The sequence below is a fragment of the Thamnophis sirtalis genome, unplaced genomic scaffold, assembly GCF_051295495.1.
Source record: "Thamnophis sirtalis isolate CommonGarterSnake01/CBP01778 unplaced genomic scaffold, rThaSir2_p1.2 scaffold_9, whole genome shotgun sequence".
Lineage (NCBI taxonomy): Eukaryota > Metazoa > Chordata > Lepidosauria > Squamata > Natricidae > Thamnophis > Thamnophis sirtalis.
This window is the reverse complement of record NW_028261389.1, coordinates 73,690,893-73,835,071: the sequence shown is the minus strand read 5'-3', so window position 1 is coordinate 73,835,071 and position 144,179 is coordinate 73,690,893. Positions and strand designations below refer to the sequence as shown.

The 144,179-nt window shown below is 44.3% G+C and overlaps 1 protein-coding gene across 2 annotated transcripts; it reads left to right on the top strand.

Annotated features, from left to right (window-relative positions):
* The first annotated feature begins 41,188 nt into the window (after positions 1–41,188).
* NTF3 (neurotrophin 3) lies at positions 41,189–123,286 on the top strand. Of its 2 annotated transcripts, none has more exons than XM_087722263.1 (3): positions 41,189–41,316; positions 99,786–99,994; positions 122,375–123,286. In XM_087722263.1, exons 2-3 carry the CDS (start codon positions 99,929–99,931, stop codon positions 123,152–123,154), a joined length of 846 nt encoding a protein of 281 aa, XP_087578389.1. In that variant the 5' UTR covers positions 41,189–41,316; positions 99,786–99,928; the 3' UTR covers positions 123,155–123,286. The 2 variants fall into 2 exon arrangements, with proteins under 2 accessions (XP_087578389.1, XP_087578388.1); XM_087722262.1 differs by lacking the exon at positions 41,189–41,316 and adding an exon at positions 42,336–42,518.
* The last annotated feature ends 20,893 nt before the right edge of the window (positions 123,287–144,179 follow it).

Genomic DNA, 144,179 nt, shown 5'->3' with positions numbered 1-144,179 from the left:
TATCTAGCTATCTAGCTATCTAGCTATCTAGCTATCATCTACCTATCTATCTATCTATCTATCTATCTATCTATCTATCTATCTATCTATCTATCTATCTCTTCTATCTATTGTTCTCTCTCTCTCTCTCTCTTTCTTTTTTCTTTCCTCCTCCTCTTCCCCCCTCCTCCTCCTCTTCCTTCCCCTTCTTCTCCTTCTCTCCTCATCCCCCTCAACGCCACTCAGCTTTCTCCCCCACCTCTCTCCTCCCTCCCTCCTTGTAATAGTATGCATACTTCATAAATGTATGTTGTATCTTCAGAGGGATTTGGTTACTTTTGGGAAGCCAGATTTTGATACAACACATTGCGAGGCCCTTCATAATCCACTTGGAGTTCTTCCATCAATGACAACGATGGAGAAATATCATTTGAACATAGAATAACAGAATTGGAAGGGATCTTGGAAATCTAGTCAGTGGTGGTATTCAGCCGATTTGGATCAGTTCAGGCAAACCGGTAGTGGCAACCTGCACTATGCTGTCCTGTTTACCCATGTTTTCTAAATGGTGCGCATTCATGCAAGCCATGCGTGTGAGCAAAGCGCATGTGCAGAAGATGCGCAAACACCAGTGGTGGGTTGTTCTTACCGTCGCTACTGGTATGCTGCTCGTGGTCTGTTTGTCCATGTGCCGGATGTGCACCGTGCAAAAGCCTAATATGCGCTGCACACACATGTGCAATCCACTGCCACTAGCTGCTTGTTGGGGCTCGTGCAGGAGATGCACTCTGCACGCTTGCGCACTTTGTCATTTCCCATAAAAACAGCTATAGAGCGTGGGAGGGCAAGTGGACCAAACGAGCCATCGTACCGTTATGCTCTCAGCTGCTCCCGGCTACTACCGGTGCGACCGTACTGGGCCGTACCCTCAGTAACCCACCACTGGCGCACACATACACTCACATTTTTGGTGTGCGGAGAACCAGTGATAAAATTATGTGAAATCTACCTCTGCTTTTGTCCAAACCCCTCAAGCAGGAAACCCTACACTACTTCAGACAAATGGCTATCCAACATCTTCTTAAAGACTTCCAGTGTTGGAGCATTTACAACTTCTGGAAGTTGTTCCACTGATTAATTGTTCTAACTGTCAGGAAATTTCTCCTCAGTTCTAGGTTGCTTCTCTCCTTGATTAGTTTCCACCCATTGCTTCTTGTTCTACCCTCAGGTGCTTTGGAGAATAGCTTGCTTCATTTTGCTTCTCAGAAGATTATCAGGAAGGTTTCAAATGGTGATCACCGGACCCCAGGACACTGCAGAATATAATAGAAATAGAAATAATAGAAATAGAAATAGAAACAGGATAGGATAGGATAGAATAGAAATAATAGAAATAGAAATAGAACAGAATACAGTACAATACAATACAATACAATACAATACAATACAATACAATACAATACAATAGCAGAGTTGGAAGGGACCTTGGAGGTCTTCTAGTCCAACCCTCTGCCTAGGCAGGAAACCCTACACTACTTCAGACAAATGTCTATCCAATATCTTCTTAAAGACTTCCAGTGTTGGAGCATTCACAACTTCTGGAGGCAAGTTGTTCCACTGATTAATTGTTACAACTGTCAGGAAATTTCCCCTTAGTTCTTAGTTGCTTCTCTCCTTGATTAATTTCCATCTATTCCTTCTTGTCCTGCCCTCAGGTGCTTTGGAGAATAGCTTGACTCCCTCTTCTTTGTGGCAACCCCTGAGATATTGGAAGACTGCTATCATGCCTCCCCTAGTCCTTTTTTTCATTAAACTAGTCATCCCCAGTTCCTGCAACCGTTCTTCATATGTTTTAGCCTCCAGTCCCCTCATCATCTTTGTTGCTCTTCTCTGCACTCTTTCTAGAGTCTCCACATCTTTTTTACATCGTGGAATAATAAACAAGCAACGGAAAAAATGAAGAACGGAAGCTGAGCACTTTCTCCTGTTCTTGGGTTTGGTTATTTTGCATTGACAAATGAAACAATTAGCTTTGGATATTTACGAAAGAGCAGAAGGTAAAAAGTTACAGGCGGAGAATCTGGATTCCCATTCCGTTTGTTTTCCTTTTTGCTTGGCCCGTGGCGGAAAAATACAATAAAAATTCCCCTGCCTTCAGCTTCCTCAGATGAAAGATCTTATATAAGATGAGTGTTGAAGGTAATTGCTAATAATTATTAAAACGTTATTAGTTTCGATGTCCTGGGGCTTAGTTACCAACCTTCTTCATTTGCTCTGCCCTACCCTTGTCTTAAAAACAACCGTTAAGGGGAGGGGGGAGAAAGGTGGTGTTTTCAGAAGCCACATCCATTAAAATGTTAGGATTTAATTCCTCCGGCTTTCTGAGGAATTTTACACTACCCACCTCCCTGTGAGAGAGGAGAATATGAGCTGGTACTAATAATATTAGCATAAACTGTTAGTTGGACTCAAGCCCTGAATCCTACTAACTACCTCCATGTTGGTGTGTGTGTGTGTGTGTGTGTGTACAAATTTGGTACAGATAGTCCTTGACTTAAAAGAGTCCGTTTGACGTTACAACAGCACTGAAGAAACGGTGACGTACCGTATTTTTCGGACTATAAGATGCACCTTTCCCCCCCTCTAAAAGAGGATGGAAATGGTGCATCTTATACACCAAATACAGCTATTTTTGGCCTCACGAAGCCCCACCCCACACCCCATTTTTGCAAAAATCCGAGGGGAAACTGGCTGGTTGGTTTTTTTTGCAAAAACAGAGGCGTTTTTGCCTTCCCACAGCCCCCAGGAGCACTCTGCAGACTTCAGCAGGGCTGGGAGAAGGCAAAAATGCCTCTGTTTTTGCAAAAAACAGCCCATTTTTCACAAAAACATGGGCTTTTGCCTTCCCCCAGCCCTGCTGAAGCCTGCAAAGTGCTCCTGGGGGCCGGGGAGGACAAAAACATTTTTTTTTTTTCTTACCTCTTTGAAATCTTGGTGTGTCTTATACCCCGGTGCATCTTATAGTCTGAAAAATACGGTATGTCAGTTTTTCCATACTTACGCCCATGGTTACGTGATTAAAATTCACACCCTTGGCAACTGGTTTAGACTTATGGCAGGGGTAACTTGATTTCCCCTTTTGTGGCCGTCTGTCCAGCAAAGTCAAGGGGGCAGTCAGATTCACTTAACAACCGTGTTGCCACGATTCACTTAACAACCGTGTTACAAAATTAAACATTTGCCATGATTCACTTAACAACTGTGGCAAGAAAGGTTGCCAAACGGAGCCAAAGTCACTCAACTGTCTCGCTTAGCAACGGTGATTTGGGGATCAATGTTGTCATAAGTTGAGGACTACCTACATATTGCAAGGGAGGGGTTGAAGGTAGCATGGTGGACAAAACTATTGCATTTTGGGATCTTCTTTTAAAAACTAGAGGAATATAGGGATAGAATCAAGTCAGATCATGTGAAGTATTAGTACTGCTTTACAAAGCCTTAATATGGCCACACTTGAAATCCTGCGTCCAGTTTTGGTCACCATACTGTAAAAAAGATGTTGAGACTCTAGAAAGAGTGCAGAGAAGAGCAACAAAGATGATTAGGGGGCTGGAAGCTAAAACATATGAAGAACGGTTCTTCTGCTCGAGGCAGGACTAGAGGTCTTTTCCAACTCTATTCTATTCTAATTCTAGTCTAATGAAAAGAAGGACTATGGGAAACATGACAGCAGTATTCCAATATTTGAGGGGTTATTGCAAAGAAGAAAGGGTCAATCTATTCTCCAAAGCACCAGAGGCCAGAACAAGAAGCAACGGGTGGAAACTAAACAACGAGAGAAGCAACTTAGAACTGAGGAGAAATTTCCTGAAAGTTGGAACAATTAATCAGTGGAGCAACTTGCCTCCAGAAGTTATGAATGCCCCAACCCTGGAAGTCTTTAAGAAGATGTTGCATAACCATTTGTCTGAAATGATAGAGTCTCCTGCTTGAGCAGAGGGTTGGACTAGAAGACCTCCAAGGCCCCTTCCAATTCTGTTATTCTAGGTACATTTTCATCACTGTGCCATTATTTCCATCTTTTGCCATTTTTATAGAAGTTGATATGCTCTGAAAATTTATTTCTGTCATGAGGCGATGCCACATTAGGAGGATCCAATTAAATTTATTCCACTGGGCAGTAAGACTGCCATGTTTATTCTCAATAAATTACCCATGATGATAGCAATTACTAATTAACCGGGGTAAGAAAACATTTATCACTGCAAAAGTTTAAGAAAGATTAGCCACTGCACAGTTTTACAGCTGATATTTAAATTTTGACAGAATGTATGAAAATATGTTTATATATCCTTGGGAAATTGAAAATTACTACAAGCATAAGGGGATCTTCATAAAACCTTATTCTAGATTTATTACCCAATAATTGCAACTAATTGTGTTTACTTTTCCTCCAGTGAAAAGACTGATTAGCATGCTTCCCGTTATATTCCTTTTTAATTGCTTCAATGTAAGATTAGTTACAAAAATTAATTTTAAAAGACAGTCCTGTTCAGATTGCTATCACCTTAATTTTCTTCAGGTAATATATATTCTTCAGGTTCAGCTGACTGAGATATATATATATATGTTTTTATTTGTGCTGATAAATAAATAAAGGAAGACTAGTATAGATCTATTTCAAGCTATTTAGCTCTCATCAGCTAGCCATATCCTTACTGGGATTCGAACCTGTGCTCTATTGCCTCCCAGGCAGGGAGTTAACCATTTGAGCTACAGAGAACGACTCCTTTTGTCAGCCAGCCAGGGTGGGAGGTATATACTTAAAGTCACAACCCCTGGTATGCCCAAGTGTGGGAGGAAGGTCACACTTCCACTCTCTGTCATTAGGCTCGTCATAAGAGTCCATCCAGACAGAAACCCAATGTTTTTACTGTTGCCTTTGTTATATTTGTGTTTTTATTTGTGCTGATAAATAAATAAAGGAAGACTAGTATAGATCTATTTCAAGCTATTTAGCTCTCATCAGCTAGCCATATCCTTACTGGGATTCGAACCTGTGCTCTATTGCCTCCCAGGCAGGGAGTTAACCATTTGAGCTACAGAGAACGACTCCTTTTGTCAGCCAGCCAGGGTGGGAGGTATATACTTAAAGTCACAACCCCTGGTATGCCCAAGTGTGGGAGGAAGGTCACACTTCCACTCTCTGTCATTAGGCTCGTCATAAGAGTCCATCCAGACAGAAACCCAATGTTTTTACTGTTGCCTTTGTTATATTTGTGTTTTTATTTGTGCTGATAAATAAATAAAGGAAGACTAGTATAGATCTATTTCAAGCTATTTAGCTCTCATCAGCTAGCCATATCCTTACTGGGATTCGAACCTGTGCTCTATTGCCTCCCAGGCAGGGAGTTAACCATTTGAGCTACAGAGAACGACTCCTTTTGTCAGCCAGCCAGGGTGGGAGGTATATACTTAAAGTCACAACCCCTGGTATGCCCAAGTGTGGGAGGAAGGTCACACTTCCACTCTCTGTCATTAGGCTCGTCATAAGAGTCCATCCAGACAGAAACCCAATGTTTTTACTGTTGCCTTTGTTATATTTGTGTTTTTATTTGTGCTGATAAATAAATAAAGGAAGACTAGTATAGATCTATTTCAAGCTATTTAGCTCTCATCAGCTAGCCATATCCTTACTGGGATTCGAACCTGTGCTCTATTGCCTCCCAGGCAGGGAGTTAACCATTTGAGCTACAGAGAACGACTCCTTTTGTCAGCCAGCCAGGGTGGGAGGTATATACTTAAAGTCACAACCCCTGGTATGCCCAAGTGTGGGAGGAAGGTCACACTTCCACTCTCTGTCATTAGGCTCGTCATAAGAGTCCATCCAGACAGAAACCCAATGTTTTTACTGTTGCCTTTGTTATATTTGTGTTTTTATTTGTGCTGATAAATAAATAAAGGAAGACTAGTATAGATCTATTTCAAGCTATTTAGCTCTCATCAGCTAGCCATATCCTTACTGGGATTCGAACCTGTGCTCTATTGCCTCCCAGGCAGGGAGTTAACCATTTGAGCTACAGAGAACGACTCCTTTTGTCAGCCAGCCAGGGTGGGAGGTATATACTTAAAGTCACAACCCCTGGTATGCCCAAGTGTGGGAGGAAGGTCACACTTCCACTCTCTGTCATTAGGCTCGTCATAAGAGTCCATCCAGACAGAAACCCAATATTTTTACTGTTGCCTTTGTTATATTTGTGTTTTTATTTGTGCTGATAAATAAATAAAGGAAGACTAGTATAGATCTATTTCAAGCTATTTAGCTCTCATCAGCTAGCCATATCCTTACTGGGATTCGAACCTGTGCTCTATCTATATATATATAGTGTCACAACCCCTGGTAAGCCCCAATTATGGGAGGAAGCTAACTGCTTCCATCATCTGTCAATCAGCTCGTCACAAGAGTCCATCACGACAGAAACCCAATATTTTTACTGTTGCCTTTGTTATATTTGTGTTTTATTTGTGCTGATAAATAAATAAAGGGAGACTAGTATAGATCTATTTCAAGCTATTTAGCTCTCATCAGCTAGCCATACCCTTACTGGGATTCGAACCTGTGCTGTATTGCATCTTAGGCAAACGTCTTAGCCATTATGCCACAGGTCTCCTCCTTATCAGCTGAAGCCAGGGAAGAAGGTATATATTAAGTGTCACAACCCCTGGTAAGTCCCAATTATGGGAGGAAGCTATACTAGTCTCCCTTTATTTATTTATCAGCACAAATAAAACACAAATATAACAAAGGCAACAGTAAAAATATTGGGTTTCTGTCGTGATGGACTCTTGTGACGAGCCGATTGACAGATGATGGAAGCAGTTAGCTTCCTCCCATAATTGGGGCTTACCAGGGGTTGTGACACTTAATATATACCTTCTTCCCTGGCTTCAGCTGATAAGGAGGAGACCTGTGGCATAATGGCTAAGACGTTTGCCTAAGATGCAATACAGCACAGGTTCGAATCCCAGTAAGGGTATGGCTAGCTGATGAGAGCTAAATAGCTTGAAATAGATCTATACTAGTCTCCCTTTATTTATTTATCAGCACAAATAAAACATGTATGTATGTATGTATGTATGTATGTATGTATGTATGTATGTATTGCTGATGTCCATATTATTATCCATTTATTGTTATTTATTACATTTATATGCTGCTCCTCCAGGGATGGGAGGTCACTCTGGACGGCTATTCATACAACACTAAAAAAAGTCATCTTAATGCATAAACTCATGTTTACATCAATGCACAATTTATGACTTTAGAATAACAGAGTTGGAAGGGACCTTGGAGGTCTTCTAGTCCAATCCTCTGCTCAAGCAAGGGACTTCTGGACAAATGGCTATCCAATCTAGAAAGAGTGCAGAGAAGAGCAACAAAGATGATTAGGGGACTGGAGGCTAAAACATAGGAAGAACGGTTGCAGGAACTGGGTAGGTCTAGTTTAATGAAAAGAAGGACTAGGGGAGACATGATAGCAGTCTTCCAATATCTCAGAGGCTGCCCCAAAGAAGAGGGAGTCAGGCTATTCTCCAAAGCACCTGAGGGAAGGACAAGAAGCAATGGGTGGAAACTAATCAAGGAGAGAAGCAACCTAGAACTAAGGAGAAATTTCCTGACAGTGAGACAAATTAATCAGTGGAAAAACTTGCCTCCAGAAGTTGTGAATGCTCCAACACTGGAGGTTTTTAAGAAGATGTTGGACATCCATTTATCTGAAGTGGTGTAGGGTTTCCTGCCTAAGCAGGGGGTTTCTCCTCAGTTCTAAGTTGCTTCTCTCCTTGATTAGTTTCCACCCATTGCTTCTTATTCTGCCCTCAGGTGCCTTGGAAAATAGTTTGACTCCCTCTTCTTTGTGGCAGCCCCTGAGATATTGGAAAGACTGCTATCATGTCTCCCCTAGTCCTTCTTTTCATTAAAGTAGACATACCCTGTTCCTGCAACCGTTCTTCATATGTTTCAGCCTCCAGTCCCCTAATCCTCTTTGTTGCTCTTCTCTGCACTCTTTCTAGAGTCTCTGCATCTTTTCTACATCAATGCAATTGTCATAAATACACACTGGTGTCCAAACATTGTGGAGATGCTGCCCCAGTTGTTAAGTGTGAGGCTGGCTATACGTACTTATTTTTTCAGTGCTGTTGTAACTTCAAATGAATAGTTGTAAACCGAGGATCCTCTGTAATCTATTCTTTTTATTCGTCAGGAGCCTGCAGTCATCTAAAGCTAGAGGGATATTTCCTTGTTGTTAAGTTACACCCAGCCTAGTGGTGATAGTACAGTCGGTTCGGACTGGTTGGTGCAAACTGGTAGTACCAGCGTGTAGGTGGGTCATCCCCCCCGCAGCCCTGGCTCTATGCCGTCCTATTTAGCCATGTTTTCTAAGCCGCACACATGGGCACAAGCCGTATCTGTGTGCGAAGCGCAAGCACGGAAGATATGCACACTCACAGTTTCGGTGCCCGGCAAACCAGTGATAAAATTATGTGAAACACTCCTCTGAGCCAGCCCATCAATTTTTATATGAATCAGATAATGGCTTTTAATGGGTTTGGCAGTCTTTTTATTCAACAGGAAACGTGTCACCTTTTCATGCTCGCTGAGATTCTCACAATGACTTTTGAGCTCCTGGTTCTCTTTCCTTATCTTTCCTTTCATATCTCTCTCTTTAAAAAATTATTTATTAGCCTTCCTGTTTTAACTTGCAAGTTAAAGTTTAAAGGTAGGAACGAATCGGATGTTAAAAGAGGGAAAAAATAGTCCAATTGTCGCTTTTTATCAGAAGTCAGGAAGGGAAGTGGGAGCGATTTCAGCCGAAGACATTAGCACCACTTAGCAGCTCTTAATTCTCAACTGGGGATTTGACCTTCTCAAAAATGCTCAGCAGGGATTTGACCTTTTGTGGGACATGAATTGCCCTGAATATGGCTTTCTCTCTGGGGTTTCACTTACACTGGCATTTTGGAAATGGGCCAGACAGGCTTGATAACAGTCAGACCACACACTATAGAGATTGTATGAAAGTCTTTCTTTCTTTCTTTCTTTCTTTCTTTCTTTCTTTCTTTCTTTCTTTCTTTCTTTCTCTCTCTCTCTTTCTCTCTCTCTCTCTCCCTTCCTTCCTTCCTTCCTTCCTTTTTTCTATGACTATCACTAAATGTTGTATCTAATGTTTTATGATGAATGTATTTTACACTGACTATGTTCATGATCTATCACTATTGTTGTATGTATATTGAGAGCTTCTGTACCAGAGATAAATTCCTTGATTGTCCAATCACAATTGGCCAATAAAGAATTATCTTCTACTCTACTCTACTCTACTCTACTCTACTCTACTCTACTCTACTCTACTCTACTCTACTCTACTCTACTCTACTCTACTCTACTCTACTCTACTCCACTCCACTCCACTCCACTCCACTCCACTCCACTCCACTCCACTCCACTCCACTCCACTCCACTCCATTCCCATCCCCACCACACCCCATCCCATCCATTCCCCATTTCCCCCCTCCCTCCCTTCTTCTTTCTTTCTTTCTTTCTTTCTTTCTTTCTTTCTTTCTTTCTTTCTTTCTTTCTTTCTTTCTTTCTTTCTTTCTTTCCATGACTATTACTAAGTGTTGTATTTAATGTTTTATGATGAATGTATTTTACACTGACTATGTTCATGATCTATCACTATTGTTGTATGTATATTGAGAGCTTCTGTACCAGAGATAAATTCCTTGATTGTCCAATCACAATGGGCCAATAAAGAATTCTCTTCTACTCTACTCTACTCTACTCTACTCTACTCTACTCTACTCTACTCTACTCTACTCTACTCTACTCTACTCTACTCTACTCCACTCCACTCCACTCCACTCCACTCCACTCCACTCCACTCCACTCCACTCCACTCCACTCCACTCCACTCCACTCCACTCCACTCCACTCCATTCCATCCCCACCACACCCCATCCCATCCATTCCCCATTTCCCCCTCCCTCCCTTCTTCCTTCCTTCCTTCCTTCCTTCCTTCCTTCCTTCCTTCCTTCCTTCCTTCCTTCCTTCCTTCCTTCCTTCCACTCCACTCCACTCCATTCCCATCCCCACCACACCCCATCCCATCCATTCCCCATTTTCCCCTCCCTCCCTTCTTCCTTCCTTCCTTCCTCCCTTCCTTCCTTCCTTCCTTCCTTCCTTCCTTCCTTCCTTCCTTCTTTCTTTCTTTCTTTCTTTCTTTCCATGACAATTACTAAGTGTTGTATCTAATGTTTTATGATGAATGTATTTTACATTGACTATGTTAATGATCTATCACTATTGTTGTATGTATATTGAGAGCTTCTGCACCAGAGAAAAATTCCTTGTGTCTCCAATCACACTTGGCCAATAAAGAATCCTATTCTATTCTATCCTATTCTATTCCATTCCATTCCATTCCATTCCATTCCATTCCATTCCATTCCATTCCATTCCATTCCATTCCATTCCATTCCATTCCATTCTATTCTATTCTATTCTATTCCATTCCATTCCATTCCATTCCATCCCATTCCATTCCATTCCTTTTTGCATAAATAGAGGGATAGACTCAAGATCACATGAAGTTCTAGTACCGCTTTACAAAACCTTAGCATTACCACACTTGGAGTACTGAATCCAGTTCTGGTCACTACAGTACAAAAAATATGTTGTTTCGGTAACAGTTCCCTTTTTGGCGGCTGGACAGTGTTACACTCTATTCGCTGACCTTGGAGTTGCCAGATGCTCTCATGGGATGGCCCAATGATTAGTTTTGATTCTCCCTTTCTAGCACACACACCCGCAATTCCCCACCCTCCCTTCAGCCTATGGCAGACTGGCATCTGGTGATGCATGGCAGGTGCGCCAGGCTGAAGTCCCGACATTACCTGTCAAACTGGCATTTTCCCATGAAGCTTTACGGGTTCCACGGAATATGCCTTCTTCATTTGCAAAATTCTTAAGTCCTGAGTTTAATTAAAACTCCCCCGCCCCTCCACTGCAGGTGACAAAAGGCAGGTGCCAATCAGTTGGCCTGAAGCCAAAAAATGCAAATCTTATTAGGATTATGTTCCTTTTAAAGGATGTTCCCAGGACTGAACTTCAAGAAGCAGCTAAGGGTAGGGCAAAAACGTGGGTGGAGAAAAGTCAAATCAAAGTTTCACTTAATCTATATTTTAATGAAGTGATTCTTAAACCATCAATGATTTGAACGAGGGGATAAATGGGGAACGCTCATCAAATTTGCAGATGACACCAAGCTGGCAGGAATAGCCAACACTCCAGAAGACAGGCTTACGATACAGAAGGATCTTAACAGACTTGAACATTGGGCACTATCTAATAAAATGAAATTCAATGGTGAAAAGAGTAAGGTTCTACATTTAGGCAAGAAAAACGAAATGCGCAGGTACAGTATAGGTGGTACCTGGCTCAATAGTAGTAACTGTGAGAGGGATCTTGGAGTCCTAGTGGACAACCATTTAAATATGAGCCAGCCGTGTGCAGCAGCTGCCAGAAAAGCCCACACAGTTCTAGGCTGCATCAACAGAGGGATAGAATCAAGATCACGTGAAGGGTTAAAACCACTTTATAAGGCCTGGGTAAGGCCACACTTGGAATCCTGCATTCAGTTTTGGTCACCATAATGTAAAAAAGATGCTGAGACTCTAGAAAGAGTGCAGAGAAGAGCAACAAAGATGATTAGGGGACTGGAGGCTAAAACATATGAAGAACTGGGTGGCAGATTTCATGGAACAGGCTCCAGCTGCTCTTCTGCCCCACTAATCTCCGACTCCGAAGGCAGCTGATAACTGTCAGATGGCCCTGATCCCCTCTCTGCCTCCAATGCAGAGCCCTCATCAGAGCCTTCCCCAGACTCCGGGACTGACCCATGTTCCTCCCCAACCTCCTCAATGTCTGAATCTGCCACCAGTTCGTCTGGCTGTTCGTGGGCCACAACCGCCACTGCTCTAGGTGGAATATGTGAAGTTCTCCTATGGAGAAAAAAGCTTTTTGTCAGGGTTCCAAATAGCACCCAAAAATAAATCAGAGTCCAAGGCAAAGTATTGCTCAAAGTTCCAATTTATGAAGAGAACCTTGTTGGCACATCTGGGAAAACCCGAATCTGAAAGCTTCCCGGTTTTCCGCACCCAGTTGAAAGTTCAAGATGTTTGCCCCCCACATCCATAAGTCCATCACACAGTCCAATCTCCCACTGCTATGCTGGCAGTTCCACCCATCCAGTTCCGGTCAGGTGCAGAGATGCGAAGACAAAGGATGACCTTGGCTTTCTAGAAAGAATGTTGTTATGGCTGCATAGCATCTAACTCTGTACAATCCACCCTCTCATTTTCCCACAATAGAAAATGCATAGTGTTAGGAAAGCTCCCCGTTGGGAGAGCGAGTGCGTTCAGAGGAGCGTTGTGAGAGTTGTGTTGGAGAACCCACAAACCAGCATACAGAGACACTGCAGTTTAAATAGGCTTTTACTTTCGTGGAAATCGAGGTATCAGAGTCCATCAAACAGTCCAAGTCATACACGGATAAGACAGTCAGTCATCAACGTCTTTCAGTTAAGGGATAATACAAATAACATAGTCCAGTATCATATAATCAGTTCAGTACTCAAAGTTTGCTAGCAGTTGCAAAACTTACAATAGCTCACTGCACTTTCGAACAGCCAGCTTCCAAAACACTCAGATGAGATCAGCCCAGCATCTAACAAACAGAGAACTAACAGTCATTCTGGCTCCCTCTTATGGCCGATTGAGGAAACAGCAATCAATCACATTTTACAGTATGATTTAAAGAAACAGGTACAGCATTGTTACATGATTTATATATTGCCAACCCAACCATTCGATTATATTCCTAACACATAGTAGAATAATAGAAAGTGTGGCAGGACAAAGATCCGAAAGAAAAGATGGCTGCAGACCTGAGACGTTCACAACTAGCTGTCCCTTCACAACACTTCACGACTGCATTTTGTACCTTAAGAAGGAATAGCAATCACGCAAGTTTCTAAGTTGGGTTTTGAAGCCAATCCCAACAAAGGTAATGCTTCCTCCAGGAAAGTTAGCATCCATCGAGGGAGTGAGAACAAAAGGGATTAAGAAGGGAGAATAAAGGCAAAGGTTCCTGTAAAAAAAATGTGACATCTCTGTATAAGCACGCAATAAAAAAAAATGTACGTAACTTCCAACAGTTAAACTAAACAGGCCAGAAATGTAGCTTATCTTCTTTGTCACATTCTTGACACCTGTAAAGGCCCATGTGTGGATTTTAAGATGGAGATGGTGGCCAAAGCAACAGTATTTATGGCGCTGATATCTTTATGGGCTAAAGTGAAAAAGAACAGAAATAGTTCTATTAAAAAAAAAAAAAATCTAAGAACTAGGAAGTCGAAATTCTTCCTGCCGTGAAGCTGTGTACATCTCACAGAAGGTCATGGAAGTTTATATATAAAATGGGAAACGAGAAAGCCAAGCTCATCCTTTGTCTTCGCACTTCTGCACCTGACCGGAACTGGATGGGTGGAACTGCCAGCATGGCAGTGGGAGATTGGACCGTGTGATGGACTTATGGGTGTGGGGGGGCAAACATCTTGAACTTTCAACTGGGTGGGGAAAACCGGGAAGCTTTCAGATTCAGGTTTTCCCAGATGTGCCAACATGGCTCTCTTCATAAATTGGAACTTTGAGCACACACACACACTTTATTTATTTATCAGCACAAATACAACATATATATATATATATATATATATATATATATATATATATATATATATATATATATATATATATATGTGTGTGTGTGTGTGTGTGTGTGTGTGTGTGTGTGTGTGTGTGTGTGTGTGTGTGTGTGTGTGTGTGTGTGTTTTATTTTGTGGGTTGTGACACTATATCTATCTATCTATCTATCTATCTATCTATCTAATCTATCTATCTATCTATCATCTATCTATCTATCTATCTATTTGTGTGTATGTGTGTATGTGTGTATGTGTGTATGTGTGTATGTGTGTATGTGTGTATGTGTGTATGTGTGTATGTGTGTATGTGTGTATGTGTGTATGTGTGTATGTGTGTATGTGTGTATGTGTGTATGTGTGTATGTGTGTATGTGTGTATGTGTGTATGTATGTATGTTATATTTGTGCTGATAAATAAAACCGAAGGACAGAGAATGGAAGTAGTGATCGGTTGTGACTATATATATGTGTGTGTGTGTGTGTGTGTGTGTGTGTGTTTTATTTGTGCACAAACACAAATATAACAAAAGGCAACAGTAAAAATATTGGGTTTCTGTCGTGATGGACTCTTGTGACGGGCCGATTGACAGATGATGGAAGCAGTTAGCTTCCTCCCATAATTGGGGCTTACCAGGGGGTTGTAAAAAATCTAATAGATATATAATCATGCTCTTCTGGAAGCATAAATGCAGCAAACATATTCCAATTAATCAGTAGAATAGCTTCCCTCCAGAAATTGTGGATGCTCCAACACTGGAAGTTTTCAAGAAGAGATTGGACAGCCATTTGTCTGAAATGGTATAGGGCTTCCTGCCTGAGCATGGGGTTGGACTAGAAGACCTCCAAAGTCCCTTCCAATTCTGTTATTGTGGATTCTGGATCCACAATGCAGGAGTTGCAATGGAAGAATTAGACCAACCAAGAACTTCTCCTTGGAGAAATGTCTTGGGGCAACCTGATTGAGCTGGGAGAAGCCTGCCCTGCAGGTTCCTGGATGCTATACCATTAATGGCACCCTGCTCAAGCAGGAGACCCTACACCATTCAAGGCACATGGTTGTCTAATCTCTTCTTGAAAACCTCCAGTGATGGAGCACTCACAACGTCTGAAGGCAAGACGTTCCACTGATGAATTGCTCACTCTGTTAGGACGTTTCTCCTTAGTTGTAAGTTGGATCTCCCTTTGGGAAGGTTCCATCTGTTATTTCTGAAAGTCCCTTGGAAAGAAAGATCTCCTCGCCGTTAGCCTCAGGCAGAGGTGGTATTCAGCCAGTTTGGACCGGTTCATCTTTTCTTTTTGGTCTTTGGCCTGCCACACTTTCTATTATTCTGCTATGCATTTTCTATTGTGGGAAAATGGGAGTGGGGATTGTACGGAGTTAGATGCGATGTAGCCATAACAACATTCTTTCTAGAAAGCCAAGGTCATCCTTTTGTCTTCGCACCTCTGCACCTGACCAGAACTGGATGGGTGGAACTGCCAGCATGGCAGTGGGAGATTAGACCATGTGATGGACTTGTGGGTGTGTGGGGGCATGATATTGAACTTTTAACTGGGTGGGTTAAATTGGGAAGCTTTCAGATTCAGGTTTTCCCAGACGTGCCAACATGTCTCTCTTAATAAATTGGAACTTTGAGCAATACTTTGCCTTGGACTCTGATTTACTTTTGGATGCTATTTGGAACCCTGATAAACAGACGTTCTGAGTAATCTGGAGAACCACCTCTGGTTTGGCCCCGCCCTCCTGCCCCCATCGTTCCCTCTCCTATATTCCCTTGTTTTTTTTAGCTCAGCTGATTTGCGCAGCGGAGAATAGCAATAGCAGCAGTTAGACTTATATACCGCTTCATAGGGCTTTCAGCCCTCTCTAAGCGGTTTACAGAGTCAGCCTATTGCCCCCAACAACAATCCGGGTCCTCATTTTACCCACCTCGGAAGGATGGAAGGCTGAGTCAACCCTGAGCCGGTGAGATTTGAACAGCCGAACTGCAGAACTGCAGTCAGCTGAAGTAGCCTGCAGTGCTGCCTTTAACCACTGCTCCATCTCGGCTCTGAGCTGAGCTAAAACAGAGCTCAGCTCACCAGCGCTGACACCGAGGGCAGTGCGTGAAGCATGCTGCCACAGAACTGGTAGGAAAAAGTTTGGGAATCCCACCACTGGCCCCCGGGGTGCCTTGATGGGTTTGCTGGGGAACCCAGGAAGCGGCAGTGGTAGCTAGTATCAGTGTCCCCCCCCCCCCATGGCTTGCAGGAGGAGCAAGTTCAATGGAATACTCTTTTGAAAACTATCTTTCATCTCTTGTATGTATCCGAATACTTTCCTTTGACTGCCTTCCCCCTTCACAAATTCTGCACCTTTGCAAAGAACCTTTGACTGAAATCAAACAAAGGTGAACAATATGACTTTAAACGCCGAGGAAAATCAAGCATCCGCCCTCATCTAAATATAAACACAGATTAATCAGAGATACACCACACACACTGTTTTACGATTTCTGTAGACACATATTTTATTTTTATTTTTGGGCCAGGTGTATGCTTCGAGCAACAGGCTGTTCCGTAAATAATCCCATCCATTTCTACCTCCCATCTAGCGTGATATGGATCCAATGTTGAACTGGTCGAGCAACCCTGGATAGAGTTGACTTCCATGGATCCACCACTTCCAGAAAACCAGTACATGGTAAAAGATAAATGGACAGAAGTGTTAATCTGTGAGTCTTGGAGGGTGGTGGTGGTAAGGAGAGGGAATGTTAGATATCCTTTCAATCGACTTTCTTTTAGAATATGGTATAAAGATGTAAAATTATGGCAGATTCATTGAGACTGGGGGGAAAAAAAATGCCAGTAGGTGGTTGTGTCCTTAAAACCTTAATTAAATGAAAATTGTGGCATGGTGATAGTAAAATATATAAACTCTATAATGTACAACCCAAACTGAATGAAATATATGTAATGATTGTGGAAGAAATGCACGAAATGTACCTGTAACCAATGGCTTTCTACAAGATGTAATGAAAGATTTTTTTTTTCTTTTGTGTTTCTCTTTAATAAAAACAATAAAGACATTTTTTTAAAAAACTAACAGTACTTGTAATCCTCGACTTACGACCACAACCTGAGCACCAAATTTAGGTTGCGGTTAAGCGAGAAATTTGCGTAAGGGCGGGTTTTTTTGGGCCCGTTTTACGACTTTTCTCGCCACTTTTACTAAGTGAATCAACTTCGGTTCTTTTTTATATATATATAAATTTTATTAATTTCATATATACATTCACAATTATATGATCTCATAACTGTTATTAATAATATGTATTTATAACAATTTTTCCCCTACAGTTGACAATATACTTGAAATTGCTTTCTTACCATCCCATAACTCCATCTTATCTTACAACATTCCTACTTCTTCTTCCTTCCTTCCCTCCTTCCTTCCCTCCTTTCTTCTCTCCTACTCTCCTTCCTTCCCTCCTTCCTTCCCTCCCTCCTTCCCCCTTCCCTCCTTCCCCCCTTTCTTCTCTCCTTCTCTCCTTCCCTCCTTCCTTCCCTCCTTTCTTCTCTCCTCCTCTCCTTCCTTTCCCCCTTCCTTTCCTCCTACCTTCCCCCCTTCCTTCTCTCCTACATTCCCTCCTTCCTTCCCTCCTTTCTTCTCTCCTTCTCTCCTTCCTTGAACTTCGGTTCTTAAATGCGGTTGCTGAGTGAATCCGATTTTCCCGCTGACTTTGCTTGTCGGAAGGTCGCAAAAAAGGGGATTGCATGCAGTGGTGGGACGCTGACCATTGAGCAACTGGTTCGAGGAACAGGTGCTTTGTGTGTTTGCGTGCTTTGCGTATGCAGTGTTGGGAAGGGAGGGTTTAGAAGCTCAGATGCTTCCCTCTCAAGCCAGCAATGGTAGGTAGAACAGCTGGGGGAGGGAAATTGTTTGACCACCACAGCTATCGTTTGACCACCACCTGACGGCTGTGACCAGGGGGGCATTCGCCCAGGTTCGCCTGGTGCGCCAGTTGCGACCCTACCTGAATCGGGAGGCACTCACAACAATCACTCGGGCCCTTGTGACCTCTAGGCTGGAATACTGCAATGTGCTCTACATGGGGCTGCCCTTGAGGAGCATCCGGCGACTTCAGCTAGTACAGAACGCGGCCGCGCGAGCGATTGTGGGTGCACCTCAGTTCACCCACATAACACCTATCCTCCGCGAGCTGCGCTGGCTACCTGTCGATCTCCGGTGCGCTTCAAGGTGCTATTAGTCACCCATAAAGCCCTGCATGGTAGTGGATCTGGATACTTGAGAGACCGCCTTCTGCCAATTACCTCCCATAGGCCCATTAGATCCCACAGAGTAGGCCTCCTCCGTATTCCATCGGCCAGCCAGTGCCGGCTGGCAACCACAAGGAGGAGGGCCTTCTCAGTAGTAGCCCCGACCCTTTGGAACGAACTCCCCGTGGAGATTCGTACCCTCGCCACCGTCCAGGCCTTCCGCACAGCCCTTAAGAACTGGCTAGCCCGTCAGGCCTGGGGACAAGGATAGCCGCCCCTCCCGAATGATGAATGTATGTTGCTTATTACTTTTATTATATGTGTCTTCGTCATTGTTTCGTATTCCCCCTCCTTGATTTTATGTGAGCCGCCCTGAGTCCCCTCAGGGAAAAGGGCGGCCTACAAATATTAATAAAATCTCAAAAATCTCAAAATCTCAAAATCAGCTCTGCCACACAATTGAGATGAGCTAGAAAGCAGGAAATGAAGGACGGGAGAGAGCAGGGGCAATATCAATAGCAATAGCAGTTAGACTTATATACCGCTTCATAGGGCTTTCAGCCCTCTCTAAGCGGTTTACAGAGTCAGCCTTTTGCCCCCAACAACAATCTGGGTCCTCATTTTACCCACCTCGGAAGGATGGAAGGCTGAGTCAACCCTGAGCCGGTGAGATTTGAATAGCCGAACTGCAGAACTGCAGTCAGCTGAAGTAGCCTGCGGTGCTGCATTTAACCACTGCGCCACCTCGGCTCTCTAGTGGGCGGGGCCAGCTGATTATTGGAGTTAATAGTTCCCCCGAACCGCTCCGAACCAGCTGAATCAGTGGTGAAATCTAATTTTTTTTTACTACCGGTTCTGTGGGTGTGGCTTGGTGGGCGAGGATTGGTGGGGGTCATGTGACTTTGTAGTCATGGAACTGGGGGATTAAAAGACAGAAACTCACTTTAACAATGTCCTGCTGGAGCAGGGTTGGACTAGATGGCCTCCAGGTCCCTCCCAGCCCTGGATTATCCTCTGAAGCTGCATCTGGTGCCAGGTTTGCAGTCCTTCCTTCCTCTCCTTTTTCCCTCCCTCCCTCCATTTCTTTCTTTATCCCTTCTTTCTCTCTCTCTCTCTCTTTCTTCCTCCCCCCCCCTCTCTCTCTCTTTCTTTCTTTCTTTCTTTCTTTCTTTCTTTCTTTCTTTCTTTCTTTCTTTCTTTCTTTCTTTCTTTCTCAGCACCCCTACCCCCTGTTTTTGGCCTAGCAAGCTTCAGGAAGCCTGCTGGGAGGAAAAACAGAACCCCCATTTTTGACACCCCCCTCCATTTTTGGCTGTGTGATGTGCAATCGTTGGAAGTTTTTAAAAAACTTTTTTTAGTATTTTTTACTACTGGTTCTAGTGAACCGGTCCAAATAAATATAGATAACAGAATAGAATGGAATGGAATGGAATATGGAATAGAATATGGAATGGAATATAGAATATGGAATATGGAATATGGAATATGGAATGGAATGGAATAGAATATGGAATGGAATAGAATATGGAATATGGAATGGAATGGAATATGGAATATGGAATATGGAATGGAATGGAATGGAATGGAATGGAATAGAATAGAATAGAATAGAATAGAATAGAATAGAATAGAATAGAATAGAATAGAATAGAAAAATAAAAAATAATAATAAGAAGAATAGAATAGAATAGAATAGAATAGATTGGAATAGACCAGAATAGACTAGAATAGAGCTGGAAGGGACCTTGGAGGTCTTCTAGTCCAGCCCCCTGGCTCAAGCAGGAGACCCTATACCATCTCAGACAAGAGGCTGTCCAGTCTCTTCTTAAAAACCTCCAGTGTATGCCGATTAGTGTACTGCCAAAGGGGCAATAAAGTTATTCTAAGTCTAAAAGAATTCAATTAACTTTGGGTTGTTTATGAAATAAGACATTTTCTTCTCCTTTCCAGTGGCTTCCCTTCATTCCTTTAAGCATGAAGCGTTGATTTACATCCTGGGTTGGAGGGGCTGGGAAGAGGCAAGCATAAATATAACTCACCATTGGCATCGTACCAACCCTTCTGCAGCAGGAGGGGAAAAAAAGAAGCAGGGTGGCTGTTTAGCATATACCCCTGCTTTTGGAAGTCAACCAAATTATTATTTCGCCAATAATAGATTCAGCGTCTGTGTCTTAAACATTATGCAGAAGGATGGTTTTTCATAACTTCGGGAACAAACGGGAATCGCTTGTCTATGGGACAAGGAAGTGTTTGCGGCTTGTTTTGGGGAAGCCAATCCGCAGAGTGAGACCTTGCATAAAGAGACGCTTTCACAAACCACGTATCCCTTTCTATTTTCATCCTGCACTCCAAAAACGGCAGCCTGTTTGGTCCGTGACCCGTCAAAACCGTGCTCGACTAAGCCGCGCCCGATTAAACTGCGTCGCTGACGTCATCAACAGGCCGACAACAGCCAGTGCGGAGAAAGAAGGGCGCTTTAAATAGCGCTTTGAAAGCAAGCCGATTCAACTTAAGGTAAGGGTTAGGTTTAGGGTTAGGTTTAGGGTTAGGTTTAGGGTTAGGTTAAGGGTTAGGGTTAGGGTTAGGTTTAGGGTTAGGTTAAGGGTTAGGGTTAGGTTTAGGGTTACGTTAAGGGTTAGGATTAGGTTTAGGGTTAGGTTAAGGGTTTAGGTTTAGGTTTAGGGTTAGGTTTAGGGTTAGGTTTAGGGTTAGGTTAAGGGTTAGGTTTAGGGTTAGGTTAAGGGTTAGGGTTAGGTTTAGGGTTAGGTTAAGGGTTAGGATTAGGTTAAGGGTTAGGTTTAGGTTAAGAGTTACGTTTAGGGTTAGGTTTAGGGTTAGGTTAAGGGTTAGGGTTAGGTTTAGGGTTAGGTTTAGGGTTAGGATTAGGGTTAGGGTTAGGGTTAGGTTTAGGTTTAGGGTTAGGGTTAGGGTTAGGTTAAGGGTTAGGTTTAGGGTTAGGTTTAGGATTAAGTTTAGGGGGGTTAGGTTTAGGTTTAGGGGTTAATTTTAGGTTTAGGGTTTACAGCGTGCTTCTCTCTCCACGCTGTTGTCGCCCTGTTGATGGCGTTAGCTACGCGGTTTAGTCGGACGCGGTTTAGTCGAGCGCAGATTTGTGGTGGAACCGTTTGGTCCGCCAACTGCCAGCGGAGGTTGGGGAGGAACATGGGCCAGTCCTGAAGTCTGGGGAAGGCTCTGAGAAGGGCTCTGTGTTGGAGGCAGAGGGCCAGGGCTGTCTGACAGTTATCATCTGCCTTTGGAATCAGGCATCAGTGGGGCAGAAGAACAGCAGGAGCCTGTTCCCAGTGTGCGCATGCTCAGAGCTGCCAGCAGAAGGGAACAGCTAAAGAACAGGGGCCGACTTGGGAGTAAGGCCACAGGTGGATGATGAATGGCCCCTCTCAGAGGGAATAAAACAGATAGATGATGTCGTATCCCTCCCCCCCTCCCCTGTTAAGAGAGGGCTGTTTAATTTTGACAAAGATGGCCTCTTTAACCCCTCTTCGATCCGGAGAGGATCGCTGTCTTGAAAAAAAAAGCGCCTTTGTGACAACATGACCTGGATGACTGAGAATCTCCTTAGACAAAAAGACGTTTCACTTCTCATCCAAGAAGCTTCTTCGGCTCTTCTTCAGTGTATCCAAGAAGCTGAGGAAGCTTTTCGGATGAAGAAGGGAGACGTCTTCAAAGAAAAACCAGGAAGTCCGGTTGCCTCTTGAAAAAAGCACCTTTGGGGACATCCAAGAAGCTTCTTCAGCTCCGACTGGACGGCGGGGAATGGAAGGATCCAGTCAGAGCTGAAGAAGCTTCTTGGATAAGAAGGGAAACATCTTTATCGGAGGACTTCAGGAGCCATTCCTGAAAATATCTACCATATTTTTCGAAGTATAAGACGCACCTTTCCCCCCTCAAAAAAGAGGCTGAAAATCTAAGTGTGTCTTATACCCTGAATACAGCAGTTTTTGCCTCCTGAAACTCCTCCCCTTCACCAAAATGGCTGTGCATAGCCTGTAGAAGGCTTTCAGAGACCTCCTGGGGGCTGGGGAGGGCAGAAATGAGCAAAAAAATCCCGTTTTTTGCCCCCCCAGCCCCCAGAAACACTTGATAAGCTTCCTAAAGGCTATCATACCCTTTTTGTGACAAAAAAACGGGCCTGTTTTCGTGAAAAATGGGCCATTTTTTGCTCATTTGTGGCCCCACCCATGAGCACTCGACAAGCCTCCTAAGGGCTATTCATGCCCCCTTTTTGAGAAAAAAAAACAAGGCCATTTTCACGAAAAACGAGCCCGTTTTCACAAAAAAAGAGCCAGTTTTCACAAAAAACAAGCCTGTTTTCACAAAAAACAAGCCCGTTTTCACAAAAAATGAGCCAGTTTTCACGAAAAACGGGCCATTTTTGGGAGGTTTGTAGAGTGCAAAAACTTTTTAAAAAAATTTTTGTCTTCAGAACCTTGCTATGTCTTATACTCTGGTGCGTCACATACTCCGGTGCGTTTTATACTCCGGTGCGTCTTATACTCTGAAAAATACAGTATTTATAATAGGTAGCCTTCAAATACAGCAGTGATCGTTCAAAGTTACAACAGCACTGAAAAAAGTGACTTATGACTGTTTTTCACATTTACGACCAGGGTCACATGAATAGAATTCAGATGCTTGACAACTGACTCATATTTATGACGGTTGCGGTGTGCCAGGGTCATGTGATTCTCTATGGCCACCTTCTGAGAATCAAAATCCAGAGGGAAGGCAGAATCACTCAACAACCGTGATACTAACCGAGGAACAGCAGTGGTTCCACTTAACAACGGTGGGAAGGCAGGTTGTAAAACGGGGCAAAGTTAACTTACCAAATGTTTCACTCAGCAATGGAAATGTTGGTTATAGGTTGAGGACTATTCATACCTTGTTATGAGGATTGCAGAATCACAGAGTCGGAGGGGACCTTGGAGGTCTTCTAGTCCAACCCCCTGTTCAAGCAGGAGACCCTGTGCCATTTCAGACAAGTGATTTTCCAATCTCTTCTTAAAAATCTCGTCTTAAAAAATCTAAAAAAGCTATACCTTAGCTTTATTGATCAAGCTTAAAGAACAAAATAATGTCCCTCGGGTTTTTTTGCAACAGTTCTAAAAGACTAAGAGTTAAATGTCTCAAAAGAAGAAAAACTGCCTTCCATTTCGGAGTCTCCCCCCCCCCCCCGCCTTCCAGCCCTTTAATTCCTGTAGGACTGAAGTAATAATGCCTTCTCCAGCTGCTACTGTTTTCTTAACCTTTGAACACCAAGCAGGATGCTCTGTTTAGTGTCTGACCTCAGCAGACACGGCAGAAGCTGCAGGGAAATCACCAGATTTAGATCGCCGAAGAAACAGGGCCGAGAAATAAGCTGGGCGGTTTTAGTACTAAGTACTCTTCGATTAGGGACGCCGGTGGCTCAGTGACTAAGACGCTGAGCTTGTCGATCAAAAAGGTCGGCAGTTCGGCAGTTTGAATCCCTAGCTCCACGTAACGGAGTGAGCTCCAGTTACTTGTCCTAGCTTCTACCAGAGTAGCAGTTCGAAAGCACGTAAAAAATGCAAGTAGAAAAATAGGAACCACCTTTGGTGGGAAGGAAACAGCGTTCCGTGCGCTTTCGGCGTTTAGTCATGCCGGCCACATGACCACGGAGACGTCTTCGGACAGCGCTGGCTCTTCGTCTTTGAAACGGAGATGAGCACCGCCCCCTAGAGTCGGGAACCTTCACTGTTACCTTTTCTCTTCCGATGGGGTTAGGATTCAACTTTTGCTGTTCAATTCTGAGGACTCCTTGAATGGTTCCAGCTGAAACCAACCTTGGACAGCCAGGAAATGGTTAATTTAGGAGAAATTGTAGAGACCTTGTTTACTGATACAGTTTGTGTGTGTGTGTGTGTGTGTGTGTGTGTGTGTGTGTGTTTTATTTGTGCTGATAAATAAATAAAGGGAGACTAGTATAAATCTATTTCAAGCTATTTAGCTCTCGTCAGCTAGCCATACCCTTACTGGGATTTGAACCTGGGCTATATTACATACTAGGCAGACATCTTAGCCATTAGGCCACAGGCTCTTATCCGTTATCAGCGAAGCCAGGGTGAAAGGTATCTATTAGATTTTTACAACCCCTGGTAAGCCCCAATTAAGGGAGGAAGCTAACTGCTTCCATCATCTGTCAATCGGCTCATCACAAGAATCCATCACGACAGAAACCCAATATTTTTACTGTTGCCTTTGTTATATTTGTGTTTTTTCTATTTGTGCTGATAAATAAATAAAGGGAGACTAGTATAGATCTATTTCAAGCTATTTAGCTCTCGTCAGCTAGCCATACCCTTACTGGGATTTGAACCTGGGCTATATTACATACTAGGCAGACATCTTAGCCATTGGGCCACAGGCTCTTATCCGTTATCAGCGAAGCCAGGGTGAACAAATATATATTTGTTCAATCATTTATTAATACACTTACAAGAACTCTGGAGTGACGTATTGGAAAAATAAACATTAACAGGAAAGTATCCATCTATTATTAGAATCCCATAATTTCCTAACAGTGAGAACAATTAACCAGTGGGACAGAGGTTGTGGGTGCTCCATCACTGGAGGTTTTTAAGAAGAGACTGGACAGTTTGTCTGGAATAGTGTAGGGTCTCCTTCTTGGGCAGGGGGCTGGACTAGAAGACCTCCAAGGTCCTTTCCAGCCCTATTATTCTATGTTCTACTTACTTCATGACAAGTGCAGAAACAGTCAATAATTTTAGTTGTGACTCACTAAACTGGGAAATTCAATCAATATCTTTGATTTAATTCTCATGCACAGATAACTGATGCAGCAGGAATCATTAGCTTCTTTATATACATAAGAATAGATGAATAAATATACAATGCCAACAGGTGATTCTTCCAAGTAAACACAAGGCAAGAGAGTTACAGGCAGTTAGCTTCATTTCAGCAGACAAGCCCAGACAGACTGCGAGTTTACTTCTCAGAGCAGCAGACTGCTTTCTTCTTAAGTTTCTGTTTCAATTCTCTGCACAGACTCGGATCTGTTTAAGCTCCCATTGGCTGACTTAGCTGCTATGCCTATTCATTGGCTGACCTTGTTCCCATGTCTCTCCGAATCATGAATATTTTAACACAAGGTCCCTTCCAATTCTGTTGTTCTGTTATATTGTTAGTTATCCCTAACAGATGTAGTAACGATTAATTAATGCTAATGTAGAGCAATTTGGGCCTTTGAGTTGAACCTCTTCTCAGGGGAGAAACCCAACTTAATATATATTTCATTAACTTTAATAATTAATTAGCCATTTTTTTTCTTGGACATATCCAATAAATATCCACCACTTCTTGAAGTGTTGTCAGCTGGGGATTTTGCCATCCTACAGTCATCTGGATTTCTCCTCTTCTCCAGAATCTCTTAACAATAGTACACAAAATTATTTGCTACAACGTCCTACCTGTCAACGACTTCTTCAGCTTCAACCTCAATAATACACGGGCAAACAATACATGCAAACTCAAGGTAAAACCGCTCCAAACTCGATTGCAGAAAATACGACTTCAGCAACAGAGTCAGTGGTGGGTTTCAAAACTTGTTCGAACCTACTCTGTGGGTGTGGCCTCCTTTGTGGGAGTGGTTTGCCACCCATGTGACCGGATATGAAGATGCCGACGACACTTGTCAGAACCCCCTTAAATTACCTCACACACAGCACTGGCCTGCATGAGAATATGATGTAAACTTGTTTTTTAAGAGGCATCTTTGGTTTGCGTTAAAACAACTTCAACACACAGAATGTTCTGATTGCACCACAAACGCAGTAGTCATCCTTACCTTTCACAGAGGCCCTGAGTTTTATAAATAGGAGCATGATAGTGTAGAATAATCATATCCAAGGACCAGTGGTGGGTTTCAAAAATTTTTGGAAGCTCTTCTGTAGGTGTGGCCTGTTTTCCGGGTCCACTGGTGGAACCTCTTCTAACCGGTTCGGTAGATTTGATGAACCCGTTCTACCGAATAGGTGCGAACTGGTAGGAACCCACCTCTGAACAGAGTGGTCAACGCCTGGAATTCTCTACCGGAATCTGTTGTTACATCCTCAAACTCTCACAGCTTCAACCTTAAACTGTCTACCATGGACTTCACCCCATTCCTAAGAAGTCCGTAAAAGGGGCATGCATAAGCCCACCAACGTGTCTACCATCCCTGTCCTACTGTGCCCATTTATTTGTATTCAGTTCTTTCGTTCATGTTTATACATACCTGCTATCTTGTACATGTTCGACAGAGTAAATAAATAAAAAGAAATAAAAGAATGGATAGAAGTTCAGCCAAACACTCCTCAAACTCCATGGATATATTAGGATGGGATACAACTGTCCTTGTCAGCAAGAGATGCAGGAATTTCCTGGAAGGATGACCCTTGCTTCTAGTACCAACAGATGCCAGATAATTCAAGTCCTCCATCACGTTTGACCTCGTGCCTCTTCCTTTTTAGAGAGCCTCATCAACCACTTCTCTCTGGTGAAAGGTCAGTAAACAATAGTAAAGAACAGTCTTGTTCTTCTGCTCATTCCAGAGCTTAAAGACTCCCAACGGGATGGCCAAGTTCAATCCGTTGAACTCTACAGAGATATATGTATTCTACAAAGCTCTCGCTTCCTTACTTTTGAAAAGTCCTGTTGGAAGAAATGTCCATCTGGGTTCCGCTCCAAGTGGGGAGAAAGACACTGGAGACACGAGGACGGCTTGGAAAGATGGTTTAATGGTGGTGGGCAGGACCACCTGGTTTGAGATCCCGGGCAAAAAAAGCACATGGGGGAGAGATAATGATAGATTTATACCAGTGGTGGGATTCAAATAATTTACCAACCAGTTCTCTGCCCTAATGACCAGCTGGATAGGTGGGGCTCGGTGATCATGTGATCATGTGGGCGTGGCCAAGTCAATGTCACTCAGGTTGATGGGCACTTCGCCTTAGTTGTTACAATGCTAATAAGGGTTAACTGGAGAGGCAGTTTCTGTAAGCAGGGCAATAAAGATTAGGCTAAAAACAACACCAGAATGTTTCCTTCCTGCCTTCCTTACAGGATTAGCCCTGTAAAGTGGGGAAAAACAAAAGATTTCTTCCAACAGCCGGTTCTCCGAACTGCTTAGAAAGTTACCAACCGGTTCTCCCGAATAGGTGCGAACTGATTGAATCCCACCACTGATTTATACCCTCTGTCAGGCTTTGAATTTGGGCTTGTGTTCTGATTGGTTGTCAGATTCCCATGGGGTCATACAGGGGTAACTGTAGGCTGTCCTGAGTCCCAAGCTTGGTTGACTCTTACTTGGTGATGATGTAATGAAAGGGCTTTGGGATTCCTATTGTGGCCCTGCCTGAAGGAAGTAGATCTTTGTTATGTAGAATAGACTAACTCAGGCCTTGATGGCCCATTGACAAAGGTGGGGGGATTCTCCCCTTTAGGGAAAATATTCTGCCCTTTTAATACTTCCTCAAATATCTGACTTTCCTAGGAGAGGGGTGGGGGTTACCTTCCTACAGTCAGATACTGTCTTAACAGAAAAATAGAGTTGGAAGGGAGGACTTGGAGGTCTTCTAGTCCAACCCCCTGCCTAGGCAGGAAACCTTGTACCATTTCAGACAAATAGTTGTCCAAGCACTCCTTAAAAACCTCCAGTGTTGGGGCATTCACAACCTCTGCAGGCAAGTTGTTCCACTGATTAATTGTTCTCACTGTCAGGAAATTTCTCCTCAGTTCTAAGTTGCTTCTCTCCTTGATTAGTTTCCACCCATTGCTTCTTCTTCTACCCTCAGGTGCCTTGGAGAATAGTTTGACTCCCTCTTCTTTGTGGCAGCCCCTGAGATATTGGACGACGGCTATGCTATCATAACACAATCATGTTGTTACTAGAAGAGCCAGGAATTCAGACAGGATTGTTTATTTATTTAGCGTATGACAAAAATGTTAGAAAGCACATCGCAATTACATTCTCAACGAGCAAATATGAAACTATTTAAGAGAATAACAGAGTTGGAGGGGACCTTGGAGGTCTTTTAGTCCAACTCCCTGCTCAGGAAGGAAATCCTCTTATCATTTCACCCAAATGGTTGTCCAATCTCTTCCTAAAAACTTCCAGTGTTGAAGCATTTACAACTTCTAGAGGCAAGTTGTTCCACTGGTTAATTGTTCTCACTGTTAGGAAGTTTCTCCTTAATTCCTTGTTGCTTCTCTCCTTGATTAATTTCCATCCATTGCTTCCTGTCCTGCTCTCAGATGCTTTGGGGAATAGCTTGGGGGGGGGGGTTGTTCTGGCAGACACTTCTGCCGATTCACTTGTGTATGCTTTGCACACTCCTGCGCTTGATGCTCGCTGTGCCCGCATGCACAGTGTGATCAAAATTGTTCTGTGCATGTGCAGCATTGAAAAACAAGATGGCAGCACCGTAGGACCAACGGTTCCGGGGGGGGGGGGCGTGGCAGGCGTGGGTCGCTGGTGGTTCCACCAAACCAGTTCTGTCGAACCAGTCCGAACCGGTAGGAACTCACCACTGAAATAGCTTGACTCTCTCTTCTTTGTGGCAGGAAATATGTGTGTCTGTGTGCCTTTCTCTTTTAAGATCAGGAAGTGCATTCTCAGCTCTGAAACTCCCTGGATAATTTACGGCCAGTCCTTCTTTCACAGCCCAATCTACACCCTAAAGTTGTGTAGTTTGTGATGGCAGCCTATGAATTTAACACACCTATAAAGGAAGGCCGCGAACTTAACAAATAAAGAGCCAAAAGTATTGCAGCAGCAAACAATTCTTTAAAGGCCATTCCAGGAATTAGACCTTATCTCTACTCATTCAATTACCTGTTCAGTGCTGCTGTGTTATCTTTTCCCAAGAAAGCAAGCGCAGGCATATCCACGATCTGCAAATAAAAAACGAGGCTCAGATAGTTTTCAGAGCGAGGCAAGAGAGGTCACATTTTTTTTTGCAAACTTGGGAGGGCAGCTTTTTAAAGGCCTCGTTGCTAAACCTAGAAACGGGGTTATCCGTTCCAGATGCCTCATTTAGGATAATGGTTTTTCTTTGCATGAAGCCGTATAAATATCCTCTTCCAGAAACAAAGCAACTGCAAAAAGATTTTTTTTTTTTTTTTTTACAAAAATAAAATGAATAAAACCAAATATTTGCTATTGTCTTTGGAAATGTCTGGTCTTCCACAAGCTTTCCCTCCCCCCCCCCCGCCCCGCACTCCAATCACATACATATGCATGCAATATTGTCTTGCAGCCCTCACTTACGAAAACATATTTGCATTTACAAATTTCCTACGTAATTATTTGCATAAAAGAATAGGATTCGCAGACAGCTTCGGAGGAGCGTTGTAAATGATATTCCTCATAGGAGCAGTCCTGCTCCCCCTCTCCCAAGTAATATTTGCTCAGTTATCCTTGTCTTGATTTAGCCCAGGGCTCTCCAAACTTGGCAACTTGAAGACTTGTGTACCTCAACTCCCAGAATGGTGATGTCAAGGGGCAACGTAAGTGCGGAATGAGCTGTCTTCCCTCCTTCCCTGAACGTTGTGTCAATTCCTGAAGAGCGACGGAAAGAGTAACTTCTCCCTGAGCCCAGATTTGGGCGACAATTAAATTAGTTAAAAATGTTTTCCCTGCGCCCCCAGAAGTGTAATTTCTAATGTTGGATTTTCCCCCTTACCAGAGGCAGCCTCCTTGTGGAGTACTGTGAAGCTGTTGCCTTGGAAACTCCACTGCGCTGTACAGTAGAAGCCATTTTAAGGCACAACAGGCTGTATCTTAACAGAACACACACCCCGAGGGGTGTTAGCGGGTGTCTTACCCCCACAGTATTGGTTTCCAGAGGGTAAGTCATCTGTGTACCAAGTTTGGTTGAAATTGCTGGAGGAGTTCCAAAGTTATGCTGGAACACACACACACACAAACGCAGAGCCGTTTTTATATATATATAGAAGATTTATTTTTTCCTGATAGCTTTATCATTTTATTTTGGGGTTTTTGTGGTTTTGATGGAGTGGCATGTGAACCAAATTGAAAAAAAAAAGTGAATGAAGACGTTAGGTACAAGTACAGGGTGTGCTTCTGGGCTACCAAGGAAGTGCAGAGATTTGGCTCAATTAAAATTAAAATCTTCCAGGTTGAGTTTAGGCAAGGATCATCCAAAGAAATACCCCAAGTCATTTTCTGAAGTTCCCTGGAAAGAACAGTAATTAATTTGCTCTTGATTTAGAAAGGATCACACAGCTGATTGCAATTTCAGACATTATGCTTTCCTGAAGATTTGGAAGGGTTTCTGACAGTTGAATATTATTTTCGTCATCCTTTGAGAATCACTCTTCAAAAGAAGAGCAAGCCATCGGTTTTCTTTACTTTCCCCAAAAGTAACTTTATAGCTGCATTCAGCCAGAGTGGGAATTCACACAAAATGCTACAAAAAAGTTGGGAGTTTCTCGGTCTGCAACTTCTGTTCCTCGTTCTGTTCATCCTTCTGCAGCTAACCTTCTTTTCAGTGGTGGGATTCAAATTTTCTTTTTAGTATTGGTTCAATACCATTGCCAATACCGTATAAAGAAAACTTATATAAAATGTTTTACAGGTGGCATCTCCCACCCGCAAGAATAGCCAAAATGTTTAGAAATGTAGCGCCAAATTGTTGGAAATGTGATTATGAATCAGGCATGTACTGCCACGTGTAGGAGTATGAATATTGGTGGGAAATTCAAAGGTATCTGAGAGAGATAACCGAAGAGGAAATAGAATTTACACCAGAACTGTTTCTATTGGGAATCAGGAACAATAAATATTACAAGGGGGCAGTGGTGGGATTCAAATAATCTAACAACTGGTTCTCTGCCCTGATAACCAACCGGGTAGGCAGGGCTTGGTGGTCATGTGACTGGGTGGGTGTGGCCAACTCAACGTCACTCAGGTTGATGGGCGCTTTGCCTTAGCTGTGACAATGTGATAAGGGTTAACTGGAGAGGCAATTTCTGTAAGTAGTGCAATAAAGATTAGGCTAGAAACAACACCAGAATGTTCCTTCCTTCCTGCCTTCCTTACAGGATTAGCCCTGTAAAGTAGGGGGGGGGGGAGGAGATTTCTTCCAACAACCGGTTCTCCAAATTACTCTCCTTCAGCACTCCTCCAGGGCAGGTATAAGAGAACACCTATAGCAGAACAGGTTTGTATATGTGGTAAAGGAGAAGTGGAAGATAATTCGAATGTTCTATTACGTTGCGAGCTATACAGAGCTTGTAGGTCTGCACATATTCTCCCCTTATTAGAGAGATTGCCAGGGAGGGCAGACCATTTTTATCTAGGCTTCCTCCTCCAGGACACTAACCCGGTTACCAGGTATGCAGCGGCAAAGTTCTGTGCTGCTGCAATGTCCATAAGGGCAACAAAAGAAAATCAGCCGGGAGGCTGGGAGGCAGCAGGGGCGTGGCCAGCCTATTGGCCGATTCTCCAAACTACTCAAAATTTTGGCTGTCGGTTCTCCAGAACCTGTCAGAACTGGCTGAATAACACCTTTCCTTCTTTTGCATAATTTAGGGGGGGGGTGATGACAGAAAAGAAGGGATCAATCTATTCTCCAAAGCACCAGAGGGCAGGATAAGAAGTAATGGGCGGATCACAAAATTGGAAAGCTGAAGAAATCCCTAAAGATGAAAACGTGATTGAGAAAATATTAGATTGTGCAGAAATGAGTAGATTAACGCTAGCAATTGAAGGAAAGGAAGAATCTGATTATTACAATATATGGGGGTTATTTTACCATTGGTTAGAAAATGAATGGGGATAAAAAGTATAAAATTAAATAATTTAGGAAGAGAAATGTTATAACAGGAGATATGTTAAGTTGTAATGCTAAAATAAGAACAGATGCATATAAAGAATTAGGTGGTAAGCTATAACTATTATGACACACAAAACATTGTACGTAGACGACACGCGGATTGATAAAATGTTTGTTTTAAAAGAAAAAGAAAAGAAACTTTTACCAAAAAAAAGAAAAGAAAAGAAGTAATGGGTAGAAGATCATAAAAGAGAGATCCAACCTAGAATGTCAATGAAGATTCTCAACCATCCAGGCAGTTTTCCTGAAGTTGTGTGAAAGTTGAATTGTTACAACTGCACTCTTGGTTTGAAAGACATTTCATTGCTCATCCAGGTGGCCTCCTCAGTCAGAGCAAGGCAGTTGAGAGAGAGAGAGAAAAATTAATCCAGTTGCAATGTTCAACCTTCAGACAACTTCAGACAACCTCCATCCTAAGGAACTAAAGAGAAATGTCCTGGCAATGAGAACAATGAACCTGTGGGACGGCTTGCCTCCAGGAATTGTGGGTGATTTGCAGAGGTGGGTTCCTACCAGTTCGCACCTATTCGGTAGAACCGGTTCGTCAAATCTACCAAACCGGTTAGAAGAGGTTCCACTAGTGGACCCGGAAATCAGGCCACACTTACAGAAGAGGTTCCAAAATTTTTTGAAACCCACCACTGGTCCTTGGATATGATTATTCTACACTATTATGCTCATATTTATAAAACTCAGTGCCTCTGTGAAAGGTAAGGATGACTACTGCGTTTGTGGTGCAATCAGAACATTGCGTGTGTTGAAGTTGTTTTAACGCAAACCAAAGATGCCTTTTAAAAAACAAGTTTACATCATATTCTTATGCATGCCAGTGCTGTGTGTGAGGTAATTTAAGGTGGTTCTGACAAGTGTCGTCGGCATCTTCATATCCGGTCACATGGGCGGCAAGCCACTCCCATCCGGTCACATGGGTGGCAAGCCACTCCCACAAAGGAGGCCACACCCACAGAGTAGGTTCGAACAGTTTTGAAATCCACCACTGGAGATTTGTCACTGAAAGTTTTTAAGAAGTAATAACAGAATAACAGAGTTGGAATGCATCTTGGAAGTCTTCTAACCCAACCCTTGCTCAAGCATCTTTATTTGTGTGGAAAGGTACAGAGACTCCGATTTGAGTGAAGAGTTCCAGACCTCCAAGGTCTCTTCCAACTCCTACACTTTATCCCGCACAGGTTGGTGCTGCAGAAATGCATTCAGTGCAATGCATGCAGCATCCCGGACATGCCAACTTTTCCACCACAGTGCAGTCTTTCAGCCACGGAGTGGTGCTGTTGTGAAAGCCAATCCTTGCTTTAGAAGACTCCCAATTCTTTTGCCAGCAAGAGTTGGCAACTATCTAGCTTAAAGTGTTATTCTGACCAGATAGTCTTCATCTCTTGCCTGTTGCTGCCACAACATGTTCTTCTCCAACAGGGGCCTTCCCCAAATTAATCCAAACGCACAGTTTTGTCCTCCTATCCATCCCCTCTGCTCCAAACACGGACCATTATCCCGGTCTCAGTTCCCCGGATGTCCCAGGCAACGTCTCGTTAAATCTCAATTAGCCATTCATCAAGGCAGATGCTTTTTTTTTTAATACCCTCAAAGTCTTTGCTTCCAAAGGTGCTTTTTTCAAGAGGCAACTGGACTTTCTGGCTTTTCTTTGAAGGCGTTTCGCTTCTCACCCAAGAAGCTTCTTCAGCTCTGACTGGATGGAGGGGAAGGGAAGGAATTTATACTCCTTGCAGACAGCTGGTCCTTTGCATCCTTTTAGCGAGTCCTTAAGGCCACCTGGGAGGTTTGTCTGTGTCCTCAGGGTCACCTGATCCGCCCATTGCTTCTTATCCTCCCCTCTGGTGCTTTGGAGAATAGATTGACCCCCCTCTATTCTGTGACCACCACCCCTCCATAAATTATGCAAAAGAAGGAAAGGTGTTTAGAGAGCCGAAGTGGCGCAGGGGTTAAATGCAGCACTGCAGGCTACTTCAGCTGACTGCAGTTCTGCAGTTCGGCTGTTCAAATCTCACCGGCTCAGGGTTGACTCAGCCTTCCATCCTTCCGAGGTGGGTAAAATGAGGACCCGGATTGTTGTTGGGGGCGATATGCTGACTCTGTAAACCGCTTAGAGAGGGCTGAAAGCCCTATGAAGCGGTATATAAGTCTAACTGCTATTGCTATTGCTACCTGAGTGGTGCAAATGGGGGTGGAGCCTTCTTGGAAGTGCTGAAAGGACTGAGTTGTAGACAGGAGGTAGTTGATAGAATAGCATGGAATGGAATAACAGAGTTGAAAGGGACCTTGGAGGTCTTCTAGTCCAGTGTTTTTCAACCACTGTGCCGTAGCACACTAGTGTGCCGTGACATAGTGTAAGGTGTGCCGTGGGAGAATTACTTTATATATAGTCAATATAGGCACAGAGTTAATTTTTTTTAACATTTTCTAATGGTGGTGTGCCTCCTGATTTTTTTCATGAAAAAAGTGTGCCTTTGCACAAAAAAGGTTGAAAAACACTGTTCTAGTCCAACCCCCTAGTCCATCTTCTTTGTGGCAGCCCCTGAAATATTGGAAGACTTCTATCCTGTCACCCTTAGTCCTTCTTTTCATGAAACTAGGCATAACCCAATTCCAGCAACCATTCTTCCTATGTTTTAGCCTCCAGTCCCCTAATCATCTCTGTTGCTCTTCTCTGCGCTCTTTCTAGAGTCTCCGCATCTTCTTTACGTTGTATCCCTCCCCTTCTGTTGTGAGAGGGCTGTTCAATTTTGTCATAGATGGCTTCTTTGACCCCTCTTTCAAACCGGTGGTCCTCTCGTTCCAAAATGTGGACTTTGCTATCTTCAAAAGAGTGGGCTTTGTCTTTTAAATGCAAATGGACTGCTGAATCTTATCCTTGGCTGTCTGCAAGGAGTAACAATCCTTCCAGTCATCCCCATCCAGTCAGAACTGAAGATGTTTCTTGGATAAGAAGGGAAACGTCTTCAAAGGAAAAAAAATCAGAAAGTCCAGCTGCCGGTGGGGGGGGGGGGAAAGCATCTTGGGTTGAATACTTGAAGAGTATTTGGAGACTTCAACTGGTCCAGAATGCAGCTGCACGAGCGATTGTGGGTGCACCTCGGTACACCCACGTTACACCTATCCTCCGCGAGCTGCACTGGTTACCGATCGGTCTCCGGATACGCTTCAAAGTGCTAGTCGTAACTTATAAAGCCCTTCATGGTATTGGACCTGGGTACTTGAGAGACCGCCTGCTGCCAATTACCTCCCAAAGACCCGTCAGATCTCACAGGGTCGGCCTCCTCTGGGTTCTGTCCACCAGCCAATGCCATCTGGCTACCACCCGGGGGAGGGCCTTCTCTGTGGCAGCTCCGGCCCTTTGGAACGAACTCCCCGTGGAGATTCGGACCCTCACCTCTCTCCAGGCCTTCCGGAAAGCGGTCAAAACCTGGCTGTGCTGGTAGGCCTGGGGTTGACGAGTTCCCCTCCTCTCTCGACCTGTGTGGCTGTGTGATTCTTGGTTATTTTAATCACTTGTATTGTGTTCTATGTTCCCTTTCCCCCCCTCCTTGAGTTGTTCGCCGCCCTGAGTCCCTCCCGGGAAAGGGCGGCATACAAATAAAATAAATCTAAATCTAATCTAAATCTTTGGGACAACCATGATGTGGATGATTGACAATCTCCACCGACATCTCTAGGCTTCCTTTTTCAAGTCGCCGCAACTTTAATTTCGCAAGTTGGAATTCCAATGAAACGTGATTCGGTTGAAAGCTGAAAGGGAAGCTATTTGTTTATAAATAAACAAAGGCCAAGTTTCCCCCATGGACCTGATTTGGAATCTCGTCCTGTGCAAGTCTGGGAAAAAAAAAACCTCCCCGGGGAGGGGGGCAGCGACTCTCTGCCAAGGGCAGACGGGAAGGGTGTTTGTCCTGGTGAAGCCACCCCCACCTCCCACTCTTCTCTGAGAGCCCTTCTCGGAACGGTTGACCACGAGGATGCCACAATGGTTGTAAGGGTGAAAAATGGTCATAAGTCACTTTTTTTCAGGGCTGTTGTAACTTGAAGACTGCCTGTAAAGTGTTCTGTCCTGTTCTGCTCTGCTCTGGGTCGTTCTGTTCTGTTCGATTGGGGTGGCTACCCTGTGATCGTAGTGAGAGTAACAGAATGGAATGGAGCTGGAAGGGCGCGCATGGGCACATCACAGTCAGCTGGCCTTTGTGCATGCGGCAGTGCCAGAAATGGGAAGAGCTGATCTTTCATTTCCCAGCGTGAGCACTTGCTGGAAGTTAGAGGAAGACTTGCTTGTGCATGAGTGTGCCAGAAACTAAAAGTTCATTTCCTCTCCTCTCCTCTCCTCTCCTCTCCTCTCCTCTCCTCTTCCCTTCCCTTCCCTTCCCTATTCTATTCTATTCTATTCTATTCCCTATTCTATTCCATTCCATTCCCTATCCTGTCCTGTCCTATCCTATCCTATCCCATTCCATTCCTTATTCTATTCTATTCTATTCTATTCCATTCCCTATTCCATTCCATTCCCTATTCCATTCCATTCCCTATTCTATTCTATTCTATTCTATTCCATTCCCTATTCCATTCCATTCCCTATTCTATTCTATTCTATTCCATTCTCTATTCTATTCTATTCTATTCCATTCCATTCTCTATTCTATTCTATTCTCTATTCTCTATTCTCTATTCTCTATTCTCTATTCTCTATTCTCTATTCTCTATTCTCTATTCTCTATTCTCTATTCTCTATTCTCTATTCTCTATTCTCTATTCTCTATATTCTATTCTATTCTATTATATTCTATTCCATTCCATTCCCTTCCCTATTCCATTCCATTCCCTATTCTATTCCATTCCATTCTCTATTCTATTCTATTCTATTCTCTATTCTCTATTCTCCATTCTCTATTCTCTATATTCTATTCTATTCTATTCTATTCTATTCCATTCCATTCCCTATTCCATTCCATTCCCTATTCTATTCTATTCCATTCCATTCCATTCTCTATTCTATTCTATTCTCTATTCTCCATTCTCCATTCTCCATTCTCCATTCTCTATTCTCTATATTCTATTCTATTCCATTCCATTCCCTATTCCATTCCATTCCCTATTCTACTCTATTCCATTCCATTCTCTATTCTATTCTATTCTCTATTCTCTATTCTCTATTCTCTATTCTCTATTCTCTATTCTCTATTCTCTATTCTCCATTCTCCATTCTCTGTTCTATTCTATTCCATTCCCTTCCCTATTCCATTCCATTCCCTATTCTATTCTATTCTATTCTATTCTATTCTATTCTATTCTATTCTATTCTATTCTATTCTATTCTATTCTATTCTATTCCTATTCCTATTCCTATTCCTATTGCCGTATGCCCTGGTTTGTTTCTTTTCCCAGAATAAATTTCCCTTCCTTATTCAAGGCGTTGGTTTAGTGTGTTCAGAAATCCCTCAAAACAGTCACCTTAGTTCTAGATTGGATCTAATCTTCTACATTCTTAAGAAAATCAACTCTTGGATCCGGTCCTAGTATAGAAATGTACGATAACCAGGATCCTTTTATTTACAGCTGACGCAAAGGAAAACCGTTCGGTTGTTTCGTCCTTGCAGGTGTGTGTGTGTGTCCGGTGACGAAACCTCTCGGGAGCGGCGGGGGGAGTGGGGGGGATGATGGAGGCGCCGCACATTAGCCGAATATTGCTTCCCACCCCCTTAGCTGTGACCGGGTGGACCGATCGCGCCGGATCTGGGCTGCAAAACATCGGATCCTTCACGGGCATTTCGGTAAAACAAGAGTGGAAGTTTCCGGTCTCTCTTTGCTGCCATCTCAAAGTTACCCAGAATTTTACAAGGGGGCGGGGGCGGAGGGGGAATTGGGAATTTTTGCAAACTTTTTCTTCCCTCTAATGATTACGCTTCTGGGATGTAAGGAGGAATAGAATAGGATAGGATAGGAATGGAATAGGAATAGGAATAGAATGGGAATAGGGGGAATGGAATTAAATGGAATGGAACAGAATAGAAAATGTGGAATGGAATAGAATAGAATAGATGAAATGGAATTGAATGGAATGGAACAGAATAGAAAATGTGGAATGGAGTGGAATGGAATAGAATGGAATGGAATAGAATGGAATGGAATAGAATGGAATGGAATAGAATAGAATAGATGAAATGGAATTAAATGGAATGGAACAGAATAGAAAATGTGGAATGGAGTGGAATGGAATGGAATAGAATGGAATGGAATAGAATAGAATAGAATAGAATAGAATAGATGAAATGGAATTAAATGGAATGGAACAGAATAGAAAATGTGGAATGGAGTGGAATGGAATAGAATAGAATGGAATGGAATAGAATGGAATGGAATAGAATAGATGAAATGGAATGGAATAGAATGGAATGGAATGGAATGGAATGGAATAGAATGGAATGGAATAGAATGGAATGGAATGGAATGGAATGGAATAGAATAGATGAAATGGAATAGAATGGAATGGAATAGAATGGAATGGAATAGAATGGAATGGAATAGAATGGAATGGAATAAAATAGAATAGAAGAGTCGGAAGGAACCTTGGAGGTCCTCTAGTCCAACCCCCTCCTCAGGCAGGAAACTCTACACCACTTCAGACAAATGGTTATCTTCTTAAAAACTCCCAATGGTGGAGCATTTTCAACCTCTGGAGGCAAGTTGTTCCACTGATTCTCAACTGTCAGGAAATTTCTCCTTAGTTCTAAGTTGCTTCTCTCCTTGATTAGTTTCCACCCATTGCTTCTTGTCCTGCCCTCAGGTGCCTTGGAGAATAGCTTGACTCCCTCTTCTTTGTGGCAGCCCTTGAGATGTTGGAAGACTGCTATCATGTCTCCCCTAGTCCTTCTTTTCATTCAACTAGACATACCCAGTTCCTGCAACCGAGGACTATTCCTAATTCTCAGATAACATTCTAGTAGGTTGGGAGAATTCTATTTTTTTTTGACCCAGTAAACCTAGGAAGTCTATTTTGGTCGGAAGATGGCATAGATCTTGGAGAAGTAAAATAAAGAATATCCCTGAAAGATTTCTTGCTCACTTGAAAAGCACGAATCTGCTCTGAGAAATGACTTTAAGGGACCTATTAAATGTATCTCCCTTGAATTAAGCATCAGAAACGTGACAAACGACAAAGGATCATCTTCATTTTTCAGAGTTTAATAGCGAAGTAATTGTAAAAAGAACCCCCTGCTTACATTAATGGCAATTGTCTACACGCGTCAGCAGTGAAGCCATTTAATATTCGCGGTGGCCCTTAGCGCAGTGTTTCTCAACCTTGGCAACTTGAAGATGTCTGGACTTCAAGTCCCAGAATTCCCCAGCCAGCGAATGCTGGCTGGGGAATTCTGGGAGTTGAAGTCCAGACATCTTCAAGTTGCCAAGGTTGAGAAACACTGCCTTAGCGGAGAAGGGAGCCGGAGTTGGGAGGTGAAAGGGAAGGTGCTGGATTAAGAGAGGGGGGGAGATCTGGGTTCTAATCCTCCACAGCCTGGGGGAGGATTCGCCCGGTGTTTGTCCCCAATCAATAATAGACCGACGCCTTGAAAAGCTCCCACGCGGGTTGATTTGGGTTGGCCGTCCTCATAATCTGTTTAAGAAACGGGTGGCTACTCGTGAAACAGGATAAATTCAAAATTTGCAAGTCAAGTTTAGTTACATCCTTTTTGAAAAAATTTCTCCAGGAAAAGGCGTTTGTGTGCCCGCAGGAGGTGAGTACGACCCAGCGTGGGGGGGTTCAACCATCTCAAGTGGTTTCAGGTTTTACCTCCACGAGGTTCGGGCAAAGTACCTAGCTCTCCTTTCTCTACGTCCCCCCCCTCCCTCGCAACAACATCCCTGTGAGGTGGCTCGGCCTGAGAGAAATTCCAAAGCCCTTCCTTGAGCTTGTGTGGCTGGCTGCGGGTGGACTTAGCCCTAGCTCTAACCACTAGGCGCCGCCACCTGTCTCTGGCTCAGGGGTTCACCCCCCCACCCTCTGTGGGGAAAGCGGTGCCTACCCCGCACGCTTTCTGCGAGATGTCAGCCTGGTTAGCAAAGCTAATAATGGCTAAGAAGGGAAAACAGACCCTGGATTATTCGGTCCGCGCTTCTGCACGTCTGAATGAAGCGGAACACCCAGGATGGTTCTTAAGAAGATGCAGCGTGGCTCTATTCGGCTCCCACCCCACGACGCCCCGGACCTGAACCCTCCTCCCTGCAAGGCGATGGCCGGGGCCGTTGATCTCACCCGAAGGGGCAGAGAGACCAGCCTCCGGAAGAAAAAGACGCGGAGATTTCTGGGGGGAAAGGAGACCCCGAGGTGAGCCCAGGGAGTGTAGCTGGTCCTGGAGCCGACAGCGAGAGAATCAGAGGGGCGGGAAACCCCTCGACGCTTCTGGGTGAGCGAACAGGGGTTGGGAGTGGGCTGCTCAGTCGGGCAGGATTACCCCCAGAGGGCGAATGCCAGATGTGTCCGATCCTCGATGCCCATGTTGCCCGGTTTTCCGTGTCCTTTCAGCTGACTGAAGACCCTCGGGCTGACAGCAAAGGCGCAGCGGCTCCGAGCGAGGCTGGCTTCTTAGGAGCCGGGCGATCCTCCTGCCCCGGAGGGGAAGCAGCCTTTGCTCGGCCTCCGTCCCACGGCTACCCATGCCACGAGTCTCTCGCTCCCCCCTCAACTCCACCCATGGCCACCCGGCACGGTCAGCAAGGGGTTAACGCTGCGCGCTTTAGCCCGCGCGGGTTCCTTATAGTTCTAGCCGCGCAGCTCCTGCCCGAGGCGCAGAGGCTCCTCTCTTTCGCCGGGCGCGGGGCTTCCCTCCGCCCCTTCCTCCCTTTTCATGCCGCCCCCAACCCCGGCCAGGCTCCCCACCGCGGATGCCAGGCTCGCTTCTCCCGCGGTAAGCCCCCTCCCCAAAAAGCCGGTCGGTTGGGGAGGGGATTCCAAGCGCTGGGCCACGAGGTGGGGAATAGAGGGTCTGTGGGGAAGGGAGGTGATCGGGGGTCTGTGGGGGAGGGAGGGGGAGGGGGAGGAAGGGAAGGGTAGGGAGGGGGTCTGTAGGCGAAGGGAGGGGGTATGGGGGGGAAGGGAGGGGTCTCGCGGGGGATGGGAGGCGCCTATCCCCCCGCCCCTCCTTCAACCTGGCGCCGGAGGGCGGGGGGCGCGCTCGTCCCTCTCGGCTCCTACGCTCGGCTTCCAGGGAGCGCGGCTGGCAGGCGTGAGTCGGTGAGCGGCGGGTCCCGGGCAGCGAAGGGGGCCTCGCCCGGCCCGCCAGCCCCCGGTTGAGTCTCAGGCGGGGCGCGCGGGGGGCGCTCCAGGCTTCGCGGGACTCCAGGTAACTCAGTTTCAAACTCCCCCGCCTACTCCTCCCTCCGTCCCCTGCCCCAGCAGGGGTCTCCCCCTCCGAGAGGCGGGAAGGCGACCTCCGCTTGGATTGCTCCCTCTCCCCCCCCCCCAGTCCCGGCGCGGGCGAAGAAAGTCGGGCCAAGTTTTCCAACTGGGGGGGGGGGAGAAAGAGGAGGACCGTGGAGGGCTTTATCCAAGCCGGGAGGGGTTGGAAAACCCCTCTCGGGAAGGGAAGGGCAGAGAGCCCACCGCGCTGTTCTCTCTACAGGACCATTAGGGGTAGGGGGGGAGGTGGGAGGCAGAATGCAGCGGCTCTTTGGTGCTGTAGACTCGGATCCCGCGGTAGAAACAGGTGCGGCGTGGAACAAGGACCGGCGCTTGGGGCTTTGGAGGGGGGTGGTCGTCCTTCGTGGTGGTGGCGCGTGGAAATGAGGGCGGGGAGGGGACCAAGGCAGGTCCAAGGAAATGAGTTCAAAGGGATGGGGGGGGAGACCCCACTCTAACGCTTTCCCTCCGGGCGCTGTAAGGGTTTAGGATGGGGTCGCTTGCGCGAATTGGGTTGGGGGGGGGTCGTGCGAAGGCCAAAAAATGGAGGAGATTCTACAGTAAAAAAAAACACTCATCCCCACCGCCATCCCTGCTTGAAGAGTCAAGACGATCCCTGAAGCCGCCGGGCGGAAAAAAAACGTCCAGCTTTGGATAGCTGGAAGTGAGTTTTCTTAGGATCCCGCAGGCTGCCGCGAAGTTGCACCTCCTGGAAGAGCCCAAAGGAGCGCGCAAAGAACCAAACCCACTTTGCGCGCGGGAGTTTAAGCGGCGCCGCCCTCCTCCTCCTCCTCCTCTCCTCCTCTCCTCCTCCTTCCCCTTCCATCTTCACTTTCTAGGTGGAGCTTTGGGGCGGGGGGGGGAAAGGGGTAGGCGAGGGGAGGGCACTTTCACCTCCTCCAATCCCTTCCTCCTCCTCTCCACCTGGAAAACCGCAGTCACCAAGGCGAAACCGTTCCGAGAAGTTGCCCGTCCTGCGTTCTGCAGCCCCCCCCCCCACCTTAAGGGCGCAAGCTGGAGCCGACAGGGACTTTGCATGGGAAAACGGTCCCCCGAAGGCTGTTTGGGGAGGGGGGACCGCCGCCCTGCTGGAAAGTTATGGCTGAGAGTCGGAGGTGGAGATGAGAAAGGCAGCGGAGGCTCCGGGTAAGCTTTTCCGCCTTTTGCGCTGAATCCTTCAAACAAAGCGCTCCGGGTTGAGCTCGCCGCGCGGGGAAGGGGGAGTGGGGCAGGGCCGTCTTAACGGCATTGTGGGCCCTGGGCAAAGCAGTCCCCTCGGGCCCTTTAAGATTAGGAATAAAAGTGTAAATGGTAGATAAAATTAAACATCCGTCTGTCTGTCTGTCTGTCTGTCTGTCTGTCTGTCTGTCTGTCTGTCTGTCTATCTATCTATCTATCTATCTATCTATCTATCTATCTATCTCTTCTATCTTATCTTATCATATCATATATATATATATATATATATATATATATATATATATATATATATATATATATATATATATATATATATATATATATATATATATATATATATATATATCTTTCTATCTCTTTCTGATCCCGTCTTTCTTTTCTTTCTTTCCTTTCTTTCTCTCTTTCTTTTTATCTATCTATCTATCTATCTATCTATCTATCTCTCTATCTATCTTACCTTACCTTATCTTATATATCTTTCTATCTTTCTATCTCTTTCTGAACCCTTCTTTCTTTCTTTTCTTCCTTTCTTTTCTTTCTTTCCTTCCTTCCTTCCTATCTATCTATCTATCTATCTATCTATCTATCTATCTATCTATCTATCTATCTATCTCAATTACTCTGTGTTAATTTCTATTAATGCATGTTAGTATTAATTTAAAAGAATACAGCAAAGTGTAATAATAACGTTGCTGTATTTATATAAGGGGCATTGAAGGGTTAACATATACAGATTAGTAGGGAGCCCCTATACTAGTGGGGTCACGGGCAAGTGCCCAGCAGGCCCATGCGTTAAGACAACCCTGGGGAGGGGGGCGGGTACCTGCGGAATCCTTGCTGCCGGTGAGAGTAGTGGGAGGGGGGGGAAGACATTTATCCCACCCCACCCCGCGGGCCTTTTCTCTGTCTCCGGCCAGTCTCTCTCTCTCTCTCTTTTTGCGCCTCAATCCCGTGGAAAACAGAGAAAGTGTGTGCGCGCGTGTGTGTGTGTGTGTGAGAGAGTGAGTGACATTGCTGGAAGCGATTTTGCGGATATTTTTTCTTCTTTTAAGCATGCCTTCCAGGCCGTGAGTGCCGGTGTGGGGTGGGGAGCAGGGAGGCTTGATTTATTTTCCCCGGAGAGCTCCAAAAAAATGCTGCAGAATTCCCCTCGGGATTCGAACCCGCGTGGCTCCAAATCTTAGAAGGCGCCGGGAGAGGGGTGTGTGTGAAGGCGAGCCGAATTGAGATGGGCTCTCCGCGTGGAAAACAGGTGGCTCCCTACTCCTCTTCCTCCGCGAGTCACGGGGAGTCTCTTTTGTTCCTATGCGGTGGAAATGCTTTAGATTTTTTTTTAAAATTTTGAACGAGGTGAGCTCGCGTTTCAAGAGAGGAATCCTCTGGGCAGACGAGAGTGCCAGTTCCTGGTAGCTATTTTCGTAGAAACGCCCCGTGTGGAAAGAGGTTGTCTGGCCTCTCAGCTTGACTTTAAGGATTAAGACAAACTTCATGTTTAATGAAGGGCTTGGGGGGGGGGGGTAGATTCTCTCTCAACTTGGAGCTCTGGTGGGACAGACAGAAGTGAGGGAGACGCAAAAGGTTTTGGGTGTGAATCTTCCAGACAGGAAACGGTGGGTCTGCTTGGAGCCGAAGAGTGTCAGATGGCATCATTTTGAGCCTCGGCTCCCGTGGCTACCTTGGTTTTAATTCTTAACCATAGCCAAGAGAGAAAGAGGGATCAGCTGTCAAGCGCAGGAAATCCAGGCAGTTCAGATGAACTTATTGTAGGCTAATGCTCTCTACAAGAATCTGAGCTACTAAAGGTCAAAGCAAATTGGAAGTGGGTAAGAGAATGGGATTCAAGGTGGGTTTATGGTGGGCTAATGCTCTCTACAAGAATCTGAGCTACTAAAGGTCAAAGCAAATTGATAGTGGGTAAGAGAATGGAATTCAAGGTGTGTTGGACCAAGATCTCTAGTGGGCAGATGGAGGAACACACTTGATCCCTCCCTCTGGTTCAGCCTGGTCATTTCCTACATTGGTTCCATTTCAGTTGCTGTTGGCCAAGTTTGGTAGGGAGAAGGGAGAGCCATCCCTGGACATCCCAGCATATGAGTTGATGAAGGCCATTCTCAGTAGACAATCTGACTGCTTTTCTTTAGACCAGGGGTTGGCAACGTTAAACACTCAAAGGGCCACAAAGGTCCTTACCGGAAACCTTATCAATTGTGGAGCCGACTGATGACAGGGAGCCGCAGCAGAGAGATGAAACAGCCACATGCGGCTCCAGAGCCATGGGTTGCTGACTCCTACTTTAAACAAATATTTGGGGGAAATTATACTCTTGTGTCCATTTTGGGCAGGTTGCTCTGTTGTGTTTTGAGGTGTGTGACGTAAACCTGAGCCCTGACAATATTACAGGGGTGTTGCTCATAATGCTGATGAAAGTCTTCCGATTGGAAAATGAAAGCCCATGTTGCGTGGTTATTGTTGTTGTTGAGGTTCACAGCATTGTTGTTGTTGTTGAGGATTGGTGTGCGACACTGAGCTTCTTGGCTGTATGTTAAGAGCGTAAGGGCCCTCCTGCTCTTTTCGGCTTTTTGACCATTGCTTCATTTTAAGGACAGTCCATGCTTTGGAAATCTGGTGCAAATAACCGGAAACGAGAGTAGAGTTTAAAGCACTAAAAGTTTATTCCATGTTGCCTATGCAACAAGAATCTGATCTATTAACGGTCAGCGCTAAATTGGAGCCAGATAAGAGCCAATGGACTTTAAGGATGGAGGAGTTGCTGGATTTGGGGTTCTTGTGGGAACGCAATGATCCCAAACTGATGATGCGTTTAACCCCACTCCAAATCTCAGCCTGCTTGATTCCTACATCTCTGTCTCTCTGCGTCAGCTCAGTTCAATTGAATCCCTTTTTAGAGTGAGGGTCAGGCAAATGGGGGGGTGGAGATTCTTTATCCCATCAATTTTATTTTTGAATTACTACTGGAGAGTTTTGCTTTCCTTCTGCCAAAATAAATGCTTTTTTTGGGGGGGGTGGAGAAATGGGTTAGAGTGATCTAATAGGAGGCTGTACATTCTACAAAGTGGATTGTCCGTTTGGCTGAAAGGTTTTCTATTTTCTTCAAATGGTGCCCATTGCGATTTTTAGCCTTCTAGAACAGGGATCAGCAACCCGTGGCTCTGGAGCCGCATGTGGCTCTTTCCTCCCTCTGCTGCGGCTCCCTGTTGCCGGTCAGCTCCACAATTGATAGGGCTTTCGGTTAGGACAGGTAGAGGAAAACGGATGCCGTGCTAGGAGGAGACTCTATGGTTGGGGGGAATCGGATGTCTGGTCGATAGAGGAAAAAGGACGCTGCACTAGGAGGAGACTCTATGGTTGGGGGGGACTGGACTTATGGTCAGCTCCAGAATTAAAGGGGGGGTTCTGGTTAGGACCTTTGTGGCTCTTTGAGCGTTTAAGGTTGCTGACCCCTGTTATCGAATGAAATTGACTAGAAAACAAAGAGTGTAGAAAGCAGGTCAGAGTAATTGACTTCATCCAGTACCTATTCCGTTCCCTGCAAAGAAGGAAATACTTTTTTATTCAGGGTCTCACCACAGTTGAGTTTGGGCAGGACCCAAATCATAGGGGCACACCAGATGCTTCCATTAGCGTGTAGTAACTCATCAGCCCACAACCATTGGGGCATCAGGGACTGGTTCCGTGGAGAGAGGGTTTTTTCATGGACCAGAGTCGGTGTGCTTTTGCGTGCTATGGGCATCCAACAGATGGGGCTTCACTTGTTGGCGCAGTCCAGTTTCTGGCATGGTGCTGTCCGGTGCCGATCCATAGACTGGATTGGTTGGGAACCACTTCTGTAAATCATCCCGCCCTGTGGTGAAAGTCATTTTTTAAACTACCATTTCTGTGGCGTGGCTTGGTGGGCATGGCAGGGGAAGGATTCTGCAAAATCCCCATTCCCTCCCCACTCCTGGGGGAAAGGATACTGCAAAATCCCCATTCCCTCCCCACTCCTGGGGGAAAGGATACTGCAAAATCCCCATTCCCTTACCATTCCTGGGAGAAAGGATACTGCAAAATCCCCATTCCCTCCCCACTCCTGGGGGAAAGGATACTGCAAAATCCCCATTCCCTCCCCACTCCTGGGAGAAAGGATACTGCAAAATCCCCATTCCCTTACCATTCCTGGGGGAAAGGATACTGCAAAATCCCCATTCCCTCCCCACTCCTGGGGGAAAGGATACTGCAAAATCCCCATTCCCTCCCCACTCCTGGGAGAAAGGATACTGCAAAATCCCCATTCCCTCCCCACTCCTGGGGGAAAGGATACTGCAAAATCCCCACTCCCTCCATACTCCTGGGGGAAAGGATACTGCAAAATCCACATTCCCTCCCTACTCTTAGGGGAAAGGATACTGCAAAATCCCCATTCCCTCCTTACTCCTAGGGAAAGGATATTGCAAAAGTTTGATACCCCTAATTTAAAGAAATCTGAATGATGGGGTCCAGGAGGAAAGTCTTCTCTGCCTTTACTCCCACTGTCTGGGTTTTTGTCCCTTCAGAGGTGAAGTGGAGCCCCACTCTTGACCTTTGCAAAGGAATTTGAAGATCTGGTCAACTCATATGGGGCTCACTGATCCAGCATACAATCCTTGGGATGTTTGGTACCCTAACAGCCTTCCTCCCCCCCTTTATCTTCTAACCAATCCTATTCTTATTTTGATCTGGCTTTCTTTTTGGTTCATTACATTTTTAGGTGGGGTTTAAGCTGTTTTTAACGGTACATCACCCAGAGTCATTCTGGGAGCAAGATGGGTAGTATTTAAATGTCCTAGGTCTGGGAGGAAATGCAGAAAAACAGTGGACCTAAAGCTTTTAGTTGTTGATGATATCAGAAGCCGAAGGGAGCTCCAGTAGAATTAGCAGGGTATCACAGAAGACACACACCAGGGCTGCCACAATAATATCATCTTCCTCTTTTAACAACCCTATAATCCCTTGCGAGATGGAGCCTGGGCAACTGAATGGAACTAGCAGTGTTTTTACTGGCCGGATGCCCTTCCTGTCGCCAATGCAGAGCTTTGTTCAGCAGATATATATTCCCGTTGTGGCCAGAGAGAGAGAAATATTTGCCTCTACCTAGGATCGAACTCACAGCCTCCTGATTGTGAGGCGAGAGCTCCCCCTCTAGGCCACCACACCACTCGGCTGCCTCAATGCCATATTCCAGGTATAATGGCAAATGAACAGGACTAGTTTGCATTTCCTGTGTTCAGGCGAGGAGAGCATATCTTTCTCCTTCTGTCCTATCCACTTTTTACAGAGGATTGATTGAGAGTCTTTTAATTGTATCAACCAGCCCAAAAGAAAAGAAAAACAAGTATCTCTCCACCAGTATCAGCAACCGAATCAGCATAGAATACATGAACTCCAAGGTTAACTTCAGGCCAACAATTAAGTAAGCAATACCCCAATCAAGAAATTGCCAAAGGGTCAACAGTAAACAGCCAAGCCAAAGAATCTCTAAGATTATCCCCCACTCACACAGACAGAGCAAGGGACCAGAATATAAACTGACAGCAAACAGCACTCCTTGCCAGCACCGATGATGTTACCTAGTTGGGTAATGAAACGTCTGCAAGAGAGCACCAAGGACCCCACAGTCCTCCTCCTCCTCTTCCTCAAATCCTCCTCCCTTCTAGCACTGAGGATGTTACCTAGTTATGGTAATGAAACATCTGCAAGAAAACAAGCAAACACAGAGGGCACCAAGGAGCCTTCAAATTGCATCCCTATTTGGCTTGGTGGTAGCAGTGCCTCAGATAGAAAGCCCATCTAGAAAGTGGTGAGGCTTTCAGAGGGCTCCTGGGGGCTTGGGAGCACAGAAATGAGTGAGAAACAGGTCATTTTTTTGCTCATTTGTGCCCCCCCAACCCCCAGGAGCACTCTACAAGTCTCCTAAAGGCTATGCATGCCCCCTTTTTTGACAAAAAATGGGCCTTTTTTCGTGAAAAATGGGCCGGTTTTGGGAGGTCTGCAGAGTGCAAAACCTTTTTTAAAAAAATTTGCCTCTTCAAAATCTTGGTGTATCTTATACTCCAAAAAATACGGTACCTGTGTTATATTCTTGTACAATGCCTAATTCTTAATTCCTACCTGCAAATTACTTGCATCAAAGGCATCTGGCGGTATGACATCAGTATATGAAATTTCTCAATCGCCTTATTCGAGAATGGAATATAGATTATAATTATAGGGAACTTCTGAGCCAAGGAAAAGCTTTTTCAATCGGAGCTTTAGCAAGAAGGGACTCACATATTATCTTTAACACAAGCACAACTCTGTCTTAAGAGTGGATGTCTGCAGCAAAGGCTTATTGCTTGTAGTATCAGAGGTATCTGCATTGATTGGCAGGTGAATATTACTAATTATTTTCTTGTACTCTCACCATGCGACATGTTCCCTTCCTAGATGTGGTGGAGGAATATGGCTGAAAACTGGTAACCAGAAAGTGTGGGTAGATCTTAGTGTGTCAGATAGGATGCACATAGTGTGATTCAGCTATGTGTCCGGGTTCCAAATAGCATACAAAATTAAATCAGAGTCCGAGGCAAAGGATTCCTCAAAGTTCCAATTTATTAAGAGAGCCATGTTGGCACTTCTGGGAAAATCCGAATCTGAAAGCTTCCCCACCCAGTTGAAAGGTCAAGATCTTGCCCCCACTCCCATAAGTCAATCCCATGGTCCAATCTTTCACTGCCACAAAGATAGATTCCTCCCATCCAGATCCAGCCAGGTGCAGAGACAAAGAATGACCTTTGCTTTCTAAAAAGAATGTTCTTATGGCTACATATCACCCAACTCCATATAATTTCCCCTCCCATTTTCCCACAGTAGAAAGTGTGGCAGATCTGAAGCCTAAAAAGAAAAGGTCTGACAGGCAGCCTCCCCTCAGAAGAAAAGCGTGTCCTATAAAGAGAATAATGCAGAGGGTTAACATTTATTAACTAACCATCTCTACCCTCCACAGGGGGACCCTTTGGCTTTCAGGTCTGACACTGTGTGTCAATCAACTTGGGGCGGCTACTATTTCTCCAGACCAGATAAATAAGTCTTCGACTTACAACCACAATGGAGCCCTAAATTTTTGTGGCTAAGCGAGATAAAGGGCCCTCGGGCTACAGGTGTTGCCGGACATCATTGTCCCCCACATACTCGCTTCCACTTGCGCGCATGCTGGAGAATGGGGTGCCCAGCTAGGCTGATCAACCTGAGAGTGTGCATCACTGGAAAATAAGACCTAATGTGTTTTTTTAAGCAAAATAAATAAATAAATAAATAAATAAATAATACCTGGTCTTATTTTTGGGGAAACAGGGAAAGTGTGGAGGGTTGATCATAAGTCACTTTTTCCAGTGTCATTGTAACTTTGAATGTTCCTTAAAACGAATGGGTTTATTTATTTATTTATTTATTTATTTATTTATTTATTTATTTATTTATTTATTTATTTATTTATTTATTTATTTATTTATTTGTCTTGTATGCCGCCCACTCCCGGAGGACTCCGGGTGGCTCACAAAAGACAAGGGAAAGGGGGAAACGAGACAAAGGCAACATATTAAAAACAAAACCAACATTCACAATTTCTGTGGAGGTAGATGCTTCTCAGCTCCCCCCAGCCTGCTGGAACAGCCAGGACTTGGTAGCTTTGCGGAAGGCCGGGAGGGTAGTAAGGGTCCGGATCTCAACAGGGAGCTCGTTCCAGAGGGCCGGAGCTGCAACAGAGAAGGCTCTCCCCCGGGGAGTCGCCAGCCGACATTGGCTGGCAGATGGGATCCGGAGGAGACCCAACCTGTGAGATCTAATTGGTCTGAGAGACGTAATTGGCAGGAGGCGGTCTCTCAGGTACCCAGGTCCGATGCCATGTAGGGCTTTATAGGTAGCGACCAGCACCTTGAAGCGGATTCGGAGACTAATAGGTAGCCAGTGCAGCTCGCGGAGGATAGGTGTAACGTGGGTGTACCTTGCGCGGCTGCATTCTGGGCTAATTGTAAGTCGAGGACTAGCTACAGCGTTTTATTATACGCGTAGTGCTCGACGTGCGACTACAACTGAGCCCGAGGTTTCCGTGGTTGTGAGAATATGTCTTCAGTGATGTTTGTCCCCATTCTGCGACCTTTCTTGCCACCCTTGTCAAATGAATCACTGCAGTGTGTTAAGTGAGTGACATGGTTGTTAAGTGAATCAGGCTTTCCCATGGACTCTGGGATACAGCAATGGTCATAAATATGAGCGGTTTGCTGAATTTTGATCACCTGATCATGGGGAGGCTACAAAGGCCATCACAGTGGGAAAAAGAAAACCCCAGTCCTAAGTCTCATTTTTCAGGAATCATCACCAAACGAACTGTTGTAAGTCAAGGACTAATGGTATGTCCCCCTCTTGAGTTTCGATTCATTGGGGCAGTGATTGGGCAAGAGGAGAGAGCTGGCTGTTAGGTTCTCAGAAACAAGAATAATAGGACATTGTACGGATGGATAGGGACTAGGTGGCGCAGTGGCTCAGTGACTAAGACGCTGAGCTTGTTGATCAGAAAAGTCGGCAGTTCGGCGGTTCGAATCCCTAGTGCCGCGTAATGGAGTGAGCTCCTGTTGCTTGTCCCAGCTTCTGCCAACCTAGCAGTTCAAAAGCACATATAAAATGCAAGTCGAAAAATAGGAACCACCTTTGGTGGGAAGGTAACAGCGTTCCGTGCTCCTTTGGCGTTGAATCCTGCTGGCCACATTACTATGGAGACGTCTTTGGACAACGCTGGCTCTTTGGCTTTGAAACGGAGATGTGCATCGCTCCCTAGAGTCGGGAACGACTAGCACATATGTACGAGGGGAACCTTTACCTTTATGGATGGACAGTTGGTGGCTACAGGCCACAACGTTGATTTGAGCGCTGATCAGGAAAGTCACTCACTGAAACGAGAGTTGAGTTTTCTGCTCTGGCTTTCAACTGGCAGGTGTCTGGTTTGAGAACCAAACTGTCACATACTTTAACAAGGTCAGAGCCCTCTTCCAATCCACAAATGTTTTATAATCCTGTTCAGCCTGTTCTGATTGTTCTTTCGGGACTTTTGAGAAGTGCTTCCAATTCCTGAAGAACCTGATTGACTGCAAGGTGCTAAAGTCGGGGTGATTATGCCGAAGGAGAAAGTGTGTGAGCTTGCAATGAGTGTGCATCGAGCGGTGTGTGTGTGTGTGTGTGTGTGTGTCATTGGTTGCGTTGCCCAGCTGGGAGCAAGAGGGTGACCCAATTATCCTGAGATAATTAGGCTGGCAGCAGAGGTATATTGTTCTGGCAAAGCGTGAACACGCTCTGTTTGCGTATCTGATTGGGAAAGTGGAGACATGTTCCCAAGATGGTATCTTAGATAGGCTGTACCAGAACTCTGCACTGAATGCAGACATTTTCCGCCAGGGATTAATGCCTTCTCACAGTCTGTCGTGCAATTGGAAACTGTGCTTCAGAAAAAAAAAAGGGGGGGCCATGTTGCAAACTGAGGCCAAAGAGAGAAGAAAAGGAGCTTTGAACATAGAACTTAGAATAATGGAAGGGACCTTGGAGGTCTTCTAGTCCAGGGGTCACCAACCTTTCGGACCTCAGGGACAATTAAATCCATAATTTTAAATCCCACGGACCACTAATAGGAACTGCTCGGTGGGCATGGCTAGATGGTCATGTGACTGGGTGGGCATCACCAACTTGATGTCACTCGCACCAAGGGGCACGTTGCCGGTCTCTACTCGCCCCTCCCCTCCCAGCCACCCCTCATTCACATCCAGCAAAATCTTTCAAGGGAGGATTTACAGTCACAGACCACATCTGGCTTGGAGAGCTGCCAGGACGATATCTGCAACACTTGGCAAGGAGTCTCAGAGAGTCACGAACCAATGAAGTGAACTAATTGTCATCTGCAAGCTCCACTCCCCTTTTGCTCCTCTTTTATTCCCTCTGGGAGGGATCATTCATTGACCACCTGTGGCCTTACTCCCAAGTCGACCCCTGTTCTTTAGCTGTTCCCTTCGTCCGGCAACTCTACGCATGTGCACACTGGGAACAGGTTCTCGCAGTTCGTCTGCCCCACTGATGTCTGACTCTGAAGGCAGCTGATAACTGGCATATGGCTCTGGCCCCCGATCTGCCTCCGACACAGATCCCTCATCAGAGCCTTTCCCAGACTCCAGGACTGGCCCATGTACCTCCCCAACCTCCTCCCTGTCCGAATCTGTTGCCAGCTTTGCTGGCTGCTGACGGGCCACAACAACCACATAGAGCAGACTCAAGGCCCACAGGCATCAGATCTGGCCCGTGGGGCCGTCCTGGTCTACCAGTGCGAAGAGGAAAGATCAGGTCAACGTAGCTTCCGCCCGGTCTACTTAATGAGAAGAGGAAACATGCCAGCCGTTTGGGGAGTGGCATCAAGCTGGCCACGTCTGCCCACTCAGCCATCCCCACCCATCCCCACCCCAAGGTCAACCACAGCCCTGATGTGTCTCTCAATGAAATTGAGTTTGACACTCAATTTGCCTACCACCTAGGGTATCGGCCAAGAATTCTGCCTATTTGTAGCTCCATCTGGCTTCCTTGATGGGGTAATGAGAGCATTAGCATCTACGTAGCCGAGATGTTGATGAGATTTAGTCTGGATCCATGCCGGTTTGGCCTCTGCATTCTGACTCTTGGCTGCTCACTTACCTGTCCCTCCGGGGCTCAGTTTTCATGCATCAGCATCTCCATCTATGCTAATGTGCCAAGGTTCAAACCAAGGGGCAAGGAAGCCAATCAGTTAGTCAAAAGCTAGTGCAGAGTACTTAAAACAGACATTCTTGACCTCAAACTCCAGAGTAAACTCAAGTGAAAAGGGTCAGCAGCAGTGGTGGGTTTCAAAAAAATTTCGAACCTACTCTGTGGGTGTGGCCTCCTTTGTGGGAGTGGCTTGCCGGCCATGTGACCTGGTGAGAGTGGCTTGCCGGCCATGTGTTTTTTTTCTTTCTTTCTTTCTTTCTTTCTTTCTTTCTTTCTTTCTTTCTTTCTTTCTTTCTTTCTTTCTTTCTTTCTTTCTTTCTCTCACTCACTCTCTCTCTTTCCTTTTGTCTCTCTGTCCCTTTTTCCTTTTTTTCTTTCATCTCTCTCACTTTTTCTTTTTTCTTTTTTCTTTATTTCTTTCTTCCTTTCTTTCTCGTTCTCTCTCTGTGTGAGTCTGTCTGTCTATCTGTCTCTCTCTGTGTGTGTCTTTGTGTCAGTGGTGGGTTTCAAAATTTTTTGGAACCTCTTCTGTAGGTGTAGCCTGCTTTCCGGGTCCACTGGTGGAACCTCTTCTAACCGGTTCGGTAGATTTGACGAACCGGTTCTACTGAACTGGTGCGAATTGGTAGGAACTCACCTCTGGTCAGCAGGCCAAGTTGTCTACCTAAAAGTTAATTTTCCAGAAATATACGTATGAGTCCTTGCCTAGAGAACTTCCTTGCATCGATGGCTTCTCTCCCATCCCTTCCGACAGTCCTGCTCAGAACGTTGAGAATATTTGAGGGCTGGCGCAGAGAAGAGGAGGGTCAACCTATTTTCCCAAAGCACCAGAAGGCAAAACAAAGAAGCTATGGATGGAAATTAATCAAGGAGAGAAGCAACCTAGGAGTAAGGAGAAACTTCCTAACAGTGAGAACCATCAGCCAGTGGAATGGCTTGCTTTCAGAGGTTGTGGGTGCTCCATCACTGGAGGCTTTCAAGAAGAGACTGGACAGTCATTTGTCCGGAATGACATAGGGTCTCTTGATCAAGCTGGACTAGAAGACCTCCAAGGTCCCTTCCATCTCTGTTATTCTATGTTCTTACATTTGATGTATAAAGACTTTTAGATGCTACTCTCATGGTGGGGTTTTCCATAGCTTGTTCCTTCATCTCTTGATCCTTTGTCTTCCAAACCAGAAGCAGCATCAGTATCTATGAATTTGGGCCTTTGCTTCAGTTTCAGGGCCATAATTGCCCAAATCTGAGAACCAAGAATTTTGTGTGTGTGTGCGTGCGTGCGTGTGTGTGTAACTGCTAGATTCAAATACTGTTCGATCAAACTCACCAATTGCTTTAATTCATCTATCTAGGCTGCAAAAAATCTGAAAGGGAGAGATAGAATTTCCTATCTTTGTTGCTATTTAGTGGGCACTTGGATTAATGCGACTCAGATCTGTTATCCTTTCTTCCTTCAGTTCCAGATTTCTCCCTATTTCTTCTTCTTAAGGAAGATTTGGCTAAAGGCAGGTTGTAGAGTAGGACTGGAGTTGGCAGAGTTCAAGAATATCTGCATGAGTATTGAGAGTAGACGGGGACTAGATGATCACCTGGAGACCTAGGTTATATGAAAGAAAGAAAGAAAGGGAAAGAAAGAAAGAAAGAAAGAAAGAGAAAGAGAGAGAAAGAAAGAGAGAGAGAAAGAAAGAAAGAGAGAAAGAGAAAGAGAAGAAAGGAAAAAGAAAGAAGAGAAACAAAAAAGGAAGGAAGGAAGGAAGGAAGGAAGGGAGGGAGGGAGGAAGGTAGGTAAACTAAGATAAATTTCTGTGAGTTACCTAAAAGTGCCAGAAATCTTCAAACAGGGAAAACCATGTTGTCAGAGTTTTGGCAGTGTGACTAGCTTAGCAATAACGAGCAATAACGCAGCACACAGAGCCTTAAGACAATTAACAGTGGTTTACTTACAACTATATACAGGCAAACACATGCAGAAGAGAAAATCCCTTACCATTCACTACAGACACAAGGAGAGCACTGAATACATGCCGAGAAGAAGAAAGAACACCATCTTATAGTGACTTATATGTAGACTAGTGTGGCCCTCCCATCAGAGTCTTAAAAGGGTTATGCCATAGCTGCAATGAATCAACCTTATTTCATCAGCAAAACCTTCAGCTTACCAATTACATCTTACAGTCTTACATTAGTTGGCAGCTATTAAATCCTCAGGACCTTGACACAGGTCATGTGAAGAATGTACTTAGTGGAACATAGCAACCTCCTTGTAATCCAGCATTTGGTTTCTGAAGGTCACCAGTGAGTGAGTCATTTCTGAGTATTCACAAGTACATTCAGAGCCCGATAACAGACTTATCTTTTTCTCCAAAGTCGGGAAGCGAACTATCCTATTTTGAAGATAAATGGTTAGGTGGAAGTAATACATTTCTCTGGAGCAAAAACTGTGTGTCCCCATCAGGTAAACATAGCAATGTCAACTTTGGATATTGTACTCTACCCTTGTTGGGGGCTATTGCTCAAGCCTAGGAAAACTCTTGCTGGTGGCACAACATTTCCCTTTCTCCTTTCTCCTTTCTTTTCCTTTCTTTTCCTTTCTTTTCCTTTCTTTGCTTTTCCTTCTTCCCTTTCCCTTCCCTTACTTCCCTTCTTTTCCTTTCCTTTCCTTCCTATTTTCTTGCTTTCCTTCCTTTCCCTCTTTTCTTCCCTTTCTTTCCTTCCCCTCCCTTCCTTTCCCTTCCTTTCCTTTCTTTTCCTTCTTTTCCTTCCCTTCTTTTCTTTCTTTCTCTTCCTTCCCTTCTTTCCCTTCCTTCCCTTCCTCTTTTCTTCCTTTACCTTCCCTTCCTTTCCTTTCCCTTCCTCTCCTTCTTTCCTTTCAATTCCCTTCCTTTCCTTATTTCTCTTCCTTTCCTTCTTTCCTTTCCTTCCATTTCCTTCCGCTTCCCTTCTCTTCCTCTCCTCATTTCTTCCTTTCCTTTCCCTTCCTTTCCTTTCTTTTCCTCTTTCCTTTCCTTTCTCTTCCCTTCATTTCCTTCTTTCTCTTTCTTTCCTTCTTTCCCTTCCTTTCCTTTCCTCCTTCCCTTCCCTTTCCTTCCCTTACCTTTCCATCCCTTCCTTATTTCTTTCTTTCCTTTCCTTAAGATACCTTATTAAATATACCTTATTGAAATCTGTGCAACTTCCTGGAACTTCCCAACTACATGAGACTTGACATCATCAAAATTAACAATTCAATATCATGTTAAGTCACTAATAAGCCAACTACACTACAGTATAGCTTAGTTTCTCATGAAACTTTCTCTCCTCTTGTCACATAGTCCCATCCGCAAGTTAATTTGCAAACGATTAAAATACTCTCAGATCATCACTATATATGCATGCTCTCTTCTCATGAAAAAGTTATAATCTAGAAATTCTTTGCATCTTTACAATGCTTGAAGAACCAGGGAAAACCAAGTTTTTATGTGAGGGATGCTTCCTGCAAAATATGTTATAACTGGGTACCAACAGCGGAGCATAAAAAGAATCAGACCACCTTTAAAGACAGTTGGCAATTTGTGTCCTGTTGAGTCATCATTTGAGATATATTTCGTATCTCCTTTCCTTTCCTTTCCTTTCCTTTCTTCTCCTCCCCTCCCCCTCCCCTTCCCTTTATATAAGTCACTGTAACGTTCCCGTGGTTCGCCCATGAGGCCAATGTTGAGAAAAGACAGGACACGAACTTTCTCAAGATGGAGCGACCCAGATTGGGTTCTGAGAGCCCCTTTTATTGAGATAGGACAAAGGCAGGAGGAGCAATAGCATGTGAGTAAAAACAGCCTGTAAAAGTACAATTTCTAATCTACTGCTCAGTCTATATATGGTCAAATCCTGGGCGTCATTGGTAGGGCACATCTCAGGATGTTATGTTATGCACTATCAGGATGTTATGGGGTTTTAGGAGTTTGTTTTCTCCTGTGTGGTTCAGCGTGACTCTGCATGCCCTAGTATGAACTGGACAATGGGTGACACACACCTACACAAGGAACTATATTACAACAAGTCACTATTTTCAGTTGTAACTTTGAATTGTCACAAAATGAACTGTTGTGAGTTGAGGACTACCTATACTACACGTTGTCCTTGACTTACAACAGTTCACTTAAGTTTCAAAGTTACAACATTCCCAGTGTGTGGGAATGTTCAAAGTTCCCAGTGTGCGCATGCGCAGAGTTGCCAGGAGAAGGGAACAGCTAAGGAACAAGGGTCAACTTGGGAATAAGGCCACAGGTGGATGGTGAATGGCCCCTCCCAGAGGGAATAAAAGAAGAGCAAAAGGGGAGTGGAGTTTGCAGGAGACCATTAGTTCATTCCTGCATTCTTGCCAAGTATTGTGGCGCCTGAAAGATATCGGCCTGGCCACTCTCCGAGCCTGATAAAAGTCAGTAATTGTGAACTATCTTTAAGGAGTGTGGGCCGGGACTTTGCTGGAGAGGAATTCACCTCTTTGTAAATGAAATAAAAGGGGTTTATCGGGATGAGGACTCAGCTCCATGCTGCTGGGGTAGCCTAAGTCAGAACAATATTAGAGAGATAGATATATGATTATTTTATGTAGAACATTTCTGTTTTGCTGTAGGGAGCAAAGTTTCGTGTCTATAATTACAACTGGAGAGAAGCCACGAATGACTTTCTCCCAGCTGTTGTTTGTTTGTTTGTTTGTTTATATGAGTTAATGCCCTTCTGCCATACAAAAGGTCATGTCATTGATATCCCGCTCTGAAGCGTAGATCTCTCTCTCTCTTGAGTTTCCACCACTACGTGGGACTCAAATCTTACGCATCGGACCTCGTTGGCTCTTTTGTTTGTAATCTGCTGAGGTTCCAGATCATCTAGAACAGAGGTTTACAAACTTGGCAATGAGTAGACGTCAACTCCCAGAATTCCTCAGCCAGCAAACTGCCCTCAGCCATGCTGGGGTTGAATTGGCTGGCTGATGAGAGCTGGAAGTTGAAACCATCCTTACTGGGGAATTCTGGGATATGAAGTCCACAGACGCCTTGGGGAAGTATACTTGGGTTCTAGAACGGGACTCTCCAAACTTGGCAACTTTAAGCCTTGTAGACTTCAACTCCCAGAATTCCTCAGCCAGCCAACTCCCTTCAGCCATCTTGGTGGGGGGAGTTGGCTTTCTGAGGGGAGTTGGAAGTTGAAACTATGCTTACTGGGGAATTCTGGGACATGAAGTCCACATACGCCATGTGAAAGTATACTTGGGTTCTAGACCAGGTCTCTCGAAACTGGGCAACTTTAAGCCTTGTAGACTTCAACTCCCAGAATTCCCCAGTCAGCATGGTTTCAACTTCTCACTTCCTTCAGTCAGCCAATTCCCCCCAGTATAGCTGAGGGGAGTTAGCTGGCTGAGGAATTCTGGGAATTGAAGTCTACAAGTCTTTAAGTTTAGAGACCCCACATCTAGAACCCAAGTATACTTCCATGCTGCACCTGTGGACTTCAACTCCCAGAATTCCCCAGCCAGCATGGGTTCAACTTCCAACTCCCCTCATCCATCCAGCATGATTGGCTGAGGAATTCTGGGAGTTGAAGTCTACAAGGCTTAAAGTTGCCAAGTTGGGAGACCCCAGATCTAGAACACAGGTAGACTTCCACGCTGCATCTGTGGACTTCAATTCCCAGAATTCCTCAGTCAACCATGCTGGCTGGCTGAGGAAAGTTAGAAGTTGAACCCATGCAGGCTGGGGAATTCTGGGAGTTGAAGTCCGCAAGTCTTAAACCAGCCATGTTTGGAGAGCCCTGGCCTAGGACCCAGGTATGTTTCCACCCTGCAGCTGTTGAGCATGTGACGCATTGGGTTTTGTTTTTTAAATTCCCTTGATTTGTAATTAAAATGGAACTTCCAAACAACATGCAAACCAGAACCATCGTGATTCTAACAGCCACTTGCTTGTGTTTCTGGAAAAGGAAATGAGCTGATGAGTACATTTGGTATTTTGAAAGGATGTTGCGGGCTTTTTGCAAAATGCCACATGCAGCCACAAAAACATTCCTTTGCCAGATGGCTGCGTTGGTCCCTTCTGCGCCCTTGAGGCCACTGATACAAGCGAGGAAAACCAGCGCTGGATCAAGCCAGCCTTTTCATTCCCCTAAGGCTGCCTCCAGGAACGATAAGGTTTCTAAGAGGTCGACATACAATATGACTTTTTAGAATTAAACAAGATTTAGGCCACCCACTGTGAAGAGGAGATGCGAAGAGGCCCCCTTTGTTGATTTTTTTTTGGGGGGGGAAGGGTGCCCGTTTTATTTATTTATTTATTTATTTATTTATTTATTTTATTTCATCAAGCATGTATTCAATAACATACCATATTTTTCAGAGTATAAGACGCTCTGAAGTATAAGACGCACCTAACTTTTGGGGAGGAAAACAAGGGGGGAAATCTGCTTCTGCCTCCCAGCAATTTGCCTCCTTGCAACAAACAGCAAACAGTACAGAAGATATATACTGTTTGTGGTGTTACATTTCAGACTGTACTTGTACAGATGCTGTTAAAATGGATGTGGCTTTCTGAAAGTATAGTTATTCTCTGCTGTTTAAAAGAAGATACAATAGCATCGGGCCTCTTCAGATCAAGCATTGATTTTAAAAAGCTTCTTCATTTTCTTAAGCTGTCTAGAACAATAATAAAGCAGTTTTTTTTAAAAAATAAGTCTAATAATTTGAACATTCTATAGGCATTTATAGTTATTGACTTACCTCCTTGCAGCAAACAGCCTGAATAGCACAAGAAAAAAAATTCTGCCTCTGCCTCCCAGCAATTTGCCTCCTTGCAGCAAACAGCAAGTTTCACTTTCAATTTCAGTTTAAGCACAATGATCAGCTGTTTCAGGCTGCAGGGATTGCCATAGTCAAGCCCCATTTTCTCTGTTTGCTGCAAAGAGGTAAATTGCTGGGAGGCATAGGCCAAAGGGTGGGGGGAAGTGAGTGGGCAGGGCTACATTCAATGTATAAGATGCACCTAAATTTTCACCCTCTTTTAGGAGGGGAAAAGATGCGTCTTATACTCTGAAAAATACGGTATATAAATATCAACATGATTTTGAATACATGAAGTGGAAATGAATAAAAAGAAACAGTAGGACAGGGACAATAGGCACGTTGGTGCGCTTATGCGTGCCCCCTTTATGGACCTCTTAGGAATGGGGTGAGGTCGACATTAGACAGTCTAGGGTTAAAGTTTTGGGGGTTTGGGGAAGAAAGCAATAGCAATAGCAGTTAGACTTATATACCGCTTCATAGGGCTTTCAGCCCTCTCTAAGCGGTTTACAGAGTCAGCATATCGCCCCCAACAACAATCCGGGTTCTCATTTCACCCACCTCGGAAGGATGGAAGGCTGAGTCAACCTTGAGCCGGTGAGATTTGAACCGCCGAACTGCAGCTAACAATCAGCTGAAGTGGCCTGCAGTACTGCACTCTAACCACTGCGCCACCTCGGCTCTTCACAGTGTCAGGTAGTGGAATCCAGGCATTTACCACTTTGTTGCTGAAGTCATATTTTCTGCAATCGAGTTTGGACCTTAAGTTTGTACCTATTGTGTGCTCATGTATTGTTGTGGTTGGAGCTGAAATAGTCATTGACAGATAGGATATGGTAGCAGATAATTTTGTGTACTATACTTAGGTCGGATCGGAGACTGTGAAGTTCTAAGTCAGTGATGGCGAACCTTTTTTGGCTCGCGTGCCATAAGTGGGGGGGAGCACAGGGGGGTAGTGTGCAGGCGTGCTGCACCCATAATGCAATGCGCGACTCCCCCCCAGAGCTCATGCGTGCACTACACGCGTTCCCCCCATTTTTTGCATGCTTTTTTCGCCCTCTCCAGGTTCCAGAGGCTTTATTGGAGCCTCAGGAGGGCGAAAACAGCCCCCCCTGCCCCCCCAGAAGCCCTCCAAAGGCTTCAGGGACCTTCAGGAGGCTTCCCTGAAGCCTCCGGAGCAGTCAAAACGACCCTCTGAGCAAACCGGAAATCCGTTCCCAATCTTCTGGTTTGCCCATAGGGCCAATTTTTTGCACACCGGAGGCTTCAGGGAAGCTATGGAACCTGGGGAGGGCGAAAGATGGCTTTAAAAAAGGGTGAACTCAGCTGGCTAGCGGGCGCATTTGTGTGTTTGTGTGTGTGTGTGTGTGTGTGTGTCTGTGTATTGTGACGAGCCGAAGAACAGAGAATGGAAGTAGTGATCTTCCTCCCATATTTGGGCATACCAGGGGTTGTAAAAATCTAATAGATACCTTTCACCCTGGCTTGGCTGATAACGGATAAGAGCCTGTGGCCTAATGGCTAAGATGTCTGCCTAGTATGTAATATAGCGTATAAGGGTATGGCTAGCTGATGAGAGCTAAATAGCTTGAAATAGATCTACTAGTCTCCCTTTATTTATTTATCAGCACAAATACAACATTTTTTTTTTAGGATTTTATTTATGATTTATAGGCCGCCCTTTTCCCTGAGGGGACTCAGGGCGGCTTACAATACATGGGAAGGGGGGTGCAATATATACATGGGAAGGGGGGCGCAACAATATACATACATACATACATACATACATACATACATACATACATACATACATACATACATACATTCCTGAATGTCATTTTCTTTCTTTTCTGTTTTGCAGTTTCATATTGTTTATTTGGCTCTGTTATCATTTGCTTTGGAAAGCTTTCCAAAAAAGAGCATTATTTTTCCCCCTGTGGCAGTTTTCTCCATAATAGTCAATTTTAGATTAGTGCAAAATAAAGGGTAGTTGCCAGAAACTTGATTCCTGGAAGTTTCATTCCCTCAGAAATAATTGGTAGAATTCCCTTGATTTGATGTCATCGTACTTTTTTTAATCTAGGGATGTGAACATTGGGTACTATCTAACAAAATGAAATTCAATGGTGAAAAGAGTAAGTTTCTATCTACATTTAGGCAAGAAAAGAAATGCATAGGTACAGTATAGGTGACACCTTGCTCAATAGTAGTAATTGTGAGAGGGATCTTGGAGTCCTAGTGGACAACCATTTAAATATGAGCCAGCCGTGTGCAGCAGCTGGCAAAAAAGCCAACACAGTTCTAGGCTGCATAAATAGAGGGAGAGAATCAAGATCACGTGAAGGGTTAATACCACTTTATAAAGCCTTGGTAAGGCCACACTTGGAATACGGCATTCAGTTTTGATCACCAAGATATAAAAAAGTTTTGGAGACTCTAGAAAGAGTGCAGAGAAGAGCAACAAAGATGACGAGGGGACTGGAGGCTAAAACATATGAAGAACGGTTGCAGGAACTGGGTAGGTTTAGTTTAATGACAAGAAGAACTAGGGGAGACATGATAGCAGTCTTCCAATATCTTAGGGGTTGCCACAAAGAAGAGGGAGTCAAGCTATTCTCCAAAGCACCTGAGGGCAGAACAAGAGTCCACAACTCTTAAAATAAGATGGTTCCTGTTTGAAGGTTTGCAGCAAAATATTTTATGCACTCCAGTCATTTGTCTCTGTTTTCCTTTATTTGAATGTTGAGGGCACAATGTTGTAATGTTGTTGTTCATTGCGAAGTTGTGTCCGACCCATCGTGACCCCATGGACAACGTTCCTCCAGGCCTTCCTGTCCTCTACCATCCTCTAGAGTCCATTTAAGCTCACGCCGACTGCTTTGGTGACTCCATCCAGCCACCTCCTTCTCTGTCGTCCCCTTCTTCTTCTTTTGCCCTCAATCGTTCCCAGCATAAGGCTCTTCTCCAGTGGGTCCTTCCTTCTCATTAGGTGGCCAAAGTATTTGAGTTTCCTCTTCAGGATCCGGCCTTCTAAAGAGCAGTCAGGGTTGATCTCCTCTAGGACTGACCGGTTGGATCATCTGACTGTCCAAGGGACTCGCCGGAGTCTTCTCCAGCACCAGAGTTCAAAGGCCTCCATTCTTTGGCGCTCAGCCTTCCTTATGGTCCAACTTTCACAGCCCTCCATTGCAACTGGGAAACCCATAGCCGTGACTATACGCACTTTTGTTGGCAGGGCGATGTCTCTGCTTTTTAGGATGCTGTCTAGATTTGCCATAGCTTTCCTTTAGCTCTTATTACAACATTACAAGTCGAATGTTGTAATAGACGGCGTGAATTTCTTTCGTTTTCATTTTCAGATCGCAATATGATTTTGAGGGACACCATTCATTCTCTCATTTATTCATTTCTTGCCAAAAAGGATTGTCAATCCCCCCCCCCTTTTCTTAATATATCTGCCCCCACATGACAAAAGAGTGTAGCCTGTGGGTACGTGCAGGGGTGGGTTGCTGCCGGCATTACTGCCAGTTCAGTGCATGAGCCATTTGACCCTAAATGCAATAAAAATTGCTCTGCGCATGCGCGGAAGCAAAAAAACAAAATGGCAGCAGCTGCAGCACCGCCGAGAGAACCGTTTCAGGGGCCTGGCAGGCCAGGGTCACTTCCGGTTCCAGTGACCCAGGCCACCAAACTACTATAGGTTCAGCCAAAGCGGTCCGAACTGGTGGGAACCCACCACTCTTTATGTGTGTGTGTGCGTTTCTGTGTGTGTGTGTGTGTGTGTGTGTTCAGTTCCTTTAGCCTGATTTTTTCTTTTTTTTAAAAAACAAACCCTATATTTTTAATCTTCCTTGGTATCTTTGTTTGGTTCTTTCCGTTAGGACAGTTTGCCCTGTATCTCAAGCGAAGGCCATCTTTAACGTCGAATCTGACGCCGAATCTGACGCCGTTGTTTCCCAGTAATTGTGTTGTTGTTGTTAACTGGAACCAGAAGTGAGGCAAATCTCGATGCTTATCAGGATTGTTCGTCACTTGGTGGCTTGTGTTGTTGTCGAGGCTTCGTATAAATCCGTCCTTTGAGTGCAGTTGGAGTTATTAGTCTAATACCCAGTGAGAGAAATCGGATCTCGGATTCTCCTCAGAGCTCCGTTGTGTCAATCGGACGGTTTCCAGACGCCTGGGCTACTTGCCTTCCTCTCAGACAAATCTTGAGGTAATTCTTTTGCCGACAGCTACAATCTTCTTGTTCTCACTCTTGAATTCCTTCGTTGGCTCCCTGTGTTCTTCCTTCTCCTCCTCTTCCTCCTGGTCCTCCTTTTTTAAAAATATATATATATTTAAATTTGTTTTCTCTTTACATACAATATGTGCTTAGTGAGCAGCAAACTGTCTGGATCAATTCATTTACCTAGTAATGAATGACTGAAGAACGATTGCAGGAACTGGGTATGTTTAGTTTGATGAAAAGAAGGACTAGGGGAGACATGATAGCAGTCTTCCAATATCTCAGGGGCTGCCACAAAGAAGAGGGATTCAAGCTATTCTCCAAAGCACCCGAGGGCAGGACAAGAAGCAATGGGTGGAAACTAATCAAGGAGAGAAGCAACTTAGAACTGAGGAGAAATTTCCTGACACTTAGAACAATTCATCAGTGGAACAACTTGCCTCCAGAAGTTGTGAATGCCCCAACACTGGAAGTTTTAAAGAAGACGCTGGATATCCATTTGTCTGAAGTGGCGTAGGGTTTCCTGCCTAGGTAGAGGGTTGGATTAGAAGACCTCCAAGGTCCCTTCCAACTCTGTTATTCTAAATTCGAATACTTATTAAGTTCCTAATTTCTACCCCTTTTCATCCAGCCATTGATAAGACAAGTCCCAAGTTAAAAAATATTCTGTGTCTCCGGTTTTTTTTAATCTTCAGCTTTACTCTGTCCGTTTCTGCACAGTCCAATATTTTTTTTAAAATTATATCTTCTTCCGCAGGAGTTGCTCACTTTCCCAATGTTGTGCAAAAACAATTCTTGCTGCTGTTCCTCCTTCGACTTCCATTTCAGCTGCACTTAAAAAAATATATTTACCAGAGCCTGGTAGTCCTCGACTTATAACCACTCATTGAGTGATTGTCTGAAGTTGCCACGGCACTGAAAAATGGGACTTACTGTATGACCGTTTTTCAAAACTCGCCGTCATTGTAGCATCCCCGTGGTCACATGATCCAAATTCAAATGCTTGGCAACTGGCATGTACTTACGATGGTTCCCATTTTGTGACCTTCCGAGCAGCCAAGTCAACGGGGAAGCCCGGTTCACTTAACAACGGTGTTACTAACTTTTCAATATGGAATTTGAGAGAGTGCGTTGGAAGAAATTTTTCCATCTGGGTTCAGTTCCAAGTGGGGAGAAAGACACTGGAAACATGGCGGCTGTTTGGAAAGATGGTTTTAATGGTGGCCAGGATCCCGTGCCTTGAAGATGTTGGGTGAAGGGGGAAAAAAAAGGGAAGAGATGTTGTGAGTGCCTCATTTTTAAGCCCTCTCTGGGCTTTTGAATTGGAGCTTGAATTCTGATTGGTTGTCAGACTCCCATGGGGCTATGCAGGGGCAGCTCTGTAGGCTGTCCTGAGTCCAAGGCTTGGTTGACTCTTGCTGGGTGATGATGTAATGAAAGGGCTTTGAGATTCCTATTATGGCTCTGCCTGAAGGAGGTAGATCTTTGTTATGTAGAATAGACTGGCCCAGGCCTTAATGGCCCGTTGACAAAGCTGGTGTGTGTGTGTGTGTGTGACAATTTCTGCTTTCCTTTTAGGGGAAATATTCTGTCCTTTTAATGTTTCCTAAAATATTAAACTTCCTACAAGTGTCTTAGTTGCTTTGTGACAATGTAGTCTTTTTCCTAAAAAGGATGTTTTCCTCCCAGGAATGTAAACATGATTTATCTATCTATCTATCTATCTATCTATCTATCTATCTATCTATCTATCTATCTATCTATCTATCTATCTATCTATCTATCTATCTATCTATCTATCTATTTATTTATAAGGGCCGTTTTTATATTTAAGGTGCGAAAAATCAAGTTTGGTCTAAGTGTTCTTTATGCAAATCAATGCAGAAATAAAGGGTGCCTGCTTCTTATGCAGGTGTCTATCAAATCTCTCGGAGTTGGCTCACAGTTAGATTTGGGACTTTAGCGCCTGAGTTGGAATCAAAATTGTGGAATGGTTTGAAAAGCCAAACTTGTGTGGCCCGACGATAGATTAGTCTTTTTTGCATTTCATTAAAGCCTAGTTTGAACTCAGCCTGAAGTCTCAAATGTTCTGAAGAGAAGGGAACACGCTCATCTGCTGCTCAACATCTGGCTGCTTTCACAAGTTCATGGGAAACATCTGAGAAGCAGCTGCAAACTTTTTTCAAAATCTAAAGAGCAGTCCTCCGCTGAATCTTAAGGCTTCAGTTGCTCTTCCTGTATATTTTCTACTGTCAGCACAAGGTCAGAAATGGAGATAAAATATCCTTCCTTTTCTCGGCGGACACAAAATTAGCCAGGTGAATTAGGGGAGGACGGCGGCTTAGGATCAATCATCTAACGGTCTAACCTTTGGAGGGAAATTCTTCTTCTTTTTCGTGTTCGTGCGCCTGGCTTCTTAACAGCGCATTTTCCTCATTGTCTTTACTTCTGCTTTCAATTTTCTGCTTCTGTGTGACTTATGGGCCCTTTGCAATGAGATCGTATTGTCTTTAAAAAAAAGATTGGTTGAAGTGGAAAAAAAAAACCACTATCAAAGAGATTCAAGAAAGAGTAGGCGAACATACCGCTTGCAAAAACACTTAAGGCAAAACGAAGCTCGGGGCATCGAGGACTTTGTTCTGCCAGATGAAATTCTAGGCAGAGGTGGAAGCTACGCCGCTTAATGAACTAAACAGTAAAGGAGGCCAGTAAGACAGAGATAGAGAGTTGCGGTGGCTCAGTGGCTAAGACGCGGAGCTTGTCGATCAGAAAGGTCGGCAGTTTTGTTGGTTTGAATCCCTAATGGAGTGAGCTCCCGTTACTTGTCCCAGCTTCTGCCAACCTAGAAGTTCGGAAGCATGTAAAAATGCAAGTAGAAAAATAGGAACCACCTTTGGTGGGAAGGTAACAATGTTTCGTGCGCCTTGGGCGTTGAGTCATGCCGGCCACATGACCACGGAAACGTCTTCGGGCAGCGCTGGCTCTTCGGCTTTGAAACGGAGATGGGAATCTCCCCCTAGAGTTGGGAAGGAGTAGCACATATGTGCAAGGGGAACATTTACCTTTACCTAAGACCAAGATACTAGGACTCTAACTTGCAGGATAAGATGATGCAATTCAGGTAGTTCTTGGCTTACAACAGTAAATTTAGGGACCGTTTGATATTAAAATGGCACTGGAAAAAGGGACTTACGACCAGAGTTATTATGTTATTTTATTAATATTTTTGTTTGATTATTCTCTTTTATTAGTTTCATTTTTTTAATATATGTGTTTTGTGGCCCGCTGGTGGCCAGCGGAGCTGGCAGCAGAGTCGGACAGTGAGGAGGTTGTGGAGGAACATGGGCCAGTCCTGGGGGCTGAGGGAAGCTCAGACAAAGGCTCTGTGTTGGAGGCAGAGACAGCAGTGAGGCAGAGGAACAGCTGGAGCCTGTTCCCAGCGTGTGCATGCGCAAAGCTGCCAGAAGGCAAGAACAAATAAGAAAGCAGTAAGTAAAGCAGGGAGTAAAGCCACACCTTGGAGGTGATTGGCCCCTCCCATAGGAAACAAAAGAGGAGCGAAGGGGGAGTGGCCTTTTGCAGGACACAATTCGTTCCTTCGGTCATTTCAGGAGTGGAAAGTTCTGTTTGTGACTAAAAGAGACTCTGTGCCAAGTTTTGCCTTCCCCTGCGTTTGGAACCTAGCTATCTGGCATCTCGCCAAGCGAGATAAGGTTCGTGTGGATAAACATTCCTCTGAAAGACTGTTTGCTAAGCCTCGCTGACTGGGAATGAAAAGAATTCACAGTCGTGTAAATAAAAAGGCTGTTGCCAAGACCCAGAGTCTGCTTCATGCTTTTTAAGAAAGCCCGGGTCAGAACAATGAGGTTTTTATATTCCTGTAAGCCACCTTGAGTCGGCATGGCTGAATGGGTGGCAATATAAAATTTCTAAATAAATGAATATGACCATTTTTCACCCTTACAATCATTGTGGCATTCCCATGGTCACATGATCAAAATTCAGACGATTGGCAAGTGGATTCATATTTATGACGGCTGTAGAGTCCCAGAGTCATGGAATCCCATTTTGTGACGTTCTGACTGCCGAAATCAAGGGGGAAGCCCAATTCGCTTAACAACTATGGTACTAACCGAACAACTCAGTGGTGGGATACTCTATCTATCTATCTATCTATCTATCTATCTATCTATCTATCTATCTATCTATCTATCTATCTATCTATCTATCTATCTATCTATCTATCTATCTATCTAACTATCTTTGCCTGTCTGTCTTTCCATCTCTCTCTCTCTCTCTGTCCATCTCTCTCTCTCTCTCTCTAACTCTGTCTCTATTTATCATCTCTCTCTCTCTTCCTATCTATCTATCTATCTATCTATCTATCTATCTATCTATCTATCTATCTATCTACCTACCTACCTACCTACCTATCTATCTATCTATCTATCTCTGACTGTCTCTATCATCTCTCTCCCTCTCCCCCCCCCCTCTCTCTATCTCTATCTCTATCTCTATCTCTGTCGGTCTCTATCTATATTTATCTCTATTGTCTGTCTGTCTGTCTGTCTGTCTGTCTCTCTCTCTCTCTCTCTCTCTCTCTCTCTCTCTCTCTATCTATCTATCTATCTACCTATCTCTATCTATCCATCTATCCATCTATCCATCTATCCATCTATCCATCTATCCATCTATCCATCTATCCATCTATCCATCTATCCATCTATTTCTCTCTCTCACTCTCATCTATCTATCTATCATCTATCTATCTCTATCTATCTATCTATCTATCTATCTATCTATCTATCTATCTATCTATCTATCTATCATCTATCTATCTATCTATCTATCTATCTATCTATCTTTCTATCTCTGTCTGTCTGTCTTTCCATCTCTCTCTCTATCTCTATCTGTCTGTCCATATCTCTGTCTCTATCTCTCTATCTCTGTCTCTATCTATCATATCTATCTATCTATCTATCTATCTATCTATCTATCTATCTATCTATCTATCTATCTATCTATCTCTGTCTCTATATTTATCTCTATGGTCTGTCTGTCTGTCTCTCTCTCACTCCTATCTATCTATCTATCTATCTATCTATCTATCTATCTATCTATCTATCTATCTATCTATCTATCCATCCATCCATCCATCCATCCATCCATCCATCCATCCATCCATCCATCCACATATACATATTTTACATATCTTTTATCTCTATTAATTCCATACAATACATCATTTATATACATTTGATTCTCTTATATTTCTTATTTCGCACTATTTTTGTATACAATCTATCTTATATTTTCCCCTCTTATTAATTCTGCGGTTTTGTATTTACTTTCTGGTCCCTTGGTCTTTTTTCTTCCCTTTATTGCTTTCCAGAGTGTTTTAATGGCTGGATGCCCTTCCTGTCACCAATGCAGAGTTTTGTTCAGTAGACATATTTTTCAGTGTGCCCAGAGAGGGAAATATCTGCTTCTACCTAGGATTGAACTCACAGCCTCCTGATTGTGAGGTGAGAGCTCCACCTCTAGGCCACCGCACCCCAACTCTTCAAAATGCTACCCTCACGATTGGGCTGAAAATGTTATCCCCACATAGCCCGCTGCTGTCCCCCAAATGGGCATCACCCTCTGTGCCCCTTAGAGGCCCCCAAAGAGCAGGGGAAGGGCATAGAACAGGGGTCAGCAATCTGTGGCTCTGGAGCCGAATGTGGCTCTGGAGCCGCATGTGGCTCTTTCATTCCTCTGCTGCAGCTCCCTGTCACTCAGAGTATATGACACTACCGCCAATGTGTAACACCCACTGGCTCGCAATTTATTGAGCTTTTCAACCCCCGGTAGGTTTTGTGCCTCCCGGTATTTTTCTTTGTGTGGGAAATGGATCCAAATGGCTCTTTGAGTGTTTAAGGTTGCCGGCCTTCAATCTGTTCTTCCAACGGAGTGTCCATTGTAGCTGATGGTTTTCCATGGAGCAGAAGTTTGATGGACTCCCCTCTCCTGCCTGGTCCAGTCCCCAGAAAACCCCTCACCTTGCTTCAATCAAAAGGAGCAACCTCCCCCTCCCATAAGCTTCCGTATGGCTCCGGGAATCTCCTCCTCCTCCATGTGTTTTAAGGTTCTTAATTGCAGGGAGAAAAAGGCCCTTCGCGAAGGCTTGGAAACAATGTTTGAAGCGCCAGGATTTTAAGACCAGAAAGTGGGGAATCTCTTTTTCCAATTAAACACTGTGTAAAGATTGCACGTACACACGGCCTGCCTGGATCTGCCTAAGGAGAGAGAAAGGCTGCCCGAGAGAGGTGCTTCAGGCTCACAGAAGGATGCATGGCATCCAGAGAAGTGATGGGCCTTCCTGGTGGGGCTTGCAAGGTCTTGAGATGAACCTCAGTCCAACTATTGGATCTGATACTCTTTGTACGGATTAGGATAATGTGCAATACAATATCGGTAATGTAGATTTCAAATGTTGGGATGGTCATTCTGAAACAGCTTGGCAAGATGTGTCAGCATTACAATTCTCATAATTTTGTAAGCTTTGACAGCAATTGCTCCTTTCTTTCTTTCTTTCTTTCTTTCTTTCTTTCTTTCTTTCTTTCTTTCTTTCTTTCTTTCTTTCTTTCTTTCTTTCTTTCTTTCTTTCTTTCCTTCCTTCCTTCCTTCCTTTCCCTTCCTTCCTTTCCTTTCCCTCCCTTTCTTCTCTCTATTTCCCTTTCTTTCTTTCTTTCTTTCTTTCTTTTCTTCCTTCCCTTTCCCTCCCTTTCCTTCTTTCTTTCTTTCTTTCTCTCTTTCTCTCTCTCTCTGCCTTCCTCCCTTCTCTTTTTCCCTCCCCTTTTTCCTTCTCTTTATTTCTCTTTTTCTCTCTCTCTCTCTCTTTCCTTTTTTCTCTTTCCCACATTCATTATCTCTATTTCCCTTTCTTTCCTTCCTTTCTTTCCTCCCTTTCTTTCCTTTCCTTCTTTCTTTCTTTCCTTCTTTTCTCCCTTTGCCTTTCCTCCTTCCTTTGCTTTCCCTCCATTTTTCTTTCTCTCTATTTCTCTTTCTTTCTCTCTCTCCTTCCTTCCCTCCCTTTCCTATTTTCCTTTTCTCTATTTCCCTTTCCTTCCTCTTTTCTTTCTTTCTTTCTTTCTTTCTTTCTTTCTTTCTTTCTTTCTTTCTTTCTTTTTCTCTCTCTCTCCTTCCTTCCTTCCTTCCTTGCTTCCTTCTTGAATCCTTTTATACCGGTTTAGTCATTAACTGGCTTAATTTAACTTCTGTACATAACCATCATATTTATTACAGCAAAACGTCAGTATTTACAACCCAAATGTCTTCTCCACCTTTAAGGACTAACTAATTCTTTAAAAGGAATCGTCTTATTTGAAGGGGAAAAAAAGGAAAGATCAAGCAAATCTACTGTTATTAACAGAGGATTCATATCTGCAAAACATTGAAAAAATATTTTTGCAAGCGTATGTGAGATAGTTTTCAGTAAGAATATCCAGTGTGTACCAGTTTATTTGAAACAGATTACTATGGTGCTTGATTTATAACAGGACAAATAGAAAAGATACATTTTCCAGACCCTGAGATGATCTGACCTTATTAGAAATATTTTAAGGAATTCTTACAGAAAGGGTAGTATTAGTGATCTATGCAGAAATTACAATATATTAAAAAATGTTTTACTCTTTTACTTCCCTGGAATTTATATTTAATGGAGAGCCTTTGGGTGACTTTATTGTGAAGATGTCATCACAGGCGATATTATATGACTCTTCCCCAATCTTCTTAATAATGCAATGGACTGGATAGAAGGAGGTGGTGTAAGAGAAATTGATTGAATGACATAAAATGATTATAACATTTTTTCATAATAGGAGAATTGGAAAAGAGACCAGGAAATTGCTGTAAAGTGGTAAAAAACATAAAACTAGAAAAAATAGAGAAAGCCATTGTTTTTTGGGGGGGAGGGGGAGATTCCTAATGTCCAGTTTTGGCCAGTGTGTGTTTTGATAGACTTTGGAGATAGTTCTCAAGGCCACCTGTGAGGTGTAAGCCGTCAGCACGTTGAAATGGACACCTTGAGTAAAGGTGGAGGAAGAGGAAGGAGGAGGAGGAGAAGGTGAAGAAGGAGGAGGAGGAGGAGGAGGAGGAGGAGAAGAAGAAGGAGAAGAATAGCAATAGCAATAGCAGTTAGACTTATATACCACTTCATAGGGCTTTCAGCCCTCTCTAAGCAGTTTACAGAGTCAGCATATTGCCCCCAACAATCCGGGTCCTCATTTTACCCACCTCAGAAGGATGGAAGGCTGAGTCAACCCTGAGCCGGTGAGATTTGAACAGCCGAACTGCAGAACTGCAGTCAGCTGAAGTAGCCTGCAGTGCTGCACTCTAACCATTGCGCCACCTTGGAAGAAGAAGAAGAAGAAGAAGAAGAAGAAGAAGAAGAAGAAGAAGGAGGAGGAGGAGGAGGAGGAGGAGGAGGAGGAGGAGGAGGAGGAGGAGGAAGGAGAAGGAGAAGGAGAAGAAGAAGAAGAAGAAGAAGAAGAAGAAGAAGAAGAAGAAGAAGAAGAAGAAGAAGAAGAAGAAGAAGAAGAAGAAGAAGAAGAAGAAGAAATAATTCTTCAATATTACTCAGGTCTTACTCAACTCACTTATTCATCTCTTCTGCTTCTTTAACTAGAGGTATAATCCCATCTAATTACTCTATGGACCAGCCTCCCTACTCATTAACATCTTGGCACCAACATAATTATGGGAAGTACACCAGGGAATGTACATCTCTTAGCTACATGTAAAAGTGGAATTGAGTTCCTTTTCTTCCAAAAACTCTGTCCATGCTTACATCCTTCAGAGCTGGCAAGCCCATGCCTGCTCCTTGGATTTATGGCCTGCATAGAGGCTTCCACCCTCAATGACTTCACCGTTTAACATCCAACATCACACAGTAGGAGGGAAGTGCCCTTTGGATCCTCCTTGGATCCTCTCGGCCAACTTCTGCACCCTGCAGCGTGGCCAAGTGTCTTGTTTTCCTTTATTTCTCCCTGGGAAAACTTTGGATGATGGAGATGTTGTGCTTACAACAAAATCAGCAGTCAACAAAAGTTTGTTGGAATATCCCTTTATTTTTGTGTTTTGGATACCAAGGCGTGGACGGCCTCTCTCGTCTGCAACAACTGGATAAACTGACTCAGAAAAATGTACGCTATAATTGATGTATCAAATTTTACACTTGTTTTCTCCACTTTTTTTTCCCTTTCCTTACGCTGTTTACTGGTTCCTTCCCGTTGCTGTCTGCTTCAGAAATTCCTCTCCCTTTGTCCTCATATGTTCCAAATTAATGGCTCCCCTTCCCTCCCTCCCTCTCTCTGTGCCCAATGTTTTTCTCATCTTGAGAGAGTTCATTGTTTTGCTGTAAAAATGTTTGGCCGCAAACTTTAAACCGCTTTCTTGGGATGGCACTGAAATTTCAAGGAAGCCAATCCGAGGGGAACATTTTAAGAGAAAGAAAACCAGCTTGGAGAGGTGTCTAAAAGTCAAGGTTCCCCTCGCACATATGTGCTAGTCGTTCCCGACTCTAGGGGGGCGGTGCTCATCTTCGTTTCAAAGCCGAAAAGCCAGCGCTGTCCGAAGACATCTCCGTGGTCATGTGGACGGCATGTTTAAATACCGAAGGCGCATGGAACGCTGTTACCTTCCCACCAAAGGTGGTCCCTATTTTTCTACTTGCATTTTTTACGTGCTTCCAAACTGCTAGGTTGGCAGAAGCTGGGACAAGTAATGGGAGCTCACTCTGTTATAAGGATTCGAACTGCCGAACTGCGGACTTTTTTGATCGACAAGCTCAGCATCTTCCACCCTCTAGAAAGGTGTCTTTGGCATCCCAAATTCTTCTCATTGGCAAGGACTTGTGTGGTTAATGCTCACAGGTCCCTTCCAACTCTGTTATTCTGTTATTTCTCGAGGCATAGCCAACTTTCAGTTCCACGTAACCAAAGGGGCAGAAGCATTCTCTTCTCTCCAGATTTTTCTAAACAACTTCCCACGTGTGTTTTCTTGCTTGCAAATGACCACGTACTAGCCAGTATCTCCCTGTTAGAATTTCCGCACCGGAAGATGTTTCCATTCATTCCTCCCATTGTTAGGCAACAGTTTGCCAAAATACCAAGTCATTTATTTATCCCTGCTGGAATGTCACCCTTTAGATTACTTTATTTGCTTTGCGGACTTACAAGAACTGCTGGTTTTTGTGCTGCAGTCACCATAACTGGGTTTTTTTTATCAGCCAGCCTGATGCTGAAAAGTGCTAAGAGGAAAATGATCAGGGTCTCTTTCTGCATTACAAAAATGGTCAGTTTTCTTTGCTTTTTGTTCATTCGTTTGTTACAAATCTATGAATGCCTCAGGGATCTTTGGTGAAACCCTCTCTGTCTGCCTGCCTGCCTGCCTGCCTGCCTACCTACCTACTTACCTACCTACCTACCTACCCACCCATCTATCCTTCCATCCATCATCTATATCTATCTTTCATCCATCCATCTATCATCTAACCTATCCTATCCTATCCTATCCCATCCATCCATCCATCCATCCATCCATCCATCCATCCATCCATCCATCCATCCATCCATCCATCTATCTATCTATCTATCTATGTATCATCCATCCATCATCTATATCTATCTTTCATCCATCCATCATCTATCCTATCTATCTATCTATCTATCTATCTATCTATCTATCTATCTATCTATCTATCTATCTATCTATCCATCCATCCATCCATCCATCCATCCATCCATCCATCCATCCATCCATCTATATCTGTCTTTCATCCATCTATCTGTCTTCTCTCTATCTATCAATATCTATCTATCCATCCATCCATCCATCCCTCCCTCTCTTATTTCTCTCTCTCTCTGTCTTTGTCTGTCTGTTTATCTATTTATCTATCTATCTATCTATCTATCTATCCATCCATCCATCCATCCATCCATCCATCCATCCATCCATCCATCCATCCATCTATATCTTTCATCCATCTATCTATCATCTCTCTATCTATCAATCTCTATCTATCTATTCATCCATCCATCCCCCCTCTCTCTTATTTCTCTCTCTCTGTCTCTCTCTCTGTCTATCCATCCATCCATCCATCCATCCATCTATCTATCTATCTTATCTATATCATCTATCTGAGGGGTCAGTAACCCGTGGCTCTGGAGCTGCATGTGGCTCTTTCATCCCTCTGCTGTGGCTCCCTGTCGCTCAAAATATGTTTCACAACTGCCAATGTGCAACACCTGCCGGCACGCGATTTATTGAGCTTTTCAATCCTCAATAGGTTTTGTGGCTCCTGGTCTTTTCTTTTCTTTGGGAAATGGATACAAATTGCTCTTTGAATGTTTAAGGTTGCCGATCCCTGATCTATCTATATCATCCATCCATCCATCCATCCACCCACCCACCCACCCACCCACCCATCCATCCATGCATAATGTTTTTTTAAACCCCAAATTAATAACTAGAGGAAGGAGAAAAGTAGAAATAAGAAACATAGTGAATAGAATAATAAAATATCAGTAAATACAGGAGACTAACAATCAATATGAAATTAGAAGTTCCTCATTTCATTAACTCATAGATTAGCAGCTGATGGTGTAGAACTAAGTTTTATTTATTTATTTATCTATCAGATTTGTGCGCTGTCCATCTTGTCTAGAAACAACTCTGGGTTAAAAAACAAAACCAAAACCCACCATCATTTTAATATCATTGCCATCTATCATTATCATTATTTCAAGTATAAATGGCAGTAATCCTATAAAAAGGAAAAAAGGGAGAAGGAAGAACAGAAAAAAGAGAAAAAAGTATCAATACAAACAGTAATTATTAAATTTTAAATTCTTTTCTATTGTACCCTGGCTGATAATTACATCAGTGTTTATAAATGTTGGAATTTTGTTTCCAGTTACAGTCCTTACGTCAACTGCTTCCTCTTTAAAAATCAGCCTGTAAATGTCTACCTTGCTGTGTGATGTATGATATATGTGGAATATCATCAGGCATGAAAAAACAGGTCCTTATTTCAAAGTTCAATTTGGCTGATTTATTGCTTAAAGTCTATGCACAGAGTCTTCTTGTTAGCAATCAGCCCCTGGTTACTGATACGTTTATTGGCAATCAATGTGGCTGGATTTTGTTTGTAGCTACATAAGGATTCTAGGCTGAGGCCTCTTTTTAATCCTCCACGGCTCTGCCAGCCCTTCTCCTACTGCAGGGATTGGCAACCTGTGGCTCTGGAGCCGCATGTGGCTCTTTCATCCCTTTGCTGCGGCTCCCTGTCGCTGGTCGGCTCCGCAATTGATAGGGTTTTCAGTTAGGACAGATAGAGGAAAAAGGATGCCGTGTTAGGAGGAAACTCTATGGTGAGGGAACCGGACTTCTGGTTGGCCGAGGAAAAAGGAGGCCGTACTAGGAGGAGACTCTATGGTGGGGAAACCAGACTTCTGGTCGGCTCCAGAATTGAATAGGGTGGGGGGGGGGCTTCCGGTTAGGACCTTTGCGGCTCTTTGAGTGTTTAAGGTTGCCGACCCCTGTCCTACATATTCTTGCTTAAATTTGTCAAGCTTCTCTTCTGAATAATGTTCGTTTTCCTGTCACTGCATGCAATCTTTAATTTCCCAGTCTAATTTTCTTAGCAAAGAGTTTCCTCTTCTAATATTGTGCTACGTGCAACTTTCAAGTGCACATCGTAAAAGATTATGATGTTGTTATTTACGTGTTCTCAGACATTTCCTAATTTTAAAAACAAGGTTTCAATTCAAACTTTGCTTTTAAAATAGTTTGAATAACAAAATGTTTTGTATCTCTTTTCCTGTACTTCTGAGTCAACTCGAGAGAGAGCTACCCTATAGGATACAGTGCTCTGTTTGCATCATAACATTCTCCATATGTATTATACAATCTATTAATTTTTTTTTTAAATCACTGCTGGGATTGTACCGTGTCTATAAAACACTTCGTGTTTCTCTTGAGTTATTGTGCGGGAGAAATTTTATTGACAACCCCCACACACAAATCATACTTCCTGTTGTGGCACTGTAATAGTTTTGTCAAATTTTTAGAAACCACTTTATCATAACCTTTTAACTTGTTCTGTCTCTGGGTCATAATTTCATAGCAGTGTGTGTGTGTGTGTGTGTGTGTGTGTGTATCTATCTTAGTAGGTGGTCTTAGTTCTGCGTATAAATGTTTTGAATTTGCCTTATTCTTAAGATGATTTGTTTTTCTCTTGCTCTTCCAGCAATTTGTAAATTCATTAACCATGGAGGATTTCAGACTTGAGCGGGTAATCCTGGCTGTGTCTTTAGACGGTTTCTGGAGTCTGGATGTATCCTAGCGAGACACATTTCAATGGGTTTTCGAGTCAAACTGTAATGTGTTCAGCATCTCAACCTTTCCTTTGAAACAGACTTTTAGGATGTTGGTGAAACCAGGATTTCTTTTAGAATGTAGAATAACAGAGTTGGAAGGGACCTTGGAGGTCTTCTAGTCCAACCCCCTGCTTAGGCAGGAAACTGTACACCACTTCAGACAAATGGCTATCCAACATCTTCTTAAAGACTTCCAGTGTTGGGGCATTCACAACTTCTGGAGGCAACTTCTGTTCCACTGATTAATTGTTCTAACTGTCAGGAAATTTCTCCTCAGTTCTAAGTTGCTTCCCTCCTTGATTAGTTTCCACCCATTGCTTCTTGTTCTGCCCTTAGGTGCTTTGGAGAATAGTTTGACTCCCTCTTCTTTGTGGCAACCCCTGAGATATTGGAACACTGCTATCCTGTCTCCCCTAGTCCTTCTTTTCACTGGACTAGACATACCCAGTTCCTGCAACTGTTCTTCATATGTTTTAACCTCCAGTCCCCTAATCATCTTTGTTACTCTTCTCTGCACTCTTTCTAGAGTCTCCAAAGCTTTTTTACATCGTGGTGACCAAAACTGGATGCCGTATTCCATGTGTGGCCTTACTAAGGCCTTATAAAGTGGTATCAACACTTGATGTGATCTTGATTCTATCGCTCTGTTTATGCAGCCTAAAACTGTGTTGGCTTTTTTGGCAGCTGCTGCACACGGCTGGCTCATATTTAGGTTTAGGTTTAGGTTTATTGGGATTTATATGCCGCCCTTTTCCCTGAGGGGACTCAGGGCGGCTTACAACCACAGGGGAGGGGAAGTGCAAGGTCAAAACAAACACTTTGTGAACAAAAGAAAAATAATAAAACACAGCTTTCATTCAGCAATCAAACACTCGGGCGGGTAATTGGAAGCCTATCCCCAGGCCTGCTGGGAGAGCCAGATCTTGAGGGCTGCGCGGAAGGTCTGGGTCGTGGTGAGGGTGCGGATCTCCATGGGGAGCTCGTTCCATAGGGTCGGGGCAGCAACAGAAAAGGCTCTCCTCCGTGTGGTCGCCAGTCGACATTGACTGGCAGATGGAATTCGGAGGAGGCCCAGTCTGTGCGATCTGATTGGTCGATTTAGGGAGGTAATCGGCAGAAGGCGGTCTCTCAAGTACCTAGATCCACTACCATGGAGTGCTTTAAAGATGGTCATCATTATCCTGAAGCGCACCCGGAGACCAACAGGCAGCCAGTGCAGCTCGCGGAGGACAGGTGTAACGTGGGCGAACCGAGGTGCGCCCACTATCACTCGCGCGGCTGCATTTTGGACTAGCTGTAGTCGCCGGATGCACTTCAGGGGCAACCCCATGTAGAGCCCATTGCAGTATTCCAGTCTAGAGATCACAAGGGCTCGAGTGACTGTTGTGAGGGCCCCCCGATCTAGGTAGGGCCGCAACTGGCGGACCAGGCGAACCTGGGCAAATGCCCCCCTGGTCACAGCTGACAGCTGGTGGTCAAAAGTCAGCTGTGGATCCAGGAGGACTCCTAAGTTGCGGACCCTATCTGAGGGGTATAAAATTTGACCCCCCAGCCTAAGCGTTGGTGTATTAGCCAAATTATTGGGGGGGAAACACAACAGCCACTCGGTCTTATCCGGGTTGAGCACCAGTTTGTTAGCACTCATCCAGTCCTTAACGGCCTCCAGACCCCGGTTCATCACGTCCACCGCTTCATTGAGTTGGCACGGGGCGGACAGATACAATTGTGTATCGTCCGCATATTGATGGTATTTTATCCCGTGCCTCCGAATGATCTCGCCCAGCGGTTTCATGTATATGTTAAATAGTAGGGGGGATAGGACCGAACCCTGAGGTACTCCACATGTTAGGGGCCTCAGGGACGATCTCTGCCCCCCCACTAACACCGACTGCGACCTGTCCGAGAGGTAAGAGGAGAACCACCGCAAAACAGTGCCTCCCACTCCCACCTCCCGCAGTCGTCGCAGAAGGATACCATGGTCGATGGTATCGAAAGCCGCTGAGAGGTCAAGGAGAACCAGGATGGACGCATAGCCTCCATCTCTGGCCCTCCAGAGATCATCGGTCAATGCGACCAAAGCGGTTTCTGTGCTGTAACCAGGTCTGAAGCCTGGTTTAAATGGTTGTCCACTAGGACTCCAAGATCCCTCTCACAGGTACTACTATTGAGCAAGGTGCCACCTATACTGTACCTGTGCATTTCGTTTTTCTTACCTAAATGTAGAACTTTACTTTTTTTTTTCACCATTGAATTTTATTTTGTTAAACAGCGCCCAATGTTGGGGAAGATGTTGAAGGAAGTGTATTAATTCTTCCTCGACCGCTTTTTTTGATTTTCCTTTTTTTAAATGTAGCCACAGAGGAATGGAGATGGTCGGCCTACGCATTTCTCCTGTGTTCCCTTCAGTCTGTTTTTTTTAAAAAATAGAAGTAAAATTCCCTTCTTGTTTTTCCACTTTCTGTCCTCATTTATCCGCTTTTTGATTTCATCTGGTGCAGCTGGTGTTCCTTTTTGTCTCCTCAATTGGGAAGACGCCATTCCCCCCCCCCACTCCTTCAAGGGACCGGCCTTACCTCCAGCATCCTCCCTAAATATGCTGTGTTCAGAGCTGAATTTTCCCTTCACATGACGTCCCTTGGTTTCTGGCTGCCCTGAAACCAGGGTGGATAAAAATCGATTAAAATAATAATAATCGGATTTTTTAAAATTTAAATTGGATCGTTTTTATTTTTACCCAATTTATTTTACTAAAATGCTTTTGGAGTAAAACTCTATCTAAAGATATTTTTCTGTATAAGACACATTGATAATTTAGTTTATTCAGCATGAAACGGAGCTTAGTTATGTAGCATGAAAGGCTGCTTACTCTGCAATATTGGGACCGTCAGTGAGTCAACAGCGAGTCAGAGGTGGAGCGGCTGTGGGCCAGAAATGACAGTTGTGCTTTAAAAATTATGATTTAAATCCAGTTGATTTAAATCAAGCCTTTTTACTGAATGCCTTGGTAAGGCCACACTTGGAATGCTGCATCCAGTTTTGGTCACCACGATATAAAAAAGATGTGGAGACTCTGGAAAGAGTACAGAGAAGAGCAACAAAGATGATTAGGGGACTGGAGGCTAAAATATACGAAGAACAGTTGCAGGAACTGGGGATGTCTAGTTTAATGAAAAGAAGGATTAGGGGAGACATGATAGCAGTCTTCCAATATCTCAGGGGTTGCCACAAAGAAGAGGGAGTGAAGCTATTCTCCAAAGCACCTGAGGGCAGGACAAGAAGCAATGGGTGGAAACTAATCAAGGAGAGAAGCAACTTAGAACTGAGGAGAAATTTCCTGACAGTTAGAACATTAATCAGTGGAACAACTTGCCTCCAGTAGTTATGAATGCTCCAACACTGGAAGTTAATTTAAGATGATGCTGGATAACCATTTGTCTAAAGTAGTGTAGGGTTGCCTGCCTGGGCAGGGGGCTGGACTAGAAGACCTCAAAGGTCCCTTCCAACTCTGTTATTCTATTCTATTCTATTCTATTCTATTCTATTCTATTCTATTCTATTCTATTCTATTCTATTCTATACTGTTCTGTTCTGTTCTGTTCTGTTCTGTTCTATTCTATTCCATTCCATTCCATTCTATTGTGATTTAAATCATGATTTAAATCGACTCGATATAAGTCAAATCCATCTTGCCTTAAATTCATTTTCAACTCATTTCAGTGGATTGAATCCACTCGGCCTCCTTGAATATTGATTGGATTACCTGGATTTCCTTGTCTTATACTGTAGCTCAGAAAATATCCAAAGGGTGCCTCTAAATCTGTTGGAGAGTTACTCCTCGTTGCTCAGCACCAACGCTTGGATGTAGGCATGGTGATACTTTTGTCTCTTATCCACAAATGAAGTGCGCAGTTACAGGTAATCCTCGGCTTACGACCATGGTCGTGCCCAAAATTTCTGTGGCTAAGGGAGACATTGTTTGAGTGACATTGTTTGCCTCATTTTACGCCCTTTCCCGCTGCAATGGTTAAGTGAATCACTGAAGTAGTTAAGTTAGTAAGATGGTTGTTAAGTGAATCCCGTTTCCCCATTGACTTCGCTTGTGGGAAGGTCGCAAAAGGGGATCACATGACCCCCCCCTCCAGGATGCTGCAATCGTCATAACTATAAGTCAGTTGCAAAGCGTTTCGATCACGTGACCATGGGGAGGCTGCCATGGTCGTAAGTGTGAAAACGGTCTTAAGTAACCTTTTCAGTGTCTTTGTACCTTCGAATGGTCACGAAACGAACTGTTGAAAGTCAAGGAGTATCTGTATTTTGTCTGTAGGGTCCTTGATGCTCTCTGAGCTTGGTTGTTTTCTTACTTTTCATTACCCAACTAGCTAACATCATCAGTGCTAGTAAGGAGTGGGATATGTTCTCACTTTATATATCAGTGCTTTGCCCTATCAGAGGGTTCTTGGTGGTTCCTTATTTTGGCTGTTGTTTGCTGTTCAATTGTTATCTGTGTTGGCTCAGGGGCTAAAACGCTGAGTTTGTCGATCAGAAAGGTCGGCAGTTCGCTGGTTCGAATCCCTAGCGCTGCATAACACAGTGAACTCCTGTTACTTGTCCCAGTTTCTGCCAACCTAGCAGTTCGAAAGCACACAAAAAATGCAAGTAGAAAAATAGGAACCACCTTTGGTGGGAAGGGAACAGCATTCCATGCACCTTCGGCATTGAGTCATGCCGGCCACACGACCACGGAGATGTCTTCAGACAGCGCTGGCTCTTCGGCTTTGAAACGGAGATGAGCACCGCCCCCTAGAGTATGGAACGACTAGCACGTATGTGCGAGGGGAACCTTTACCTTCCTACATTGGCTAGTTTCTTCAATGGGTATTGTTTGTTTCCTGATTGCCAGTCTAATGTTAATCTCAACGTTTGTATTTGCTTATCTGCTGGCGCTGAGGTGTTGTGGTAATAAGTTACATATTTAGTAGATTACGTCTTCTGCAGAGGCCCGGCTCCATCAACCTTCTGTTTGAAGGATCCCTCCAGTGGATTACGAGACTTTTGGAGCCTGGATTGAACTACCCACCCTGGCTCTGGATCTCTATTTGCACAGGTTTGAGTTGTAGCTTGTTGCAACAAAGTAGACACTGCCTTGTGGGTTCTGGCTTTCAGCACAACTTGTACCCAGGGATAACCATCTTTTCTTGAGGTTTCTGTTGGGTTGAGTTCTTATTACCCAGCACTCCGCCCTGGGTGCAGTTTTTGCGGCATGAACTTTTACCTACATCTCCTCCTCCTAATATTTCTGCCCATGGTTTGCCTGATAACTCTGTTTACAGAATAACAACAGAGTTGGAAGGGACCTTGGAGGTCTTCTAGTCCAACCCCCTGCGTAGGCAGGAAACCCTACACCACTTCAGACAAATGGCTATCCAACCTCTTCTTAAAGACTTCCAGGGTTGGGGCATTCACAACTTCTGGAGGCAAGTTGTTCCACTGATTAATTGTTCTCACCGTCAGGAAATTTCTCCTTAGTTCTAGCTTGCTTCTCTCCTTGATTACCATATGTTTCTGAGTATAAGAGGCACCGGAGTATAAGACGCACCAAGGTTTTGAAGAGGCAAATTAAACAAAAAAGCTTTTGCACTCTGCAGACCCCCCAAAAACGGCCTGTTTTTTGTGAAAACAATAGCAGTAGACTTAGCAGTAGACTTATATACCGCTTCATAGGCCTTTCAGGCCTCTCTAAGCGGTTTACAGAGAGTCAGCATATTGCCCCCAACAATCTGGGTCCTCATTTTACCCACCTCGGAAGGATGGAAGGCTGAGTCAACCCTGAGCCGGTGAGATTTGAACCGCTGACCTGCTGATCTAGCAGTAGCCTGCAGTGCTGCATTTAACCACTGCGCCACCTTGGCTCTAATTTAAATTCACGAGAAAGAGCCCCCCCTTTTTAAAAAAGACATGAATAGGGAAGAGATGCTGAAAGTATCTGAGTTTTATACCCTTTCTGGGCTTTTGAATTTGAGCTTGCATTCTGATTGGTTGTCAGACTCCCATGGGGCCATGCAGGGGCAACTCTGAGGCTGTCCTGAGTCCGAGGCTTGGTTGACTCTTGCTGGGTGATGATGTAATGAAAGGGCTTTGGGATTCCTATTATAGCTCTGCCTTTGTTATGTAGAATAGACTGGCTCAGGCGTTAATGGCCCATTGACAAAGATGGTGGTGGGGAGTTTCTGCCTCCCTTTTAGGGGGAAATAATATTTCCTAAAATATCTCATTTTCCTAGGAGCGGGGCTGGTGCTAACTCCCTACAGTAATTCCTCGATCATATCTTGAAGGGGATGAGAATCCTGCTTGGCTTCAGGAGAAATATTTCTGCTCTAACAGCCTGACTGCATTTTTCACGTTGGAACCTAAAGTATGTCCGTTCTTTGCCAGAAAGCGAGGACTTGCCTTTTCCTCAGTGGAAATCATGAGCCTCTGTCTATTACTCACACATCCTACAGTCATGAGGTCTGCTTCTTGAAGACACATCATTCTTTGGCCTGAGATGCCATGTTCTGCTCTGCAATGCCCGGGCATTGCACAGAGAGCTGGCACAGGCTGTGGCTTTGGGCCAGGCCAGGCGGACCACCAAAGAAGGAACTGGGTGTTAAATTCACGAGAAAGAGGTGACACACAGCTCATAAACAATTTCATGCCCTGAATTATGATACACATAATTGTCCTGTATAGAAAAGGATCAGCAAAATATTTCGGGCTGAAGAATTGGAAATTTTACAACTTAACTTAGGTATTTCCGGAAACCAGGAGAGGAAAAATATTCCATATTATATTCGTTTGCTCCTCTAGTTTTCTTTCTGACTCTCTAAGTTTCTCTCTTTCTTTCGATTTTTGTAAGGTGCTTAGATTTATTGAAAAGGGTTGCAGTGGCTCAATGGCTAAGACCCTGAGTTTGTCGATTGAAAGGTTGGCAGTTCAGCGGTTCAAATCCCAATGCTGCATAATAGAGGGAGCTCCCGTTACTTGTCCCAGCTTCTGCCAACCTAGCAGTTTGAAAGCACATTAAAAATGCAAGTAGAAAAATAGGAACCACCTTTGGTGGGAAGGGAACAGCGTTCCGCGCACCTTCGGTGTTTAGTCATGCCGGCCACATGACCACGGAGATGTCATCGGACAGCGCTGGCTCTTTGGGTTTAAAACAGAGATGAGCACCGCCCCCTAGAGTCGGGAACGACTAGCACATATGTGCCAGGGGAACCTTTACCTTTATCTAGATTTATTGGGAGGTAGGAGGAGCGTGTCTGCATATTAAGCATTTGTCAGGGTTTGAGTTTATTTGCAACTGATGTATGTTTTGCCAGGGTTAAGGGAAATGCAGGTAGGCCTCGAGTTGTGACCACAATTGAGCCTGTGAAAAGGGAAACCTTTCTTACCTCCCACAGACCCATTAGATCTCACGGGGTTGGCCTCCTCCGGGTGCCATCTACCAGCCAATGCCACCTGGCTATTACCCGGGGGAGGGCCTTCTCTGTGGCAGCTCCGGCCCTCTGGAATGAACTTGTTAAATATCCAGAATATTCAAATCTTTCCTAAAGGGCCGGCAACAGTCTATGCTGCGCCCTGATTGGCTGGGATGCAGCATAGACTGTTGCTATCCAGCTAACCTTCCCTGATTGGCCGAGGTACTGCGTCAGTGGTTGCTGCCCAGTACTCGGCCCCTGATTGGTTGTATATAGTTACATTACTTACTATAAATTACTTGGCGCGATCGGCTCCTGTTTGAATCGCTGTCAGCCCCGTTGTTCATAATAAACCAGTTGTTGCTTGAAGTCCTGGCTCTCACGTCGTTCCTACCTCGATCCTCAAAAGAACTCCCCGCAGGGATTCGGACCCTCACCTCTCTCCAGGCCTTCCGAAAAGCCGTCAAAACCTGGCTTTGCCGGCAGGCCTGGGGGTGATGAGTTCCCTCCCCTCTCGACATGTATGGTTGTGCGACTGTTGTCTACTTTTATTATTTGTATTTTGTTTTTTATGTTCCCCTTTTTCCCCCTTGAATTGTTCGCTGCCCTGAGTCCTCCCGGAGAAGGGCGGCATACAAATAATAAAATTCTATTCTATTCTATTCTATTCTTACGTGCGTTTGCCCCATTTTACGATTTTTCTTGCCACAGTTGCGAAGTGAACCGCTGCATTTATGAAGTTAGTAACATGGTTGTTAAGTGATTCCGGATTCCGCATTGACTTTGTTGGTCCGAAAGTTATAAAAGAGGATCGCATGACCCCCCGGAGACACTGCAACCGTCATAAGTATGAGCCTGTTGCCAAGCACATTTCCAGTTCCTTCTCTGTGTTAGATTTTAATGTGAGGGATAAGAAGTTTGGACTCTTCCACTTCAAAACAATCCACATTAAGGAGTAGCTACCTGAAAATGAATGGCCATCGTAATTGTTTTGATATACACGCGTGCAAAAGCTATTTTCTCTCTTTTTTGGGGGGGGGGGATTTGTTTTTATTTTTAAACATAAAAAACCAACATTAAAAAAATTCTCATCCATTAGATACAGCATGATGTTTGGTTACAAGTGTTTTTGCATCCATATTCTCAATTAAATTTACAATCACAGATTTTCCGTCTAAGATAACTAGGTACCTCACTTTCATTGTACAGTGTATATTCAATTACAATTAATATATTTTTCCCAATAAACCTAATTCCCTTACATTCTTGATTGTCTGTTTAATAACAATATACCTTTATATAATCACATATCCCGATATGAAATTTTTTTTACCAACCATTTATATTTGTATATCACTGTTTTCAATTATGTATAATCCCACCAATTAACTATCGAGTATGCTTCATTATTGTTATAAGGACAATAATGAACATTATTAATGTTCATTATTGTCCTTATACATCATACATTCAAACAAAGATGTTATTCCTTCATTTTTCAACAAGGTATTCTAAATAGTCATTTCATATATATACCAATAACTTCCTTATTAAAATTATTTATCAACAACAAGATATCTTTATAATACATACTTAAAGTTATACATTATATCACCAATCCCCTATCAAGTATACATAAATTCATTGTTATCCTTATCCATTTGAAAACAAAAGTTCTAAAGTATTCAATTCATATATGTATCAGTCTTTCATTGTATCATTGTTAGTTTATTTCACAGAATTATTATATTATAACTCCTTCAGTTAGAACATAAGTAGAACATTTTTCATTTCCAGGTTTTTTCCCCCAGCCACTGATAAAACAAGTCCCATATCTTATAAAATTGGCTGTCTTCTTGTCCTCTAATTTCAAATGTCAATTTACTCATTTCAGCACACTCCATTATTTTTCGAATAACTTCTTCCTGTTTTGGTACTGTTTCATTTTTCCAGTTTTTTGCTAATACCTTTCTCTTTGAGATACGGCAGTTTCAGAATTTACACCATGTGAAAATACGATATACAGTCTGTTAACTTTTTACCACAACCTTGTTTTTTTTTTTAAATTATTTATAGAAGGCTAGAGAGCCCACTTCTAGTCTAGCTTTCTTGGCACAACAGTTTCTTGCGAAGAGAAATGGGGCCGTTGGCGTCTTTAGATGTGACGAGAGGATTCAGTCACGTAGTTTCCCTATCTGAGAGCTAAATTTGGGCAGCCGGGAGGCCCCCGAAGAGACGCTAAAGAGGACAGCTAAAATAAGACATTGATAAGTTATTCCCATTAAAATAGAAGTCTGGCCAGAGGCCGTTGAAGATGACAATGAAAAAGAAGACTAAAAATAAAAGTCAACAATAGCAAAAGTGAGACAGGAATAGCAATAGCACTTGGGCTTATATACCGCTTTACAGCGCTTTGCAGCCCTCTCTAAGCGGTTTACAGAGTCAGCATAAGGCCCCCAACAATCCTCATTTTGACCACCTCGGAAGGATGGAAGGTTGAGTCATCCACTGCATTCTAACCACTTCGCCACCATTGCAGAGACAGCGTTAGCATTTAGACTTATAGACCGCTTTACAGTTCTTTGCAGCCCTCCCTAAGCCATTTACAGAGTCAGCCTCTTGCCCACAACAATCTGGGTCCTCATTTTACAGAACAGAATAGAATAGAATAGAATAGAATAGATGGAACGGAATTAAATGGAATGGAACAGAATAGAAAATGCAAAGTGGGTGCTATTCCAAAAGCACTGGAATTACATTTAAAACAGTTAAAAATTGACAAAATCACCATCAGTCAAATGCAAAAAGCCGCACTGCTTGGATCTGCACACATATTACGAAAATATGTTACGACGTCCTAGGCCCCTGGGTGGGGCCCGACTAGTAACCAATGCCAAATCCGGCAAAACAACTGGCCGCTGTGATAATAGTGTATAATAATAATAATAATACAACATGGGTAAATATCCTTAGGCATAAGACAGTGCTGTAAGAATTAGATATTCAACAGAATGATAACACAAGGGGGAAATCTTTATGTCCACTTATTTCGGCATCCAATGGCCTATAGCATTGTCTGTCCAGAGGGGAGCAATTGATATAATTTATGTCCAGGATGTGAAGGATCTGTCGATAGGGCTCCCACTATTTAGGTGGGTGACTTAATGGGTCCCCTAGCCATGGTTTATTCTTAGCCAGACTTAGCACTAAGTGAATGTTCCCATTAATGCCTGCAGATTCTGAGGCCAAGACGCCTGGGGAAAAAAATGGCGAGTTCTTTGACATGCACAAGCCAACTTCTACCTAGACTGCACTTAGTTCCTGTGGAAACCCCATTTAATTTAATCCCCCTTTTTTGTAAGTTTTGAATGTCATGTACCATTTTAAAACATTCAGTTGTTTCAAAGTTTGGGTTATTTCTTTATTTGGCACTCTGCTCTTCATTTCCTCTTTTTAACAGCTGTTGATTCAACGCCATGTACTAATGACAGGCGAAATAAATCATTACTGCTTCATTCATCATAACCTTGTCAACAAAACAATGTCTTTTTTGAATATATATATGTTTTTTTTATTTGTGCTGATAAATAAATAAAGGGAGACTAGTATAGATCTATTTCAAGCTATTTAGCTCTCATCAGCTAGCCATACCCTTACTGGGATTTGAACCTGGGCTATATTATATACTAGGCAGACTTCTTAGCCATTAGGCCACAGGCTCTTATCCGTTATCAGCGAAGCCAGGGTGAAAGGTATCTATTAGATTTTTACAACCCCTGGTAAGCCCCAATTATGGGAGGAAGCTAACTGCTTCCATCATCTGCCAATCGGCTCGTCACAAGGGTCCATCACGACAGAAACCCAATATTTTTACTGTTGCCTTTGTTATTATTGGGTAAAAATATTGTAATATTTTAAATAAGTAATAAGTAAAAATATCTAATAATCTAATATATATATATATATGTATATGTATATGTATATGTATATGTATATGTATATGTATATGTATATGTATATGTATATGTATATGTATATGTATATGTATATGTATATGTATATGTATATGTATATGTATATGTATATGTATATGTATATGTATATGTATATGTATATGTATATGTATATGTATATGTATATGTATATGTATATATATGTGTGTATATGTATATGTGTGTATATGTATATGTGTGTATATGTATATGTGTGTGTGTGTGTGTGTGTGTGTGTGTGTGTGTATATATATATAGCATCTTTCTTCATCTTCGCCATCTTTAAACCCGTGCCACCTTTTCAAGAAAAGCCGCTAAGGCACATATAACTGTTTCCCTCAATGTTTCATTACGCAACCTATCCAAGAAAAATTACTTTTGGAAAATCTGTGGAGTATCTGTCTTACACAAATGAGAATAAGAAAGTAATTTTTTTAAAAAAATAGGACAGCATAGGGTTTATTTTAACAAGCCCTTAGAATCCAGCCCCACACGTTTTCTGCTTGAAGGACAAAACCTTTTGTGTTCTCCCAGTTGTGCGAAATGCTGCATTTCACCGCAGCTCGACAAAGGTCCTCTATCAGAGGTGGTTTTCAGCAGGTTCTGACCAGTTCTGGAGAACCGGGAGTGGAAATTTTGAGTAGTTCAGAGAACCGGTAAATACCACCTCTAACTAGCCCCGCCCCCATCTATTCTCTGCCTCCTGAGTCCCAGCTGATCGGGAGGGAATGAGGATTTTGCAATATCCTTCCCCTGGAGTGGGGTGAGAATGGAGATTTTGCAGTACCTTTCCCCTGGAGTGGGGTGAGAATGGAGATTTTGCAGTATCCTTCCCCTGGAGTGGGGTGGGAATGGAGATTTGCAGTATCCTCCCCCTGGAGTGGGGTGAGAATGGAGATTTTCTAGTATCCTTCCTCTGCCAAGCCCACCAAGCCATACCATGCCCACTAAGCCACACCCACAGAACTGGTAGTAATTTTTTTTGAATCCCACCACTGTCCTGTATCACACCTTGACAAGCAGATGGTCCAGATACAGCTCAGGGGGGTATGCAATTTTTGTCTTTAAATCAAGGGGACACATCGGCAGGTTCAAAAGAAAGGGTGGGGAATTTCACAATCCCATCGCCATCAAATTTCATTTTTCACACTTCTGAGCCATTGTGGCATCCCCATGGTCACACGATCAAAATTCAGACACTCGACAATTGACTCCAATTTATGATGGTTGCAGCGTCCCTGGGTCATGTGATCCCCTTTTGCAACCTTCTGATTAGCTAGGTCAGGGGTCAGCAACCTTAAACATTCAAAGAGCCACAAAGGTCCTGACCGGAAGGAAGTTCCCCGTTCAATTCTGGAGCCAAGCAGAAGTCTGGTTCCCCCACCATAGTGTTTCCACCTAGCGTGGCGTCCTTTTTCCTCTGCTGTCTGGAAGTCTGGTTCCCCCTCACCCCCACCATAGAGTATCCTCATAGTGTGGCCTCTTTGATCCTCTACCTGTCCTAACCAAAGCGCTATCAATTGTGGAATTAACCAGTGGCAGGGAGCCACAGCAGAGGGATGAAAGACCACATGCAGCTCCAGAGCCGCAGTTTGCTGACCCCTGAGCTAGGTCAATGAGGAAGCTAGATTCATTCAACAACTTTGAAATTTTCAATCAACTCACCTTGAATATCACAGAAGCATCTGTCACTCCCTCTTCCTCTCCCCCTCTCCATCAAATACACACACACACACACACACACACACACACACACACACACAAAAACCTGAAATATTAGCTGCTTAGTATTGAACTCAGTATTTCATTTATTCTTGTGTGTGCTTTACTTCCTTCACACATCACGTTCAGCAACCAATTTTTAATTCCACATTCATGCAATACATTCCATAATTCAAGCCTAATCTTTTTGTAGACGACTTTCCCTACATCAACAATAATGTACGATCAATTAATTATTCCATCATCCAACAGTTCTCGGTGAACTCCTGAAGAGCTAAAGTAATTTGCAAATTATACTTTTCTGGAAGAAGATTTCATCGCCTTTCTCAAACGTTGCTCATGGCTCTCTCTTTGGTGGATTTTCGTTTTCATCAAAAAATAAATTGTGATCCACAGCTGCCCCGGACACACTGAAGAAATTAATTCATTAATCCCCTTGTACTTGTTTCATCCACGCTTGTTCTTTGTAGGAAAACAAGAGAGTGTTAATTCCAGTGTTTCTCAACTTAGCAACTTTCAACCATCTGGACTACAAATTCCCAGAATTCCTCAGCCTGCCTAGGATAGCTGGCTGAGGAATTCTGGGAGTTGATGCCTAGACAGTTTAAAGTTGAGAAACACTGCATTATTCCACTTCTCGGGCAATTTCGCACAAACAGAACAAATCGCACAGCCAATCCGCAAGCAATGACACTCAATTCTGAATCTTCCTTCAGCTACTTCATTCCTATCTGTAGAATTACATTTTTTGCCATGTTCTCACATCATTAAGGGCTGCTTTGAATGCTAACCCTTGTAGAGGTCATCTCAATCCCACTTTTGACATACAGTATCCTACTATTGCATAAATCTCTCAACTATTCACCCCAGCATTCCTTTTCCATCTGTTTCTTCCCAAATGGGTTTCTTGTTTTGTTATTTTTAATCCCAGTTCCTCTGCTGAGAATTCCTTATTTAGCTCTCTTTTCACATTTCCAAAACTATTTTTGTTAAGTTCCCATTAGGATCACTCTGAATGTTCATGCCTTATCTCTTCTCCTCCTCTCTTTTTGATTCTTGCGACTGTCATTTCCTCTCCATGTACTTTTTCCACAATATATTTCTCTTGTCCTCGTTTTTTAAACAATCCTTCGTCTCACAGGCGTTTTTCTTATTTGTGGTCTCCTTCACTTCCTCCTTCCATCGAAAGCAAGCAAGCGAGAATAGCATAAAAATTTAGATCTCTTGCCAGTACACAGGACACAATACTAAAAAACCCTAAACCCATAGAAGCAGAATAATAGAATAACGGAGTTGAAAGGGACCTTGGAGGTCTTCTAGTCCAACCCCCTGCTCAGGCAGAAAACCCTATGCCACTTCAGACAAATGGATATTCAACATTTTCTTAAAACTTCCAGTGCTGGAGCATTCACAACTTCTGGAGGCAGGTTGAATGAATGTTGAATGTTTATGAATGTTTATTTTATTTATATGCCGCCCTTTCCCCCCCGAAGGGGACTCAGGGCGGCTCACAACTCAAACCAGGGAAGGGGTGATACAGACAAAATTAAAAACGACACAAAACAATGCATAATTTAAAACACACGACAGTCATACCATTCGAGACGGGGGCAACGGTTCTTTAGCCCCAGGCCTGTCGGAACAGCCAGGTTTTAAGGGCTTTGCGGAAGGCCTGGAGGGTGGTGAGGGTTCGAATCTCCACCGGGAGTTCGTTCCAGAGGGTCGGAGCAGCCACAGAGAAGGCTCTTCTCCGCTTGTTCCACTGATGAATTGTCCTCACTGTCAGGAAATTTCTCCTTAGTTCTAGGTTGCTTCTCTCCTTGATTAGTTTCCACCCATTGCTTCTTGTCCTGCCTTCTGGTGATTGACACCTTTTCTCTGTGATGGCCCCTCAAATATTGGAAGACTGCTATATCTAGGCATTTCTTACCTAAGTGTAACTTAGTTTACTAAGTGTAACTTCTCATTAGTGTAACGCCACCCACTTCTGGTGCATACTGTAGGAAATTCTTTTTCCTCTTCCAAGCAATTTCCACATTCCCCTTTCCTTTTTGTTTTATTGGAAGTTGACTCAATCACGAATTCTTTTTTCATGCAGAATTGACTTTGGTTGTCAGGGTTCCGAGGGATGCCATAATTAAATCATGAGCCTCGAGCCAAGCTTAAAAAGAAATCCAGTTATTTATTAGGAGCAACATCTCGGCATGCACGCAAGTGAAGCCAGCTCTGACCCCGCGTAATTTACAGCCCAATTATGATCCTGTTTCCCCCCTCCCTCCCCCAGATTGTGTCGTAAATCACATTCTCCAACAGAGCACTTTCACAGGGCTGTGGAGATCACTTCTCTTTCCAGCTGCTGTTGGGTAACCTGGGATACAGCCTTGAGAGAGATAAGTTTGGAATGTGCCTCTGTCTTTTGCTGCCCTGCCATTTCATCGGTTTCTCATCCCCCCCACCTTTCCTATGGCGACTCGAGAGCAGGCCAGGGATTCTTTGCAAGTTGACAAAGGTCACAAAAGGGGACCAGATGATCCTGAGACACTGAAATTGCCATTACATACATGCCAAGCTGTCAAGCACCCAAATTTTGATCGCGTGACCGGGAGAATCCTACAACGGCCATAAGCGTGAATAATAGTCATAAGTCACTTTTTCCAGTGTTGCCGTAACTTTGAACAATTGCTAACAAATGGTTTTAAGAGAGGGACAACCTATACATGGACAAGCCCCTGCAATTTTCTTTTTATTTTTTTAATTTTTTTTTAAATTTTTAAACATAAAAGGCAACATAAAAATTCTCATCCATTACACACAGCATGTTGTTTGGTTACAGGCATTTGTGCATCCATATTTTTAATTACGTATACAATCACAAAATTTCCATCTAATATAACTAAGTATCTCACTTTCATTGTACATCATATATTCAATTACGGTGAATATTTCTTTCTTTTCAGCGAACCTAATTCCCTTGTATCCTTGATTGTCTATTTAATAACAATGTACCTTTATGTAATCACTTATCTCATTCTGATTATTTTTACAGTGTAAAAAAAATTTAACAACTGTTTATGTTTATACATCGCTACTTTCGCATATGCACAATCCCGCCAATCATCCATCAAGTATGCTTATGTTAATAGTTGTCCTTGTACATTCAAGCAAAAATGTTATTACCCCTGGAGGTTTTTTTGATATTTTGGGTGGCTTGCTCTTGCGTCCTTCTTAAAACCAAGAGAAGGAGGCTGGGCTAAAGTCTCCAGTGAACTTTGTGCCTAAGACAGGATTAGAACTCAGAGCCTCATGCCCTAACCACTAGACCATGCTCGTTCCCTTGGAGTGAGTGACCAAGGCTCTTGTATATGAACATTTATTTATTGACCAGATTAAGAGGTTGCTTATCTCTTACACATATTGCATATTGGTATATTAGTAAAAAAAAGTCGCAGCAGTTATTAATTAACTCAGGTGTCAGCAACCCGTGGCTCTGGAGCCGCATGTGGCTCTTTCATCCCTCTGCTGCGGCTCCCTGTCGCTGGTCAGCTCCACAATTGATAGGGCTTTTGGTTAGGACAGGTAGAGGAAAAAGGATGCCGTGCTAGGAGGAGACTCTATGGTGGGGGAACTGGACTTCCGGTCGGCTCCAGAATTGAACGGGGGGCTTCCGGTTAGGACCTTTGTGGCTCTTTGAGTGTTTAAGGTTGCTGACCTCTGAATGAGCTCTTCAAATGGGTAGATGAACAGTTTTAATTCCTGTAAGGAAATTAGAGACTAATTGTTTGGTCATGGCAGGATGCAAGTGGTAATCATTCCCAGGTCAACCTAGAAGAGGAAGGAATTGATGGAGCTAAAGGAATTTGGGACAGATTCCCAGAGGGATGAGATGGAGAGTGAAAAGCAAATTTTGTCCTTGCCAGAAACTTTGGTGAGCCAGTTCGTGTCTTTTACAAATAGCATCATGTTGTTTGAATAATTGCAGACAAATACTTTCATGGATAGGCAAGTCAAGGATTCTTGAGAATGGTGATTATAAAGTTAGCGCTTGAGTTATGACCACAAGTCTGCCTGAAATTTCGATTTGGAGAGTTAAATGTCTATAAAGATTCTCAGTTCATCCAGGTCATGGTTGTCCCCAAGATGCTTTTTCAGGAGGCAACTGGACTTTCTGGTTTTTTTCTTTGAAGACGTTTCACTTCTCATCCAAGAAGCTTCTTCAACTCTGACAGGATAGTGGGGAATGGAAGGGTTTATATTCCTTGCAGACAGCTGCTCATTTGCATCCTTTTAGAGGGTCGTTGAGGCTCTTTCTATGTTCAGGTAAATTGCGAAAGACATTATCCATGTTCTGGATTCAGCAGGTGTTGTGCCTGTGTGTCGGAGACGCATTCTTGCCCCCGTCTCTTCCCTGCACTAAATTTGGAGAAAGCAAACATCTGGATTTATTCCTGCTATCTGGAAAGCATGCGGTGGAATTTCATACTAAAAAAAGAAAGGAAGCATTACATAACCCAGGGTTAATAGCAATCATATTTTACAAGACGTTTGATAGCTGTTTTGCATCCCCTTCCCAAGTGAAAAAATAAAGCAATCCTGATCGCATTGCTGTTTGATGTGAAGGAATTGTTGTGCGTGTAAGAAGTACGTTACACAATTTGGTGGCTCTTATGTGTCCTCGGGGCCTGCTCTTAGAAGAAGTCCTACTTACCCTTCTGCCTCTGATTGTGACTGATCATGGCTGACCCCACAGGGACACTTTGTTGTGGCCCGCCAGCGGAACTGGCAGCAGATTCGGACAGTGAGGAGGTTGGGGAGGAACATGGGCCAGTCCTGGAGTCTGGGGAAGGCTCTGACGAGGGCTCTGTTTTGGAGGCAGAGAGGGGGACAGGGCCATATGCCAGTTATTGGCTGCCTTCAGAGTCAGACATCAGTGAGGCAGACGAACAGCTGGAGCCTGTTCCCAGTGTGTGCATGCACAGAATTGCCAGACGAAGAAAAACAGCTGAAGATAAGGGGTTGACTTGGGAATAAGGCCACAGGTGGACGGTGAATGGCCCCTCCCAGAGGAAATAAAAGAGGAGTGAAAGGGGAGTGGAGTTTGCAGGAGACAATTAATTCTCTTAATTGGTTCGTGACTCTCCTTGCCAAATTCTGCAGAGATCGGCCTGGCAGCTCTCCAAGCCAGATAAGGTCTGTGACTGTAAATCCTCCCTTGAAAGACTTTCCTGGATGTGAATGAGCAGAATTCACAGTCAATTAATAAAAGTGTTTTTTTGTCGGGACAAGGAGTTTGCTTCATGCTCGTGGGAAGCTTCTTGGGAACAGACTTAAGAAAGTTGTAGATGTCTTTGACCCTACATGGGGCAGCCCTTGAAGAGTATTCGGAGACTTCAACTCGTCCAGAACGCAGCCGCGCGAGCGATCGTGGGTGCACCTCGGTACACCCACGTTACACCTATCCTCTGTGAGCTGCACTGATTACCGATCAGTCTCTGGATACGCTTCAAGGTGCTAGTCGTAACTTATAAAGCCCTTCATGGTATTGGATCTGGGTACTTGAGAGACCGCCTGCTGCCAATTACCTCCCACAGACCCATTAGATCTCACAGGGTTGGCCTCCTCCGGGTTCCATCTACTAGCCAATGCCATCTGGCTACTACCCGGGGGAGGGCCTTCTCTGTGGCAGCTCCGGCCCTCTGGAACGAACTCCCCGCAGGGATTCGGACCCTCACCTCTCTCCAGGCCTTCCGAAAAGCCGTCAAAACCTGGCTTTGCCGGCAGGCCTGGGGTTGATGAGTTCCCCTCCCCTCTCGAGTTGTATGGTTGCGTGACTCTTGCTTATTTTAATTATTTGTATTTCGTTTTATGTTCCCCTTTTTCCCCTTTTGAATTGTTCGCCGCCCTGAGTCCTTCCCGGAGAAGGGTGGCATACAAATAATAAAATTCAATTCAATTCAAAGGTTCTTCAGCTGAAGAAGCTTCTTGGATGAGAAGCAAAAGGTCTTCAAAGAAAAACCAGAGAGTCCAGTTGTCTCTTGAAAAAAGCACCTTTGGCCTGGATGACTGAGAACCTAAGTAGACATTTAATTTTTATTTTTTTTGACTTAAGGTCATGGGCAATAGTCTTAATTTTCATCCAGAAGGATTTTGTATACATGTATCGTGAATATCTTATGAGGAAGGTGTGTGGTCTCTGTCACTTGAATCCTCCAGTTGGGTTCTCAATTGTTAGCGTGGAAAAGTTGGCACTAGAGTTGGTCTAATTTCCGAAACAGAGCCTCAGATGTGAACCTGCTGTTTTGGAAGCTGGCGTGGCCAATCCAAATTGCTATTCTATTCACACCCAAATGAAATGAAGCAGAGCGGCTTTCCGGAAAAGTGTTAAGAACTGGCTCTGCCAATTGGCCTGCGGGGTCCAAGAATGCTATGCAACCCCCGAGAGTGGTTGGTAGATTGAAGGTGCTCCCTCTGCCTTTCAAACTTTCCAAATGTTCCTTTTTACTGTTTTAATCTGGTTTTTGACTTTTTTAAAATAGCTTTCATATTGTTTTACTGTAAACTTCCCAGAGGCATTAAGGGTGATGGGCAGTACAGAAATTAGATAGATAGATAGATGATACATTGATAGATAGATAGATAGATAGATAGATAGATAGATAGATAGATAGATAGATAGATAGATAGATAGATAGATAGATAGATAGATAGATAGATAGATAGATAGATAGATGTTAGAATGATAGAATGATAGAATGATAGAATGATAGAATGATAGAATGATAGAATGATAGAATGATAGAATGATAGAATGATAGAATGATAGATAGATAGATAGATAGATAGATGTTAGAATAATAGAATGATAGAAAGATAGATAGATAGATAGATAGATAGATAGATGATAGATAGATAGATAGATAGATGTTAGAATGATAGAATGATAGATAGATAGATGTTAGAATAATAGAATGATAGAATGATAGATAGATAGATAGATAGATAGATAGATGTTAGAATGATAGAATGATAGATAGATGTTAGAATAATAGAATGATAGAATGATAGATAGATGTTAGAATAATAGAATGATAGAATGATAGATGTTAGAATAATAGAATGATAGATAGATGTTAGAATAATAGAATGATAGAGATAGATAGATAGATAGATAGATAGATAGATAGATAGATAGATGGATGTTAGAATGATAGAATGATAGATAGATAGATGTTAGAATAATAGAATGATAGAATGATACAGATAGATAGATAGATAGATAGATAGATAGATAGATAGATAGATAGATAGATAGATAGATAGATAGATAGATAGAGATAGATAGATAGATAGATAGATAGATAGATAGAGATAGATAGATAGATAGATAGATAGATAGATAGATAGATAGATAGATGGATGGATGGATGTATGGATGTTAGAATGATAGAATGATAGATAGATGTTAGAATAATAGAATGATAGAATGATAGATAGATGTTAGAATAATAGAATGATAGATAGATAGAGATAGATAGATAGATAGATAGATAGATAGATAAATAGATAGATAGATAGATGGATGTTAGAATGATAGAATGATAGATAGATAGATGTTAGAATAATAGAATGATAGAATGATAGATAGATAGATAGAGATAGATAGATAGATAGATAGATAGATAGATAGATAGATAGATAGATAGATGGATGTTAGAATGATAGAATGATAGATAGATGTTAGAATGATAGATAGATAGAGATAGATAGATAGATAGATAGATAAATAGATAGATGGATGGATGTTAGAATGATAGATAGATAGATAGATAGATAGATAGATAGATAGATAGATATAGATAGATAGATAGATAGATAGATAGATAGATAGATGGATGTTAGAATGATAGAATGATAGATAGATGTTAGAATAATAGAATGATAGATGGATAGATAGATAGAAGTTAGAATAACAGCATGATAGAATGATAGATGTATGATAGGTAGGTAGGTAGGTAGGTAGGTAGGTAGGTAGGTAGGTAGGTAGGTAGGTAGATAGATAGATAGATAGATAGATAGATAGATAGATAGATAGATAGATAGATGCTAGATAGATAGATAGATAGATAGATAGATAGATAGATAGATAGATAGATGATAGATAGATAGATAGATAGATGATAGATAGATAGATAGATAGATAGATAGATAGATGATTGATAGATAGATGATAGATAGATAGATAGATAGATAGATAGATAGATAGATAGATAGATAGATAGTTGCTAGATGGATAGATAGATATAGATAAGACAGACAGACACATAAGGACAAACAGACAGACAGGGCTTCTGTTTGTGGTCCTTGCCAGAGAGTGGCTCTATGGGGTGGATGGAGTAAAAAAAAAAAGGCCAAACCACTTCTTTGAACACAAACTCATATTTCAGCTTACCAGGTGGCTCCAATTATTACCATTTTTTTTTGTTGAGATGGAGGGAGAGTGTGGTAGAGGCGAAGCTATCCGAGAAGAAAGCAAAGGGAGGAGCAGCAAAAGTATCCTCAAGCGTCATTTCAGGGTGACTGTGAGCCTCGCAGGGCCTGTGTGGGTGCTGTGAGTGCCCTTTCTTTTCAATTGATGGACGTGTTGATTCAGTGGAGAATTAACACTCTGCCTTTCCCTACTGCAACACTCACTCAAGGGACAGAATTAAAGGGGAAGGAAGTCGCTTTAAAGTTTGGGGGTGATGGGGAAGTCCATCCAAATTCTCAATGGGCTTTCTTTTATTTCCCTTCCTTTTAGGAATACAGACGCTGCTGCTCCAGGCTCTGTTCTTCGCCGTCTTCCCCTCTTCCTCCTCCCCTCCTGCTTTCCGGAATTCCCCACTGACCCTTCAATGCTGCAGAGTTATCGGGAGACAGAGGAGGCAAAGGTCTCCCAATCAGATGCACGAAAGGCATCCTCTTAAGGCTCAGAGAAGGGACCAAAGACCTCCAGCCACCTCCTGCAAGGTAAGAGGGCAAAGCTTTAAAAGAAACTCATTTTACACTCATCACGGAGGCAGGGAAACACACACACACACGCACACCCTCCCTCTCCATCTTGCAAGAAAGAAAGTGTGCCAGCAGTGTGAAGTAACCATCCTCTGCTACCAAATGTGATGTTCCTGTGGGTCGTCCATGAGGCCAATGTTGAGAAAAGACAGGACACGAACTTTCTCGAGATGGAGCGACCCAGATTGGGGGTCTGGTAGCCCCTTTTATTGAGATAGGACAAAGGCAGGAGGAGCAATAGCATGTGCTTAAAAACTGCCTGTAAAAGTACAATTTCTAATCTACTGCTCAGTCTATATATGGTCAAATCCTGGACGTCAATGGTAGGGCACATATCAGAATGTTATGTTATTCACTATCAGGATGTTATGGCGTTCTAGGAGTTTGTTTTCTCCTGTGTGGTTCAGCGTGACTCTGCAGGCCCTAGTATGAACTGGGCCATGGAGGACACACACCTGCACAAGGAACTATATTACAACACAGCGGTCTGGTGAAACGGCCAACTAGAGATGAAGCTGTTGGAAAACCCAACAGCTTGCTGGCCCAACCCAGTTGCTCATGGGTTCTGGGTGTGGTGACCTAGGCTTCCCCAAAACACAAAGCTGACTCCTCGTTCCGATAAAACCTCTTTTATTTAGGTTAAAGGGAATTCCTCTCCAGCAAAGTTCCTGCCAACCGTCTTTCAAGAGATTTCACAATTACGGACCTTTATCCGGCTTGGAGAGCTGCCAGGCCGATATTTTCTAAACTCCACGCTGTAGCAGCAATTACTTGGCAAGGAGTCAGGAACAGATCTTCATCCGAATGAATTGAACGAATTGTCTCCTGCAAACTCCCCTCCTCTTTCATTCCTCTTTAATTCCCTATGGGAGGGGCCATTCACCAGCCACCTGTGGCTTTACTCCCTTGTTCTTAGCTGTTCCCTTCTCCTGGCAGCTCTGTGCAGGAGCACACTGGGAACAGGCTCCAGCTGTTCTTCTGCCCCACTGATCTCCGACTCTGAAGGCAGCTGATAACTGTCAGACGGCCTTGGTCCCATCTCTGCCTCCAACGCAGAGCCCTCATCAGAGCCTTCCCCAGACTCCAGGACTGGCCCAGGTTCCTCCTCAATGTCCTCACTGTCTGAATCTGCTGCCAGATCCGCTGGCAGGCCACAACACTGAGGAACCCCCCAACCACCAACTCCCTCCCCTCGTCTGTCTGCCTTCTGATATTTTCCCAATGTTTTTGCAGTATCATAGAACACAAAATAACAGAATTGGAAGGGACTTTGGAGGCCATCTCGTTCAACTCCTGGCACAAGCAGGAGACTCTGTATATTAAAAAATAATAATAATAATCAGATACTAAATCGGTATTGGCCTCAGCTTACAGCCGGTCATGATGCCATCTACAGTTTGACATGGGACCTTGCAGTCACACTGAGGGAACGATGCTAAGCCCCCCTCCCATTGATACAGCGAATCCCCGCAGACCAGTGGTGGGTTTCAAATTTTTTAGAACCTCTTCTGTAGGTGTGGCCTGCTTTGTGGGAGTGGCTTGCCGGCCATGTGACCGGGTGGGAGTAGCTTGGCAGTCATGTGACTGGGTGGGCTGGCCAACTTGTAAAATGTGGTGAAACTCACTTAACAACGCTATTGCTTAGTAACCAAAATGTTGGCTCAGAAACTCTGGCATTTGAAGCACGTGAGTCTAAAAGCTGTCAAGTTACAAGACCCTTGCACCCGTAACCCTTAAAAAAAAAACAATCCAGGGGTGTTCAAACTTGACAGCTTTAAGACTTGTGGACTTCAACTCCCAGAATTCCTCCTCCAGTCATGTTGGCTCAGGAACTCTGGCACTGAAGTGTGCAAGTCTTAAAGCTGTCAAGTTACAAGGCCCTTGCACCCCTAACCCTTTCGAAGAAAAAACCCCAGAGGTGTTCAAACTTGACAGCTTTAAGACTTGTGGACTTCAACTCCTCTCGCTCTTCATCTTGATGATGTGCGGACGGGCAGGGGGAGGGAGTTGGAACCAGTTCAAAATGGCACTGTAGATTTGTGGAACCTCTTCTATAGAAGAGGTTAGAACTGGCAGGAACCCACCCCTGACGCAGATGTCGTGTGAGGTACGAATCCTATTCAGAGTTGTCCATTGCTGGCATGGTAGTTCAAAGGCTGGCACCTTTTTTTTGTGGGGTCGTTTATATGTCTTCCTATAACTGGGCGTTCAGCGACCCCTTTTGACTTTTCTTTGGGAATCGATGTTAAAGTTGTTGGGCCGATGTTGTAGACGTGATAGTGGGAACTTCCCTTCTCTACTTAGGATGCTGCATTCTGTAACCTTTGGCTATTTTTTGGATCTTGATCTCAATGTGCAATCCTGGGGGGGGGGGGGGGACACCCCTTCTGAACTCTGTGGAGCAAAACCCATCCCTTGTGTATCTCCTGGGAGTCTTTAAGAAGATGTTGGATAGTCATTTATCTGAAACGGTGTAGGTTTTCTTTCCTAGGCAGGGGGTTGGACTAGAAGACCTCCAAGGTCCCTTCCAACTCTGCTGTTGTATTGTATCTGTAGACACTTCCTTGATTCTGCCACCTTCTAAACCCAAGGTCTGGATTGCTTCATAAATACATTGTGAAGCCATTTACAAAATACGGCGGCTCTAAGTTTCAATCTCGTCAAGGAAAAAGAAAGTTCAATTTAAAAGAACGGGCAACTTTGGGCTGGGAGGGGCCAAGGGCCGCCACATTAATCTTTGCAGGGGCTATTATTCCAAAAAGCAAGCAAGGCCAGACAAAAAGGAATGCGGAGGCTAATCGCCCATAAGTTTCTCTGTAAAAATAATTATTTGGCAGCAAAGAATTGGACGTCTGTCGGAGTTGCCAGTTGAGGTTTTTAACTGGCGAAGCTACCCATTGTACAAAAGCTTTTCTTTCCACTTAAATCCCCCCCACCCCAAACTGGAAAGAGAGCGAGATGATGGGCTGAAGAAGCAGAGAGTTCAATTTGTCCCCGGATTCCAGACTTCTAAAGTCGTGGATTCTGTAGATAATTTTAAAAGACAGAACACCTGTTGGCTGGGTTTGAGTAAACGGATCGGGTCCATGAATAATGGAGCTGAGGGATTTTTTAAATCTTTCTCCCCCCCCCCCAAATCTCTATGGACCGACCATTTTCCCCCCGTATCATCTCATCTAGCTGAGATGAAAGCCGCTTGGTAAATACCGACAGATTTTATGCCCCTTTTTAAAAATAGAAACCAGCAGACTTGATTTTTAATGTTACCCTGCCACGCTGTTCGTGTTTTAAAAAAAATATTATTTAGGGGGTGGGCAGGGAAGAATGATAGAAATGTTTGGCTTTTGAGGACGGAATGTCAGATATAGTTCAACCGGAACATCAAATTTAGCTAAAATATGAAAGGACATTTCTCAGTTTTAAGTATAAAGCCACACAAAATAGAGAGCCAGGTTGGTTTAGTGGTGAAGAGACCTGGCAAGAAACTAGGGAGACAGGGAATTCTAGCCCCGCCTTAGGCATGAAAGCAGGCTAGGTGACTTTGGCCCAGTCACCAGGAGATGGTGAGTTCTAGCCCTGCTTTAGGCATGAATGCCAGCTGGGTAACTTTGGGCCAGTCACCAGGAGACTGGGAGTTCTAGTCCTGCCTTAGGCATGAAAGCCAGCTGGCTGACTTTGAGCCAGTCCCTCTCTCTCTCTCAGCCCAACCCACCTCACAGGGTTGTTGTTGATGTTGAGAAATAGGAGAGGAAGGATTATTAAGTCTCTTCACTGCCTTGAGTTATATAAAGAAATAACAAAGGCGGGATATAAATAAAATAAACAATAAGCCCTCGATGGTGGATGTGGTGCCAAGGAGACTTTTATTCTCCGGAGTTAACTTTACTGCTTCCCCATCAAAGTAGTTTTATGCCAGTTTTTTGGTGCAGGAAGTGAGAATGGAAAAAAACAACACAGCAACCACATGTCTTGTAAATGGGTCTGGCCCAGTGGTGGGTTTCAAATTTTTTTAGAACCTCTTCTGTAGGTGTGGCCTGATTTGTGGGAGTGGCTTTCCAGCCATATGACTAGGTGGGAGTGGCCAACTTGTAAAATGTGGTGAAACTCACTTAACAACGCTCTTGCTTAGCAACCAAAATGTTGGCTCAGAAACTCTGGCATTTGAAGCACGCAAGTCTTAAAGCTGTCAAGTTACAAGACCCTTGCACCCCTAACCCTTTAGAAAAAAAAACCCAGGGGTGTTCAAACTTGACAGCTTTAAGACTAGTGGACTTCAACTCCCAGAATTCCTCCTCTCACTCTTCATCTTCATGATGTGCGGACGGGCGGGGGGAGGGAGCTGGAACCGGTTCTAAGTGGCACTGTAGATTTGTGGAACCTCTTCTATAGAAGAGGTTAGAACTGGCAGGAACCCACCCATGGTCTGGCCAATGTGCAGAAATTAGCTTGACTAAAAGAAGGACAAGATTGTAAGTTTTTGCCTACCAACCATTCACGTCAGGTGCGAAGAATTGGGGCCACACATTCAGTTCCAGTTAAGCTGATTTATTGCTCATGCCTATACATGAGAATCTAGTCAACGAACAAGCAGCACTAAATTGGTGCCAAATAAGAGAGAACAGAATTCAAGAGGGGTTGTATGGAACTTTTGTGGGAATGTAACGATTCTAGGCTGGTTACTCACTTGACTCTTCCCACAGTCTCAGTCTCCTGTTTTTTTGCAAGTCTGCTCCACAGGTACATGAGCTTCAGTAGCTCCCCACTACAGGTAGTCCTTGATTTACAACAGTTCATTTGGTGTCCATTCAAAGTTACCAAGGCACTGAAGAAAGTGACTTATGTCCGTTTTTCACACTTACGACCAATGCAGCAACCCCATGGTTACGTGATCAAAATTCAAAAATTGCTTGGCAACTGACTCCTATTTATGACCTGTGAAGCGTCCCGGGGGTCACGTGGTCCTTTTTTACGACTTTCTGACCAGCAAAGTCAATGGGGAAGCCAGATTCACTTAACAACTTAACAACTGCAGGGATTCCCTTGACAAACTGTGGCAAGAAAGGTCGTCAAATGGGGCAAGACTCCCTTAACAAGTGTTTCACTTAGGAACAGGAAATTTGGGCTCTGTTGTGGTCGTAAGTCGAGGACTACCTGTACTAAGGTTTTTTCTGAAGAGCTGATCAGCTTTAAGAAGCATCCGTAGCAAAGAATATTTTCCTGCGGGAACTCTAGCAGCTTCATGCATGGGAAACGGCAAAATATCCTAACCCAGGTCTCTCATAAACTCCTTAAGCTTCAGTCTCTCATCTGAAATTTTGCATAAAGGTAGGGAAAATAAGGGGACATTTTTTGGATATTGTGTATATAAGTATTTTTAAGGCAGTAAATGAAGAACAAAAGTAGGCTCGTTTTAGGGAGAAGACACTATAGTTCAGAGGTGATATTCAGCCAGTGCTGACCGGTTCAAGAGAACCGGTAGCGGAAATTTTTAGTAGTTCGAACAACCGGCAAATAGGCTGGCCCCGCCACTGCTACCTCCCAGCTGATCTTCTTTTGTTGCCCTGAACAGGAGAATGGAGCTGGAAAGCAGATTAGAGAGGTGGGGAGGGAATGGGGATTTTGCAGTATCCTTCCCCTGGAATGGGGTGGGAATGGAGATTTTACAGTATCCTTCCCCTGGAGTGGGGAGGGAATGGGGATTTTGCAGTATCCTTCCCCTGGAGCGGGGAGGGAATGGAGATTTTACAATATCCTTCCCCTGGAGCGGGGAGGGAATGGAGATTTTACAGAATCCTTCCCCTGGGGTGGGGAGGGAATGGGGATTTTGCAGTATCCTTGCCCCAGGCGTGGGGTGGAAATGGAGATTTTACAGTATCCTTCCCCTGGTGTGGGGAGAAAATGGAGATTTTACAGAATCCTTCCCCAGGAGTGGGGTGAAAATGGAGATTTTACAGTATTCTTCCCCAGGAGTGGGGTGGAAATGGAGATTTTATAGTATCCTTCCCCTGGTGTGGGGGGGAAATGGAGATTTTACAGTGTCCTTTCCCAGGAGTGGGGTGGAAATGGAGATTTTATAGTATCCTTCCCCTGATGTGGGGAGGAAATTGATATTTTACAGTATTCTTCCCCTAGATTGGGGTGGGAATGGCGATCTTACAGTATTCTTCACCTGGAGTTAGATGGGAATGGGGATTTTGCAGTATCCTTCCCTTGGAGTAGGGTAGGAACGGAGAGTTTACAGTATCCTTGCCCTGGATTGGAGTGGGAACAGAAATCTTACAGCATCCACCAAGCCATGCCCACAAAGCCAAGCCATGCCCACAGAACCACTAGTAAAAAATATTGAATCCCACCACTGACTCAGTTCCAGAAACTTTCCCTAACTTATTTGCCCCCTCCCCCCTTTCTTCCCTCTGGCATTTCTTCTCTCCTGAGTCACTTTTTGTAAGGCAACCTAGAAGCCATTCATCACAGAGATCTAAAATGCCTCCAAGTAAATTGTTACTCCGTGGCCAAGTTTTAATAATCCCCAACTTCAGCTTCGACCCTTCACTTTCCTTGGAGAACTAAGTGCCATCCTCTTACAGTGCCAAACAGCTCTGCCTTTTTGTTTTGAAGTGACCTCTTTCTCTTTCTGCCCTTAGGGCAAAAATACTCCAAAATGTCAGGACCAGGGCAGAAAATAATAGTGGTGGTAACCAGAAATATGTCCGAACGGCAAAAGGACAAGAAATCTGTTATGTTCAGAGTTCATCAACAAAGGCAGGGCAGATACAAGACATCCAGTGGCCCCTGGACAAGAATAAAGAGGGTTTCTTGGATAACGGTGGGATGCCGGAGGGCCAATTGTTGACATCCAGAGAAGTTACAATTCAGGGCTTGAGCAATCAGGACATAACCGCAGAATAATTGGAGGAGGACCAGATGTCCCAGTGCATCAACCCCTTTTCTATTTTAGAGTCGTCCTTGGCAAAGCGAGTTAGGAAAAAGTATAATCCGCATAAGCCGCCACTTTCTAATGAAATGAAAAAGGCACTTTCTAAGCAATTCCATATTCTGGAGGCTTGCAAATAATTGCGGTGAAATATTAAGAACTGTCTCCTCCATTTCTAAAAAAAAAAAAGGCAGATTCGCTTTGGGTTTGTTTTTCCAAGTCTCGGCCCTGTGCACGCCATCTAAAAACGGTCATTTTTGTCTGCTCCCTGCGAAAGGTTAAGGAGAAGTCCAATTTAATCTGAATTGTCTCTGTCTGGAAAGGCCTCCAGATTCAGCATCCAACAGATGCAGGCAGAAGAAGTTGGGGCGGGGCCAGCCTTTAAGCAGGGTCCCCTGCTTGGGGGAGGCTGGGGTTGGACTAGGTCAGCGGTCACCATGGACTGTGGGAAAATGTTGGTGGTCCACAGAAAAATTATTTGCATTTTTTATATTGCACTAAATCAGGGGCCCTCAAACTACGGCCCCTGAGATGGATACATGCAATGAACGCTTGTGTTGCTGCAGAGAATCTCCCCCTTCGGAGTCTTTTTGTGGGGGTCGGAGAGGGGCAGAAATTCCGACTTGGGGTCTGCTTCAGCCTCCTGGTGTGGGGCTTTGGGTGAAGGCTGGAGGGAAGCGCGACTGGTGGCAAAGAGCCGGAGGGCCTCGTTCCATTGGGACTGCATCATGGCCTGGAACTGGCTGAGCATCTCAGCCTGCTGAGCCTCCAGGCGCCGGTCCCTGGCCTTGTATTCCTACAGATCTTCCCTCTGCTTGGAAAGCCTATGCTCATGGTCCTCAGTGAGGTGCTTCTGCTGAGCCTCCTCCTCGGTCAGATCCAATTTGAACTGAGCTGTTTTGCCAATTCTTTCTCCTGGTGGCTGCTTAGCTCCAGCAACTGCTTCCTGTTGGGGCCCTAAGGAGCCCGGGCAGGCAGGTGAGGAGTGGCTGGGAGCGGAGGGGTGAGGAGAGGCTGGCAAGCCGCCCCTCGACATGAGTGATATCGAGTTGGCCACACCCACCCAGTCACATGACCACCTAGCCACGCCCACCCAGACGGCCATTAGGCAGATGCTATTAGTGGTCCGCGGGATTTAAAATTAGGAATGTAGTGGTCCCTGAGGTCCGAAAGCTTGGCGACCCCTGGACTAGAAGACCTCCAAGGTCCCTTCCAACTCTGTGAATCAGTTAGAAGTACGACCAATCTTAGGCATTGAAGAGAAAACATTTCCTGTCATTCCTCGAGTCTTCCTTGATGAGTTGAGTTTTATTTATGTTCAGGATAGTCCTCAACCTACAATGTGACCATTTGAAAGCTACCACACCTCTGAAAAATGTGACTTATGACCATTCTTCACCCTTATGGCCACTGCATCATCCCCACGGCCATGTGATTAAAAATTTGGAGGCTTGACAACTGACTCATACTTACGACGGTTGCAGCTTCCCGGGGTCATGTGACCTCCTTTTGCGACCTTCTGAGTGTTGACTTAATGGCCACAACTGAGTCCAAAATGTCGGTGGTTAAGTGAGACATTTGTTAAGTGAATGTTGTCCCGTTTTAGAGCCTTTCTAGCCACAGTTGTTAAGCGAATCACTACAGGTGATAAGTATGTCACACGGTTATTAAGTGAATCCTGCTCCCCCATGGACTTCTCAGGTCACAAAAGGGGATCACCTGACACCCCCCACGACACTGCGACTGTCATAAGTATGAATCAGTGGCCAAGCGTCTGAATTTTGATCACGTGACCATGGGGATGCTGCAAGGGTTATAAGTGTGGGAAACAGTCATAAATCACTTTTTTCAGCGTCATCGTAACTTTGAAGTCACTAAATGAACAGTTGTAAGTCAAGGACTGTCTATCTTAAAGTGTAAGGCGATGCAGGCCATGGTTTGGGGTGCTGCTCACAGAAGGTGTAAATTCGACTGATTGCTAAATGAATGCTTATAACTCGAGGACTAAATGAATGAGTTAAAGTGGAGTCTCCTGCCTGAGCAGAGGGTTGGACTAGAAGACCTCCAAGGTCCCTTCGAGCTCTGCTATTCTCTCTCTCTCTCTCTCTCTCTCTCTCTCTCTCTCTCTCTCTCTCTCTCTCTCTCTCTCTCTCCTCTCTCTCTCTCTCTCTCTCTCTCTCTCTCTCTCTCTCCACGTGTAATATGTGAATCAAGATGGGAGGGTGAGCATGGACGTGAGATAGCTGGTTAAAGATATATCTTCAGTAGCGGGTTTCTCTTTCTTTCTTTCTTTCTTTCTTTCTTTCTTCTTTCATTCTCTCTCTCTCTCTCTCTCTCTCTCTCTCTCTCTCTCTCTCTCTCTCTCTCTCTCTCTCTCTCTCCTCTCTCCCCACGTGTAATATGTGAATCAAGAGGGGAGGGTGAGCATGGATGTGAGATAGCTAGTTAACCAGCTAGTAGCTGGTTTCTTTTCTTTCTTTCTTTCTTTCTTTCTTTCTTTCTTTCTTTCTTTCTTTCTTTCTTTCTTTCTCTCTTTCTTTCTCTCTCTCTCTCTCTTTTTTTCTGTCTCTCTGTCTCTGTCTCTCTCTGTCTCTCTCTCTCTCTCTCTGTCTCTGTCTCTCTGTCTCTCTGTCTCTGTCTCTCTCTGTCTCTGTCTCTGTCTCTCTTTCTCTCTGTCTCTCTCTCTCTCTGTCTCTCTGTCTCTGTCTCTCTCTGTCTCTGTCTCTCTCTGTCTCTCTTTCTCTCTGTCTCTCTGTCTCTGTCTCTGTCTCTCTCTCTGTCTCTGTCTCTCTCTCTCTCTCTGTCTCTCTCTCTCTCTCTGTCTCTCTCTCTCTCTGTCTCTCTGTCTCTCTCTCTCTCTCGTGTCTTTCTCTTGCTTCTTTGGTACAACGTGGCTGGAGGGCAAAGCATTTCTACTTTTTTTAAAAGACAGCGCTTTATATTGTAAGCAATGGAGTTCCAACTTGCAAAGAGCAGACTGGGTTGTTGAGCTGTAACATGACTACCTGTTCCCCCTGCGTGACTGAGGCTTTGTCATGGATTTTAAGCTCTCCCTTTGGTCCTCCTCCCTTTGATCTTTAGAAAAAGGTTTGATCTCAAGGTGGTTGCTTCGCCAGCATAGGAAGCCTCAGATCTGGGAGAGAGTACAAATGTAATTGTCATTTGATTATATTTTTTCTTGGGTGCCAGGAAAGTTTCTTCTGGGAAGAAATGTGCTGGATCTTCTTTCTTTCTTTCTTTCTTTCTTTCTTTCTTTCTTTCTTTCTTTCTTTCTTTCTTCTTTCTTTCTTTCTTTCTCCCTCCCTCTCTCTCCCTCTCCCTCCCTCCTCCCTTCTTTCTCCCTTGCCCTTGCTTCCCTCCTTCCTTCCTATCTCCCCCTTGCCTTCCCTTGCCTTCCCTCCCTCCCTCATCTTCCTTCCTTCCTTCCTTTTTTTTCTTTTTCCTCCCTCCCTTCCTTCTTTCTCTCTTGCCCTTCCCTTCCCTCCTTCATCTTCCTTCCTTCCTTCTATCTCCCCCTTGCCTTGCCCTTCCCTTTCTCCCTCCCTCATCTTCCTACCTTCCTTTTCCTTCCTTCTTTCTTTCCTTCCTTCCTTCTTCTCTCCTTGCCTTGCCTTCCCTGTGTCCCTCATCTTCCTTCCTTCCTTCCTTCCTTCCTTCCTTCCTTCCTTCCTTCCTTCCTTCCTTCCTTCCTTCCTTCCTTCCCTTCTCCTTTCTTCTTCCTTCCCCCTTTTCCTTATTTTTCCTTCCTTACTCTCTTAACATCTTTCCTTCTTTTTCTTTGTCTTCCCCCTTTCCTTTCTCCTCTCCTGTCCCTTCTCAGAGGTTCAAATGCAAAAGGGGAAACATTGCTCCTTTTGTTTTCGTTTGTTTTGCTAGCCAGCAAAAACTGAGCCGGGATGGAGGTGGGGGTGAGCCCCTCCTGAGCTCCATCTTCACTGGCAGAGGCACTGCAGGCCAGTCCTTTGCTGTTTCCCAGGCAGCCCCGTGGGCCAGATTCGGCCCGCAGGCTTTGAGTTTCACACCCCTGAAGTAGGGGTTGGACTGGATGACCTCCAAGGTCCCTTCCAACGCTGTTATTCTACGAAGGAATTTCATCAGTAACAACATAGGGACATATCACTGGGAGCATAGGACCAGCATGCCTGTCAGTCACCAAAGCCTCAATTCTTCTCGCTTGCAGAGTCCTTGATGCTTGATTAGTTTTTATGCAGAGATTTCATTATCAAACTAAGTAACATCATCAGTGCTGGAAGAAAGGGCTTTGCTCTCTGTCTATATACCCATCAGTGTCAGTAGGAATTATCTTTGTGGTTCCTTGATTGGATTGTTTTTTTTTACTGTTAGCTTGTTTATCTGAGTTGGTAGTTCCTTGATTGGGGTATTTGTTTCTTGATTCTTGATCTAATGTCAATCTTGGTGTCAACCTTCGCTCACCTGGTTATTGATTGTGAAGTCTTGTGGTCTTTATGCTTCCCTTTAGGCTTGGTTGATTGTCTCTTTGGAGCGGGATGTAGATGTTGTTTATCTCAGTGTGCCTGTTGATGATTGATTTGTCTGGATGCCTTCCAGGAATTCTCTAGCTTTTTTTTTTTTTTTTTTTTTTGAACTTGGCTTGGTCTAAAATGCTGCTTCCCAGTTGAACGTATGCTTAAGTCTGTCCACGTGTTGTGTAATTGAGGAGTTTTCATCCTGTCTTCTGACTTGCTGGCTTCCTTTATTTATTAGATTGAAATCCCATCTTTCCTCCAGGAGCTGAAGTCAAATGTTTCCTCTTGTTTCAAGCATACAACAGAGAGACAAATAGATCCAAACTCCCACAGTTTTCATGGAGTCTAGAACATGGACTCAGCTCTATCTCCGTCCCAGATAGTCTTGGATGTACCATGCAACTATTATCAGTTCTAGATAAATCTGCTTTTTCCTTCCATTTCTCCCCCTTAGTAAAAAGAGCCGAGGTGGCGCAGTGGTTAAATGCAGCACTGCAGGCTACTTCAGCTGACTGCAGTTCTGCAGTTCGGCTGTTCAAATCTCACCGGCTCAGGGTTGACTCAGCCTTCCATCCTTCCGAGGTGGGTAAAATGCGGACCCAGATTGTTGTTGGGGACAATATGCTGACTCTGTAAACCGCTTAGAGAGGGCTGAAAGCCCTATGAAGCGGTATATAAGTCGAACTGCTATTGCTATTGCTATTGCTATTGCTATTGCTATTGCTAAAATCACAATCTCCATTCTCAAAGGCTGAATAATTACTCATCCTGGGAGTTTCACTCCAGCAACACCCCAGAATTATAAAATGCTCTTCCTTCAAAAATCCAGGCCCAGGAAACTGCTTTGAAAACAGACATGTTTTTGCAAGGAGATTTCCATTCTTATTAGTTTAATCATCCTTCAGCTTTGCCTTTCTAGACAATATCACAGTGAGGGCTAAACTTTTTGTCGTTGTGGGCCGAAAGCAATGGAAAACAACACAATACGCATGCAACACATCCGTGGCCGCTCCCCTGCACATGCGCGTGTGACCCTCCTGCGCTTCCCTCTGCCCTTTCGCATGCCCGCACGACTCCCCGTGCTCCGCCCACCCACCCCACACACAGGGGCACGCGTCCCTCCCGTGCCACCATTTTGGGCCTAGTAGGCCTTCCCGCAGCCTCCTAGGAGCAAAAACTGGCCGGGGTGGGGGTGGGGGAGGGGGTTGCTTGTTTTCTTGCAGACGTTTCATTACACAAACTAGGTAACATCATCAGTGCTAGAAGGGAATAGAGCTTATGGAATGATGGAGGAGGAGGAGGAGGAGCAGGAAGAGGAGGAGAGAGGAGAGGAGGAAGAGGAGAGAGGAAGTGGAAAAGGAAGAGACAAGAGAGGAGGAGGAGGACTGTGGGGTCCTTGGTGCTCTCTGAGCTTGCTTGTTTTCTTGCAGACGTTTCATTATCCTAACTAGGTAACATCATCAGTGCTAGAAGAGAGTAGAGTTTATGGAATGATGGAGGAGGAAGAGGAGGAGGAGAGAAGGAAGAGGAGAGAGGAAGCAGAAGAGGAGGAGAGAAGAGAGGAGGAGGAGAAGGAATATGGGGTCCTTGGTGCTCTCTGAGCTTGTTTGTTTTCTTGTTGTTGACGTTTCATTACCCAACTAGGCAACATCATCAGTGTTAGGACTGCGTTGCAAGAAAGGAATCAAAGAATCTCATGCTACTCATAGGCATGGGAAAGGAATAATCTCCCTCTTTCCATTCCCCTAACCTGGAAGGAACAGGTAAACGTTTTGGGGATACCCCTTACCTACCCCTTGACTTTTGGAGAATAATCAGAGTTCGTCATCCTTTGGATGTTGAAAAACAGTTTAATTGCTGGGTGAAACTGTGGCTCCCTGCGGTTACCTCACTCTGGCAACAGCCTCTTCTTGAAAGCTCCGTGGGCAGAAAAGGATGCATCTGTTTGTCCCGACTAGTCAACATTTGGATGGATGCCCCAATGAGCTGCTTCCAAAATCTCCCATAGTCTGCAGTCACCTAACAGTTAATTTCTTGGCAACTGAGCAGAAGGAAGTATTTCCTCCTAACTTATTTGGGAAACACCAGAAGGAAAGGAAAAGGAAAGGAAGGCAAGGCAGAAGGAGGAGGGGAAGGGAGAAGGGAGGGATGGAGGAAGAAAGGAAAGAAGAGAAGAAAATTATAATGAGAGTGAGGAAAGATCTGAGCACTTGGCCACCACAGGTAACCCTGACACGAGGGAAGTCCGGCTGGCCACGCCCAGCCTGGCTACGCCTGCCCCAGCCATGCCTATCTCCCGAGGTCAAACACAACCCTTGATTTCCTAAAGGAAATCAAGTTTGACACCCCTGACCTACTTGATCAGGAGAGCCTATACCTGTGATGGCGAACCAGTGGTGGGTTTCAAAAATTGCTCGAACCTACTCTGTGGGTGTGGCCTCCTTTGTGGGAGTGGCTTGCCACCCATGTGACCGGATGGGAGTGGCTTGCCACCGGATATGAAGATGCCAACGACACTTGTCAGAACCACCTTAAATGACCTCACACGCAGCACTGGCATGCATAAGAATATGATGTAAACTTGTTTTTTAAAAGGCATCTTTGGTTTGCGTTAAAACAACTTCAATACACGCAATGTTCTGATTGCACCACAAACGCAGAAGTCACCCTTACCTTTCACAGAGGCCCTGAGTTTTATAAATATGAGCATGATAGTGTAGAATAATCATATCCAAGGACCAGTGGTGGATTTCAAAAAAGTTTGGGACCTCTTCTGTAGGTGTGGCCTGCTTTCCGGGTCCACTGGTGGAACCTCTTCTAACCGGTTCGGTAGATTTGATGAACCGGTTCTACTGAATAGGTGCGAACTAGTAGGAACCCACCTCTGTGGTGAACCTATGTCACGCGTGCCACAGGTGGCACGCAGAGTCATTTGTTAGGGTATGCGAGATATTGCCCTGTCAGCTACAGCACGCCAGCTGACTTCGGACTTCTTTCGAGGCCGGTTTTCGCCCTCCAGAGCCTTCAGGGAAGGCTCCTGAAGGCTCTGGAGGGCGAAAAACGGCCCTACGGACAAACCGGAAGTCACCATTTCCGAACTCCCAGGTTCCCTGTACGTCTGTTTTTCGCCCTCCGGAGGCTTCAGGGAAGCTCCTGAAGCCTCCGGAGGGCCTCCGAGAGGGCTCTCTTCTAGGAGGCTTTCAAGGAGCTTGGAGAGGGTGAAAAAAACACAGCAAAAGCAATGGGGGTGCTGATCACACATGCATGCATGGGGTGGGGGCGCATAGCATTATGGGTGCGGCATGCCCGTGCATGACCCCTCTGCATTTCCCCCCCCCCGCTTTTGGCACGGGAGCCAAAAAAGGTTAGCCATCGTTCATTTCAGACAAGTGGCAGTCCAGTCTCTTTTTGAAAGCTTCACAACTTTCGAAGACCAGCCGTTCCACTGGTTGATTGTTCTCACCGTCAGGATTTATTTTCTTTCTTCTAATCATTCTAGGACAATCCAGATAATCTTTCCATTTCATTGCTTTTAGTTTCCTTTTATCCCCCCCTTACTCTGAAACGAAGCACATCTCCTCGCTTGTTTCCCTTTGGACCGTTCTGCGGGAAGGAAATGCCTTGCATGTGTCGCTGTTTTCGTTTTGGTTCGCATCGTGGATGGAAATGGAAAAATTCAGGAGGTTAAACCGAAGAATTTCTCCTCGGTTCTTAAAGTTCACATATGTGAATAGAAATTGGGGCTTGGCGGATCCAGTGGTGGGTTTCACTTATTTTTACCACTGCTTTGCACAAGAGCCGAGGTGGTGCAGTGGTTAAATGCAGTACTGCAGTTTACTTCAGCTGACTACAGTTCTGCAGTTCGGCTGTTCAAATCTCACTGGCTCAGGGTTGACTCAGCCTTCCATCCTTCCGAGGTGGGTGAAATGAGAACCCGGATTGTTGTTGGGGGCAATATGCTGACTCTGTAAACCGCTTAGAGAGGGCTGAAAGCCCTATGAAGCGGTATATAAGTCTAACTGCTATTGCTATTGCTATTGCATGTACCCGGCCTTCCACACATGCATTTGATCTTGCGCGCACCTCCCACACATGCGCCTGGCTTAAAAAAGATGGCTAAATGGTATGGCATAGCGCCGGGGCAGATTGGCAAGCCCACCTGCGATCTCCGCTATCGGTTTACCCGAACCGGTCCAAACTGGCTGAATATCACCTCTGGGTGGATCCTTCGATGAGCAAAACCCCAGAGAGAAGGACCGTTTTTTCACTAATAAACAAAGTTTCCTAGTGGTTAAACGATGAGAGCCATTTCTCTTCCCCCCCCCCAGACGTCCATGCCAAAGGACGCTTAATGGAGTTGTCTCTCCAAAAGTTTTATTTATGACCGAAGAAAGAAATGGAAGGAATGCTAATTTAACTGGAAAAGACACAAAATTGGCCGGGTGAGCTCGACGTCCTGGATAATAGAAATAAAATTATCTTAATGGTTTATAGAAATGGGCTCACAAGAAGAAGGATAAAATTTAAGAGAGAAATGGGGTGTTTGGAAACAGAAAACAAATGGACAGGCATAGCTTGGTAATAATACTTGTGAAAAAAGCCTCGGTTTGTTGCAAAACTGGACTGGAATGTAGCTACCAAAAATTAAAAAAAAGGCAGAAATGTCTAATTTATTTTATTTGGTATTGCTTAAGCAGTCGATGGCATGCTGTGCTCAGTTCTGGACACTGCGGCTTAAGGGAACAATAGCAATAGCAATAGCAGTTAGACTTCTATACCGCTTCATAGGGCTTTCAGCCCTCTCTAAGCGGTTTACAGAGTCAGCATATTGCCCCCAACAACAATCCGGGTCCTCACAGGCAACCTGGAAGAGATTTGGAAAAAGTGACCAAAAGGAACAAGATAATAATTCGTATGAAGGGCTCGGCGAGCTTTGGGGGAAAGGATGACTGATGGAAGAAGTGCTTCCAATTCTTGGAAAAATAAAAACAAACACGTGGAAGAAAATGGAGATGTTTCCCCCCCCCTTATTTCAGTGTGGACATGGAATTGTGGGTCAAAGTCACACAAAAATAGATTCTGATTGCATATCAGAAAAAAAACTTTGTTTTTAGATATATTTTTATTCTTTTTAAACAAAACAACACATACAAAACAAAGCAGGAGAAGAAAAAAGAGCAACTTTCCTCCATTTCATCAAGCATGTTGCTTAGTTACAAGTTTTTGTGCATCAGTTCTTAAGCTTAGGATTAACATCACTGGTTTACATTAAACATAACTGGATGTTTCACTGTCGTTGAACTTCTTAACAGCAAGACAGCAGAACATGGATTGCAGAAAGGAGTGAGCTTACAAGTGGGACAACCTCTTTCAAGCTTACTTGAACTTGGATTTCTGTGCTGAGTAATACTTTTATCCTGGTGGTCCAAACAAGGCTTTCTAATAAGGTAAAGGCCAAGGTTCCATTAGCATGTATGTGCTAGTTGTTCCTGACTCTAGGGGGCAGTGCTCATCCCTGTTTCAAAGCCAAAGAGCCAGCGCTTTCCGAAGAAGTCTCCATGGTCATGTGGCCGACATGACTAAATGCCGAATGCACACGGAACGCTGTTACCGTCCCACCAAAGATGGTCCCTATATTTTTACTTGCATTTTTTATGTGCTTTCGGGAATGGAGATTTTGCAGTATCCTTCCCCTGGAGTGGGGTGAGAATGGAGATTTTGCAGTATCCTTCCCCTGGAGTGGGGAGGGAATGGAGATTTTGCAGTATCCTTCCCCTGGAGTGGGGAGGGAATGGTGATTTTGCAGTATCCTTCCCCTGGAGTGGGGAGGGAATGGAGATTTTGCAGTATCCTTCCCCTGGAGTGGGGTGAGAATGGAGATTTTGCAGTATCCTTCCCCTGGAGTGGGGTGAGAATGGAGATTTTGCAGTATCCTTCCCCTGGAGTGGGGAGGGAATGGTGATTTTGCAGTATCCTTCCCCTGGAGTGGGGTGAGAATGGAGATTTTGCAGTATCCTTCCCCTGGAGTGGGGAGGGAATGGAGATTTTGCAGTATCCTTCCCCTGGAGTGGGGAGGGAATGGTGATTTTGCAGTATCCTTCCCCTGGAGTGGGGAGGGAATGGAGATTTTGCAGTATCCTTCCCCTGGAGTGGGGAGGGAATGGAGATTTTGCAGTATCCTTCCCCTGGAGTGGGGTGAGAATGGAGATTTTGCAGTATCCTTCCCCTGGAGTGGGGAGGGAATGGAGATTTTGCAGTATCCTTCCCCTGGAGTGGGGAGGGAATGGTGATTTTGCAGTATCCTTCCCCTGGAGTGGGGAGGGAATGGTGATTTTGCAGTATCCTTCCCCTGGAGTGGGGTGGGAATGGAGATTCTGCAGTATCCTTCCCCTGGAGTGGGGAGGGAATGGTGATTTTGCAGTATCCTTCCCCTGGAGTGGGATGGGAATGGAGATTTTGCAGTATCCTTCCCCTGCCACACCCACCAAGCCATGCCCACCAAGCCATACCATGCCCACTGAGCCACGCCCACAGAACAGGTAGTAAAAAAAATTGAATTTCACCACTGCACCAGATCCTCAGAATTCTACCACACACTTAGCTACTTGTAGAGGGCAAAAGGATTGTAAGCGGGGAACACAATCCAGAAATTGGGTGATGTGGCAGGAATGTTCCTGTTAGTTAGACAGCCAATGGGGGAGTGAGAAGCTGAACTTTTTCCCGTGGGAAAAAAAAGGAGAAATTCCTACATCTTCAGAACAAGCCACACAGTCTTGATGCTAGGAGTCCTTCATAAGGAAGGAACATTTATTTTCCCTGGCCTGGAGTTGAATGAATATTCAAGTTGAGTTGAGAATTGACAGCACGAAATAACCGAAAACTATGCTCAAATTTACTGGTCTGCAGATCTGATGCTGGATTCGATAACTGTATGGACTTCTGTAAGAGTCCTAACAGCAAAACTGTTCATCAGAGGACAACAGCTAGAATTGTTTTGGTTACACAACTAATTCCAGTCATTGGGCAGTCCTATATTTAGCCACTTTGTGAAAGCTGGGTTGCTATTTACAAACAAGTTACTCTAATTTGATGACTTGCCATACTACTTTAAATGTAGAGACACGCTGTTAAATCCCCCTGGCATTTCCCCCCCCCCCACTCCCTTGACACATTTCTATTCTTATAGAACAATAAAATATTTTAGGACAATGAAAGTATATTTTCTTACAGCGCCATTTGTTTGTTAAAAAAAAAAGTCTAGACGAAATGTATTGGTGTTGTTGTTTTTTACCATATAAGGCAATCAGCGGAGTGATAGAATTGGACTTATTCTTGTGTCAGGGTGGCATTATGGAGAGCTGGATTTTCTCTTCCAAATCTAGCTAAACTGTGCGATGTATATGCTTTGCGTGGGTGGGTGGGGAGACTAATTCGTTCATCTGAAAGAAGGAGATGTTGGCAATCTTGCCTAAACCATTCCACGTCTCTTGCACCAATAAAGGAGAATATTTGTAGCTCGGAGTTGAAATGAGAGGCCCTTGGGGCCCTCTGAGCTTCTTTCCTTGAAGACGTCTCATTAGACAAACTACGGGTTCGGGAGAATCTGTAGCTAACATGATGGCTGGTTCAGAGAGCCTCCAAATCCCACCCCTGGCTGGCCCCGCCCACCCTGCTCTCACCCCTCCCAAGAGTCTCCATGCGACCAATTTTGGATGTGAGGTAAGTGCAGGGGCCGTGCGGAGGCTCAGGGAGGGGGGAAAACGGCCCAAAAAACAGGAATGTGCCCGCTGACCAGCTAGTCTTCGGGTTTTTGGCACTCCAGTGCGCACACAGGCACACATACATGTGCATGCACGTGTGTTTGAGTTTGGGGTTCACCGACAAATGCGCGCTCGACAAAACCGCGCTGACAAAACCGCGCAGAGAAAACTGCGAGTTCTAAATTGCACCGACGAATGAGCGTGGAAGCGCGCCGACAACAGCCGCCGACAAAAGGGCGCCTTCAACAAACAAGTAGCAACCGCGAGTTCTAACCCTAAACCTAACCCTAACCCTAACCCTAACCCTAACCTTAACCCTAACCCTAACCCTAACCTTAACCCTAACCCTAACCCTAATCCTAACCCTTACCTTAACTGAAATCGGGCTTTTGTGGGTGCGGTTTTGTTGGCGCATTGTTGTGGGCGTGTTTATGACGTCACGGTTTTCGCACCGCGGTTTCGTCGGCGCGCTTTTGTCATGCACGCATTTGTCGAGTCACGTGAATTTGGGCACTCAGTGCTGAAAAAGTTCATCATCACTGATCTAGAATGTGCTGTCCACATTCGTATGTCTGGACCATTTCAAATCACTCCAAAAGTTTAAATATGTTTGTAAAAGTCCTACAGCTAGCCTGTTTTGGCTGCTCTACCAGATTGAGGATTGCGGTTGATTTTCTGCCTATGTTTGATCTATTGCTAATCATAGAAGTGTGTATATATATATAATTGCTTCTTTCAATGGTATAATTAAGTTATATGGTTTCCCCTTCTGGTTTCCTGCCTTCCTTGGTGGGAATGGGTTTGGGTACGAGGAGCTGCTGGCTAATGAGACCAAGTCATGCCCTGAGCATTCCTAAACAGCACAGAGAACGTCAAGGAAGATCTTGGGGACCGTGGTTTTCAGTTGTGGTCATGTGTGCCTTTTGTCAGTTGCAGTTTTCCAATCCATTCACACATTACTGCTTCCCAATTTCCCTCCACTGAGCTCCCTTCCAGATTGGAAGTGTTGAGTTCCCCGTCCGTTCACACAATATTGCTTCCAAATTTCCCTCCACTTAGCTCCCTTCCCTCAAACCTTGTAAGGTTTGAATTCCCCATCCATTCGCACATGGTTGCTTCCCAATTTCCCTCCACCGAGCTCACTTCCAGATCGTAAGGTTTGAGTAGAAATCAAACACGGATAATCTAAAGCGGAGGATCTCCAAACTTGGCAACTTTAAGACACTTGTGGACTTCAACTCCCAGAATTCCCCAGCCAGCCATAGTAGCTCGATCTCAATCAGAGGTTTTACAGGATCCCTTCTGATAGTTGAGCTTGCTAAGAGTTGACACTGAGATGGCAACACCTAATGAAATCAAAGGGGCATCATGACTCAGCGGTTAAAGACACTGAGCTTGTCAGCTGGAAAGCTGACAAGCCCGGGTTCAAGATCCAAGTATCAGATGATGGGATGACCTCCCGTTCCTTGCTCCAGCTCCTGCCCAACCTAGCAGTTCAAAAGCATGTAAACGCAAGTAGATAAGTAGGTACCACTTTGATGGGACGGTAGCAGCATTCTGTGCACTATAGTCATACTAAGCACATGACTATGGAAATATCTTTAGACAATGCTGCAGTGGTGGGTTTCAAAAATTTTTGGGAACCTACTCTGTGGGTGTGGCCTCCTTTGTGGGAGTGGCTTGCTGGCCATGTGACCTGGTGGGAGTGGCTTGCCGGCCATGTGTTTTTTTTCTTTCTCTCTTTCTCTCTCTCCTTCCTTTTGTCTCTCTGTCCCTTTTTTCTTTTTTCTTTCATCTCTCTCTCACACTCTTTTTCTTTCTTTTTTCTTTTTTCTTTATTTATTTCTTCCTTTCTTTCTCTTTTTCTCTCTCTCTGTGTCAGTCTGTCTGTCTGTCTGTCTCTCTCTCTCTCTCTCTCTGTGTGTGTGTGTAGCAGTGGTGGGTTTCAAAAAATTTTGGAACCTCTTCTGTAGGTGTGGCCTGCTTTCCGGGTCCACTGGTGGAACCTCTTCTAACCGGTTCGGTAGATTTGACGAACCGGTTCTACCGAATGGGTGCGAACTGGTAGGAACCCACCTCTGCAATGCTGGCTCCCTTGACTAAGACACAGAGATGGGCACTGCCCCCTAGAGTTGGATACAACTGGACAGGAGAAACCTTTTTACTTTAAGAGTTGACATGATGACACCTAATGAAATCATGACATTGTTGTGAAAAAAATGGGTAACTGTGGTCCGAAAGCTACTATCATTTGGTAAATTGGCAGCTAGTTAAAACAACCCAGTCAAAGGGCATCAGTATCCTGGAGGATAGTATTGACTGGAGTCCCCAAGAGCTTCCTTTATGGTTTAATGCTATTCTAAATTCTTAAGTGACCTGCAGGATGGAATGTAAGGGGACGCTCATTAAATAGCACTAGAACTTAGACTTATATCCCACTTCAGAGTGCTCTACAGCGTTCTCTAATTGGTTTACAGAGTCAGCCTATTGCCCCCTACAATCTGGGTCCTCATTTTACCCACCTTGGAAGGATGGAAGGCTGAGTCAACCTTGAGCTTGGTGGGATTCCAAATGCCAAATTGCAGGCATCTGGCAGTCAGCAGAATTAGCCTGCAGTATTGCACTCTAACCACTGTCCCCCCGAGGCTCATGCACAGATAAGATGAACAACAGTCACAGGATAAAGGGATCATATCAGGTTTGAATGTTGGGTGACCTCCGACAGGAAGTCGCTCCTCTGGGACAAGAGTTAAACAGCTTCATATGACTAGATCAGGGGTGGAATCCAGCAGGTTCTGGAGAACTGGTGTTGGAAATTTTGAGCAGTTCGGAGAACCGGCAGCAGAAATTTTGAGTAGAGAACTGGAAAATGCCACCTCTGGCTGGCCCCAGAGTGGGGTGGGAATGGAGATTTTGCAGTATCCTTCCCCTGCCACACCCACCGAGCCACACCCACCAAGCCACACTACGCTCACCAAGCCACACCCACAGAACTGGTAGTAAAAACATTTGAATTTCACCATTGGATTAGATGGGTACCTTCCCTGTGTGCCTTGGGGTTCTTCTGAGAAATAACATTTTTTAAAAAGTTTAGAGAGACTGGGTGGATTCGGGGTGTCAGCTCACGTGACTAAGTTGCCTCTCGATTCTTTTTCAGACCGTACAGGTGAACAAGGTGATGTCCATCTTGTTTTCCGTGACCTTTCTGGCTTTTCTCTGTGGCATCCAATCGACCAGCATGGATCAAGGGAGTTTATCAGAAGATTCCATGAATTCTTTCCTTAAAACGTTGGTTCAAGCTGGCATTTGGAAGGACAAGACCCCCAAGCGGACGGACAGAACGAAGGACGGCGTTCCAACCACAGTGGGGAAGGTTGAGCCAGAGTTGTTGACTACAAACCAAGATATCCGTTTGGGTTTCCAGCCCGTCGTTTCTTTGGATGCAGAGTTGCTGAGGCAGCAGAGGCGTTTCAGTTCTCCCCGGGTACTCCTGAGTGAAAACACCCCCCTGGAGCCCCCTCCCTTGTACCTGATGGAGGAGCCCATGGTGGCGAACCGAACGTCGCGCCGGAAGAGGTATTCCGAAGGGAAAACCCACCGCGGGGAATATTCGGTGTGCGACAGCGAGAGCCGATGGGTGACGGACAAAACGTCAGCGGTGGACATCCGTGGGCACCAGGTGACTGTCCTGGGTGAAATCCGAATGGGACCCTCTCCGGTCAAACAATATTTTTACGAAACGCGGTGCAAGCAAGCCAAGCCCGCCAAAAGCGGCTGCCGCGGGATTGACGACAAGCACTGGAATTCCCAGTGCAAAACCTCGCAAACGTTCGTGCGCGCATTGACTTCGGAAAACAGTAAACTCGTAGCCTGGCGATGGATCAGAATAGACACTTCTTGCGTGTGTGCCTTGTCCAGGAAAATCGGGCGAACATAGGTTGGTTTTCTCCCTCTCTCTGCCATATAAGTTATTATGACTAAATTATATGATATGCATGTAGCATATAAAGGTTTCTATTGTTTATATATTATAAGTGGTCCTTATTTATTAAAGTCCAGCCAAGTACTATCTCTCTCTCTCTCTCTCTCTTGATAAAGAACAGTAAAGAACAGATGTATACCAGTGGCAACATCATTTCTCATTTCTGTTTGTGATCTCAGCTCCTCCACAGCTTTCCGTAAACGACTTGCAAAACTTTTAGGAAATCGTGGTATTTTTTCACTCAAGAGGTTCATTTCTGGGGACCATTAAAGGAGAGGTTTAAAAGATGATGATACGATGATAATATCCATCCATGCCTGATGCCTGGGGATTCTATAGGCCAGGCAGAAGTGGGTGTCACATGTTGTAACCACCAGTTCACCAAGCACCAGAAATGTGAGCATGCGCCAAAAAACAACATGTCAATTCGCTCCTGTGCGCCATCCACACATGCACGCAGCTTCAATAAACACAAATCAAATACGCAGCGATATAGGATGGGATTGCGCCCGGGCAGGTGGGTGGGGCCATCCACAGGTCGCAACTACAGGTTTGGCTGAACCACTGGGGCCAGGTCTGCTCCCATCTTCTGATCTTGCACTAGGTAAAGGTTCCCCTCGCACATATGTGCTAGTCCTTCCTGACTCTAGGGGGCGGTGCTCATCTCCATTACAAAGATGAGCCAGTGCTGTCCGAAGACATCTCCATGGTCATGTGGCCGGCATGACTAAACGCCGAAGGCGCACGGAACGCTGTTACCTTCCCACCAAAGGTGGTCCCTATTTTTCTACTTGCCTTTTTACTTGCTTTCGAACTGCTAGGTTGGCAGAAGCTGGGACAAGTAACGGGAGCTCGCTCCGTTATGCAGCGCTAGGGATTCGAACCGCTGGACTTTCTAATCGACAAGCTGAGTGTCTTAGCCACTGAGCCACTGCGTCCATGATTTTGCACTACTTGTGTTAAGAGGCATGGGTTCAAATAAGTTTCAGAGACCTCGGGAGATCCTTTCGAGTTTCAGCCTCTTCAAACAAAGCTCAACCACAACCTGAATAATCCATGAACTGTCCAATAAATATAAAACTTCTCTCCGGTATAAATGTCCATGAAGGTTCTCGGGCATCCAGGGTCACAGTTGTATCAAAAGTGGTTTTATTTATTTATTTATTTTCACTTCACAAGCGCAGGGCACAATATAGGGGATCTCACCCAGAGTTCCCCAACCGTTATTGGTTGGTGGCCCAACCAATGGAAGAGGAGGGGCAGGAACAGTGGTGAAATTCAATTTTTTTTTACTACCGGTACTGTGGGTATGCCTTGGTGGTGGGGTCCTGTGACTGAGTGGGCGTGGCCAACTTGATGTCACTCATGGCCATGCCCATACAGTCACATGTCCCCTCCAAGCCACGCCCACAGAACCCGGTAGGGAAAAAATGTGTGTATGAGTCCATTCACAGCAGACCTGCTACTCTCTCCCCACCATGCCCTCCCTCTGCTGTGAATGGAGGGAGAAACATTTGGAATGGGTGGGTGGGTCGAGTGCCCGGAAGCGGTGAGCGGCATTAGAGCAGCCAGGCGGACATGGGCGAGGCCACCAGGGATTTTTGTCACTGGTTCGGAGAACTGATGCCAATTGTCCCTGCCAGTTCATCCGAACTGGGCTGAACCGGGAGTATTTCACCCCTGGACAGGAGCCTTTACATGCGCATGTGTACATGTGAATGCAGCCACAGACATCTGCATGACACCCATGGCGATGCTAGTGTGAATGGAGGTGTGTGCGCGTGTACACACAGCCACTCACGTGGCCCTGTGGCCAATAGGTAACAGCCCGGTAAGGTGCCATGACTCACAGGTTGGGTGACTTCTGATCTAACCCATCAGGACAAGATTCAGCAGTCCGTGTGTGTTGGAAAGATAAGGGTCACACTTTTGAAGACAGCAAAGTCCACATTTTGGATAGAGAGGACCATTGTTTTGAAAGGGGGGGGGTCAAAGTTCAAAGAGTCAATCTATGTTAGAATTGAACAGCTCTCCCTCTATGGGGGAGGTATTTGACACACACCCTTATCCCCAATTTACAATGCAGCCCCTTTGGCTGTTCCAAGGTGAGTCCACACCTCTGATTCAGGTGACCTTGAGATCACAGAACCCCCAGAATCTTTCCATCCCACCAACATCTAGAATAGAGTAGAGTAGAACAGAACAGAACAGCTGGAAGGGACCATGGAGGTCTTCTAGTACAGCCCCTCTCTCAAGCAGGAGGACCTATGGTATAGTCATGGGTGCCTCATACTTCTATACAATCTCAAGAAAAGTGGCTGTCCAGCCTCTTCTTAAAAACCTCCAATGATGGAGCGTCCAGGACTGCTGAAGCCCAAGCTGTTCCACTGGTTGATTGTCCTCACTGTCTGGAAGTTTCTCCTTAATTCCATGTTGCTTCTCTCTTTGATCAGTTTTCATCCATTGTTTCTTGTCCTGCCCTCTGGTGCTTTGGAGAAAGTATATTCTTATCGAAACCTATCATTCCCCCTCCACCAATTAACCCCCAACTGTCCATAACTGTCCATCTTCCATCTCCCACAGCATCCAATACAACTAATGAAGCTTCTGGGATAGAAGACATCATCTTGTATTTTTCTTCTTCTTCTTCTTCTTCTTCTTCTTCTTCTTCTTCTTCTTCTTCTTCTTCTTCTTCTTTTCTCCTCCTCCTCTTCTTCTTCTTCTTCTTCTTCTTCTCTCTCTCTCCCTCCCTCCCTCCCTCCCTCCGTGTGTGTGTGTGTGTGTTGCATTTGTGCTGATAAATAAATAAAGGGAGACTAGTATAGATCTATTTCAAGCTATTTAGCTCTCATCAGCTAGCCATACCCTTATTGGGAATCGAACCTGGGTTGTATTACATCTTAGGCAGTTATATTAGCCACTAAGTCACAGGCTCTCTTCCATTATCAGCTACATATATATCAGCCCATTGCCTTTTTTTGAGAAATAAAACCACTTTTGACTCTCTCCAGTATGAGGTGTTTTACTGTGATACTCACCCATACGATCTCCCATTAGTGTTCTGGAATTAGGGCGAATAATCTTACAATGTTAAGTTTTTGTTTCTCAGCTTTTGGTAAACACATCTGTAACTGCTGTTCATGTTGCCAGCTCCTTTTTTTTTTGAAGCCAAGAAAAATATTAAACAAGTCGTAATGAAAACTTTAGAGTGCCAAAAAACACTTTAAAGGGATCATTAATATAAATATTTAAAAGAGAGATTTCCTCAAAATAGGACTTTTTTTTTTTTAAGAATTTGTGAGCCGGTTTTCAGGATTGTCCTTTCTTGGATTTTCGATGGATTTTGCTGCTCTGTTAATTGCTTTACAAGTCAAATACAGGAACCTATTCATTGTTGGAATGCACATCAAAGCAAAACCAATTCAAAAAGTTTATAAACTTTTGAAGAAAAGTTAATGAGAGAAGATAGAAAGAACATTGGTCCCCCCTTTCCCATGCATTGCGCTCCCTGTAGAACAAAAGGATCAGACAAGTTAATCCATCTAGACCCTTAATCCATTTGTAACTTTCCAAAGTCTACTCACACTTTGGCTGACTATTCCCGCACTCCCTTTTTTTAAAAAAGGATTTTTTTTTAAAAAAAAGAATCCTTAAACTTGTAGTTAAAAGTTTTTTTTCCACTAAGGATTGAAGAAAACTCACACGATGCTGTAAAATACATCAATGCAAAGTTCCTAGTATCTGGAAAGCAGTTAACAAGCAAGTTCTGACAATGATTAGAAAAGAAAATGTGTGAATTTAGAGTCCTTTCAAAGGTGTAGTCCATTGAGCAAGATAGCAATAGCAGTTAGACTTATATACCGCTTCATAGGGCTTTCAGCCCTCTCTAAGCGGTTTACAGAGTCAGCATATTGCCCCCAACAACAATCTGGGTCCTCATTTTACCCACCTCGGAAGGATGGAAGGCTGAGTCAACCCTGAGCCGGTGAGATTTGAACCGCTGAACTGCAGCTAACAGTCAGATGAAGTACTGCACTCTAACCACTGCGCCACCTCGGCTCTGCGCCCAATTCTCTTGTCTCCCAGAGCTCTAAACCCACCAGAGAGCCCCGTTTTGCTGTTTTCTCACAGGGAGCAACCGTACGGAGCACTTGTGGTTGATCTCATATCCTTTCCTTATCCAGAAAGGAATTATGAAGAATTTACCTACTTACCATCTCCGCCATTGGGTGGAACCATCTTCTGCTGGTTTTCTTTTCCAGAATTGAATTGAATTTTGAATTTATTATATTTCTATTCCGCCCTATTCCCGGGACTCAGGGCAGCTCACAAACCAAGTCAGGGGGGGGGAGGGGATACAAATAGGAAAAAAAAGACATGGACAAAACAATACCACGATTTTAAAACAATCAACAGCCACACCGTTCGAGCGGGGACAAGAACTCATCAGCCCCAGGCCTGTCGGAACATTCAGGTTTTAAGTCAGTTCATTAGAGTAGATTTCAAAGACAGAAGGGGGAGTTAGGGAGAGAGAGAGGGGAGAATGAGAGGGGGGAGGGAGAGGGAGAGAAAAAGGTGGGATTCAGCTGGTTCAGACTGATTTGGGTGAACTGGATGCTAATTTTTCATCTGGTTCGCCGAACCAGTAATTGCAAGCACTGGCTGGCCCCACCCACATCACCTCATCCCTCCCAGGAGTCTCCATGCAGCCCGTTTTGGATGCCAGGTGAGTTCAGGGCCTGAGTAGAGGCTCTGGGAGGGCAAAGAATGGGTCATCCAGAAACAGGCCCCTTTTCCAGCCTCCGGAGGGCCTCCGAAGCCCAGGGGTGGCCATTTTTGCCCTCCCAGAGGCTCAAGGAAACCCTCCAGAGCCCGGGGAGGGCAAAAATGCCTCCACCATGCTGCAGGAGTCCAACTAGGCCATGCCCACTATGGCCACACCCACCCAGCAACCGGGCAGAGAACCAGTTGCTAAAAATTTTGAAACCCACCCCTGGAGAGTGAGAGATACATAGTTTGATGCTGAAACCAGGACATTTCAATAGATTATCAAGTTTAAAATTTTACGTAGGAGGTGACAGGCTGCCCACCCATCCTTGAGAAGAATTCCACTGGGTACATCTGGGTAGATGGAAAAAGCTAGAGAATTAAGGCTTTTGGGGAAGAGTAGAAAGCCAGAAGGTCCGTGATGGTCTTCTATGACATTCAATATTATCCACGTGTGGCTGAGGTGAAGTTATAGGGTGGGGAAAAAGAATTTAAGTGGTTAAGCATGGGAAAGTTTGAGAGCTGAACAGGGCTATCTAAAGAGACTAGATGGGGATCTCTTGATACAAAAAGAAAGTGGTGCAGGAATGATGCTCTTTAATGTCTTATATTTATATGCCATTTGATTCCCAGTGACTGGGAAGTTTGCAGACTTTAGCAGGAACACGAGAATAGCAATAGCAATAGCAGTTAAACTTATATACCGCTTCATAGGGCTTTCAGCCCTCTCTAAGCAGTTTACAGAGTCAGCATATTGCCCCTAACAACAATCCGGGTCCTCATTTTACCCACCTCGGAAGGATGGAAGGCTGAGTCAACCCTGAGCCGGTGAGATTTGAACAGCCGAACTGCAGAACTGCAGTCAGCTGAAGTAGCCTGCAGTGCTGCATTTAACCACTGCGCCACCTCGGCTCGTATCAAGAAGAAGTGTGGAAAAAGAAGTGTGGAGAAGTAATCACACTTCATTTAAGCAAGAGATAACCTTTGAGTGGCTAAAAATTTCCTTTATCTATGAGAGTGCCCTTCGCTCGCATGTGGCACTCAATTTCCCTAAAAACAGGATGAAGGTGAGGTGAAAATAAGATCATTGGGAGAAGAATCCGTACATTTTTTTGAAACAGCTATGTTTGAGTCACATTATATAAATATTCATCTATTTATTTATTTGTGCAGCAACCTAGAAACCAGGAGACCGTGAGTTCTAGTCCCACCTTAGCCCTGAAAACCAGCTGGGTGATTTTGGGCCAGTCCCTTTCCTTCCGCCCAACCCACCTTACAGGGTTGTTTAGAGTAAAATAGCAGGAGGAAAGTGTGTTGAACATTTTGCCGCCTTGAGTTATTTGTAAAAATAATAAAGGCAGGATAAAGGTAAAGGTTCTCCTCGCACATATGTGCTAGTCGTTCCCGACTCTAGGGGGCGGTGCTCATCTCCGTCTCAAAGCCAAAGAGCCAGCACTATCCGAAGACGTCTCCGTGGTCATGTGACCAGTACGCCTCAACGCCAAAAGCACACGGAGCGCTGTTATCTTCCCACCAAAGGTGATTCCTATTTTTCTACTTGCATTTTTACGTGCTTTCAAACTGCTAGGTTGGCAGAAGCTGGGACAAGCAACGGGAGCTCACTCCATTATGCGGCGCTAGGGATTCGAACTGCTGACCTTTCTGATCGACGAGCTCAGCGTCTTAGTCACTGAGCCACTGCATCCCAATAAAGGCAGGATACAAATAAATAGAAATAAACACTCAGAAATAATACTCGCAAGCATGCCCTTTCAGTCGAAATGGCGACACGACAGTGTACACTAAGAAGAAGTGACGCCTTTTGTGCACTTAAATTAAAATTAAATCAATACTGAAGCTAAACACGCTAGAATGGAAAAGAGAGTCTAAAAATACCATAACCAGCTTAAAAAAAAAACCCAGAAAGCTGAATTTTGGAAGATTCCGAAGAGACAAATGGAAACAAGGAATGGTGGAGCTGGAACTAACTAACAACACTCTGTATCAGTTATGTCTCCGATTCATCTTGCATAAATAAAACGTCTGCGAAGGCTGTGGTCCTTAACACCCACAATTTCCTGTCATCTCGGAGGCTGAGTGAACGCAGAAATCTTTAGCGCGAGGGAAAGATGTAGATTTATTCGCAAATGGAATTGGACTGCGTTTATTGACATTGCGGTACCAGGAGATGCCAGAGTCAAAGAAAAAGAACTAGAAAAAAATCATGAAATATCATGACCTGGCCGTCGAAACTACCCGATTATGGATGAAGCATGTAACAGTGAATACCCATTGTCATCGGGGCACTTGGCACCATGTCCAAGAATTTTGCAAGATACATCAACAAATTGCAGCTTCCTGCAATAACACCAGCGGAACGGCAAAAAACTGCGCTACTCGGAACATCTTATATTTGAAGAAGGTCAAATAGGACGCTGGCAGCAAGCCGTAACAACCAGCAGCACCAGTCACTGGTTTTTTTGATGCATTCTTGAATGTTCAGTTGACAGAGTTTCATGTTTAATGAATAAAGTTTAATAATGAGGAGGAGGAGGAGGAGGAGGAGGAGGAGGAGGAGGAGGAGGAGGAGGAGGAGGAGGAGGAGGAGGAGGAGGAGGGGGAGGAGGAGGAGGAGGAGGATGTCCTGATTGTAATTGGAGCCCTTGGAACAATACCTAAAGGGCTACCTCACTATTTGGAAATTCTAAATTTATGGGACTTGAACATTCTGATTCTACAAAAAAACCACCCAACTTGGAACAGCTTATATCCTCCGACGTTACCTTAACAGTTCCTAGGTCCCTGGTTCGGACTCGAGCTGTTGAGCTACCAACCAGCCCCAAAGGCTTTGAATCTCACCAAAGATTAACCAATGATAATAAAAACAAAATAAAATAATAAATAAAATAAAATAACAAAATAAGAAAATAAAAAATAAGAAAATAAATTAAAATAATAAATAATAAGTAAAATAACCAAATAACAAAAAAATAAAAAAATAAAAAATGAAATAATAAATAATAAAATAATAAAATAATTTAAATAGTAAAACAATAAAATACTAAAATACTAAAATACTAAAACACTAAAACACTAAAACACTAAAACACTAAAACACTAAAACACTAAAATAATACTAAAACACTAAAACACTAAAACACTAAAACACTAAAACACTAAAACACTAAAACACTAATAAAATAATAAAATAAATAATAAAATAATAAAATAATAAAATAATAAAATAATAAAATAATAAAATAATAAAATAATAAAATAATAAAATAATAAAATAATAAAATAATAAAATAATAAAATAATAAAATAATAAAATAATAAAATAATAAAATAATAAAATAATAAAATAATAAAATAATAAAATAATAAAATAATAAAATAATAAAATAATAAAATAATAAAATAATAAAATAATAAAATAATAAAATAACAAAATAATAAAATAAAGTAAAACATAACAAAACAAAGCAAAACTTATTTAGAAGTCTTAGCATTCATGTCAACATTCAATGATTCATAAGTGAAACATCAGAATTTAAAATTGGTTGTTTTTCCAGTTCTTTCTCTGTCTTCTAGTATTTTTTACATGATATTCCTAATCGGTTAAAGTAATTAATAAAGGGAAAAAAAGGAGGGAGGGAAAAAATAATAAACAATGACAATTTATACCCGGAGTTTTGATTGTGTTGCATATTTTGGTTTAGTCCCCAGGCCTTTAATCATCCTAGTTGCTCTTCTCTGCACTTTTCTTTTAAATGTAAGTATCTTACATAAAAGAAAGATATTTTCCTCTACTAAATCAAACTGATTGGTTTGTCCGAGGCAGCCCTGCTTCAAAAGAGATCTAATTCATGAACTTCTTCCAGAATTCAAATAAAATGTCACACAACAAGCATCCAGAATGGCACATGTTCTCATAAAGTATATCCAACGAGGACTTGGCGTTTGTTGCCATCTGTCAGCCATTGCAACCTAATACGGGCTAAGTATTTTACAGAGCAACATCTCCGCGCAGCTTTCCAGCCTTTGCTTTTCACTTCTAAAACCCAAGCGTGAATTCTGCTCTCAGGGACGCCAAGTGCTGGAACAGGACTAATATGCCCCTCGCCCCACACCTACGCATGGTCCCACATTTCCGTTTTTCCTTCCGTTTTTGAGCTCCGGATTTTTTCATAACCATTCATAAACTGAAATGAAATATAAAATGCATTCATAAACGAAATGAAACTAAACCAGGGGTGGATTCCGGCTTCTGTTCCTGGCGGTTCACTCAGGGACGCGCTTCGGGCGTGCGCATGCTCGATGCGTACTATGTGCGCATGCACAGTAGTAATGTGCATGCGCAGAAGCAAAACCAAAAACAAAACAAGAGGGCCGTGCCACAGGTGCCGCCAATAGAACCAGTTCCGGGGGGTGGCCGGCCGAATTACTACCTACTTTGCCAAACTGGGCTGAACCAGTAGGAACCCACCTCTGAACTAAACTTGCAAACTGAAATAAATCACAAAATTAAAATGCAATAAATTGCATAAATAACTGCGCACTGAGTTTCCGATTAATAAAGATGATGTCAAACAAGGCTGCAAGGCAGTTTTGCCATACATGAAAAGTATAGAGTATGAAGTATATATCCAATATTGTTTTTCTTTTAAAAAAAATTGGTTTTGTAAACAATCTTTTTAAAAACAATGCTCCTTCATGGGCCCCCTTTGAGCTCCATGGGCCCCGGAACAATGTACCGGCTGCACCACCCCTCCCCTCAGGCCTGTCTCTTCCCATTTTGGGGGGCAAATTAGACACCGGGAACAATGCACGTAAAGATGGTGGTATCCTGTTACCTTTACGTGGTTCAGGGGTGGGGTTCCTGCCAGCATTACTGCCTGTTCGGTGTGCAAATTTTTTTGCGTACATGCTTTCACTTTGCTCGTGCGCACACCAAGCTCACCTTCCTCGTGCATGTGCATTTGCACCTAAAAAGATCTTCGCATGCGCACATTAGATCAGGAAAAAAAATTCACTTTTTGCAATGAAGATTGTTCTGCGCATGCACAGAACTGGAATTCAAGATGGTGCCAACAACGACAGAACAGGTTCGGGGGTGGCACGCCAAGTTACTACCTATTCGGCCGATCCGGGCCGAACCAGTAGGAACCCACCTCTGACATGGTTTTGAGATGTTTCTAATAGGATCAGTGGTGGGATTCCAATAATTTAACTACAGGTTCTCTGCCCTAATGACCATCTGGGTAGGTGGGGCTCAGTAGTCATGTGACTGGGTGGGCGTGGCCAACTCAAGGTTACTCAGGTCGATGGACGCTTCGCCTTAGCTGTTACCATGTAATAAGGGTTAACCAGAGAGGCAGTTTCTGTAAGTAGGACAATAAAGATTAGGCTAGAAACAACATTAGAATGTTTCCTTCCTGCCTTCCTTACAGGATTAGCCATGTGAAGTGGAAAAAAACAAAAGGAGATTTCTTCCAACAATCGGTTCTCCGAACTGCTTAGAGAGTTAACAACCGGTTCTCCCGAATAGGTGCGAACCGCCTGAATCCCACCACTGATTAGGATCCTATGTTTAAAATAAAGCAAACAATGGATTAAAAATTAAAAAAAACTCTATTTCAATCACGTTGTAAACTGCTACTCATACCCCGTAACAAGAGGGCCTCTCTCTCTCTCTGCAGCTGCATGTCATAGGAAGGGGAGTTGCACAGAGATAGGAGTGGTTCTTCCACAAAAGATCAGAGAAGCCAAGAAGGAGGACTCAGCATGTAGCAACAGGCCTGGGCTAAATCCTGACTTGTACCCATTCGGAGACGCCAAATCCTTTTCCACGTTAGTCCAGTGTTGGATCCGTACCAGTACCAACAGTTCCAAAATTGTTTGGGCTTGATGATACCAAGTGTTCACATGCTTGGAAGAACAAATCCTCTTTTCTGGCCTACCCAGATTATGGAGAAGTGTGGAATCCATTCAAGAATCAGAGCATTGGAAGCAATATCCACCTAGTTCAGCTCCAAGCAGGGAGAAAGACACTGGAAACATGCTGGCTGATTGGAAAGATAGTTTAACGATGAAACAGAACCACCAACCACACGTGGTTCTGGTGCAGCTGACCACATGGATTTGAGAGTGGAGGGTTTGCTTGGGCTTAGCACTTGAGCCTCCTGTTCCTGTGCAAGAACATGTATTCTATTAGCTGTTGTCAGACTCCCATGGGGCCATGTAGGGGTTATGTAGGGGTGGTAGCTGGCTTTATAGGCAAAGTACAAATCCTAGGTGTTTGTCTACTTTGGGTGGAGGTTTGCTGGGGGGTGGCACAACTGAGATGATGCAATGAGAGAAGGGGTGAAACCTACTTATCTTCCCTACCGGTTCGCAAATGTGAGTGCACACGCCACCTCCGTGCATGCACAGAACTTTCCGTTCATGCACAGAGCATCAAAAACCGACGTCAGGATGTCTGAGCAGGTGGGTGGAGCCTGTTACCGAGCCCGCCTGAAAGGTAAGTCGAGCAGCAAGGGAGGGGGGAATCCACTTTGCCGTACAATTTAGATAAGCTAGAAAGCAGGAAATCCTAATTTCCTAATATAAATCGCGCATCACAGCTGATCGTTGGAAATACCGGTTTCTCCCAAACTGGTAGCTCTTTTTTTAAAACTACCGGTAGTTAAAACTACCGGTTCAATTGAACTGGTCCGAACCGGTAGCATTTCACCCCTGAATGAAGGGTTCTGAAACAGTGTTGCTGATTCCTATTATGGCTTAATGGCTTTGTCCTGGTCTGGATCTTGAGTGAGGGCTGATCCTACCATTCTACCTAATTCTGCCTTTGTTCAAAATATCCTGCCTTGAATGGATTACCAGATCTCCATTTCTAAAAGGCTGGCCTCATCTCAGTATCTGCTTGGGCTCTGAATTTCTGTCCCCCTTTAAATTTATTTCTCTTTTAGGGGAAATATTTTATCCTGCATTGATATTTCTCGAATTATTTCATTCTTCCAGGAGGGGGATGGGTGGCTTCCCACAAAGGGAAACAGCTCTCCTCCTTAACTAATTGAGTTCTCTTAACTCAGAACGGTGGTCAAGAGAGGAGGGGGAGATCCATTTCTATGGTTGATAGCCTTCCGTGGCCCGCCAGCTTCCACTGATTACCCTACAAGAGACGCTTGTATGATTGATTCAACATACCTCCTTGTGCTGACGTTGAGCAATTGTGCAATCACAAAGAGGAGGAGGAGGTCACCCTGTTCTCCAAAGCCGCTGAATGCAGAACAAGAAGCAATGGATGGAGACTAAACAAGGAAAGAAGCAACCCAGAACTACGGAGACATTTCCTGACAGTCAGAACAATGAACCAGCGGAACTGCTTGCCTCCAGAGGTTGTGGGGGCTCCAACACTGGAACTTTTAAAGAAGAGGTTGGACAGCCATTGGTCTGAAATGGCGTAGGGCCATGATGGTGAACCTATGACATGCAGAGCCCTCTCTGTAGGGATGCGCGCCACCATCAGTTGCTCTTCTGGTTTCTTGTGTGCACATGTGCACTTAGCAATAGCAATAGCAGTTAGAATTATATACCGCTTCATAGGGCTTTCAGCCCTCTCTAAGCGGTTTACAGAGTCAGCATATTGCCCCCACAGTCTGGGTCCTCATTTTACCCACCCCGGAAGGATGGAAGGCTGAGTCAACCTTTGAGCCAGTGAGATTTGAACTGCCGAACTGCAGCTTAGCAGTCAGCTGAAGTGGCTGCAGTACTGCACTCTAACCACTGCGCCACCTCGGCCACCTCAACCCACTTCACGGGTGGGTTGTTACAGGCATTACTGCTGGCATTACTACTCACTTTGCTCACGCACACGCCAAACAGGCACTCCGCGCACATGTGCATTTACACCAAAAAAGTTATGCACATGCGCAGAATATTAGAAAAGGGGGGAAAATTACATTTCTGCAATGGAGATTGTTCTGCATATATGTGCAGACCAAAAATCAAGATGGTGCCGCCGAAATAGAACTGGTTTGGGTGTGTGAGGGGCCGAGTTACTACCGACTCGACCAAACCAGGCCGAACCAGCTTCGTATAATCCCCGACCTCCGGTCCTTCCGACGCGCCCTAAAAAGTTGGCTTTTCCAGCAAGCCGGCCTGGCCTGAACAAAACAAAACAAATTATTGTTCATTGTTAATTTTAATTTGAATTTTTTTAAAAAAAAATGTTATTGTTCATTCTAATTGGGTTTGTTTGGGATATTCTATTTAATTTTTTTAAAACTTTTGTATTATGTGTTTCTTTTAATGTTGTACGCGGCCCTGAGTCCTTGGGAGAAGGGCGGCATATAAATCTAATAAACCAAACCAAACCGAACTGGTAGGAACCCACCTCTGGTGCACTGACCACCTGGTCTTCCTGCGTGTTGATGTGCTGGAAAACAGCCCGAAAATGGACAAAACGCCAAGCTATTTTGGGGCTGAAAAATGGTCTGAAAATGGCTCAAAAGACTACCTGAAAATGGTCTGAAAACTGGCCAAAAACAGGCATATGCATGCCAACCAGCTGGGTTTCTGGCATTCTGGCGCACAATCACCTACACGCACATACATGCATATTCCGGTTTGGGCATTGGGTGCCAAAAAGGTTCGCCATCACCTGGTATAGGGTTTCCTGTTTGAGCAGGGAGGCAAACTAGAAGCGTGACCCGACAAAAGGGCGAACGACAAAACTGCGCCTGACTAAACCGTGTTGCTAAAACCGCGACGTCATCAACGCACTGACAACAGCGCGTCAACAACAGCGCGTCGACAGAAGAGCGATTTACAACAGTGCGTCAGCAGAAGGCGATTTAAGTTAAGGTAAGGGTTAGGTTTAGGGTTAGGTTTAGGGTTAGGTTTAGGATTAGGTTTAGGGTTAGGTTTAGGGTTAGGTTTAGGGTTAGGTTTAGGGTTAGGTTTAGGGTTAGGTTTAGGGTTAGGTTTAGGGTTAGGTTTAGGGTTAGGTTTAGGGTTAGGTTTAGGGTTAGGTTTAGGGTTAGGTTTAGGGTTAGGGTTAGGGTTAGGGTTAGCATTAGGTTTAGTGTTAGGTTTAGCGTTACGTTTAGGCTTAGCATTAGCGTTATGTTTAGGGTTAGGGTTAGCGTTACGTTTAGGGTTAGGTTTAGGTTTAGGGTTAGGTTTAGCATTAGGTTTAGCGTTACGTTTAGGGTTAGCGTTAGCGTTACGTTTAGGGTTAGCATTAGCGTTACGTTTAGGGTTAGGGTTAGCATTACGTTTAGGGTTAGGTTTAGGGTTAGGTTTAGTTTTACAGCGCGCTTCTGTTGCCGCGCTGTTGTCGGCGTGATTCAGTGCTCATTCGGCGGAGCGCTTTAGAACACACGGTTTTGTCACTGCGGTTTAGTCAGGCACGGTTTTGTCGTTCACCCTTTTGTCAGTGAACCAACTAGAAGATCTCCAAGATCCCTTCCAACTCTGTTATTCTGTTCTGGAGACATCTTTCTGCCAAGTCCCCCCATGATGTTCCTTCATCTCATCCTCAGCTGAGAATAAGTCAGCCTTGAGTCATTCTTTACTGGACTGGTGTTAGGAAATATCTCCCCCTTATTCTGATCCCATCCAAAGGCATCCTTAATGTGTAGAACATATGTTAGTCACCCATTACCTTGGAGGGCAGCCAGAAGACCAGTGAAGACTTGGAAGAGAAGAACGGGGAGAAGATCTGGCCATGTCAACACAGAAAGGGGTGGAAACTAGAGCAGTATGCAGCAGTGGGGAAAGCACCAAACTTAAAATGTAGAATGCCAATAATTTGTGGATACAAATCACCATTTGTTTATGTCCGGGATACACATTAAACAGCCACAGAACATCGCATCGCTGCCATAAAAGTTACTACAGGCGATGTTTAGTCTAACTCTAACCCATGTGAATGTCAGATTGTACGAGACAAGAAGCAGAAATTAGAAATTATGGATTGAAATTCATCGCCCCCTGCCATCCTGTAGAAGGCGCCCCAAGCATTTCACTGCTCAGAACCTCCGAATGGCGTAAAGGAAAGCTTTTTCTCATTTTAAACCAGGAGTGGGGAACGATGGCCCTTTTATGACCTGTGAACTTCAACTCCCAGAATTCCTGGGTCAGCCATGCTCCCATGCCAGCTCAGGAATTCTGTGAGTTGAAGTCCGCAAGTCATAAAGGGGCTGTAGTACCTCACCTCTCCTTTAAGCAAATGGAGATACATATTCAGTTTTGGTCCCCTTGAAGACCAGGGTGCTGTCCCGGAGGACAGAAGGACATCCTTCTCCAAAGCTGTATCTTCATTTTTTTTTCACCAGCTGCGGAGGAAAGGACGGCTTCAAAAGGAGCCACATATACTCTGCATAGGTTGACCCTAAAATAGTTATATGGCAAAAGGAAATGAGTTTGCTTGCCTGTTTTCCCTTCTGACAAACATAGGTTCTGAGCCCGCAAAATTCTTCCACATGCTGTTGGAAGAAATGTCCATCTGGGTTCAGTTCCAAGTGGGGAGAAAGACAGCTGGTCCTTTGCATCCTTTTAGAGGGTCATTAAGGCCACCTGGAGGTTTATCTATCTCCTCAGGGTCACCAAATGGGTGTGGAGCCTTCTTGGAACTGTTGAAAGCCTGTGTTGTAGACTGGAGATAGATGATGTATCTCTGCATCCAGTGGTGGGATTCAAACGTTTCTGCTACCGGTTCTATGGGCATGGCTTGGTGGGTGTGGCAGGGGAAGGATGCTGTAAAATCTCCATTCCCTCTAGATCAGCTGGGACTCGGAAGGCAGAGAATAGATGGGGCGCGGCCAGCCAGAGGTGGCATTTACCGGTTCTCTGAACTACTCAGAATTTCCGCTACCGGTTCTCCAGAACTGGTCAGAACCTGCTGAATCCCACCTCTGCCTCCATCTCTGTTGAAAGAGGGCTGTTCCATTTTGACCACGATGCCCTCTTTGACCCCTCTTTCAAACTAGTGGTCCTCTCTGTCCAAAATATGGACTTCGTTATCTTCAAAAGAGTGGCCTATAACTTTTAAATGCAGACGGACTGCGGAATCTAGTCCTGATTTAACAACCCACTAAAAGAATGCAAGTGTCCAGCTGTGTGCAAGGAGTATAAATCCTTCCATTCCCCACCATCCAGTCAGAGCTGAAGAAGCTTCTTGGATGAGAAGAGAAATGTCTTCAAAGAAAAACCAGAAAGTCCAGTGGCCTCTGGAAAAAAGCACCTTTGGGACAACCGTGACCCGGATGACGGAGAATCTCCACAGACCTCTTGATCGTGAATTCCGAACAAGCTTGCCAAGCAGGGCAGACAGAGGATTTGCTGTTGAAAGTGGTGATAAAGTTCAATAGACTGTCCAGAATAGTGTTTCTCAACTCTGGCAGCTTGAAGATGTGTAGACGTCAACATTCCCCAAATTCCCCACCCCAGTCTTGCTTTCTGGCTTGGGAATTGAAGTCCCCACGTCTTCAAATTGTCAAAGTTGGGAAACACCAGTCTGGAGGGATGAGAGTTGAGTCCTTTAAAGCTCCTCCTTGGAGTTTCACCTTGCAGTGACTGCATTTTCACAATGGACTGGACCTCTTCTTGGTCCCACTACAACAGGAGTCTGCAACCTTAAACACTCTAAAAGCCATTTGGACCTCTTTCCCACAGAAAAGAAAACACCGGGAGCCACAAAACCTGGGTGGATGTGGCCAACTCGACATGACTCACTCCCATCCAGTCACATGACCCCCCAGCCACACCTACACCAGGGTACGGTGGCTACGGAGTGAGTCATGTCGAGTTGGCCACACCCACCCAGGTTTTATGGCTCCCGGTGTTTTCTGTGGGAAATGGGTATCTCTCACTCTCGCTCTCTCCCCCCTCTCTCATCTGCCTGCCTGTCTGCCTGTCTGCCTGTCTGTCTGTTTGTCTGTCTGTCTGCCTCCCTCTTTCTCCCCCCTCTCGTCTGTCTGTCTGTCTGTCTGTCTGTCTGTCTGTCTCATCTCTCTCAGGCCAGGCGAGGAGTGACTGGAAGACGGGAGGCGGGGCCAGCCAGTGGTGGGTTCAATCCACAGGGAGCCACAGCAGGGGGATAAAAGAGCCACATGCGGCTCCGGAGCCGTGAGTTGCTGACACCCGCACTACACCCTTCTCTACGGCTCCTATTTTTTTCTCTCCCTGTGTTGTGTTCTTACAGTACATATAACGTGCCAGTAATAATGTAAAGCTACTTTTAAAAAAAAGGACACTGTAATGTATCTGGAAATGTTTGTTGTCTAAATTTTGAGACAGAGGAACGACACAGAAGGACGTGGAATTTGCTGGCACGAAGGAAGCCCGAGCTCTTGATTGAATTGGCAGATGCTCAGGGTTGGTGCCTGCCACTGTCACGAGAGCTGGAAAATTACTGAAGGCAATTTAGTTTGCACCCAGCACCCTCCCTTTCGGTCCCTATGTTCAGAGCACACAAGCACACACATACACACCAGACGTGGCTCAAACTAGGTCTTGTTGATTGGCAAACATCAAGAATGATTTCAGACAACTTCAGGGAGAGGGGGAGAGAGAGAGAGGAGGATAAAAGAACAAAGGGTCTCAGGATAATAATCCACATTATCTATATTAATCTTTATCAAAGCCACAGATATTAGCTACTGTAAATATTGGAGGTCTCTTCAATTAGCACACCGAAGCTGCATTAGCTGCTGATTTGCTTCTGGTTCCAACTCAAGGTACTGGTTACCACCTTCAAAGGCCTACATGGCTTGGGACCAGGTTATTGGAAGGACTGTCAAATCTACCTGACCCATCAGAGCAGCGAGGCAAGGAAAGTTAAGATCCTCTCCAGAGGTGGGTTCCAACCGGTTCGGACCGGTTCGGGCAAATAGGAAGTAACTTGGCGGACTGGGTCGCTGGAACCAGCAGCAACCCTGGTCTACAATGCCCCCGAACCGGTTCTCCTATGGAGCCACCATCTTGTTTTTTGGTTCTGCACATACACAGAACAATTTTCATTGCAGAAATGTATTCCCTCCCCCCTTTAAACATGTTGCACATGCACAGACATTTTTAGACGCAAATGCGCATGCGCACAGATCACACATCTGGTGTGCGCACGAGTGAAGCGAGCGACGAATTGGGAGTCATGCCGGCAGCGACCCACCACCGGTCCTCTCTGCTAAGGAAGTCCATCTAGTGAGACCAAGGAGGCCCTTCTCTGTGCCGGTTCCCTCCCAATGGAACATAATCCTTGTGGAGATACGATTGGTGCACACTTTGACAGGCTTTAGCTAAACATGTAGCTTTGCCTGGAGGACTTTGGTGGCCTGGGGACTCTAAAGTGAGATGGAAGCAGAGGTGAAATGTAAAAATCTTTGCTAACGGTTTTCTGGGTGTGGCTTGGTGGGTGTGGCTTGGTGGGGGTGGGGGGTCATGTGACTGGGTGGGCGTGGCCAACTTTAAAAAAAATTAAAGCATTTTTGCTACCTATTCGCCTGAACCTGTAGTAAAAAATGCTTTAAAAAGTGAAAACAAAAATAGCAATAGCAATAGCAATAGCAGTTAGACTTATATACCGCTTCATAGGGCTTTCAGCCCTCTCTAAGCGGTTTACAGAGTCAGCATATCGCCCCCACAGTCTGGGTCCTCATTTCACCCACCTCGGAAGGATAGAAGGCTGAGTCAGCCCTGAGCCGGTGAGATTTGAACCGCCGAACTGCAGTTAGCAGTCAGCTGAAGTGGCCTGCAGTATTGCACTCTAACCACTTCTGATGATCACGCAGCTCACAGCTGACCCGCGCGATTGTCAAAAGCTCCTCTCCCCACTTTTTAAAGCATTTTTTTCCTGCTGGTTTGGGCGAATAGGCAGGAAAAAAAATGCTTTAAAAATGAAGGAATAGAACAAAACTCAAAAAATAAGAGTTACGAGTAAAATAAGAGGGTTAAGAATAGTGAAATCCAAACGAAATACAATAGAAGGGGAAATAATATAAGGTGAGCTGTATCGATTGGCTATTGCTATTAGAAAGAACAGGAAGCTCCTGTTCGTATTGTATTGTGTAAATGTGGTGTACGTCTAGGTTTTGTGTGTGTGTATTTTACATGTTTGTTAATAAAAAATAAAAATTAAAAAAAATGCTTTAAAAAGCGGAGGGGGAGGGGGAAGCTTCCAACGATCAGGTGGCTCAAAGCAGAACCAATTACAATCGTCCTTACTGGTTTGTACAAACCGCTGCGAACCAGTAGCGTTTCATCCCTGGATGGAATCTATTAAAGGGGTTCATTTGATTGTTGTCGCCAATCAATAATTGCTTTTTTATGTTTTTTGAACTGGGTTTTCATTCTTGCAAGCCATCGGTAGTTAGATTCTTGGGGGGCGGGTTTAGGGGGGGCTTTAATCCGCAGTACATGGTTTTTTGTTTTTTTTAAAAAAACCAATTTATTGCATTGTTGTTATTCCTTGTTTTGTTTTTCGAAAGCAGTCCAGAAGGCCTGGTCATATTTTCCTAGCGAAGGGCCAGGCGATTCATTTTCTTCGATAATTAAACACAGGTTACAGCTGAAGCAATTCAGATAAGAGCTCTGGTGAAGAGTAAGGAGAGGGAGAAGAAAGAACGTACAGAATGGAGGGAGGGTGAAAAGGAAAAAAACAATAGGGTGGTGATAACACAAAATAGGTGTACTGGATGGTAAGCAAAAATATACAGAATGTATATTTTTATGTGGAAAAACAAATACCGTATTTTTCAGAATATAAGATGCAACTTTTCCCCTCCAAAAAGAGGGTGAAAATCCGGGTGCATCTTATACACTGAATACAGCATTTTTGGCCTTCCGAAACCTCTCCCCCTTTGCAAAAATGGCCATGCATAGCCTTTAGGAGGCTTCCAGAGTGCTCCTGGGGGCTGGGGAGGGCAAAAACAAGCAAAAAACAGGCCATTATTTTGCTCGTTTTTGCCCTCCCCACCAGCCCCTAGGAGCAGTCTATAAGCTTCCTAAAGGCTATGCATGCCCTGTTTTTTGCAAAAAAACAAAAACAAAACCGAGGCATGCAGAGGATTTGGGAGGCCTGCAAAGTGTAAAAACTTTTCTGTTTAAATTGACCTCTTCAAAATCTTGGTGCGTCTTATACTCCGAAGAACGCGGTATGTAAAAGGGTTAAAGATAAATAAGAATAATAACTATGTGAATGTATACCTGTAAATATATATAAGAGAATTTTTTTTTTTTTTTTAAAAAGAGCATTTCGGATGGCCCAACTGGAATTATCTCAACAGGGCTCTGCAAAGAAGCCATTAATCCAAGGGGACCCTAGGAAGCCTGGCAGATAACAATCCCCGGCGAGAAGGGATGGAAACGCCAATCCTTCCAAGAGGGAAATCGGATTGGATTTCATGGGGTTTTGTGTGTGTGTGTGTGTGTGTGTGCTCTTGCTTAAGCCTTCGTCCCCGTCCCCCTTAAGCCGAAGGGAGAGCAGATTAGAAGAACAAAAAGTCTGCATAGGGGGGGAAAAAATACATCGCTGATTTTCTCCGGTGACAATGAAACCTTCTGAGTTTGTTGTTATGAAAGGAAGGTAGAGCCTGATCTTTTCTAAATCTTTTTCATGTCGACTTCAGTCAGTCGGGAAAATTGCTGGGGGTGGGTGGGTGGGCAAGCCAAGCAAGCTGTAATCTAAAGAGACCGGGAACATGGAAGAGGCGGGAGACGTGTATATAGGTGTGTGTCTTTCAATCTAGCCAAAAACCACACCTGCCTCGAAGCACAGCACAAAACCCATACAAAGGACACAATACAATCTAGCTGTTGTTGTTCTGGGCACCTCCCTCCCCCCCCCAAAAGAAAAGTTGACTCTACAAAAGAGATCAAAGTCTGCGTTGAATGGACCACCAGTGCAGAGAAAGGAGATGGGTAAACTTTGATGAAAGTACAGGTGAGGATCAATACAGAGAACGTCCATCTAAAGAAATGGAAGGGAAGACAGGAGGAGAAAGAAGTTGGAGAAATTCACTTTAAAGGAAGAATTCATAAACCAAGGCTGCAGAGAATAGAATGGAATGGAATAGGATGGGATGGGATGGGATGGGATGGGATGGAGTGGAGTGGAGTGGAGTGGAATGGAGTGGAATGGAATGGAATATAATAGAATTAGAATAGAATTAGAATAGAAGTAGAGTAGAGTAAGTAGAGTAGAATAGGA

Bases quoted from the DNA above. Each gene is read 5' to 3' on its own strand.
- NTF3 (XM_087722262.1), top strand. From the start codon at position 42,494: ATGAGAAAGGCAGCGGAGGCTCCGG. The intron at 42,519-99,785 runs GTAAGCTTTTCC...CCTTCCTTTTAG, and splicing joins AAAGGCAGCGGAGGCTCCGG to GAATACAGACGCTGCTGCTC. The intron at 99,995-122,374 runs GTAAGAGGGCAA...ATTCTTTTTCAG, and splicing joins CTCCAGCCACCTCCTGCAAG to ACCGTACAGGTGAACAAGGT.